A 144179-nucleotide genomic window follows, 5' to 3' on the forward strand; every position below is an offset into this window, starting at 1 on the left:
GACCCACTGGTGGTCTGCGAGAAAATTTTGGTGGTCCACAGAAAAATTATTTGCATTTTTTATATTGCACTAAATCAGGGGTCCTCAGACTACGGCCCCTGAGACGGATGCGTGCAATGAACGTTAGTGTTGCTGCAAAGAGTCTCCCCCTTTGGGGTCTTTTTGTGTGGCTCGGAGGAGAGCAGAAATTCCGACTCGGGGTCTGCTTCGGCCTCCTGGTATGGGGCTTTGGGCGAAGGCTGGAGGGAAGCGCCGCTAGTGGTGAAGAGCCGGAGAGCCTTGTTCCAGTGGGACTGCATCATGGCCTGGAACTGGCTGACCATCTCAGCCCACTGAGCCTCCAGGCGCCGGTACCTGGCCTTGCACTCCCGCAGGTCTTCCCTCTGCTTGGAAAGCCTATGCTGGTAGTCCTCAGTGAGGTGCTTCTGCTGAGCCTCCTTCTCAGTCAGATCCAATTTGAACTGAGCCAGCTGTTTTGCCAACTCTTTCTCATGATGGCTGCTTAGCTCCAACAACTACTTCCTGTTGGGGCCCTAAGGAGCCCGGGCGGGCAGGCCAGGAGTGGCTGGGAGGGGAGAAGCAAGTAGAGGCCGGCGAGGCGCCCCTCAACATGAGTGACATCGAGTTGGCCACGCCCACCGTCACATGACCACCTAGCCACACCCACCCAGCCGGTCATTAAGTAGATCGTATTAGTGGTCCACGGGATTTAAAATTATGAATTTAGTGGTCCCTTTAGTGGTTTAGAGGCCCGAAAGGTTGGTGACCCCTGCTTTAAACAATTACTTCTTCCAGCTTTACATTTTTGGGAGAGCCATTTTTGAGCACTGACTAATGTCATGTCTGTCTTTTCTAATTGAAATCTCTATAATGGCACATCTCAGGCCTTTTCCATTCCATTACTCCAGCAGTGTCTCTCCTCTCTCCATGAGGTTTTTAAAGGTACATAACTATTTACTGTAAAAGACGGATCTGTCCTTCATATGTAATGAGCAAGACCCCAGGAACCTCAGGCTAAGAGTTATTTTCCCACATGCAGGAAAAACATTCGCCAGACTTAAGTGGGACCATGCTGAAATCTTCCATTGTTGGGAGTTGCACCACCAGATTATCACTACGAATAAGTGGCTAGGGACCAACTGGATGAGCCTTAATGTTTCTAGAAGTCTCTTAATGGCTTGCTAAATGGACAAGCCCCCTTCAGGGACAGGAGCACAAGAGACCCAGCCAGTTCAGGCATTTTTAATTGACTGAGAGGCAAAGTTGGCTGAAAATTTCTTGCATTCTCGACTTCTCCAAGCTGGCGCCTTTCAACAAGTTCAGCTTCAGTTTCTTGGCAAGGCTGGCTTGCCAAGTTAGGGAGTTGAGTTAGGGAGTTAAGAGTCAAATACTTCTGGAGGATATCAATTCTGTGGGAAGTGAGCAAAACTAAAGCGTGTTTTAAAACGCCTTTTAAATTGTTATTTACAAATTACAAGAAAAAATTCACCAAACAGCTAAATATGTTTTTTAAAAAGAGGAGTATAGGCAATCCTCACTTACAGACTACTCATTCAGTGACCTTTTAAAATTACCCTGGTGCTGAAAAGTTATAGGCCATTTATGACCTTTGCAGTGTCTCACGTTCATATGATTGCCATTACTGTCAGTACATCTTGTTTTGTAGGGGAGTAGGGGAGTTATATAAATTTGTTAAATAAATAAAATAAAAATAAATATTGTTTCTATTCACTGATCATATTGTCACAGATAGTACGGCTAGCATGATGACCTAGTAGGAAGAGATACATAATGATGTTCCATGATGTCATGGATTGATGGGTTTATCAAAAACACTCCAGCTCCATGCTGTAATTTACACTCTCCTTTTCCTTTATCTTCTCACTTTGTAAGGTAGTAGTAGGCCAAAGGTTCTGTTTTGCTTAGGATTGCTCTGCAACCTACGAATGCTTTGCTAAGATCTTGGTGGACACTCTCATTGTTTGTATGCTTAATAAATTAAAACCAAGAAGGAAGCAAAAGAAAATCTCATAAACATTGTTCCATAAAATCAGGAAATGGATCTCAACCTTCAATATCTGTAGGGGCAGATTTAACCAAATCTGTCCCTTTAATTTATTTGCTGGAAGAAAATTTAATACTTTTTCTTCCAGCAAGAACAGGCTAACTTTGTTCACCAGGGATGAAATCTTCCCGATTCTCTCTTTTCCAGACATTGATTGCTTGCTTCTGGCATGCGCAGATTATCAATTATGACGTCCGGGCGGGTGAGCGGAGTCTCCCACAGCTTTTACTATTGGTTCTATAGAACCAAAGCAGGCCAAATTTGATAGCATGACAAAGTGTGGATAACTCTTCAATTTGTAAAGCTCCTCTACATTTTCTTAGATTCTGTCACTTCAAAAAGACCATTTTGGACCTTTCCACCTACGGGGAAGCATCTCAATCTCTTGTGACATGTCCCTTTGGGTGTGCATTGTGGAGGCCCATAAGGAAGCTCTGATGGGGGAGCAGAGATATATTTAGTATTCCTATTAGTTCACCGTCTCCAAAAATCAGAATGTCCTTGTTACTGTCTTCAAACCCAAACTCCAGTTCTAAAAGACTAAAACTTCTTCCTTAGGAATAAAAGATGAAGGTCCTCCTGTCCAGTCATGTTGAACTCTAGGGGGCGCTGCTCATCTTTGTTTCTTAGCTGAGTGTTGTCTGAAGATGCTTCTGTGGTCATGTAGCCAATGCACCAATGGTCTACGGAACATTGTTACCTTCCCACCAAAGTGGTACCTATTTATCTGCTTGCATTTGCGTGCTTTCGAACTGCTCACTAAGCAGGAGCTAGGGCACTGGAGCTCACTCCATCGTGCGGCACTTGAGTCTCGAACCCGGGCTATGAGTTTTCTAGCTGACAAGCTCAGCGTCTTTTAACTCGGAGCCATTCTACACTCTTCTTTAGGATTATCAGGAATTAATCTGCTTCTTGAAGAAGGTGAAATAAAACTTCACAATATTTATTAGGTCCCCAACACGGGACTTAAAATGAAAGGCATCTCCTAATTCTGTGGGTTTTTTTTTTTTTTTTGCTTGTTCCAAAATCAAACTTCAGCTGTTTGATTACCCATCCTACAACTTAGTAGATTTCTTTATTGAACAGTTTTAGGCACACATATACATACCTGTTTCACTCTCTAGTGTCTCTGGGCAGTTTGTAGCTAAAAAAACCATACAAAAACTACAATACATCAGTAGAACGGGAACCAGATGAAAACAAAAATAGAATAAACTAAAAACATGTCTTCAAAGCAGAGGTGTAATCCAGCAGGTTCTGACAGGTTCTGGAGAACCGGTAGTGGAAATTTTGAGCAGTTCTGAGAACCGGTAGCAGAAATTTTGAGTAGTTTGGAGAACCGGCAAATACCACCTCTGGCTGGCCCCAGAGTGGGATGGGAATGGAGATTTTGCAATATCCTTCCCCCAGGAGTGCGATGGGAGTGGAGATTTTGCAATATCCTTCCCCCAGGAGTGGGGAGGGAATGGGGATTTTGCAGCATCGTTCCCCTGGAATGGGGTGGGAATGGAGATTTTGCAGTATCCTTCCCCTGCCACGCCCACAGAACCGGTAGTACAAAAATTTGGATTTCATCACTGCTTCAAACGTATTAACCACTCCCAGCGTTGCATCACTCTTCAAGCCCCAGGCAAATTGGTACAGCCAGGTCTCCATATCCTTCGGAAAGGGAAGGTTGGGGGCCCACATCACCTGTGGGAGGAAAAATATTCCAGAGGGTGGGAACAATAGCAGAGAAGGCTCTCTTCTTGGGCCTCCAACAACTGAAATTCTTCGATTTGGGCCTGTATGGTGTCTTCCTTATTCGATTGGATGGGATAGGTTGATGCAACTGGGGGCAAGGCAGTTCCTCTGACCATGAAGTCCTCCAGCTGGTAAGAGGATCCATTGTGCAAACCCAGATTCTGAAGGTGCATAAATCACTCATCTGCAATTCCTGAGAGATCCTGCTTCCAGCGGAGCATCTGTGGAGGATGCCCGAGCTTCAAAGCTGGGCCTATGGGAGCAATGACTTATTTTATCATTTATGATATGGATTTACAGACCTGTCCCCCATGGAAATCCATGCCATATCATGATGCATGTGTACTTGTACAATCCTGGGTTTAGCGTGATGCAATTTCACGGCCGTGATAAAAGGAAAGGCGCTTGCTAATCCAGTGCATTCAGTTTTTAAAATGCAATACCTTACAAAGCATGATTTTGGCTGCCAAAGTGTCTTTATCTTCTGCTAAAACCTTTGGACTAGGGGTCTCCAACCTTGGCAACTAGGAGCCTTGGTGGCGTAGCAGACTAAAGTGCTGTTAAGTAACACCAGCTGCCTGCAATTATTTCAAGTTCAAATCTCACCAGGCTCAAGGTTGACTCAGCCTTCTATCCTTTCGAGGTAGGTAAAAGGAGGACCCGGATTGTGGGGGCAATAAGCTGACTTTGTATAAAAAAAAAGAACACCGCTTGTGGGGGGGGCGAAACCCCTACTGAGCAGGTATATACAAAAAGTATGAAGGCTATTGCTTAACGTATTGTAAGCCGCCCTGAGTCTCCGGAGAAGGGCAGCATATAAATTGAACCAATAAATAAACAATAAATAAACTTTAACCCTGACGGACTTCAACTCCCAGAATTCCCCAGCCAGCTTTGCTTTGAATTGGAGAATTCTTTGAATTGGGGAATTCTGGGAGTTGAAGTCTGCCAGGCTTAAAGTTGCCAAGGTTGGAGACCCCTGCTTTGGACTGTTTCGGTACTTTGCTTTTGGACCGGAATCAACTCTTCCAATGCTACCGGTTTTTGTTTTTTTAAAAAAATTGATTTATATGCTGCCCTTCTCCGGAGACTCAGGGTGGCTTACAGTGCGTTAAGCAATAAGTCTTCATACTTTTGTATATTTTATACAAAGTCAGCTTATTGCCCCCACAAACCGGGTCCTCAATTTACCTACCTTAGAAAGGATGGAAGGCTGAGTCAACCTTGAGCCTGGCGAGATTCAAACTTACTTTAATTGCAGACAGCTGGTGTTAAATCACAGTGCTTTTAGTCTGCAGAGCTATCCAGGCTCCCTTTTGGATCAGTTCTACTTATTCCTGGAAGACATAAAAGGGACCTTAATAATAATTTAGGAATTGCCATGAGGTTCAAAAGAGGGTTGCAATTCCAAGTGTTTATTCCCTTCCTTACCTCTTCTCCACATCAGCCCAAGGGCTGGTGCTTAGGGAGCCGTCTGCCTGTGGCCACCGTGGTGTGTGGATCACGCCCGCCGGTTTGCAGGAAGGACGCTCGTCTGGCTTTCCCGCGGCTTCTCAGCCTCGGCTGCAGCAGCAGCAGCATCAGCTGGTCGCTTGGCGGTCCGGGAATGGGTGACGTCAGGGGTCCAGCCCGGGCTTCAGCCACGCCCCTCCCTTCTTCGCGACCTCCCATTGGCTGCGACGCGCCGAGCTAGCAGGACGCGTTCTAAAAGGCGAGCGCTGCCTGCCAGCCGCAGATCAGCTGCTGCTGCGGAGGCGGAAGCGGCGGCGGCGGCGGCCAGCGGGGAAGCCTCTCTCTCTCTCTCTCTCTCTCTGGGAAGGGAGGGGAAGGCGGACGGGCATTTCAGCCATCCATGCCCCCGCAGTAGCTCTCTTGCCTAGTCCCCACGCGGGGGCAGGGGAGGGGCAATCCGGCCCGAGCTCTTGAGATGCCCGACGCTGGGCGGGCGCTGCTGGCATGGCCTCCTTCGCGGCTCCCGGGCAGCAGGACGGCGACAGCGGGGAGCTGGACCGCTCCCTTCAGCAGATGCTGCGGGCCATAGTGGAGGAGAGGAACCGCGTTAGCCTCCGCCACGAGATCAGCGGGCTCGGTGAGTTGGAGGGGCGGCCAGGGGGGCCGGTTGGAGATGCCAAGCAGCAGCAGGCGGTGGGGTGGGAGGTGGGAGGCAACCCGGAGACTGGTTTCCCTGGTTAGAGAAAATCGCAGCCTTTGCTTGGCCGGGAGAAATGCACCCCCCCCTTTCTCGGAAGCCCTCTGCACCTGCTCAGGGGCTCGTTTCTTTTCCTCCCTCCGCCCATAACCTGCGAAGTCCCTTAAAAGTGGGAGCCCGCCTTGCACAAGAACTGTCCCTTTGTAGCTTTTCTCATTTCAGTGCAAAAGGAGAACCTGGAAGGAAAAAAAAATAATTCTGCCTCCCCCCCCTCCAACTCTTGTTAAAGGAACCAGGCCTCTTCTTGGTCTGAAATAATATAGGGTCTCCTGGGGGGGTTGGACTAGAAGACCTCCAAGGTCCCTTCCAGCTCTATTCTGAGGGATGGATGGATGGATGATTTCATGCCTGCAAGCTGCCCGGTTGTACCTGGCTGTAGTTTCCAAAGTGTGCCCATCATTGTGGCCGTGCCAAAATAATACCCGAAACACTGGCCACCAGTTGCTGAATTAGGGTGACGGAACTGCTACCAGAAAGCTCCGTGGTGTTAAAAGTGCTTAAGAAAAAGGGAAAAGATCCTTTCATAAATAAAATCTTTATTCCTGCATCAAGATTCTTAAATGTGGGAGATAACAATTGTTACAGTAGATACAACCTAGGGTAAGTAGTACTGTATAGATATACTAGCAGGCCTAATAATTCCCCTATATGAGAGTTGTCTCTACTTCCTGCTGGAATAGATCCTCTTAGTAAGACAAATCTGTGAGTGACTCATATTCTTTTGAGGAAAGCAAAGTTTGTCTCATCTGTCCTGGCTTAATTTCCGAAGAGGGTGAGGAGGAGGGGGTGAATTGCACTTTAGTTTTATTTTTTTTTGGGGGGGGGGAGGTAGCCAGCCTTGCCTCACGTAGTAGGGTATCAAAGGTATGTCTCTGCTACTTTGCTGGGCTGAAGAAAAGAGGCAAGAAGAGGAAACTATCATTTTAATGTTCTCTGGGTTGGGAAGTACTGCTGGATCTTGCTGCAACTGAAATCCTCTGAGAGGTTTTATTTATTTAGAGCAGGGGTCTGCAACCTTAAACACTCAAAGACCCATTTGGACCTGTTTCCCACAAAAAAGAAAACACTGGGAGCCACAAAATCCTTCCCGTGCCTGACTATTTCTTGAGCGGCCACAAAACTAGCATATGTAGTTGAATTAAACGTTCTGTTTTCTTCTGAAACTTTCCTTTTCTTGGATTTATCCATGGTTGGCCTACCGAGGGTTGAAAAGCTCAATAAATCACATGCCGGTGGGTGTTGTACATTGGCGGTTGTGACGCATATTTTGAGTGACGGAGCCACAGCAGAAGGGTGAAAGAGCCACATGTGGCTCCAGAGCCGCAGGTTGCTGACCCCTGATTTGGGGGGGGGAAGTCGTCTGTATTTTTGTGATACTAGTCGAAATCACCTCTCTCTGTTGTCTTCCTGCCTTGTTTCTAACACAGGCCGTAATATAACGTGTTTCTTGTGACCAGAGCAGGCAAAAAACAGGATGTGGGTATTGTCCCTCACTGATGTCCCTATCAGTGAGAAATCCAACGCTTTGCCATCTGTAACTTTGACGTTATTTCTCTGAGAGAAAAATGGACAAAGCTGGATCTTTATGCAGGGAGAATAAAGCTGGATGTATGCTCCAGTTTCTAGAATGCAGTGTAAACAATTAAAAACCCTCCTAGACAGAAAAAAAGGCCTTTGTGTTCCTCAAGTTGGAGTCTGTTGTTGTTTTCATTAGCACCTGTTGCACATACTGGAATTTTGTAACATTCAAAGATCTAACATAATCCCGTCTCCAACATCATCTAAAGAAATGCGCTAAAGCATCTTGCTGATGTCTTCTTTACAGCTTACTTCTGCAAACAAATTGCATGGCCACAGTATTTGTTGGATTAGCACAGAGGTCTTCAAACTTGGCAGCTTTAAGACTTGTGGACTTCAACTCCCAGAATTCTCCAGCCAGCTATGCTGGGAGAATTCTGGGAGTTGAAGTCCACAAGTCTTAAAGCTGCCAAGTTTGAAGATCTCTGGATTAGCATCTAATAAGTGTATTAAAGTGTATTTCCCATTTTGGGAAATCCTGAGAATTTCCCATGGTTTACTGGGAGATTTCTCAGCAAAAGATGGGAAGTGATGAAGGAGCTTGCCTGTAAAATGGTTTGCCAGATTCCCTCCCCGCCCTCCCCCCCCCCAAAGTGGGAAGCTGCTCCAGTTACTAGGAAGGAGGTCATTAGGAAACAACAAATACATTATGCTAGGGGTGTCAAATTGGCGGCTTGCGGGCCGGATGCATCATGCACAGGCCACGCCCACTCCAGTTCCGCAAAGGCAGAAAACGTGATGATACGTCACGTGACATCAACGTGATGCGGTGAGTTTGATGCCCGTGATCTATTCTGACTGATGGATTGATATTTATTATTATCCTGTCATTATTTTTATAAATAACTTGAGGCCGTGAACATACCTAATATTCTTTACTATGTCCTTTATTTCTTTGTTGATAAATATAAATTTAACATACCTAATACTTGTTCCTACTCCTATTTTCCCCCACAACCCTGTGAGGTGGGTTGGGTTGAGAAGAGAGAATGAGTGTGACAGGCTCAAGGCAGGGGTGGGTTTTACTTACCTTTACTACCGGTTCGCATTGTGCCCGTAGGCGCAGATCACTTCTGATGACATCTGGGTCAGTGGGCGGAGCCTTCCGCCGGTTTTACTACCGGTTCTTGTGAACTGGTCTGAACCGGGGACAACCCACCCCTCTTTCATGCCTAAGGTAGGACTAGAGCACACACCTCTAGATTTCTAGCCTGATGCCTTCATCACTAGGCCAAACTGGTTCTGGGTGGTCCCAGTAGACCCATATTAAGAGCAGGGGCTGGTTTCCCAGAATCCTTTGTTCCATGCAGAGGGTTTTGTAGTGTGGACAGATTGTAGAAACAGTTCAACCCAGGGGTGAAATGCTCCCGGTTCGGACCGGATCGCCCGATCCGGTAGCGATGGTGGCGGGTGGTTCGGAGAACCGGTAGCAAAAATCCCTCCCCCCTCCATGCTCAGCTGAGTTGCACAATCATCAGAGGCTTTTTTTTTTTTTTTACTACCTCTTCCGACAAAAAAATGCTTTTAAAAGTAAAAAAAAAAGCCTCTGATGATTGCGCGGCTCAGCTGGAATCCTCAGAGACTTTTCAAAGCATTTTTTTCTGCAACCTCTTGGCCGAAGAGGTGGTTAAAAAAATGTTTTGAAAAGTCTCTGACGATCCCAGCTGAGTTGCCTGATTGGCAGAGAGGCTTTTCAAAGCATTTTTTTAAAAGCCTCTCTGATGATCCCAGCTGAGTTGCCTGATTGGCAGAGGCTTTTCAAAGCATTAGAAAAAATGCTTTGAAAAGTAAAAAAAAAAAAAAAAGTTGGCCACGCCCACCCAGTCACATTACCCCCACCACCACCAAGCCACGCCCACAGAACCGGTAGTAACACATTTTACATTTCACCCCCGGTTCAACCATTGGTGTAGAAGACATTCCCTGAAGAATGAATACCAGTCTCTAGAGCTGTGTTCGCCAACTTTGGCAACTTCAAGATGTATGGACTTCAACAACTCCCAGAATTCTCCAGAATTGAATTCCACACATCTTAAAGTTGCCAAGGTGGAGAAATACTGGTATTTTTTTTGGGGGGGGGAAGGAAATCACAGTTTGCAGCTGCTTTCTTCCAATATTTTTCTCTTAATTAGATGAGGAGCTGCCCATCGCAAATGCCCATGGCTTCCTATTGTCTGATTGAAGCTCAGCTAAGACAGACTAGAGGTCATCTATGGCCTTTGAGGTCAAGCTTGGTCTTCTCATTTGCCTGCTGTATGTTGCCGGTGCTTTGCCTGATGACCATTCTCCTTCCTGGACAGATCTCAAGATTGTCTCCTTGCTCACAGTCTTGGCTATGCCTTAGAAGTTGCATGATCATTCCATGATTCATTCTCCTTTTGTTCCCTTTCCACCCTTCCTTGAAGTGGTACCCTCCCTTTGCTCTGAATCGGTGACTTCATAGCATTTGTCAAGATCTCCTAAGTGCATGATGGGAACAGCCTTTTGTGTGTTATGCACTGCTATTAAAAAGATTCCCTGTGCTTGTTTCTAACTCTGTTAGAAACCTAGAGAAAAATCTGCAGCCCAATTCATTATGTTTGAACTACAATGCAAACTCGGCTGCCAAAGAAATCAGTTAGAGAAACCGGTAGATTTAATATGCAATGCAGACCTCTGGCAAAATAATTCAAGCTACATCTTCATTTCTCTACTTTTCCGGTGCAAGAATATTGGAATCTGTCTAGCATTAAAAACCATGCACTTTTTCTTTAATTAACTCTCTTGAATACTGTACTCTTCAGGGAACTCACAAGTTGAAAAACAACTTAATTTGACGGCATTCAATTTATAACAGCCATCTTAATATTTCAAATGCGATGGTTATAATATAATTGTTGTGGGTTGGGCAGCCTTAAAAATTTTAAATTATACATAAAATACAATGCCATTAGGCAAGAAGAAGTAAGGAGAACCAAAGAAGTGTGATAAATATATATATATAATATATATATATTGCTGATTCTTGGAACAATTTTTCCACTTTAGTGTTTGTGAAGCTACTATAGGTAAAATACAAGGGCGAGACTTCGTTTTACAGTTCAGAAATATCCTTGGAATGTTTTAAATTAGTGTTTTTTTAACCTTGGCTGCTTTAAGATGTGTGGACGTCAACTCTCAAAATTCCCCAGAGTTGAAGTCCACACATCTTAAAAGTTGCCAAGGTGGAGAAACCTTAAAGCAGGGGTCACCAACCTTTCAGACCTCAGGGACCACTAAATTCATAATTTTAAATCCCACGGACCACTAATATGATCCGTCTAATGACCGGCTGGGTGGAGGTGGCTAGGTGGGCATGTGACTCGGTGGGCATGGCCAACTCGATGTCACTCACGTCAAGGGGCGCCTCGCTGGCCTCTACTCGCTCCTCTCTCAGCCACTCCTCGCCTGCCTGCCCAGGCTCCTTAGGCCCCCAACAGGAAGCAATTGTTGGAGCTAAGCAGCCACCATGAGAAAGAGTTGGCTAAACAGCTGGCTCAGTTCAAATTGGATGTGGCTGAGAAGAAGGCTCAGCAGAAGCACCTCACTGAAGACTATGAGCATAGACTTTCCAAGCAGAGGGAACACCTGTGGGAGTGCAAGGCCAGGTACTGGCGCCTGGAGGCTCAGCGGGCTGAGATGGTCAGCCAGTTCCAGTCCATGATGCAGTCCCACTGGAACAAGGCCCTCCAGCTCTTCGCCACCAGCAGTACTTCCCTCCAGCCTTCACCCAAAGCCCTGTACCAGGAGGCTGAAGCAGACCCTGAGTCGGATTTTCTACCCCTCTCCGACCCACACAAAAAGACCCCCGAAGGGGGGAGACACTCTGCAGCAACACAAACACTCATTGTACATATCCGGCCCAGGGGCCGTAATTTGAGGGCCCTAGATTTAGTGCAATATAAACATGCAAATAATTTTTCTGTGGACCACCCAAATTTTCTCACGGACCACCAGTTGGTGACCGCTGCCTTAAACCATTAAGAACAGAAACTCTGCAACTCATACTGTGGATTATAAATTAAAAGAATTAAACGAGTCACTATTCAACTGTAAACAACTTCAAGATTTTGCAACACTGCTGATAGATTTGCTAATCTGGTTGCTTTGATTGGCGATAAACGGATATACATTTGACTAACCTACATATGATTATCAAGCAGATATGGAAAGTACCGGTGATAGGATATTCCTTACAGTAGTAAAAGAAAATAGGTAAAGTTTAGTGTTAACTTTTTAGTGATGGCTGTGTTTTGGTAGTCTTATAGAAAAAGTTGCACAATATTGCTTCCAAAAGGAAGGATACTAAGACTCTAAAATAGGGGCTGCCCTAAAGAAGAGGGAGTCAAGCTATTCTCCAAAGCACCTGAGGGTAGGACAAGAAGCAATGGGTGGAAACTAATCCAGGAGAGCAGCCACCTAGAACTAAGGAGAAATTTCCTGACAGTTAGAAGAAATAATCAGTGGGACAACTTGCCTCCATAAGTTGTAAATGCTCCAACACTAGAAGTTTTTAAGATGTTGGATAACCATTTTTCTGAAGTGGTGTAGGGTTTCCTGCCTAAGCAGGGGGTTGGACTAGAAGACCTCCAAGGTCCCTTCCAACTCTGTTATTCTGTTATCCTAGTTCCACATTTAACAGAGCTATTCAGATAACACTGTAAATTGGAAAAAATAGTGTTTCTCAATTTGGTCGCCTTCAAGATATGTGGACTTCAACTCCAAGCGTTCTCTAAGATGAGCATGCTGGGTGAGGAATTCTGGAAGTTGAAGCCCACGCATCTTAAAGTTGCCAACTTTGAGAAGCACTGTCCTGCAGCAATTTAGCAACTGCAGGGCAGTGGAGAACTTAGGGAGAAGTTTGATAGGTGTTTCTGCCCATGGAAAAGTGGCAGGGCCCATAGTGCTTGAGTACTGCAATGGCAAAGCAGGAGTTTTTTAAGCTTGAACACAGTTGTCCCTTGGTGACAATGACACGAAATCACAGGAGTGAAGTGCCTCCCCTACACACACACACACACACACACACACACACACACACGCACACACAGAGCCTTGATAGTACAGTGGTTTAGTGCACCCTGTTATTAACACAGCTGCCTGCAATTTCTGCTGGTTCGAATCTCTCCAAGGCTCAAGGTTGACTCAGCCTTCCATCCTTTCTAAGGTAGGTAAATTGAGGACCCAGTTTGTGGGGGCAATAAGCTGACTTTGTATAAATGTACAAAAGTATGAAGGCTATTGCTTAGCGCACTGTAAGCTGCCCTGAGTCTCCGGAGAAGGGCAGCATATAAATCAAATTAAAAAAAAAAAATCAGTGTAGTGGGCTTCCTAATTGGTATTATTGGCAAAATGCTAAGTCTGTATTTATTTATTTGATTCTATTCCATCTTCATTTTTGGACAACTTTGTGTTGTGTGCCAATTGCACCTGTTCCTGTATCAGGAAGCTCTTACAGTTATTCATGCTCTGGTCATCACCTGAATGGACTACTGTATTGCGCTTTACATGGGGCTGCCCTTGAAGAGTATCTAGACGCTTCAGCTGATGGAAAATGCAGTGTCATGGGCCTTCCTAGAAGGACATTTGCTACACCTGTGCTCTGTGAGCTGCTTTGGTTTCCAGTCTGCTTCCCTGGGTGAAAGAGCCATTTGGTGTAGTGGTTAAGGCACCAGGCTAGAAACCAGGAAACTGTGAGTTCTAATCCAACCTTAGGCTTAAAAGCCAGCTGGGTGACTTTGGGCTGGTCACACTTTCTCTCTCAGACAACTCATCCCTCAGGCTTGTTGTGGAGAATATAGGAAGCGGAGGGAGTATTGAGGATGTTAGCTGCCTTGAATTATTCATAAAAATAATAAATGTGGGATATTAAAGGTAAAGGTTCCCTTTGCACATATGTGCTAGTCATTCCTGACTTTAGGGGGCGGTGCTCATCTCCGTTTCAAAGCCGAAGAGCCAGCGCTGTCCGAAAACATCTCTGTGATCATGTGGACGACATGACTAAACGCCAAAGGCGCACGGAATGCTGTTCCCTATTTTTCTATTTGCATTTTTTACGTGCTTTCGAACTGCTAGGTTGGCAGAAGCTGGGACAAGTAACGGGAGCTCACCCTGTTACGCGGCGCTAGGGATTCGAACCGCTGAACTGCAGATCTTTTTCGATCCACAAGCTCAGTGTCTTAGCCACTGAACCACCGTGTCCCCTGTGGGATATTAGTAAATTAATAAAAATTTAAAGGTCCTGATTTTGGCAATTAAATCCGTCCATGGCATGGGGCCAGGCTACTTGAGGGATCACCTCTTCCCAATCCTTGGATACAAATGTCCAGATATTTCCTATAGATAGCTAAGAGCTAATTCCTTCAGAAGTTTTTTCCCACTCTTCCTTGCAACATTCTTCTAATTCAGAAATAATTTTAGGGGTCAGTGTGTTACCCTCCATATTTGAGCTCTCCCACAAATTTTCAATCCTATTTATGCCTGGGGATTGTGAAACCCATTGTAAAACCTTTGTTGGCATACTCTGCAAATATTTCATGGTTGATTAGGAGATCATCTTTCAGATCATTGCCTTGGTGGAATATTCAATCTGTAAAATCTGTATTTGCTTCAGTAGTGCCATGTTTAATGTATGTAGATCTCTACCTATACTTTCTCCCCAAAGTCTAATCAGATATATATGTTATCGGCGTGTATCTGGTCCGTACATGTGTGTTTGTATGTACAGGTGTAGCGGGAAGCACAGGGTGGACTGTGGGTCCCATGATTAGGAGACAGAATGTCTTTGAATGAAACAGTCCAATATTTCTCAATCTCAGCAACGTTAAGATAAGTGTTGGAGATGGGTGGACTTCAACTCCCAGAATTCCTCAAGTCAGCATGCAATCTGGGAAATTCTGGGAGTTGAAGTTCACCCATCAAAATTGCTAAGATTGAAAATCTCCGGGTCACTCAGTAGCATCCCAAATCACTTCCAGCCCCATAGAGATACAAGGGAGGAGGAGGCAGGATTTTTCTAGATTTATTTTCCTTTGCAGTCCTAGTCTGACCTTGGCTTATTTTCAGATTTCTGTTTTTCATTAGTTTGTCCCATCATAGCCATTTTAATCCTGAATCCCTTTTCATAATTGATTTCCAACATTGCATTGGGTTGGTAAGGAGAAAAATGGAATGTTTTCCCCCCTCCTACCTCCAGATAATGAACAATTAAGGGTAGTCCTCAATTTACGCTTAATGACTGTTCAAAGTTACAAGGGCACTGAAAAATGTGACTTATGACCATTTTTCACACTTATGACCGTTGCAGCATCTCCACCGTCACATGAGCAAAATTCAGATGTTTGATAACTGATTCATATTTATGACCATTGCTATGTCCCAAGGTCATGTGATCATCTTTTGCGGCCACCTTACAAGCAAAGTCAATGGGGAAGCTAGATTCACTTAACAACAACTTAATAACTACAGTGATTCATTTAACAACTGTGACAAGAAAAGCCATAAAATGGGGCAAATTTCACTTAACAAATGTTTCACTTAGCAACATAAGTTTTGGGCTCAATTGTGGTTGTAAGTCAAAGACTACCTGTATATTGGATCACCTGCTGTTTCTCTTTATTAATAATACCTGCAACTTTAATCAACCCATTCTAGTTGTATTTAAATATTTTTGGGGGTTTTGCCCCTGGCAAAAATTATTATGCTCTCAATTTGCATAATCTTTTAAAAGGTCCTGAATAATTATTGCTAGAAAGAGGAGAAGTTTATATTCTGTAAGATTTACAGCTTTTTCCCAAAGGACCTGTCATTGAATATGTAGCTGCAAAAATAAAGCCAACATTAATCCTACTGTATAAATAAGGTTCAGTTTAGTATAAAAGATATATGATGTTCTAGTGTAGTAATATATAACATTCATATTTTACCCTCTGATTTGATCTTTAATTTTCTTTGAAAATACTGGATCTTTTTTTTTTTCATATTAGCATGGGCCAAATGCATTTTACTGTCTGAAATAAAGAATCCAAGTATTTTGGGATAGGAATATTAGAATTAAATTAAGAAATGCTGCTATTAGATAACAATACTCTGTAATTTAATGCATTTCATCCTGCTGGGGGTTCGCAGGGATTCAGGAGAACCTCTAGGTAAGATTCTGTGTAGTTCGGAGAACCCCCAAATCCCTCTCCTGGCTGGCCCCGCCCACCCTGCCCCTCCTCTCCCAGGAGTCCCCATGCAGCCCGTTTTGGATGCAGGTAAGTGCAGGGTGCTCATGGTGGCTCGGGGACGGCAAAAAATGAGCCTACTGGAAGTTCAGGAAGGCCGGAAATGAGTTTGTTTCTGGCCTCCAGAGGGCTTCCGGAGACTGGGGAGGCCGTTTTCGCCCTCCCGGAGGCTCAAGGACAGCCTCCGTAGCCCAGAGAGGGCAAAAATGCCCCCCCCTGCCGTGATGCAGGAGGCCAGTTAGGCCATGCCCACCATGGCCACACCCACCCAGCAACGGGGCAGAGAACCCCTTGCTAAAATTTTTGAAGCCCACCCAGGGTGATGTCATATGTGACACGATGTCATTGTACCATTGCCATTGTGCATCATGCGTGTGACAATGTCACGATGCCTCCCCACAGATCCACCGATACAAAGGGAGGATCTCCAGAGCACAGAAATGGAAAGAATGAGACAGTTATCCTCCACATGGTGCTTCTGCTGGGTTTCCCAGGATCTCCATTTTATTTTTATTTATTTTTTTAAAAAATATCCGACAGATCTTTCAGCAGCAGCAAGGCCCAGACAGCATTTTAGGTGGGCGGATCAGGATTTTATGTAAACAGATAGTTTCTCTATGTTCATATATGGAAAGAGAAGGAAGAAAGGTTAAGAGTGGAATGAGAAACCCAATACAGAGCGAAAGTAACGTAGGTTGCATATTCCAAGATAAGGTGGTCAACCTTATGGGCAGGGTGGATTTGATTTAAATCGAGTTGATTTAAATCACAATTTAAATCATGATTTAAATCACTAGTAAAAAGGCTTGATTTAAATCAACTCAATTTAAATCATAATTTTTAAAGAGCAACTGTCATCTCTGCTACTCCTTTGACCCACTGTTGACTCACCGATAGTCCCAGTGTTGCAGAATATACAGCCTCATGCTACATAACTAAGCTCCATTTCATGCTGAATAAACTAAATTATTTATGTATCTTAAATAGAAAACTATCTTACGATAGATTTTTACCCCAAAAGTTTTTTATTAAAATAAATTCGATAAAAATCAAAAAAATCCGATTTAAATAAAAAAAATCTGATTTTTTTGATTTTTTTAAAAAAATCATTGATTTTTATCCACCCTGCTTATAGGTCAGTCGATTGGCTGGGTCGAGCCCTCTCTTGGCTATTGGGAGGCACCATGGCATATGTTGCAATGGCATTCTGGCCATGGAGAGGGAAATGCAATTTCAAGGCAGTAGATGGTACTCCAGAAAATAAGAAGGTATCTCTTCTTTTGTTTTTGAGGAGACGGGATTTTATTTTATGTTCTTTTATTATTTATTTTTATGCTGTCCATCTCATAGCAATGACTCTGAGTTGGCATACAAGAAATTAAAACTGAGCAATATTAAAATTAAACAATCAATACTCCTCAAGATGTATTGAAAGGAGGAATTGGAATATTTTAAGGTATGGGAGCAATTTTATCATTGGTTAGAGAAGAGTTTTATATATATATATAGGGTAATGTTGTAATGAAATGAGTGAAGAAGAAAGAAGAGAAAGAATATAGATAAATGTATCAATAGAAAAGCAAGAAATGTGGGAGAAACGTTATAATAAATGAAATGATAATATTAAGATATGATAAATAGTGGAGGAGTAGGAAGAAGACACAAAAGATGTACTCAGATGATACACTGAATGATTATATATGTTTGTCTATAAAATAAAAAAAAATTATTAAAAAAAAAGATGTATTGAAAGGAAAGGGCAGCCAGCTTTTAAGCGTCGCATGAAATGGTGTGTGGGAGGACATCTCTGATGCTGTCATTGTAAGGTTTTCTTGGCTCTTATACACATGGTTTTGGGAATCCTGTAGCAGGTATCTCAACGTAGAATCGCTGCTACAGCATCATTAGGCAGTAGAAGGGCAACAGAAGCTCCTCAGAAACTTGGTAGCGTTAGCGTTATTCCAGGGGTGTCAAATTCAAGGCCTGTGGGCCAGATGTGGCCTGCGGGGTGCTTAGATCTAGCCAGCGGGCTGCCCTGGAAACAGCAAAGGACTGGCCCGCAGTGCCTCTGCCAGTGAAAATGGAGCTTGGGAGGGCCGCATGCAGCCCTCTCTGGCTCCGTTTTCGGCCATGACTACCTCCTGCAGCCCTCTGCCAGGGAAAACGCACTGCCCTTGGGGTCCGTTTTCGTCGGCAGAGGGCTAGCAAAACAAACTAAAAACAAAACAAAAGGAGAAATGTTTCCCCTTTTTGCATTTGAATTTGCAAGAAGGGATAGGAAAGAAGAAAGGGAAAGAGGAAAGACAAAGAAAAAGATGGGAAGAGAGCAAGGAAGAAAAAATAAGGAAAGAGGAGAAGGAAGAAGAAAGGAGAATGAAGGAAGGAAGGAAGGAGGGACGGAGAGGGAGGGAGGGTCTGAAGCAGTGGACGGAATTCAAATGGTTCTGTGGGCGTGGCTTGGTGGGTATGGTGTAGCTTGGTGGGCGTGGCAGGGGAAGGATATTGCAAAATCTTCATTCCCACCCCACTCCAGAGGAAGGATACTGCAAAATCTCCATTCCCACCCCACTCCAGGGGAAGGATACTGCAAAATCTCCATTCCCTCCCCACTCCTGGGGGAAGGATACTGCAAAATCCCCATTCCCTCCCCACTCCTGAGGGAAGGATACTGCAATATCTCCATTCCTACCCCACTCCTGAGGGAAGGATACTGCAAAATCCCCATTCCCTCCCCACTTCTGAGGGAAGGATATTGCAAAATCTCCATTCCCACCCCACTCTGGGACCAGCCAGAGGTGGTATTTGCCGGTTCTCCGAACTAGTCAAAATTTCCGCTATTGGTTCTCCAGAACCTGTCAGAACCTGCTGAATTTCACCCCTGGTCTGAAGGGAGTCCTGTCTTAGCACTTGGCCACCACAGGTGCCCAGCCCCCCCAAGTGATGAGTGATGTCGAACTGACCACTCCCCCACCCCCACCTCTGAGGTCAAACAACTTCAATGAAATCGAGTTTGACACCCCTGGTTTAATCAATCAATCAGTGAAGTGGGAGAGAGAGAAGCATTTTGGAAATGGACCTTAAATGGTGTGATGAATGGTTGGCCAGCAAGAGTAAGGCGATTGATACTTCCATGTGTTTTGAATTCAAAAGCAAAGTCTGATGATCTGGAAAAGTTCTGTGGGTCTCCTCACCATTTTGTTGCCTTGGATGGGGCTTGTGGGAACTAATCCAAAATATCTGGAGGAGATCACCCTCCCTATCCTACTAAATATACGGCCACCCCTGCCCCGCTCCATTGCAGTCATTGGAAAGACAGAATATTTTTTTTTTCAACAAGCCTGCTGGTGGTTATTTTTTTTAAAATGTTATTTTATGCGATTATTTCGGTTTGCCAGGGTGGGTTCTCTGAAAGGCTTTTGCTGCAAAAATCGAGGACCTCAGAAAAAAGCCTTTTTCAGTTCCGTTTCCCCACGTGAGTTATATTATTAAGGAGAAGGCAGGTTTCCTTTTGAGAAGAATTGTTTTGAAGGACAACTTCCAATCCAGCTTCGATCCCCCCCCCTGATTTTAAGTGGCTCGATAAATCATGCGGACAGATGGATTGGGCTGAGTTGAAAGTTGGACTTTGTACAGCAGTTTCGGCAAATGTTCTGGGTGATTGACATTTGGGTAACTGAGGTTGAGCTGTCTGTAGTTCCTTATCTGATCTAGAAAGTGTAACATTGGGGACTTGTGATGCATTGCTGTGAGGGTTGGCAAAACATTCAAAAGAAGCGGTCCATAGAAAACATTAATAGGAATAAAGCCTCTGTTCTGACCTAGGCTTCCCCAAAAAACAGGAGGCAGAGTCTTTGTCCCGGTAAAACCCCTTTTATTTACACAACTGTGAATTCCTTTCATTCACAGTCAGCAAGGCCTGGCAAACAATCTTTCAGAGGAATAGTTATCAACACAGACCTTATCTCGCTTGGAAAGCTGCCAGGTAACTAGTTTCCAAACGTAGTGCAAGGCAAAACTTGGCACAGAGTCACGGACAGATCTTCCTACTCTTGAAACGACTAAACCAGGGGTCAGCAACCTGTGGCTCTGGAGCCGCATGTGGCTCTTTCACCCCTCTGCTGCGGCTCCCTGTCACTCAAAATATGCATCACAACCGCCAATGTGCGGCACCCACCGGCACATGATTTATTGAGCTTTTCAATCCCCGGTAGGCGAACCATGGAAAAGAAAAGTTTCAGAAGAAAACAGAATGTTTTAATTCAACTATATATGCTAGTTTTGTGGCCACTCAAGAAATAGTCAGGCACGGGAAGGGTTTTGTGGCTCCCGGTGTTTTCTTTTCTGTGGGAAACTGGTCCAAATGGCTCTTTGAGTGTTTAAGGTTGCAGACCCCTGGACTAAACAAACAAATTGTTTCCTGTAAAAGCCCACTCCCCGTTCGCTCCTCTTTTGTTTCCTATGGGAGGGGCCAATCATCTCCAAGGTGTGGCTTTACTCCTAAGTCGATCCTGCTTTCTTAGTTATTCTTGTCTTCTGGCAGCTCTATGCATGTTCACACTGGGAACAGGCTCCAGCTGCTCCGCTGTCTCACTGTTGTCTAGCTCCCTCTCTGCCTCCAATGCAGAGCCCTCATCCGAGCTTTCCCCAGCCCCCAGGACTGGCCCATGTTCCTCCCCAGCCTTCTCACTGTCCGACTCTGCTGCCAGAGGTGGGCCGCCGGTGGGCCACAACAACCTGTCTCTTTGGAGCATTAAAGAAGTTGAGTCATTTACAAAACCCACGTGGTTTCTTTGAAATATGTTCTGTGTTGCCTCTGTGTTAAATGTGCCAGTGGAGCAAAGAGATACCTTTCAAAGCTTTGGGGAACACGCAGACACACAGACATCCCCTGCCCTGAAAGTTTATGGCTCCTTCCACACTTTGAAGAAAGCTGCTTTATCTACATCACCAAATCTTATACAGCAGCTTCTTCAAAATCTTTGCATAGTCCTAATTCACATAGGAGAAACATCAAAGAACAAAACTTTCCATAATTATATATGACTATATAATATACCCAATCAAAGCTGACAGTTCCTGTGCCTTCTTCAACAACACCCCTACGGAAGGGTTTAGACAGTGTGCTTCTTAATCAGCTTTAATGAATCACGGCTGAATAAAAAGCGGATGATTAATACTGTTTCTTTGTTATGTCTGTTAATTTCCATGCCAGACTTATTTGGAATCCTGGAGGCAGAAGCTGCTTCCTACAATGGGGATCAGTGTTGTGTGTGCTTTCAAACTCCACAGAGGGGAGGGGGGGTGGCATCCCACCTGAAAGGGGGGGAGAAGGGATCAGATATTTGCACCTGTTCATTGCAGAAGACCGCCTAGGGCAGAGGTGTCAAACTGGATTTCTTTGAGGGCTGGATCAGCATTGTAGTTCTCCATGGGTCGGTCGGTCGGGGGGAGAGAGAGGACGGAAGCCTCCTGCAGCACCCTGCTGGCCAAAAACGGTCCACGCGGAGGCCCCGTGAAGCCCGTTTTCGGTCTCCCCGGCCTCCTGCAGCACTCTGCTGGCCAAAAATGGGCAGCACGGAGGCTTTACGGGGCCTCCACGCGGCCTCTTTTCAACCGGCAGAGTACTGCAAATGGCCATGGAGGCTGAAAACAGGCTGCGGGCTGGTCCTTTGATATTTCCAGGCCGGCCACGCAGGCCAGATTTAAGCACCCCACAAGCCGTTGAGGGAAATCCGTTGATTTTGAGTTTTTGTTTTTTTTAATTTGATTTATATGCCGCCCTTCTCCGGAGACTCAGGGCGGCTTACAATGCATTAAGCAATAGCCTTCATCCTTTTTGTATATTTTTACAAAGTCAGCTTATTGCCCCCACAATCTGGGTCCTCAATTTACCTACCTTAGAAAGGATGGAAGGCTGAGTCAACCTTGAGCCTGGTGAGATTCGAACTTATAGTAATTGCAGGCAGCTGGTGTTAATCACAATGCTATCAGTCTGCTGAGCCACCAGGCCCCTTTTTTTGACACCCCTGGCCTAGGGGGGAAAAAAACTAAAGAGGAGATTGCTTGACTGTCTTTATTTTCAGAGATGGGCTCTGATTTTCTTTTTATTTTGAAAGAAACGGGAGCAATCTGTGGTTTTGTCCTGTTGCATGGAACAAAATTTTGCAGGACAGCCCCAGGGGCTGAAGTGTGTTACAATAGAATAACAGAGTTCGAAGGGACCTTGGAGGTCTTCTAGTCCAATCTCCTGCTCAGTATTAAACTATTAAATATTAAAATTAACAATATTATGAGGAGCCTGGTGGTACAGTGGACTAAACTACTGTTAAAGTAGTATTTAGCTGCCAGCTGCCTGCAATTCTGTGAGTTCAATTCTCACCAGGCTCAAGGTTGACTCAGCCTTCCATCCTTCCGAGGTAGGTAAAATGAGGACCCGGTTTGTGGGGGCAATAAGCTGACTTTGTATAAAAATAGAACACCGCTTAGGGGGGGCCAAAAGCCCTACTAAACAGGTATATACAAAAGTATGAAGGGTATTGCTTAAAAGCATTGTAAGTCGCCCTGAGTCTCCGGAGAAGGGCGGCATATAAATCAAACTAACAAACAAACAAACAAATAAAAAAACTATTAAATGCTAACATTAAATTAATACTTAAATATTAACAGTATCAAAGCATGCCAGATTTTACCTCAGACTTTAACTGGACAACATGATTTTTGGGGAGAGAAGTCACTGCTGAATTTGGCTGCAGAGTAAGGTGCTGGCTTTGTAGCATAAAATGCTTATTTTCAGTTCTGTGCATCAAGCTTTTTCCCCCCCTTTTGGCTTTGCTCGGATAATGCAGAGCTCTGGGAGCCCCCCTCCCCCACTTCTCATTTATGCTTTAAAGTAAACCTGCTGAAAATTAATGTCAACTGTGATCTAGCACATCTGGAATATGCTACCGCGGGGAAGCCTAGTTTTCAGTGCCACAAAATTGCCCTTGCCTGTGAATCTCTCTTGTTGGATTAGAATAAAATATGACGCATATTTAATATCGCCATGAGAACCTACTTTTAATTAAGATCTCCCTTTTTATTGAAAGGTTAAGCAGATTCTACCAAGAACCCCCCAAAAAATGCATCAGGAAGCTCATTAATCTCTCAGGAGATACAGACAATCTGTTCTGAAGGCTGAGCCATTGAGCCCGTGACTTTCATGAATGAAACCAACCAAGTTTTCTTTTTTCCTAAAGATCCACATGGATGCAATCAGCTTTAGCTTTAGCTCCCCCCCCCAAAATCTAGCGTGAGAATAAAGTAAAGGGCATCGAATGCATTATTAATTTCATAAGCCTACAGTATGTTTCATTGTTTTGTCTAAACTGCTGCAGAGGTGGATTCCTACACGGGAATAGATGATCACTATGAATTTTTTAAACCTTCCAACTGTTCTGTGTCTGAATGATCTGGCAGCTTGTTTATAGATGTACTTTTGTCCTGCCTTGTTTACAATACAATCAGAATAGGCTTTGGGCACTTGGTCCAGTAGAAGACCTTGGAGAGATCTTCTACTCCAACCCCCTGCTCAGGCAGGAGACCCTATATCAGCGATGGCAATACCACGTGTGCCAGAGGTGGGACACAGCATCCTCTCTGATGGTACATGAGCCGTTGCCCCACTTCAGCTCTGTTGTGTGTCAGCACTTCAAACTACATTCGTTCCAGTGCTGACATAAGGAAGAGAAGAGGGAGCAGCTGGCAAGAGGACGCTTGACTTTTCACCTACTTATTTTCCCTGAAGATAATATCCCCTAGGAGATGGGGTGGGAGGGGGGACATTCCTGGGAGCTGAAGTAGTAGATATGGGGAGAGTGATTTGGAAGATGGCCAATGAGATGCAGAGAATTGGGGAACGGAAAGGGAAAGTTTGGGGTCAGGAAGCCAGTGTTGGCTTCGACATAATCGGGGACAGATTGTCGTGCTTAATAAATGAAAGATTTCATCAGAGATTATCTGTTTGGAAATGCAATTTATTTGAGACGACATCGAAACCTGACATTGTGCATGCGTGCATGCCTCCTGCCGGGCAGATGGTCTTCAGGTCAGTGGGGTGCATGCACATGCGCGGGGAGCCGGGGCGCATGTGCGAGGGGCACGTGCGGGACACCACAATTTTTGAAGGCAAGCCGTTCCACTTGTTAATTGTTCTGACTATTACTAAGGTTCTCCTTGAATTCCAGGTTGCTTGATTTGTTTCCATCCATTGTTTCTTGTCTTGCCTTCTGGTGCTTTGGAAAAGAAGTTGACTCTCCTCAAATACTGGAATTCTGCTATGGTGTCGCCCCTTAGTCCTTCTTTTCTCCAGACTATCCAACCCAACCCCTGCAACCTTTCTTCATATGTTTTAGTCTCCAGGCCTTTAATCATCTTAGTTGCTCTTCTCTGTACTTTTTCCAAAGCCTCAACATCTTTTTTGTAATGTGGTGGCCGAAAACATTTGCGGGCGATATGATGTAATGTGACCCAGTGGTGAAATCTGAACCGGTTTGCTGGCCACGCATGCGCCAAATATGCACTGTGCATGCATGCGCAGTGCACACCAAACACGAGCTGCGTGCGCGCAGTGCACACCAAAAGGAGGCTTGGGAAGGTAGGTAGAACAGCACGCGGGCGGGGTTATCAGCTGTGGCGCGGATGGGAGCCTTTTTAAAAAAATTATTAAAAGCATTTTTTCCTACCGGCTCGGGCGAATAGGTAGTAAAAACTGCTTTTAAAAAGTAAAAAAAAAAGTTCCAACGATCCCGCGTCGCTCAGCTGATCGTCGGAGCCTTTTTAAAACTTTTTTAAAGCATTTTTTTCCCACCGGCTCGAGCAAATAGGTAGTAAAAAATGCTTTAAAAAAGTGAAAAAAAAAAAAGGCTCCAATGATCACAGCTGTGCTGTTCAATTGTCGGAACCTTTTTTTTAACCTTTTAAAAGCATTTTTTTACTACCTATTCGCCCAAGCCGGTAGTAAAAAAATACTTTAAAAAAGTTTTTAAAAAGCTCTGACGATCAGCTGAGTGACGTGGGATCGTTGGAACTTTTTTTTTACATTTTTTACTACCGGTTCGGTGAACCAGTAGCATTTTTTACTACCGGTTTGGGCGAACCGGCCCGAACAGGTAGCATTTCACCCCTGATGTGACCACAAAATGTTACTGATGAACTCAATTTGTACATTTGAATTTTTTGTTCTTACAGAATGTCAGAACTTGGTGTTGGCCAATATTTCTTTTTTTTTTTTTTTTTTTTAATTTGATTTATATGCCGCCCTTCTCCGGAGACTCAGGGCGGCTTACAGTGCGTTAAGCAATAGCCTTCATACTTTTGTATATTTATACAAAGTCAGCTTATTGCCCCCACAAACTGGGTCCTCATTTAACCTACCTTAGAAAGGATGGAAGGCTGAGTCAACCTTGAGCCTTGGAGAGATTCGAACCAGCAGTAAATTGCAGGCAGCTGTGTTAATAACAGGGTGCTTTAAACCACTGTAGTACCAAGGCTCTTTTTATTTTATTATTTTATTTTATAAAATAATATATTTTATATTTTATTGAAACAATATATGAAACCTGATGGATAACTATATCTTCCTATTCCCCTCATCATGTTCTGCCCCAGCTATGGACCCCAAAGAATGCAGCACACACAAAGTCCTTTCAAACCTTAGTTTACTAAATAAATCAGTCTTTTACAACAATGGCTGTTAATTAATTAATTAACTGCATTAACAGCCACCAGGAATTCAAAGAATAATAACTGAAAGCTTACTGTGGTTGGCAGAATGCCCAGAAGCAATTTGCAGAAAGCTGATAAGATAAGCAAGACGAGACAGGAAGGTATGTGAACGAAGTTGTTCCCTGCAAATTGCTTCAGTCGGCGTTCTTCCTTAAATAGGCTAAGGGAGTGGCCAATTAACCCCAAGTCTTACTCTCAAGGAGACCTCCTCCTGAGGAGTCACTCCTGCCTTTTGGCAGCTCTGCGCGCCCATGCATCGAGAAGAGGCTCCTCTTCACTTAAGGGAGCTTCTGGAGGTTCTGAAGGCCCTGGCTGAATCCCCACCTCTGGCACCACATCTTCTCCAGCCTCCTCATTGTCTGACTCGAGTGCCAGCTGCACAGGCTGCTGGCGCAGCACCACACCAGCCTCCTCACTGTCGGAATCAGCTACTAGCTGCACAGGCCGCTGACGGGCCACAACACATCACTGCCTGAAAGAATCTACGTAGCCCAGCTGTCTTGGGAGTGTTGTTTCATCTAAACTTATTTTGGGGTGGTGGGTATAATTGCCCCATGGCTTTTGACTATGTAGGGGTGAGCGCAGTAATGGTTTATAATACAAATAAAATTATGCTTAGGCCCTGTGCTTTGTACAACTGGCGTCAAACTAATAATTACAGTACTGTAAATTTTTAAAAGTCTCCAGCTGCTGTATTGTACGTTCCTGAGAATTGCTGGATGCACAATCACATGTTGTCAGTTTAACCAGAATTCTAGCTTAATCATGCCCAAGCAGAAGGCTGATGCTCCAATGCTCCCACTTCTCACTGCTTGCCAGCAAAAGCATATAATTAATGAAGTCAGTTTACGCCCATGAGCTCACCTTGGATTTTAAATGAGTGAGCAATCTTGCTATAATTATCTTGGGTTTTCATTCTTGCTGTGCATTAGGAAGCTTTTCAAACTCTGGCTTGTATCTTTTTTTTTTTTTATGTATATAACTTTTTATTATTTTTTATAAAAACAAACATTTAGTACATCTGTTGCCCCCTCCCTGTGACATCTCGGTGTTATCTTCGGTCGTTCTTTTTCTTCTTCCAAAAAAGGAACTTTCTTCTATCTTGATCTTTATACAAACCATTTTAATATCTCCTTACACAAACGAAATTCTGCCTATCAAATTTTTAAATATAATCATAAAGCTTTTATCTTTTATATCTCTTTTCCAACCAATAATAGAAACAGTTCCATATTCTATAATACTCTATCTCTTCCCTATCTTTAATCCTTAAAGTCAATCTATTCATTTCTGCACAGTCCATAACTTTTTTTAATCACCTCATCTTCCAAAGGTATTTTCTCTGCTCTGGCTTGTATCTTTGTTCTACGCTTACCAAGCTATATCAGTTGTTTTGAACTGGATCAGCTGAGCTGCACATTGAAACCTGCAAGCAATGTTGGTTCTCCGGTGGGATTATTATAGGCGCTGATTGAAAGGTCTATCTTTGTGCTGGAAATGAAATAAAATGAATAAATCAAAGTGGATGTCTTCATAGGGAGCCAAGCTGGCTACGCCAAATTGTTCCCATTTCATTCCAAGGGAAAGATTGGATTATAGAATTGGCTAAAGGAGGAAAGAGATCAACAGGAGAAATAGTCTCCTGTTTTGTACTTATAATGTGCTATTTTTGTTGGTGATTCCGCTGTGAAAACCGATAAAGTGCGTTCTGCGCTTAATTGGATGTTACACTGTCTAGCTTGGAATCATTTGCAAAGATGTCTGCTAAGATTAACCTGATATTCGGTTAGGAAGGCAAAGACTTAAATATGGTAGGAACTGTCTTTCTCCTTGCCTCTCTTTACAGACTTCTCTCTTCCTTTCCAATGCTGTGTGAAAACTTGGGCAGCTGAAGTCCAGGCAGAGGGATATCCCAACACAAAGAATTTTGAGTATTTTGTTCTGAGATATATAAATCCCAATTATTTATTTATTTATTTATTTATTTATTTATTTATTTATTTATTTATTTATTTATTTATTTATTTATTGGTTCGATTTATATGCCGCCCTTCTGCGGAGACTCAGGGCGGCTTACAATGTGTTAAGCAATAGCCTTCATCCTTTTGTATATACCTGCTTAGTACGGCTTTCAGGCCCCCCTAAGCGGTGTTCTTTTTTATACAAAGTCAGCTTATTGTCCCCACAATCCGGGTCCTCATTTTACCTACCTCGAAAGGATGGAAGGCTGAGTCAACCTTGAGCCTGGTGAGCTTTGAACTTGCAGTAATTGCAGGCAGCTGGTGCTATTTAACAGCACTTTAGTCTGCTGCGCCACCAAGGCTCTTATTTATTACTGTTGCTGTTGGCAGTCTGAAGTCCAACATCTGTAAATAGCGCCACATCATGGATTGACAGATTAGCTTTGCTTCAAAAACAAGGCTATGCACACACACACACACACACATATTGTATATGTTTTGGACTTTGAGAAGGAAAACAACTTTAAATGAGGATGTTTGTAGCTCAGGTTGACATGAGGGGTCCTTGGTGCTCTCAGAGCTTGCTTGTTTTCTTGCAGACCTTTCATTACCGAAGTAATGCTAGCACTGATGATGTTACATAGTTTGGTAATGAAACATTTGCAAAAAAAAAAAAAAAACCAACAACAAGCAAGCTCAGAGAGCACCAAAGCACGAAAAGTACTTTAATTTTTCCCATCTGACAATCTCATACTTAAGTCATAGAAATCCCAAAGGTGCCTTTTCAAGAGGCAGCTGGACTTTCTGGTTTTTTTTGGTATTTTTTGGAAAGACGTTTTGCTTCTCACCCAAGAAGCTTCTTCAGCTCAGAGCAAAAGAAGCTTCTTGGGTGAGAAGCAGTGGTGGGTTCCTCCCGGTTTGGCCTGATTCTCCCGAGCCGGTAGCAGTGACGATATGACGTCATTGAACCTGTTCTCCCCCCCACGCCCCCACTCACCAATCCCCTGCGTTCTTCTTACCTTTTATTTGGTCCCACCCCCAATCTATTGCTGCCTCCTGAGTCCCAGCTGATGACTAGAGGGAAAAAAACTGTTTAAACTCTTGCCCAGGTCTTCAAAGGGCCGCCCTACAACTGATCAGTGTTAAAAGAAAACAAATGAGTAGATCAAAACTACATGAGTAGACCGGTGCCTGCAAAAATAAATGGGTAGATCGGTGTCTGCAAAAATACATGAGTAGATCAGTGCCTGCAAAAATAAATGGGTAGACCAGTGCCTGCAAAAATACATGAGTAGATCAGTGCCTGCAAAAATAAATGGGTAGACCAGTGCCTGCAAAAATACATGAGTAGATCAGTGCCTGCAAAAATAAATGGGTAGATCAGTGCCCGCAAAAATACATGGGTAGATCAGTGCCTGCAAAAATACATGAGAAGACTGATGCCTGCAAAAATAAATGGGTAGATCAGTGCCTGCAAAAATACATGAGTAGATCAGTGCCTGCAAAAATACATGAGTAGACTGATGCCTGCAAAAATAAATGGGTAGACCAGTGCCTGCAAAAATACATGAGTAGACTGATGCCTGCAAAAATAAATGGGTAGACCAGTGCCTGCAAAAATACATGAGTAGATCAGTGCCTGCAAAAATAAATGGGTAGACCAGTGCCTGCAAAAATACATGAGTAGATCAGTGCCTGCAAAAATAAATGGGTAGACCAGTGCCTGCAAAAATACATGAGTAGATCAGTGCCTGCAAAAATAAATGGGTAGATCAGTGCCCGCAAAAATACATGGGTAGATCAGTGCCTGCAAAAATACATGAGAAGACTGATGCCTGCAAAAATAAATGGGTAGATCAGTGCCTGCAAAAATACATGAGTAGATCAGTGCCTGCAAAAATACATGAGTAGACTGATGCCTGCAAAAATAAATGGGTAGACCAGTGCCTGCAAAAATACATGAGTAGATCAGTGCCTGCAAAAATACATGGGTAGATCAGTGCCTGCAAAAATACATGAGTAGTCTGATGCCTGCAAAAATAAATGGGTAGATCAGTGCCTGCAAAAATATATGAGTAGATCAGTGTCTGCAAAAATAAATGGGTAGACTGATGCCTGCAAAAATAAATGGGTAGATCAGTGCCTGCAAAAATACATGAGTAGATCAGTGCCTGCAAAAATACATGGGTAGATCAGTGCCTGCAAAAATACATGAGTAGTCTGATGCCTGCAAAAATAAATGGGTAGACCAGTGCCTGCAAAAATAAATGGGTAGATCAGTGCCTGCAAAAATACATGAGTAGACTGATGCCTGCAAAAATAAATGGGTAATAAATTTTTACCGGTAGTAAAAATTTTCTGTGCATTTGTGTCATTCCATTTGTATTATTATTATGACAGTTGTTCCCCCCCCCCCACCCCTACCATTTCTCATGAATTAACTGAGAATTTGGCAGCTTAGATATAGTGGGGATTGTGTCTGTTGTTGAAAAGTAGTGACATTAACATTGAAACACATGAATAGAATAGCTTTTGAAATGAGTGTCAAGCATCACAGTTAATTTATCCTTCCCTTTCAGACAGAGCTTGTGTGTGCATTTAAATATTGTAGGTTTTGCCCCGGAATCTGCACAGAAATGAGTACTAGAATGTGTTTCAGCCTTTAACTCCATTGTACTAATGAGATTTCAATTTCCCTATCCTAAGTGGTGAAATATCATTTTTTTTTAAAAATCATAACTGGCTTCTTGGAACAGCCAAATCACGGCAGTGAGGTTTAGCTATGATACTGGTTATAAACTGCGTCTAGCTTCTTAAAGTGTTAAACAAGGTTTTAAAACATCAAAAGTTTAATTTCACTCCAGGTTAGTGCTGTTTTTTTTTTCCCCAAGCTGCCTTCCAAAATCTATGCCAGGATTTTCCCAGGCCTTTTAATGAAGAATTCCAGAGTTGAACCTTTATATGGGGAATATCCTATAACCCCCCCCCCCCGCACTCCCCCCGCTTTTGGCATGTGATGGCACAATGGGCCTGGTAGGCCCATTTTTCATTCTCCTCAGGCTCCAGAGGCTTTCTAGGAGCCTGGGGAGGGCAAAAACAGCCTCCCCCCCACCCGAGGCCCTCCAGAGGCCGGAAACCAGTGGTGGGTTGCCCCCGTTTCGGACCAGTGCACAGGAACTGGTAGTAAAACCAGCGGGAAGCCCCACCCACCACCCCAGATGTTGTCATTGGCGATCTGCGCATGCGCAGAAGCATGCGCGATCCTGTTGCAAACCGGTAGTAAAGGTAAGTAGAACCCACCCCTGCCGGAAACAGCCTGTTTCCCGACTTCCGGTGGGCCCGGAAGGCCCGAAAATTAGCTGACTGATGTACGCATGCGCGCTGCGGCTGAGGTAGGGCAGCGCTCGCGTGCCCACTGATATGGCTCTGTGTGCCACCTATGGCATGCGTGCCATAGGTTCACCATCACGGCTATAGGGTGTTTTCAGTTATGTTAACCACAGGACAATGTGACTGGTGTTGAGAAGTACTAGATAACTAGATGTACATAGCCAGATCGTAATCATCTAAAGCGTGAGGGGCCATGGGTTCAATTGCCAGTAGAAAGTTTGAGTGCCATAGAACAAGATCTGTCTGGGTGCATCAGTTACATCTTATGCCTGATAAATGTATGTTTGGTTTTAGAAATTGAGGTCCACCTGGCTGGGGAAATCTGGGAGTTGAAGTTCACACATCTTAAATTTGCTAAGGTTGAGAAACACTGCTCTAAGTGATGAAAACCTTTATCACAGCGTTTTTGTATTTTTTATCTTGACCCTTCTGATCATAAATTACATTTTTCCTTACTCATGTGAGATGTGGTTGCCCTAAGAAACAGCAACCTATGTTTTGGCTGCCACTCAGTAGTTTTTCTCCTTTAATCCAGTGGGTTTCTTGGAGCTGCATTTGGGATATCTCCAAGCTCTGAAGGGTCATTATTTAGAATTCTCTGCTATTATTAGTGATGGTTTTTTTAAAAAAAATGCTGACAAGGTTTCCAGAGCTACCTTATTGAAAAATGAGCAAGGCCTCATAGAGTTTGGCCATCTTACCACCTTGAGAGGAATTGATTGAAGGGGAATGCAAAAATTTTTTTGCCAGTTGGATGACGAACTCTTGAGCACTCATCAACTCTGAAAATCAATAGAAGAATTTGAGACTGAAATATAGCAGAGATGCGCACTCCCTTTTCAGCACTTGGTGCCGAAAAGGTTCGCCATCACTGACCTATAAAAAACATAGTTGCTTTTGTTGGTTACCTATCATAAGGCTAAAAATGTCAGGTTTTAGCAGCCTATGAACCAGGGGTGAAATGCTCCCGGTTCGGACCGGATCGCCCGATCCGGTAGCGATGGCTGTGGGAGGTTCGGAGAACGGTAGCAAAAATCCTTGCCCCCCTCCCCATGCCCAGCTGAGCTGCGCAATCATCAGAGGCTGGTTTTTTTTACTTTTAAAAGCATTTTTTCTACAACCTCTTCGGCCGAAAAAATGCTTTTAAAAGTAAAAAAAAAAAAAAGCCTCTGATGATCATGCAGCTCATCTGAGATCGTCAGAGGCTTTTAAAAGCATTTTTTCCCCTTCGGCCAAAGAGGTTGTAGAAAAAAAAATGCCTTTAAAAGCCTCTGACGATCCCAGCTGAGTTGCCTGATCGTCAGAGGCTTCTAAAAGCATTTTTTAAAAATGCTTTTAAAAGTTAAAAAAAAAAAGTTGGCCACGCCCACCCAGTCACATTATCCCCCTCCCCCACCAAGCTATGCCCACAGAACTGGTAGTAACAAATTTTAGATTTCACCCCTGCTATGAACACTGGCACAGATCATAAATGTTACAAATCTCTCCAGGATTTTTTTTGAAGTTCTTCAATTGCATTTTAAAATATGCCTGAGGAAACAAAAAAAAAACACCCCAGAAAAATATAGATAACAATCATACCAAGAAACCATACTTAAAAACACTGCCTGACTACTATGAATGATTATAACAGCAAAACCATCTCCAGGCTTCTGAGAACGTCCAGATATGTTTCAAGGACAAAAGTCAGAACTTTCCATTAATTTACACATTAAGGCAGATGACGTCTCCCTGGATGCTAGACACCAGATAGTAAGGGCAGAAACATTCTTGCCGAAGGCTTCTAACAGAGATAGATTCTTTCTTATCAAATACACGAAGCTAAAGCGGAAGTATGACAGATGTTTGCGGTGAACAAGAAGAGAACGCAACAAAAATTCCATCAAGTTTAAAAGACAAAATTAGTTTTGCCTTCTACATTTTAGTTGTGTCAGAGGCAAAATTATTGTCATCAAATACAATTAGTGTTTTTAAACACAGGGAATAAATTGAAGTGCCTTCTTCCTAAGGGTTGAGAAAGAGAAAAGAGCCTGGATAGCTCTGCAGACAAGGCACTGCAATTTAACACCACTGTCTGCAATTAAATTAAGTTCGAATCTCGCCAAGGCTCAAGGTTGACTCAGCCTTCCATTCTTTCTAAGGTAGGTAAATTGAGGACCCAGTTTGTGGGGGCTATAAGCTGACTTTGTATAAAATATACAAAAGTATGAAGGCTATTGCGTAACGCACTGTAAGCCGCCCTGAGTCTCCGGAGAAGGGCGGCATATAAATCAAATTAAAAAAAAAAAAAGAGTACGAGAGTGCAAGTGGAACAAAACTGATAAGCCAGGATATCAGTTTGTCAAGCTGTAGGAATGCACGCAGAAAAAACTGATGCTACCATCACAAGAAGCAGATAAGTTAGCTGCACGTGATATTCATAACTGCATCAAGAATGGCAGTTGCTGGTATCTTCTGAAAATCATGAGGTTTCCCCATTGACTTTGTTTGTCAGAAGGTTGCAAAAGGGGAGCTGGGATTCTGCAGTGGTCACAAGTATGAACCAGTTGGCAAGAATCCCAGTCTTTGATCACGTGATCGTGGAAATGCTGCAAAGGGAACTGTGAAAAATGGTCATACCGTAAGTCACTTTTTTTCCAATGCCGTTGTAACTTCGAACGGTCAAAATAAATGAACTGTTGTAGCTCGAGAACTACCTGTATTTGGACAAGAGCATTTGTGGGATGGAAACAAAAAAGTCAAGGCAAAAGCCACAATTGTGCAATGGAAATCCTGCCCTTAATGTTGCAAGAACTTGGGTATTTATCCCCATCGTCTTAACTGTTGGGATCCCACCCACAGGTGGGTGCCCATGTTAGTACCACTTTATACTACACTGTTGTGGCTCGTACATGGCCTGTGCAGCAAGTAGCTGATTCAGACAGCGAGGAGGCTGGTGTGCTGCGCCAGCAGCCTGTGCAGCTGGCACTCGAGTCGGACATTGAGGAGGCTGGAGAAGATGTGCCAGAGGTGGGGATTCAGCCAGGGCCTTCAGAACCTCCAGAAGCTCCTATAAGTGAAGAGGACGAAGAGGAGGAGCCTCTTCTCGATGCACCGGCATGCAGAGCTGCCAAAAGGCAGGAGTGGCTCCTCAGGAGGAGGTCTCCTCAAGAGTAAGGCTTGGGGCTAATTGGCCACTCCCTTAGCCTATTTAAGGAAGAACGCCGACTGAAGCAATTTGCAAGGAACAACTTTGTTCACACACCTTTGTGTCTTGTCTTGTTTATCTTATCAGCTTCCTGCAAATTGCTTCTGGGCATTCTGCCAACCACAGTAAGCTTTCAGTATTATTCTTTGAATTCTTGGCAGCTGTTAATGCAGTTAATTAACAGCCGTTGTTGTGAAAAACTGGTTTATTTAATAAAGATTTGAACTGACTTTGTGTGTGCTGCGTTCTCTGGGGTCTATAGCTGGGGCAGAACATACGCTTCAGTGAAGAGGACTACGGGTAACATGATAGTGGTCTTATTTGAGAGATGGGGGGGTCAACCTATTCTCCAAAGCATATGAGGACAAGACAATAAGTAACAGATGGAAGCTTAACAAAAAGAAATCCAGTCTAGAATTGAGGAGAAATTTCCTGTCAGAACCATTAATCAGTGGAACTCCAGAAGTTATGAGTAGTGCTGCTCAGGGGTGAAATCCAGCAGGTTCTGACAGGTTCTGGAGAACCGGTAGCGGAAATGTTGAGTAGTTCGGAGAACCAGCAAATACCACCTCTCGCTGGCCCCAGAGTGGGGTGGGAATGGAGATTTTGCAATATCCTTCCCTCAGGAGTGGGGAGGGCATGGGGATTTTGCAGTATCCTTCTCCTGCCATGCCCATCAAGCCACGCCCACCAAGCTACACCACGCCCACCAAGCCACGCCCACGGAACCGATAGTAAAAAAAAAAAAATAGAATTTCACCACTGGTGCTGCTCCATCGCTGGAGGTTTTCAAGCAGAGAGTGGACAGCCACTTGTCTGAAATGATATATGGTCTCCTGCTTGAGGAGGGAGGGCTAGACTAGAAGACCTCTAAAGTCCCTTCCAACTTTGTAATTCTGTATTCTGTCTGTATTCAGGTGTGGTTTCAAAATACAGAGAGAGAAAAAAATGAAGGGATTATTTGTTTCTGCTGTTATGTGTCCTTTGTAGTGTGAAGTTCTAGTTTTTAAGCTATGTATGTTCTGGAATATTTCCTAAAATCTAATAGAAAGGTGCTATAATTTTGTTAGGCCAACTATTTGGAAGAGACAGATTCTTTTCTGTATACAGCACAGATTTATGCCTCCTGAGTGGGCTTTTAAATGCATTTTTATTCCTGGACTCTGTTGTCTAGAAATACTCTCAACCATTAGGGGAGATTCTTTTCCTTCCAATTTGCAAAAAAAGGATGATTAAAATCTTTGAATTACTATTTTCTGATGGACTGTGGGAGCTCAGTCATCTGAATTCATTTGCTATTAAGCTACTACCCTTTCTGTAAAATGTTTCATAATGCTTTACACCCAGCTGCTTGGCACGGTTAGTTATTAGAAACGGAATATCTGTAAAATTGTATTCTTGTCAGAGGGAATAGAGAAAGGCAACTGAACAAGCGTGGGTACGTCTTAAAATGAAACAAATTCTTGTGGTTGACACATCTAGTCCCAAAAGCAGATTAATTTTATGCACTGCTATTGAGACAATCTAATTAAATTGGTTAATTGTAAGAAATAAACGAGAGATACAGGAAAGCAGAATGTAATGTTATATCCAACTTTAACCCTAAGAAGGTTCAAAGAACAGACATGTTGCCCATTTTATACTCACGATTTATAGTACTCTTAGGTTACAAGGAAAGTAGTTGAATCAAAGTGGTAACAAGCCAAGGAAGTCACCAGGAATTTGAACGTAACCTCTGCTATCCAAACCCCACATTTCTCTGTCTTTTTTGAGTGTAATCCTGGTGGAATTATTGATTCTGTAAGGATGGTTGAATGCTACTGAAAAATGACTTGGACCAGGGGTGTCAAACCCACATCGTCACATTGTCGTCACATGACGTATCGCCACTTTCCCCCCTTTGCTAAAATGGGGGTACGGGTGGCCAGCATGTGACGCATCTGCCCCGCGGACTGCGAATTTGACACCTGTGACTTGGATTGTCTGATAATGTACCTACATCAAACAAACATTGTGTTTTATAGGGAAACACAAGCACATTTCTCAAAGTTTTGGTAATTTTAAGTTTTAGATGGGGTAATTTAGATGGGGAGACACAGGGAGGACTAGAGGTTCTGAACGATCCAGAGTTGTGAGGTCACATTTTTGAGCCACATTTTTGCTTTTCTACATGCATCTCCATTTTGCAACTCGTCGAGAAAGGGGAAGAGCAGGTGACACAATGCCGCAAAATCGTCCTTCTGATGAGAGCCTGGGAAAGTCAGCAAGCAGGGCTTACCGATGAAAGAAGATTAATGGAAGCATCTGTCTAGCACTTGCCTTGGCTGGCCATGACCTACATTGGATTTTCCTACCTCCTGATTAATTTATTGGAAGGGGGAAGGAAAGCGAATGCCATTGCTATGGTGTTTGCCACTGCTAGTGAGGCTCTTAGATTAGCAGTGGGAGGTGACGGCAATCTGGCTGCAACATCTGTCACTCCATTGATTGTCAGGATTGATTTGTCTGATCTGGTTGGCTAGTTAAGTGTCTCCTTCTCTCCTCCCTCTTCCCTCCTTCATCCCTTTTTCATGTGGGTTTTATTTCTGTCAGCCCCATCACGTAGACCAGAACAAGCTTCTATCCTTGGGCAGTAACCATATTGAATTCTATAGTGCAATATTAATGCAATATCAGGGGTTTTCAATTCAGTTGTATAGAATGTGAAAGAAGTTTATTTTATTTTATTTTATTTTATTTTATTTTAGTTTATTTTATTTTAGTTTAGTTTAGTTTAGTTTAGTTTAGTTTAGTTTAGTTTATTGTAATTGCACATGGTACAACGAAATTGAATGCCGTCTTCAGTGTACATTATAACTATAAAAATAAAAATACAAACACACAACTTTTACATTCTATATAATTGAAATTGAAAACCCGATATTGCACTATACCGTAGAATTCAATATGGTTATTGCCCTGGGATAGAAGCTGTTTTTCAGCCTATTTGTCCTTGTTTTTGGGTCCTATGTGTGTTTGTGTTTTATTTTTATAGTTATAATGTACACTGAAGATGGCATTTAATTTTGTTATACGAGGTGCAATGACAATAAAGTAAAGTAAAGTAAAACTAAAGTAAACTAAACTAAACTAAACTAAACTAAACTAAACTAAACTAAACTAAACTAAACTAAACTAAACTAAACTAAACTAAACTAAACTAAACTAAAGAATCAACTTCAGAGAATGGCTGCAAGTATTTTTTACTGAGATTGGCCGTAATAATAGAATTATGCAAGTATGTCTGTGCTGTATATTCCTCCTTTCATAGTTTAGTGAATTGGGGTGTGTGCGTGTGTGTTTGAACCACTTATATGTTTTTTAAGAAGATACTTTTCACCAATCAGTTGTGCTACGAATGGATTGTGCAAAATCTCTGTCAAGGTCGTGTTCCTTTACTGGCATGCTGACTGGGAATTCTGGGAGTTGAAGTCTACACGTGTTAAAGTTCCTGCAGTGCTGCAGATACTTCACCCCATGTCCAGGAACTTTCTCACAGCAAAAAATTCACAGTCACAACTTAGTGGCTTTATTGTAGATGTAATACAAGACCTGCCTACTTCGGAATACTTAGGTCACTGATGGCTAACCTTTTCCGGACCGAGTGTCCAAAGAGCGCACGCGCATGCGCAATGCATGTGCCCCCACCCGCATGTGCCTCACGCATGCACAGCAGAGACCCAAAGACCAGCTGGCCGGCAGGAGGCGCGTGCGCATGCACAGCGGAGCTTAACTGGGGCGACTGCTTGCGTGTCCACAGAGAGGGCGCTGTGTGCCACTTCTGGACATGTGCCATAGGTTTGCCATCGCAGACTTAGGTCAAATCTGCTTTTCCTGCTGTCGTTTGAAATCACTAGAAATTCAACTACGTTTCTCATGGCTGAGAAGCTTCTGCTCATATTGTGGCCCGCCAGCGGCCTGCGCGGATCGTGGTTGATCCCGATGACGAGGAGGCTGGTGTGGTGTCGCGCCAGCAGCCTGCGTAGCCGGCGCTCGCGTCGGACAGCTAGGAGGCCAAAGTGGATGTGATGCCAGAGGCAGAGACTCAGCCAGGGCCTTCAGAACCTCCAGAGGCTCCTTCCAGTGGAGAGAGCGAAGTGGAGGAGTTTCTCCTCAATGCTCAGGCATGCAGGGCTGCCAAAATGCAGGAGTGGCTACTCAGGAGGAGGAGGTCTACTCGAGAGTAGGGTTTGAGAATAATTGGCCACTCCCTTAGCCTATTTAAGTCGCACGCAACTAGTGCTTTCTTGCTAGAAACAACGTCTCATTACTACAGAGCATCTTGGAGAGCGAGCGACTTCTCATATGTGGTTTTCTGGGCTGGTTGCCAACCTTTGTCGGTCTTTGTTCTTAATAACTTTGATAAGGACCCTTTGCACGGGAAGCCTGCATTCTTGAAAGGGGTTTGTTTGGAATTAAACTGTTTGCGAAGCTTGGTGTGTGTCACCTTCTCTGGGAATCCGAAGCTGGGGCAGAACAGCTCATTGATTTTGTAGTAATACTGTTTCTCCTGGGTTCTATAGGATTTTCCCCCAGCTGTACCCTTGAGCATTTCATTCTTCGTGCACAAGGAGAGGGAAATTTCCAAACAAAACATGGCACTGTGCCACTCAGGATGTCCATTTGCCTACAAGGAACCAGATTCATTTTATTTTTATTTTATTTATTAGTTTGTCAAACATGTACAAGATAGCAGGTATGAATATGAGCATGGACATGAACGAAGGAAATGAATACAAATAAATGGGGACAATAGGACAGGGATGGTAGGCATGTTGATGCGCTTATGCACTCCCCCTTTACGGACTTCTTAGGAATGGGGTGAGGAGGTCCACGGAAGACAGTTTAAGGTTGAAGCTGTGAGGGTTTGGGGATGTAACAACAGAGTCGGGTAGTGCATTCCAGGCGTTGACCACTCTGTTGCTGAAGTCGTATTTTCTGCAATCGAGTTTGGAGCGGTTTACCTTGAGTTTGTATCGATCGTTTGCCCGTGTATTATTGAGGTTGAAGCTGAAGAGTTCGTTGATAGGCAGGACATTGTAGCAGACAATTTTGTGTACTATGCTTAGATCGGACCGCAGGCGGCGCAGTTCCAGATTGTCCAAGCCCAAAATTTCAAGCCTGGTGGCATAAGGGATTCTGTCGTGAGCAGAGGAGTGGAGGACTCTTCTCGTGAAATAATGAATTCGTCGTTATAATGAAGATGATGCAAGAATCGGTGCTCTGCATGACAGCATGGAATCTCATATATTTGCTTTTAAATGAAAAAAAAAAAAATCAGCCCAATGGAGCCGAGAGCTTGGTGAGCCTCCATACTTTTATCAGATTCTAGTCTTGCTTCAGTGAGGAATTTCATTAGCCTTATTTGTGCTTCAGGGAACAAGAGATTGCATATAATGAATATGTATAGACATGGCATCATTAGAAGGAATACAGGCAACATCCCTCATATTCAAGATATTCTATTAATAGGTTAAAAAATGTGGGTGGGGAAATGCCTTTGACCAAGTTACGTTTCCTTCAAGAGTAACATTATCCGTGTCCTTAGCACTTATTATTTAATGATACAGCGAACATTTTTTTTTTAAAAAAAGCACATTCATTTTTTATTCAGTATAGTGGTCATTAACACCCTTCGTTTGATTTGTTGTTTCAAACTGTTACTCTTACTAGTGATAATTTCAATAAAAATATTGTACGTTACACAGCTCTAAGGAACATTCCCCTGAGTTAACGCTTGAGCCTGAAAAATATATTTACTGCAAGGGAGAATTAAAGCAACATCCCCCTCTCACCCCCCCCAATAGAATATTTAATCTTGCTTGCTGCAAATATTTTTTTCTGGCTCTTTCATTTCCACTTTATTACGTTTCTGCATATTGGATCAATGATATAAATGAGGCTAATCTATCATGCAGCGCAGCGGTGAAATCGGGGTGAAATCCAGCAGGTTCTGACAGGTTCTGGGGAACCGGGAGCGGAAATTTTGAGTAGTTTGGAGAACCGGCAAATACCACCACTGGCTGGCCCCAGAGTGGGGTGGGAATGGAGATTTTGCAATATCCTTCCCTCAGGAGTGGGGAGGGAATGGGGATTTTGCAGTATCCTTCCCCTGCCGCGCCCACCAAACCACACCACGCCAACCAAGCCACGCCCACAGAACTGGTAGTAAAAAAAATTGAATTTCACCACTGCGTGAAATGCACTTACCTTCGCTACCAGTTCAGGAATGTGAGCACACACGCGCCTCTTCTGCGTATGCGCAGAAGGTCAAAAACGGAATGATGATGTCCCAGCAGGTGGGGGAGCCTCCCGCCACCAGCACTACCGGTTCGGCCGAACTGGATAGATCCAGCCGGATTTCACCGCTGATGCAGCAACTGAAGCTGATCTCATGGCAGGTCTCTGCCTCTAATCATGATTGTTGATTGACAGCAGTTTCCTCCCATTCTGAACTCAGTAACAGATTAATGTCAAGAATTGACATATTGCAACTTTAAAAAAACAAAACAAAATCTCCACATTTCCAAACTCACTGTAAAATCAAATTCCTGGACCCTGATAGGGAATGCTGCATGTGATATGGATGTGATTGAGGCTGGTAATCCGGTCTACATCTTCTCAGTCTTATTAAAAAAATGTTCTATAAGAATTTCAGTGGACCAAAGCTATGACAGGCACATAAATCCATATTTATAGGGTCCACCTGGGTTTGACAGGTGGAAGGTTGAGACTGTAAATTGGCGTCTAAATTAATAAATGAAATGAATGAATGAAAAAAAGATAAGTTGTCTATCTGTGAAAAAGAGGAACCGAACAACTACCGTGTTTCCCCGAAAATAAGTCCCTGTCTTATATTTTTTTGAACACTGAAATAAGCGCTTGGTCTTATTTTCGGGAGGTCTTATTATTTTGGGGCGCATGGAGCAAGATGGGGCTCCTCTTGCCGTCTTACCTGATCTCCAGCTCTGCGTTTAAATATTTTTGGGGAGGGCTTATTTTCGGGGAAGCAGGGTATTTTTTGTTGTTTTTATTACTTGCGAAGTCGTGTCCAACTCATCGTGACCCATGGACAACATTCCTCCAGGCCTTCCTATCCTCTACCATCCCCCAGAGTCCATTTAAGCTCACGCCGACTGCTTCAGTGACTCCATCCAGCCACCTCGTTCTCTGCCGTCCCTTTCGTCTTTTGCCCTCAATCGTTCCCAACATTAGACTCTTCTCCAGTGAGTCCTTCCTTCCAAACAACTATAAAGTCTCATTTTATGAAATGGGAATTGATGGAAACATGCAGATAAGTGAAGGATGAATGAATGGTGAAGATGGATGGATGAAGGACTAAAATGGTCATCAAACTGTATGTATTGATGTCAATCTTAGGTTGAAGGGATTACATATTGAAACTAGGAATTTATCAGTTGTAGATAGTTGCAGGTTGATTCACCAGTGAACAGGGATTATGAAGGAATCAAGATTTTTGTATTGTCTTTAAGGTAAGGTAAAGGTAAATGTAAAGGTTCCCCTCGCACATATGTGCTAGTTGTTCCTGACTCTAAGGGGCGGTGCTCATCTCTGTTTCAAAGCTGAAGAGCCAGTGCTCTCCAAGGACGTCTCTTTGGTCATTTGGCCGGCATGACTCAACGCCAAAGGCGCACGGAACACTGTTACCTTCCCACCAAAGGTGGTCCCTATTTTTCTACTTGCATTTTTTACATGCTTTTGAACTGCTAGGTTGGCAGAAGCTGGGACAAGTAGCAGGAGCTCACCCCGTTACGCGACACTAGGGATTCGAACCGCTGAACTGCCGACCTTTCGATAGACAAGCTCAGCATCTTAGCCACTGACCCACCGCGTTATTCCTCTTTTATTTTGCCCAAATAGCAATATATCTTTGGCTAGGCCTGCATAAAGGTGTAGCGAAAACATAAAAGAACTTTCAGAGTTTTGTAATCATTTGTGAGAATCTGTGTTGAGAGAAATGTTCTTCAGGGCACAAGAATTATCTCTCCTTTAATGGGTGAAAAATCGAAAGGTCTAATAAAGGGGGATATTATTTGGCTCTGTCATGCCTAACCTGCTTGACAGCAGCTCTGCTTGCTCAGGTCCATTGTTCAGTTAGTTGACTTACTGCTACCCTGAGGCTGATGTTGCTATACAGAATAATTGCTTGGCATGCTTCATGAAATATCACAGCAGCATCCTCCGAGGTTAAATTGGGCTTCAGGTGAAATGCTAAAGTAACTCCAAGTAATAATCATTATTGATTCTTTCTATCCCCCGCATCAGCTCATTTATGACATGTTTTTCTCCTCTGGTGAGCTGGACTGTGGATTGAGGTAAATAAATTGTGTATCTTGAAATAATTTCTCTTTCCTGAAGCCTTTAATTTGGAAGAGAGAAGATTGTTTGGATCAGATGCTTCTACATTTCATTTTCTCAGAGGATTTGAATTATGTTCCTAAGTAGCCTTTAGCAAATACCTGTCCAAACAGAAACAAGGGAAAATCTAAATTATATTTGGTGAAAGATTATTTCAAAAAATGTGTACCTTCTTGTCATGTTCTCTCCCCCTCTTCCCCACCCCTCTTTTTTCCCTCCTGTGTTAGCCCTAGCAACAATCTGAAAGGTCTATAAGGGAAGATGGCTGGATTACCATTTTATTCTAAGTTTTGTTCAGTTTTGTTTTAATGAAATAAGTGAACATGGTTGCAAAACGAAACACAAAATGTTATAAAGTTGTGATATCTATGCAGTTAAATACCAAGCATATCTAAATTATATTAAAATAACCAAAATACCTTTACCATCCCCAAGACATATCACAACGTTTGAGCATCCTTAATGTTTTGGAAAGGGGACGCGGTGGCTCAGTGGCTAAGACGCTGAGCTTGTCGATCGAAAAAGATCTGCAGTTCAGCAGTTCAAATCCCTAGTGCCGCATAACGGGGTGATCTCCCGTTACTTGTCCCAGCTTCTGCCAACCTAGCAGTTCGAAAGCATGCAAAAAAAAATGCAAGTAGAAAAATAGGAACCACCTTTGGTGGGAAGGTAACAGAGTTCTGTCTGCCTTTGGCGTTGAGTCATGCCGGCCACATGACCACGGAGACGTCTTCGGACAGCGCTGGCTCTTCAGGTTTGAAACGGAGATGAGCACCGCCCCCTAGAGTCGGGAATGACTAGCACATATGTGCGAGGGGAACCTTTACCTTTTAATGTTTTGGAAATTGAAAGTTGAAAAATTTGACATGCCCTACTTGTGGCCTGTAAACTATGCTTTATGGTTTCCATGCATTAATCAGGCCATTGTAGCTTGATCAGTTAAATCCATGGGTTAAAACAAGCCATGTCTCAGCATGCAGTTGGTTAACTTGTGTTTTTTCTAAGGCAGAGGTTCTCAAGTTTTATGGTACCATGACTCCCTAACATAATAAATGTTTCTTTGTGACAGTGCCCTCCCAAGTGCAGATTGTGCTTTGACAGGTCTCTAAAAAGGTTAAATCGTGGCAACTGGACCAAAGTTTATTAAAAATGAGACACTTCATTACTCATCCAAGTAACTTCTTCAGTCAAAATGAGAATTTTAGGTAGGCAGAGAGTCACCAAGTCGTTGAAATGAACCAATTCTTGCCAGCTTCCCAGTGCTAATAAACTTTGGCTCAGTTGCCATGATTCAACCTTTTTAGATATACTTTTGGCCTGGATGATTGAGTTTTCATTTACGTTTTGAACTTCCGACATCTTGAAACTGCCAACCTCCTGGTTGGGACCAAGTAAGCTGCTACTTGGAGAGCTGGTTTAATGTCAACTATCCGGAGGGCAAATCCAGAAAAAGGAACTCATTATTTAACCAAGAATATAAACTTTACGGAATAAACCACATTGGCACAGAAGAAGTGAAACCAGCTCTGGGTTTCCTGTGCAAAGCAAGCATAGTTAATTTCCCCTTTCCTTACGGGCCCCCCACAGTCCATTATGTCCACCGATCACTTCTGTTCATTCTTCATTGTTCTACAGAGGAATTATTGAGTCTGTCATCTGCACCTCTATAACTGTCTGGTTTGGTTCTGCAACCCAACAAGGCAGACACCGACTTCAGAGGATAATTAGAACTGCAGAAAAAACAATGGCTACCAACCTGCCTTCCATTGAGGACCTGTATACTGCACGAGACAAAAAGAGGGCTGTGAAAATATTTACAGACCCCTCGCATCCTGGACATAAATTGTTTCAACTTCTACCCTCAAAACGACGCTTTAGAGCACTTCACACCAGAACAACCAGACACAAGAACAGTTTTTTCCCAAATGCCATCACTCTGCCAAACAAATAATTCCCTCAACACTGTCAAACTATTCACTATTGAAGGCTGCATCTTCTCATCGTTCCTATCACCCATCTCCTCCCACTTATGACTGAATGACTCTAACCTTGTTGCTGGTATCCTTAAGATATATTGTCTGTTTCCTAATATGATTTGATTGCTTATTTGTCCCCAATGACTATCATTAAGTGTTGTACCTTATGATTCTTGATGAACATATCTTTTCTTTTAAGTACACTGAGAGCATATGCACCAAGGCAAATTCCTTGTGTGTCCAATCACACTTGGCCAATAAAGAATTCTATTCTGTTCTGTTCTGTTCTGTTCTGTTCTGTTCTGGGAACCAGCCAGCCACACTGGGACATCTGCTTGTGGTTACTTCCACTGGATGCAAGAACATCTCATCTCCTCTGTTTCAACAATCAGGGACGGATTTAAAATTTAACACTGTTGGAGAATTCTTTCAGTTGCTTCTACAATGACTTAAGCCCCTTTTTAATGCTGTTAAAAAAAATAATAAAGCATTAAGCAAGATGTTTCAAATTCTGGGTGAGGAAAAATCGTTTTCAGAATTCAGTTTTTCTTTTTCAAAAAGTTAAAAGGACCCTGTAATGCTGATTGATAGTCAAAACAAACATTTTCTTCTAAGGCAAAAGAAAAAAAAATCAGTTTGAAGGATACGGTGACCTCACAGGTTGCGGCTGTTTATACCGTTTTCTGCTATTTTATGAAATTTATCATTGTGCGATGACAGACTGTTAGTAACCTTGTTTAATAAGACGAAAAGGTTGTGCATACAACTTCGGTGCACCAGATGATGGATGCCCTTTAATTCTGGGGTGTTTTTGTAAGTGCAGCCAGTTTAAGAGCTGAAATATCAGTGCTGACTTTCTGCCATGTAGACTTTGTTTATTTTGCTTCCTGTGATGTGAAGCTGTGAAAACAGTTTTATTTCTAAGGCGTGAACTCACCTTATGGAAGGTGGATAACAGCGTTTAAGCTTTTTGTAGCTTTCCAGGGCTCGCTGTATCTTGTGAACTCATACACAAAGCTTGCTGATAGACTGCAGCTTTTTTTTTTTTTAAAGGCAGCCTGTAAGAAGATAAATCCTGTTTCAGTTCCAAGTCGGGAATAAAATGGAGGCTGATTGGAAAGAAAGTTGGTTTATTGATGAGCAGAACCAGCAATGGCATGTGGTTCTGGGACAGCTGACAAAATGGAGTTGCGAGTAGGATGGGATTTTTTTTTTTTTAATTGGATTTCTATACCGCCCTACTCCCGAAGGACTCAGGGCGGTGAACAGCCACAGAATAAAACACATAAATACAAAAATTTAAAATAGAATAGAATATACCTTTTTGATTCCTATGTGGTCATGTAGAGGTCATGGCTGACTCTATAGGCAAAAGGAAAATGCAAATCCTAGGTGTTTGAGCTAATCTTGTCTTGTCTTGCCTAATTGCTTATCTGGAGTTTCTGTCTGACCCAGTCTTTCTGAATGGATTACCAAATCTGTGTTTCTAAAAACTGGCCTCCTCAGTTTCTGCTTCGGGCAGGGAGACTGGGGCTGGTTTCTCCTTTAGGGAAAATATTCTATCCTGCCTTTTTAATATTTCCCCAAAATATTTCATTCTCTAGGAGGTGTGGGTGGGTGCTGACTTTCTACAAGCCTTGAGAGTTTCATAGAATCCAAGAACTAGAAGTGACCTATGAGCCTTCTTTTCAGTGCAGACATCTAAATTAAAAGTCTCCAATAGATGGGTCCTTGGTGCTAGGTAAGATCATCAGTTCTAGTAAGCAATGCCATATTTGCTGTCAGTTTATATTCTGGTGACTTGCTTGTCTGTCTTGCTTTTCTGACCACCAGGGGCTTAGAGATTATTTGGGCTATTTGCTGATGGCTCTTTGGCAGTTTCTTGAGTGGAGTATTGTTTACTTGACAGTCTGAAGTAAACCTTGTGAATCTATGCTGATCTGGTTGCTGATTAGTGGTGGAGAGGTGCTGGAGTCGTTTTGTTCTCTTTTGGGCTGGTTGATTGTCTCTTTTGCACAGTCTATAAAGGTAAAGGTAAAAGTTCCCCTTGCAGATATGTGCTAGTCGTTCCCGACTCTAGGGGGCGGTGCTCATCTCCGTTTCAAAGCTGAAGAGCCAGCGCTGTCCGAAGATGTCTCCGTGGTCATGTGGCCGGCATGACTAAACGCCAAAGGCACATGGAACTCTGTTATCTTCCCACCAAAGGTGGTCCCTATTTTTCTACTTGCACTTTTTACGTGCTTTCGAACTGCTAGGTTGGCAGAAGCTGGGACAAGTAACGGGAGCTCACCCCCTTATGCGGCACTAGGGATTCGAATAGAAAATTCGAACTAGTGGTTCGAATCTCTAGTGCACAGCCTATAGGTGTTGTTAATGTCTATGTGTCTATTGATGGCTGATTTGTCAGAGTGCCAGGCCTCTAGAAATTCCCTGGCATTTTTGGATTTGGCCTGGTCTAGGAGGGTCACATTTTCCCAATTGAAACCATGGTTAAATCTGTCTATATATTGTGAAATTAAAGAACTTTCATCATGTCTTCTGACTGCTAGTTGGAGTTCATGGATGCTTCAGCCAGGGGTGAAATGCTCCCGGTTCGGACCGGATCGCCCGATCCGGTAGCAATGGCGGTGGGTGGTTCGGAGAACCGGTAGCAAAAATCCCTGCCCCCCCCCCCCATGCCCAGCTGAGCCACAAGATCATCAGAGGCTTTTTTTTTTTAGTTTTAAAAGCATTTTTTCTACAACCTCTTCTGACGAAAAAATGCTTTTAAAAGTAAAAAAAAAAAAAGCTTCTGATCATCGCGTGGCTCAGCTGGGATCATCAGAGGCTTTTCAAAGCATTTTTTTCTGCAACCTCTTGGCCGAAGAGGTGGTAAAAAAAATGCTTTGAAAAGTCTCTGAAGATCCCAGCTGAGTTGCCTGATCGGCAGAGGCTTTTCAAAGCATTAGAAAAAATGCTTTGAAAAGTTAAAAAAAAAAAAAGTTGGCCACGCCCACCCAATCACATTACCCATCCCACCAAGCCACGCCCACAGAACCGGTAGTAACAAATTTTACATTTCACCCCTGCTTTCGGCCATTCTGCCTGTTTGTCCTCCATAGTGGTTGTTGGGATTCTTACATTGTATATTGTAAATGACTCCTGTTTTTTTCTTCTTCTGGGGTTGTTTGGTTTGCTTAGGATGTTTTGAAGAGCACTAAGGAGTCCTCATTTCAACCCTGAGCTACAAATATTCTCCTTTATTGCCTCCCATAGACAGCTCTCTGGCCTCCACTTGAAAATATCCAGCCAAATTCCTGGAAGCCATTGGTGTGGGACTGGAGGAAACACAGCATGTGACTAACCCATAATTGAAGGATTGAGTAGGTCACTGCATGAAAATGGTACAGGGTTCATCGGAGGACATCCCATTATGGCCACCTTGATCTTGGAACTGGCTGTTCTGAGTACAGGTAGTCCTCAATATATGACCACAATTGAGCCCAAAATTTCTGTTACTAAGTAAGAAATTTGTTAAGTGAGTTTTGCCCCGTTTTACGACTTTTCTTGCAGCATTTGTTAAGTGAATCACTGCAGTTCTTAGATTAGTAACATGGTTATTAAGTGAATCTGGTTTCCCCATTGACTTTGCTTGTCAGAAGGTCGCGAAAGGAGATCACGTGACTCCAGGACACTGCAACCGTCATAAATGTGAATCAATTGTCAAGCATCCAGATCTAAATCAACCCTGAGAGATGCTGCAATGGTCATAAGTGTGAAAAATGGTCCTAAATCACTGTTGTAACTTCAAACAGTCACTAAATGAATCATTGTAAATCGAGGAGCACCTCTATTCCAGCTTTGAAACATGTTCACTGCAGACGTTCTGCGTTGGAATTCTTGGAATGAGTCTTTTGATGTTGGACTACTTCTGGAATATGTGGAATAGACCATTACAAGGTTGGAAGGTTTTGCATACAATTGCTAGATGCTTTCTGGTATCTATTTACATTATTGGGATTATTTCTTGATCCTAATGCATTTTGGGGCAACAAGGCAAAAAGGTCAATTTACTGTTAGCTTCTTTTGGGTTTGGTTTTGATTCGCTTCTCTTGATGGCTTCTACTTTTGGGAAAAAAATCCAGTCCGGTTTCAAGCGGGGAGAAAGATGCTGGAAATAAAATGGAGGCTGATTGGAAAGAAGGACTCTGTTTATTGATGAACAAAACCAACCACAGCATGTAGTTCTGGGACAGCTAGCAAAATGGAATTGGGGTAGGTGGGCTTTTGTACATTCTTCGGGATTTTGTGTTTGAGATGCTCCAGGGGATTGTACAATGTAGTGACCTTTGTGTCTTTTACTATTTGAATGGTGGTGGGTTAAAAAAAAATAGGATCGCCAGCATGATCACCAACGTCCGATGATGGATATGGCACAAGAAGAAGAAAGTGGGTTAATCCTATTGTGTCCTGAAGGTCATATCCTGTTCTGCTTAATCCCATCACGTGGAGTTCAAGGTGTTTTGTTTATGAATAGATTGGCCCGGTCTTTCTTAATGGGCACAAAATATCCATCTCTAAAGACTTCAGGCATCTGCTGGAGGCTGTTGGGGCTGCTTTCTGCCTTCATTAAGATTTTTTTCTCCATTTCTCCTTTTGGGGAAATGTAATATTCTGCCTCTTTTAATATTCCCCAAAATATTTCATTCTCTGGGTGGGGTGGGGGGTTTCCTTCGCTTCACTCCTTGCCCTTTCATCTAGACCAGGATGGCGTTGATACTCCCTTAAGCATTGCTGACAGGGTCACTGAAGCTCCTGATCCCTTTAAGGTTATAATTATTAAGATAATCGCTTTCTAAAATAGTGTGTGGTAATGCCAATTTGCACGAGCAGAACATCTTAAATAATAGACCTAATCGGAGATTAACCTTTAGATTAGAAAAATGCACTGTATGGCACCAATGGGATGTAATGGTCAGGAAACTGGATTTAGGACCGGGCAGATTCTGTGCTTGGTGTAAATTCAAAGAGAAGGAAGCAATCAGAAATGGATTCAGGTGCCATCCAACGCAGGGGTGGGTTCTACTTAACTTTACTACCGGTTCGCATCGTGCCAGCGTGCATATCACTTCTGATGATATCCGGGTCAGTGGGCGGAGCTTCCCAACGGTTTTACTACCGGTTCTATAGAACCGGTCTGAACCGGGGGCAACCCACCACTGATCCAACCTTAAAAATAGAGTTTAGTTCAGCTGTTCATTTCTAGATGTCTTAATAGAATAGAATCCTTTATTTTATTGGCCAAGTGTGATTGGACACACAAGGAATTTGTCTTCGGTGCATAAGCTCGCAGTGTACATAAAAAATACATTCATCAAGAATCATAAGATACAACACTTAGTGATAGTCATAGGATACTAAACAAGCAATCAAAATCATACTAGGAAACGAAATAACACAATATGATTGTAAATGTCAGCTTCCCAGCACTGACATATAAAGAGAGGAGAAGCTTGAACTTTTGCCTACTAAATCCCTTTGAAGATTCTGTCTCCTCGGAGATGGGAGGAGGGGGAGACATTCCTGTGATCTGACGAAAAAGGGATGAGGAAAGTGGCTTGGAAGATAGCCAATGAGAAGCAGAGAATTGGAGATCGGAAAGGGAGGGATTGGGGGGTAAAGGTCAGTACTGACCGCAAAAGAGCCAGGATCAGATCGCTATGCCAAATAAAGAGAAAATTTCCTCAAAGATCGGCAGTTTGGAAATTCATTTATTTTGAGATAGCATCGAAACCTGACAGTAAAGATACAAGCAACAAGGTTATAGTAATAAGTAGAAGGATTTGTTCATAATTTGATCATAATTTGTTTTGCTTTATGAAGGAAGCCTTCACTAAACCAGGTATTTGTTGTTGGCTCTGAAGAAGTATTAACAGTAATACTCCTATTAACTATTATGGTTAATGCACTATCTCTAAACATAAAAAGCTAAGTATGGAATGAGTGAATGTATGAATGAATGAATGAATGAATGAGTGAGTGAGTGAATGAATGATTGAATGAATGAATTTGGATGGACGAGCTGGAAGCATCATGAAGTTAGCTGAGCCATCTGTTACACCTGGTGAACTGTTTTGCTTGTAGCTGAAATGTAGCTTGCTTGTAGCTGAAATGTAGAGTAAGACTTTGCCTTAATTCTACTTGAGTATCCAATTTAAGACTTGCTGCGGTGGTGAGTCTCATCATTACATCATTAGCTTTTAAGAACATCAGAGGAATAAATAGAAAAATACCTTTAGATTACTGAAATAACATGTTAGTTTGCCTTTACTTAATAAAAGAATGGGTTTGTACTTTTTACAACTTTTCTGCAGCTTGGTATAGGTATCTAGAGAAGTGTTTTTCAACTTTGGCAACTTTAAGATGTTGAGCTTCAATTCCCAGAATTCCTCAGGAAGACATGCTAGGGATGTCCACACATCTTAAAGTTGCCAAAGTTGAGAATCCCTGATCCAAAGACTTTTTTAAAAATGATTTAAATAGGTATTTTTGAGCCATTTCAAGCAGTAAGACTTGAAGGCTGCCTAATTGTAAAGAAAATGACAATTACAATGTCATTTTTTTTTAAAAAAAAAATTATTTATATGCTGCCCTTCTCCAGAGACTCAGGGCACTTACAATGCGTTAAGCAATAGCCTTCATACTTTTTGTATATATTTATACAAAGTCAGCTTATTGCCCCCACAAACTGGGTCCTCAATTTACCTACCTTAGAAAGGATGGAAGGCTGAGTCAACCTTGAGCCTGGTGAGATTCGAACTTACAGTAATTGCAGACTGCTGGTGTCAATCACAATGCTATTAGTCTGCTGAGCCACCAGGCCCCATTTATAACATTTCCTTTACAAATGGCAGAGTATAGGAGAGTAGTGCCGGGTTCCCAGTCTTCATGCTTTCAAACATTCCTAAATTCATGTTAAGTTACACCGGAGATTGTTCTGGGATGTTTTACACTACAGTAACTACTTTCTGGCTTAGACTGTGAAAAATGGTCATAAGTTTAAACCAGAATGTAGTTACCGTAAAACATCCCAGAACAGCGGGGTGTCAAACTCAAATTTCATTGAGGGTTGTACATCAGGGCGTAATTTATTTATTTATTTATTAGTCACATTTCTATGCCGCCCAACTCCCTAGGGACTCTGGGTGGCTTACAGCAAAAAAACAATGTGAACAATATCCCGTAAATTTTTTTTTAAAAGAACATTAAAAACCCATACCCTCCATTCCATGGCTGGGTCTCGCAAGATCGCCGTAGCGAGATCAACAGCCCCAGGCCTGCCGAAAAAGCAGGTCTTCACCGCTTTCCGGAAGGCCAATAGGGTGGGGGCGGTCCGGACCTCGGGGTAATTGGTTCCAGAGAGCCGGGGCAGCCACAGAGAAGGCCCTCCCCCGCGGGCCCGCCAACCGACATTGTTTAGCTGATGGGACCCGGAGGAGACCAACTCTGTGGGAACTTACCGGTCGATGGGAGCTATGTGGTAGAAGGCAGTCTCGAAGATAGCCTGGCTCTGAGCCATGTAGGGCTTTAAAGGTAATAACCAACACCTTGAATTGCGTCCGGAGACCGATAGGGAGCCAGTGCAGCTCGCGGAGAATTGGTGTAATGTAGGTGTATATAGGTGCACCTACAATAGCTCGTGCGGCTGCATTCTGGACCAACTGTAGTCTCCGAGCACTTTTCAAGGGTAGCCCCATGTAGAGCGCGTTGCAATAATCCAACCGTGAGGTGACAAGGGCATGAGTGACTGTGAGGAGAGCCTCATGATCCAAGTAGGGTCGCAGTTGGTACACCAGGCGAACCTGTGCAAAGGTCCCCCTAGCCACAGCTGTCAGATGTTGTTCCAATCTTAGCTGTGAGTCTAGGAGGACACCCAGATTGTGAGCCCGTTCTGAGGGGGACAATTTCTCCCCCCCCCCAGGACCAAGGATGGACAATCGACACAGTCTTTAGGAGGCAATACCCACAGCTATTCGGTCTTGTCTGGGTTAAGGCTGAGCCTGTTGACTCCCATCCAGATCCTCACAGCCTCCAGGCACCAGCACATCACATCCACTGCCTCACTGAACTGACGGGGGGTGGAGATATACAGCTGGGTATCATCAACATATTGCTGATATCCCACCCCATATTGTTGGATGATTTCATGGTTGTGTTTGACCTTGGGGGGCCGCGATGGGAGTGGGCATGTCCAGCTTGATGTCACTTGTGTCAGGGGCACCTGTGGTGGCCCGAGCGCTCTGCCAGCGAAAACGGGCTCTCAAGCTCCATTTTCTGCTTGGACGGCCTCCTGCAACCCTCTGCCAGCGAAAACAGAGCTTGGGAGGGCCACCTGCAGCCCTCACAAGCTCTGTTTTTGGCTGTGACGGCCTCCTGCAACCTTCTGCTAGCAAACATGGAGCTCGGGAGGGCTGCATCAGTGGTGAAATCCAAATTTTTTTTACTACTGGTTCTGTGGGCGTGGCTTGGTGGGTGTGGCAGGGGAAGGATGCTGCAAAATCCCCATGCCCTCCCCACTCCTGGGGGAAGGATATTGCAAAATCTCCATTCCCACCCCACTCTGGGGCCAGCCAGAGGTGATATTTGCCGGTTCTCTGAACTGCTCAAAATTTCCGCTACCGGTTCTCCAGAACCTGCTGGATTTCACCCCTGGGCTGCGTGCGGCCCTTGTGAGCTCCATTTTTGCTGGCACAGGCACCATGGGACAGTCCGTTGCTGTTTCCAGGGCAGCCCCACGGGCCAGATCTAAGCACCCTGCGGGCCAGATCCAGCTCCCGGACCTTGAGTTTGACATCCCTGTCCCAGAACAATCTCTGCCTGTATCTGCCGCTCCATGTCTTTAGCATCGATCTCGGTGATGGTTAGCTTTCTCAGAGAAATCAGGGAAGGGAATCTTGCATCTTTCCACCATTGCTGGATTTCCCGATTTGAAAAGTCATCGTCTTAATTCATCCCTCAACAAACTATTTACAGCCAAAGAAATTGTTGGAAATAGAAGATTCTTTACGCTTCTGCTGTACGGCTTTTGCTCCCCGCCAAAGATTTGGGGAAATACATTTTCAAGCCGAATGTGTTTGTCAAGCGAACCGAAGCAGGGGTTGCAGTGAAGTTATTGATGTAAGGCGAATCTTGCCAAATTGCCTTGGCAGAATTCTGTGAGTCTCCCATTTTTTGGCTGACAGTTTTAAGTAATAGACAGTAATAAATGGAGGTCAAATTCTAAGGAACTTCACAATCATTTGCCTCACGAAAATATTCCCCGCCACACACGTGTGTTTCTGAGCAAGTAAATTTTACCTCACTGTGCCTGAAAGTTTTTCAATCTTTTACTGATTTTTACAATAGAGGGAATTTGATGAGATTGTGGTCTTTGTTGTGGGAAGTCCTGAGAACCCATGGAAGAAATATAGAGATGGCTAGACTTAGATTTTGCCCTAAAACGATATTAGAACTTACAAACAAAACAAACAAACAGTAACAGAGTTGGAAGGGACCTTGGAGGTCATCTGGTCTAACCCCCTGCTCACTCAGGAGACCTATGCTAGGGATTCGAACCGCCGAACTGCTGACTTTTCTGATCAACAAGCTCAGCGCCTTAGCCACTGAGCCACCTAGCCAGGCTAGATATCATAAGAGCCAATTTGGTCTCATGGTTAAGGCACTAGGCTTAGAAAGCAGGAGATCGTGAGTTCAAGTCCCGCTTTAGCCATGAAAGCCAGCTCGGTGACTTTGGGCCAGTTGCTCTCTTTCAGCCCAACCCACCTCACAGGGTTGTTGTTGTATGGAAAATAGGAAGAGGAGCGGTGTGTTGGATACATTCGCCGCCTTGAGTTTTATTTGTAAAAATAATAAAGGCAGGACACAAATTACCGTATTTTTCAGAGTATAAGGCGCACCTTTCCCCCCTAAAAGGGGGTGAAAATTTAGGTGCGTCTTATACACCAAATATAGCCCCGCCCACCCACTGGCCCCCACCCTTTGGCCTCTGCCTCACAGCAGTTACCTCCTTGCAAGCAAACAGCAAGAAGAAACAGCTCCTTTCAGCTTCAGCACAGCCTAATTAGCACAAGTTGATTGGATCGGCCTCCTGACTCTCAGCTGATTTGCTCTCAGCTGTTTTGCTGGGGCTTCTGCTGCTTGCTGCAAAGAGGTCAATTGCTGGAGCAGATTTTTTTTTTCCTTGTGCTAATCAAGCTATACTGAAAACGAAAATGAAAGTAAAGCAGGCTGTTTGCTGCAACGAGGCAAAATTGCTCAGAGGCAGAGGGAGATTTCTTCTTCTTCTTTTCCTCACCATAAAAGGTACGTGCATTTTATACTCCTAAAAATACGGTAAATAAAGGACAAGGTGTTATATAAGATGAGGCAGGGCTTGGGTAACTGGGAGGCCATCTGAGCTGCTTGCCAATTTTCCAGTTGATCCCTTTGCATTAAACTCAATGAATGCAATCTGATATCTCGGATTCTTAATCCTTCCTTTGACTTCCTTGTTAGGTTTTTTCAAAGATGACCGCATCGTATTCTGGACATGGATGTTTTCCACCTACTTTATGGAGAAATGGGCTCCGAGGCAAGATGATATGCTCTTCTACGTCCGCAGGAGGCTGGCCTATGTTGGCGGAGATGGCGTAGAAGAAAAGAAGGTAGGTTGGTTAACAAGCTGAAACTCCCAAGAAGGGCCATTGTTGTTCTTCTCTCATAAATGGCAAACGGGTTTCCTCTTCAGCTGACCGAAAATTAGAAAGGAGATCAAAGACATAGGTACCGATTTCAACTGAAGGGAGATTTTTTTTTTTACCCAGTTAAAAAAGAATATATTTCTTCAGTGTAAATCAGAAGCAAGCAGGGGTGGGCTTCAAAAATTTTAGCAAGGGGTTCTCTGCCCAGTTGCTGGGTGGGCGTGGCCATGGTGGGCGTGGCCTAGTCAGCCTCCTGCACCATGGCGGGAGGGGGGTGGGGGGGGGAATTATCGAATTTATTTTAATAAAAAACTTTTGGCGTAAAAATCTATCGTAAGATAGTTTTCTATTTAAGATACAGAAATAATTTAGTTTATTCAGCATGAAATGGAGCTTAGTTATGTGGCATGAGGCTGTATGTTCTGCAACACTGGGACTATCGGTGAGTCAACAGTGGGTCAAAGGAGTAGCAGAGATGACGGTTGCTCTTTAGAAATTATGATTTAAATCGAGTTGATTTAAATCCAGCCTTTTTACTAGTGATTTAAAATCATGATTTAAATTGTGATTTAAATCAACTCGATTTAAATCAAATCCACCCTGATCTGCATTGTAGTTCTCCGGGTAGAGTTGAAGAATCATTGCTTGTCTGGTATGTGCCTACCACATGTATGCTTGTATATAGAAGTATTGTATATAAACCACTGTTTGTAATGACAAAACCTCTGTGTCCTGTAGTTTGGCCCTGGGTTGTCTCAAAATAGTAGCCACGCTGTAAACGTTCTGACAATAAAGAATGTAATTATACATCTAATAATAACTGCGTTCATTTAGACTTTCGACAGTTTTTCCCAGAACAAAAAGAGAATAATGCCTCCTACTAATCTTGCACTTCAGCTTTATTCTATCTACTTGAAAATATTTCTAGAAATGCAGTTTCATATAAATACAGGAAACTATGTTATATATCTTTGATTTTGTGTTCTCTTTTCAGGTAACAAAACTAGTTTGTCAAAGTCCTCCATCCCCCTCCCCCACGTGGGTTTAAGAAGTCTCTGTTGGTTAAATATTTGCTTCATTTGTAAAGCATGAAATTAATGTTTTGTGATTTATAGCCGTCTCCACCTGTCACTTCTTAGAGTGAATACAAAACAAGAAGTTCTGTTTGTTTGACATAAAATCCCCCTGGGCATGAACAATATTGCATTTTTGAACTCAATAGCTCCCTCTTGGTTACTACTGCAATAAAACAGAGTTTATATATTTAAAGCGATTCTAATAATCCTTGTATCTGGCCAGTTATCAAGCAATGTTTTTTTTTTTAAAAGGATATTGTGGCAAGCAATCCGTGCTAATTTTTATTTATGTATAAAATCGATAGACTGCTTCAATCTAAAAGGTCTCCTTTTTAAATTAGATCCCAAAATAAATTGAATTGTTTTGCTCTCAAATTGCACATTCAAATCTTTCTCTCTCCAAATTGCCAGTCTCCAATTTGAATTGAATCAGAGCTGATTAGCAAAACCCTAATAGAGAAACATTTTGATGCTTCCTTGCATGCTTGCAAAAGCTTCTGCCTTTTAATTAAATGTGTAAGTGAGAAAGTGCTGCCAGAGTCATCCTGAGTTTTGGCTTCCATAGATACACATGAAATGCCCTACTACGTTGCCTGCTGCTTGCTAATGATGGGAATCTAAGTTTCAGACCCGTTCAAAAAGTCAGTGTTTTTCTCAACCTTGGCAACTTTTAAGATGTGTGGATTTAAATTCCCAGCATCTTCCAGCTGACATGGTTGGTTGGAGAATTCTGGGAGTTGAAGTCCGCACATCTTAAAGTTGCCAAAATTGAGAAATATTGCACAAAGATAATGTTTCTTTTGATGGTTAGGGTTAGGGTTAGGGTTAGTGGTCAGTGGAGTGGTCAGAAACTAGGCCTATGCCCAGCTGCTTAATAGATTTTTTTTGCTTTCATCCTGCATTGATTTTGAGAGATGTTCTGCAATTGACCATGATTTGTGTTCAGATGGGATAAATCATGGTCTCAACTCTTCGGTGGGACATGCATTCCTTTGCATGACAGGAAATTTCTTGCTATTACTAAACTATTCTGTTTAGACACTTAGTCATACATATATTTTATGTCAACTGCCTCAACTAGTGAACCCAAAATAAAGAAACACTCTCGGGAGCCTTGAAATCCCAAAAGTAAAACTTCATTGGATACACCATTTTGGTACTGAAGAAACAAAACCAGCTCTGGTTTCCCCAAGCAAAGCCTTGCCTAGTTAAACAATAGCTTCCTCTTCTCTCCACTCCTGGGTGATCACATTATCCGATTATCCTTTTGTTATGGGAACAGTCCATCTCTTTCTTTAGCACCTGCAATGCTGACCTTGATGGTTGCCAAACTCTCACGATCTCCTCATACGTTCTCAGCATTCCATTTCCCTTTTCCCTCTCGCCAGTTCATTGGCAAGTTGAAAAGCGTTAAGGTTTGAAAGAAGCAAAGCGGTTCAATCTTGACATTTTAGCTTCTTTTCTTCCACAATCCATGTTATTACGGGTGGGATTCAGCCAGTTTGGACTGGTTCGGGCGTACCGGTAGCTCTGACGATCAGCTGGGAGCGAACCGGTTCGCTCCGACAATCAGGTGGGCCCGCCCCTGCACGCTTTACTTACCTTTATCCTCTCAGCTGATTCGTGCGGCAGAGCAGGTTGCCGCGCCTCAGCTGTGTTAGTCCCCAGAAGTAAGACGTAAATTTAGTTTTGTCAAAACTCTACATGCGCGTGCAGCGTGCAAAGGGCGCAATCACCGAATTGGTGGTTAAACCGGCAGGATCCCACCACTGCTCAGTGAGATTAGCTAGGCCATGTAAGATGGCCTGATATCAACACAACAACCATTCCTAATCTCCCAGCGTGGCTTGATGTCATCTGAAGGCTGATCTGCTCCAAACTTGATTGTCACTACAATTGATCAGACTGAGTGAAGCTTTACCTCTCCTCTGAAGCTTAATCAAATACTCCCTGTCATACAATACAGGTGGTAAGATATCTTTAGAAGAATATAACGGGGCTTGTCTTACATTGCTGAACCATCAAGCAGAAAGTCTATCAACTCACACTTTTCATTATTGATGAATTCATTAAGAATGAATTCCTAACTCAAAGAGTTAATTCTTAATTCAAAAAACCGTTTGGCAGACATGGCTGGAAAAAGATGGTTAAGAATACAAACAGACTTCAGTACTTTACAAAGACTGAGATAACATTGAATATTTACTCTACCAAAGCTAGGTATTTTCTACTGTTTGTATTATTAAAAAACTAAAATAAAATTGACAGATATGCAGATGTTTATATACCCTGTTTCCCCCAAAATAAGACCTCCCCTGATAATAAGCCCAATTGGGCTTTTGAGCGCATGGCAATAAGGCCAAGCGCTTATTTCAGGGTTCAAAAAAATATAAGACAGTGTCTTATTTTCGGGGAAACACGGTACTTTCCAGCCACACAATTCACGATGATTTGTGAAGACGTTACAGGTAGTCCTTGATTTACAACCATTGTTTAGTTTGAAGTTACAAAGACACTGAAAAAAGTGACTTAAAAACTGGTCCTCGCCCTTGCAACTGACGCAGCATCCCCATCAGTGGTGGGTTGCTCCTGGTTCACACCGGTTCGCAAGAACCGGTAGTAAAAATTAGTAGTAGTTCGGAGAACTGGTAATAACATTGGCTGGTCACACCCCCGAACCGGTCCTGGCCCAGTTGCCGCTCGCTTATCCCGCCCACCTCATCAGAGGCTTTTTTTTTTTTTAACTTTTAAAAGCATTTTTTTACAACCTCTTCGGCTGAAAAAATGCTTTTAAAAGTAAAAAAAAAAGTCTCTGATGATTGCGCGGTTCAGCTGGGATCGTCAGGGGCTTCTAAAAGCATTTTTTTCTGCAACCTCTTAAGGTTGTAGAAAAAATGCTTTTAAAAGTAAAAAAAAAAAAGTTGGCCACACCCACCCAGTCACATTACCCTCCCACCAAGCCACGCCCACAAAATAAGCCACGCCCACAGAACCGGCAGTAAAAAAAAATTAGAACCCATCCCTGATCCTCATGGTCACACAGTCAAAATTTGGATATTTGCACTAGACATTTGTAGCATCCCTGGCTCCTGGGGTCACCGCTTGCAACTTTTCCAGCTGGCTTCTGGCAAGCAAAGTCAGTGAGCTTAACAACTGAGTGAGTTACTTAATAATTACAGTTAGCAATAATTGCCTTGCTTAGCAACGGAAATTCTGATTCCAATTGTGGTCATAAATCAAGGACTACTACTACACATAAACCGTTAACTTCTCTGCTAACATCCATTAAGAGAAACATACCTTATTCCAGACATAAATTAAGTCAGGGTTGCTCACAGAATGAATCTGGATGTTCGTTCTTAGCAACTCAAGAGCAGTGTGTGTGTGTGTATTTGGAACAAAGAGGTGATTTGAAGCAGATGGGACTCTGCATAGCGCTAATTGTCCAGTTTCTGGCAATATCTGCCACGTAGAAAAGGGAAGCAGTAAGAATGACCTGCCAAGCATTTTTGAGATTTTTTTTCAAACCAAACACTAAAAAGAGCTGAGTTTGCAGCTCCAGGCTGCAAAAATCACTTGTGATTTTTTTTTTAAATAGAAAGGAAAACAACTCACTCTGAGACAGGAGCAAGGCTACGCCAGACTTTCCTTTGTCGGCCTGAATCAACATTTCACTTTGCTGAAAGATTTAAGCGTGTGAGCTTCTCAACTTTTAGAGAATAACAGTTTGCTGAATTGATGGTGCCGGTGAGAATAGAAAATTGAGATTTTTGTCCCTAGATTACTGTTCTTCCAAGAAGGAGAGAATGCATTAATCTCCAGAGTACGGATTCATCAATAACCCTCTCATAATTTGTCCAATCTCAGTCGGCAGCCTGTGGCTCTGGAGCTGCATGTGGCTCTTTCACCCCTCTGCTGCGGCTCCCTGTCACTCAAAATATGCATCACAACAGCCAATGTGCGACACCCGCTGGCACGCGATTTATTGAGCTTTTCAACCCCTGGTAGGCCAACCATGGATAAATCCAAGAAAAGAACAGTTTCAGAAGAAAACAGAATGTTTAATTCAACTACGTATGCTAGTTTTGTGGCTGCTCAAGAAATAGTCAGGCACGGGAAGAGTTTTGTGGCTCCCGGTGTTTTCTTTTCTGTGGGAAACGGGTCCAAATGGCTCTTTGAGGGTTTAAAGTTGCAGACCCCTGATCTAGCTCTTCTTCATTTGAAATGCTAAGGTGCTGTCCCCTCCTTCTCTGCTGCAGATATTTCACTCTATATGAATTACTGTCATCTCCCCCATTTTGCTTCCCTCCAGATTTTACCTGAATCACAAATGACATTTTACCCATTTTTTTCCTGCATTCAAACTAATAAAAACAGAGCTGCTACTTTTTAATAGCATGACTGCAAATGGAATTATAAATCAACCAAATTATAGTAGGACGTGTTAATAGAGGTATTTCCTTTTCCAATGAATTATTTGCCGCTCTTTTCAGTGCTTGCTGAAACCCAATGCAATTTACTTATTTGCTTGTTTTCATTTATGTCCCACTGGAATCCAATAATTCCTAGTGGTGTACACACATTAAAAAAAATATGAAACACTCAAAGCCAAACCATCTGCAAGCATAAGTGCAGCCTGTCAAATATTGTCCACCAGAGAAGACCATCAGCTGTATGCTCTAGGCGTGATCTTGGAAGCTGAAACTGCATTTCACTGGAAACATTTACATTTTTCCTAACGTGGAAAACGTGGTTAGTTCTAAAATAAATTCTGGATCACCGATAAGAGCCTTTCATAAATTTTCCTCTCCCTCTAGGATGAAAAGTGGATGACACCTCATTCCACCAGCTAATTCCTTCCATATGTGTGTGTGTGTGTGTGTGTGTGTGTGTGTGTGTACCGTGTTTCCCCGAAACTAAGACCTCTCTGGATAATGAGCCCAATTACATGTGTTAAAATAAGCCCCCCACAATCATGCGCAGCTGGTCCCGCCATTTCCGCTGGTTGCTTGCCATGCAACCGAAACGAGTTGAGGAGTCGAGGCCGGAGGGGGAGGAAAGGGGGGGAACATGCCCTCCCCTCCCTGTTCTTTGTGCCGGCTGAGCGGCTGGCTGCCGTTGCCCTGATGTGTCCCGCTGCCGCTGCCTCGTGGAGCAGGACTCTGCAAGACTTGTTGTGCTGTTGCATGCATGAACTGCAGCACCACCGCAAGCTTCATCATACCGGTACAGCTGGCGTCCTGCTGCTCGCGGCTGCGCCGGTATGTTAAACATCGCGGCAGTGCCTTGTAGAGTTCTGCTCCACGAGGCTGTGGCGGTGGCGCGATGAGTCTCACAAAGACTCATTTCTGACAGGTGGGGCAGAGGAGAAGTGAGATGCGTGGAACGAGATGTGGGTCCCCTTGCCGTCTCTTCTCCCCACCTCACCCGGCATGGCAGGGCTCCTGCCTCTTCTTAGCCACCCGCCCCCTTTAGGGATGCAATTTGGAGGTGGCAAGTGGGGCGGGCGAGAAGCAGGACATACGTCTCAATGTTCCAGCTCCGTGGCGTTCCTTGCTGTTGTGTCCAGGGAAACACTTTGTAAAAAAGCCTTCTCGCAAATTCAATGTAACCGGACTGAACAGGCAATAAGAATAAAAATACTAAATGGAAGAAAGATGTTAGACACTACATTGCTGAAATCTACCATAGGGAAAGTAACTTTTCTTAAGGGCTATTTGTTCAGGAGGAAGCAATGGGAACCTCTTTCCTACTTCGGATTAACTTGAATATATGGGAAAAGGGGATGAAAATGGAGGAGTTAGTTAGATTCAGATATGAGCCATGGTGGCACAGTGGTTAGAATCAGTACTGCAGGCTACTTCTGCTGACTGCCGGCTGTCTGCAATTTGGCAGTTCGAATCTCACCAGGCTCAAGGTTGACTCTGCCTTCCATCCTTCAGAGGTCGGTAAAATGAGGACCCAAATTGTTGGGGGCAATATGCTGTCTCTGTAAACCGCTTAGAGAGGGCTGTAAAGCACTGTAATGCGGTATATAAATCTAGGTGATATTGCTATCCACATTTGAGTTGAATATGTGATTTGATCCTGAGCCTGTGAACTAATCACCGTCCTTCCTTCTGATGCTTCTGAACCCACCTACCCCCAAATACTATACATTTCTAGTTATAGTGTGATTCTTACCCACACTGTTGGGCTTTGTTTTAGCAGGTTGAAGTTGAAGTATACCGCAGAGATTCCAAGAAGCTTCCAGGTTTGGGCGATCCTGACATTGATTGGGAGGAGAGCGTCTACCTGAACCTTATACTACAGAAGGTGACCTCAGTTTTTCTCTTCTCCAAAGCTTGCTGGCGTTAGGAGAGGGGGATGTCTGCAATTTGCGGGGTATTTTGCGAATGAGAATGGTACCTTGGCTTGAATCTGCACGATCCACCAAATCACTTGGTCATTTCGAGACTTCCCATCTGTTTAAACCAATTAAAGTGGTCGGTTTCTACCAGTTCACCCCGGTTTGGGAGAACCGGTAGCAGCAGCGGTGGTGGGAGGCTCCGCCCACCCGCCCAGACATCATCAAAAATACATTTTTTTTGTTATGAGATTGAATTGTAAATAGAAATCAAGGTAATTTAAGTAAAGATGTAAGTTTAAGATAGAGATATTTAGAAGTAGAATTTGTGTAAAGAGGTTAAATAGGTTAGAGATACCGATGCAGAAAAGTTGTTATTAGTATTGAAATTTTGATATGTTTGTTTTTGGTTGTTTATATCTTGTGTGTGTGTGTGTGTGTGTGTGTGTGTGTGTGTGTGTGTGTGTGTTTTCCTTGCTTTTTTTTGTGTATTGTTTCTTTTTGTACTGTGTATTTTAATCTTTGGAAATTTAATAAATATTATTTTAATGAGAAATTATTTTAATGAGACAAAAACGCTCTGCGCATGCGCAGAAGCCTCGCTCGCTCGCTACCGATAGCGAACTGGTAGCGCCGGGATTTGAAACCCACTACTGGTTTAAACCTGTAGTAAGGTTATCTGTTCCTCAGCAATTTCAGCTTGGTTAAAGAGATTACACGTAGGCTGATGATCCTATAGCAGAGTGGACAAGGATACTACGTTTTGTTCATTCTGTGCTTGGTGAGTGCCTCCTGGACTAAGCAGCCACTTGGAAGGGGGTACTGGAGTAAAAAAAAAACCAAAAAACCAGACTGCTTTTTTTTAATTGTTTGAGGAGGTTTGTCAGTCTTAAATTAGCTTTGGTGTTATTAATCGAAGTGCCAGACATCACACTGCTCCTTTGTGATTTTGTTTCCTTTCCAGAGATTGTAATGATTTATAGAAAGTTGCCCTCCTTTTGCCTTTTCTTAAAGAAACCAACAAACCTGTGATATTGTTATTTTCGGATTGGGTTTTAATTTGTGATTTCATCTACCTCGAGTGCTCTGTTGTTGAAACTGAAACGCTGCCAACAAATTCTTACAATAAGCCAGCAGCATAAATAAATCTCTGTTTTTTTCTGAAAACACCTCAGGTATTTCAGTGTTCGAAAGTGAACAAACCCGTTGGATGATTCTAAATTATAGAAGCCGAAGTGGACAGGGCCAAAATATTTGGAACTTTGTTTGGGGTGAAGGTTCAAGAGGTGTTTTAAGCCTCATGTTGTCTCCCCCCCATCGTAATTTTTTTCCTCTCCTTTGTCTAGTCCCTAATCCTAATATCTAATCCTAATCCTAATCCCTAATCCTAATATCTAATCCTAATCCTAATAGATTAGGTCCTCTAATCCTAATAGTCCTCTAATCCTGATAGATTAATCAATAGCCCTTCAGTTTAATTTTGAAAACATATTTTTATTTTATGGGATAAAATTTTATTTCATTTGTTAGATTTCTATTCCAACTTTGAGGGATGGATTATTTATTTATCCTGTTTCCCCCCAATTAAGACATTCCCTGATAATAAGCCCAATCGGGCTTTTGAGTGCATGACAATAAGGCCAAGGAGTTGAAGTCCACACATCTTGGTAGCTGAAGTCCACACATTTGGGAATTAAAGTCGGCACCTCTTAAAATTACCAAGGTTGAGAAACACTGTCTTAAATAATTTTACACGTGGAGGTGGTTTGCAGTGGTGGGTTGCTCCCGGTTCAGCCCGGTTCGGGCAACCCGGTAATGGTGATGATGTGACGTCAGCGAACCGGTTCTCTATGAATGTGAGTTAGGCCCGCCCGCCGCCCCCCGCGTTATACCTACCTTTATTTGTCATTTTTTAGCTCAGCTGATAGGCACGGCAGAGTGGATTGCTGCACCTCAACTGGGCAGAAATCTAATGCGCTTGCGTGCAGCAATTGCCCACAAAGCGCGTGCGTGAAGAGAACCGGTGGTAACACCGGTTGGAACCCACCACTGGTGGCTTGGGATTTCTCTGGGTGATTTGCTGAGCAATAGAGCAGGAAGAAGAATTCACTTGCCATTCAGCAATTGAATTATGCAGTGCTCAGACGGATTCAGGACAGAAGGAAGGGGCTGAGCCAAAGGAAAAAACTGAAGTCTGAGAGAATTTCACATGCACACAAATTAAGAAGGTTGGAAGGAGAATGATGGAGAGATAGGAGCCCATAGATCCAAGAAAGGGCAAGAGTTATAGAAAACCTACTGGGTGATCTATAGGATTGCGTTGACTTTCAGTTGCAATTGAACATGAAACATGTAAGAAAGCATCTGACCTCTGTTGTGAAGTAGCTTCAGATAACTTCTTTAAATGAAAACCGAAGGACCTCATATTTTCTATTGGGGGGGATCTGGACATGTACACAAAGGAAAACCTAATGAGAAACCTGATGCTGATTGGTGTTTCATCAAACCAATACTTTGATTTTCTTTCAGCTGGATTATATAGTGACGTGTGCGGTATGTACTCGTTCCGATGGAGGGGATATTCACATCCATAAAAAGAAGTCCCAGGTGAGCAGCTCTGCAATTTGGGAACTTTAAAAGGGTGTCTCCTCCTTCTTTTGGCTTCAGCCTTTGCCCCATTTCTCCCCCCCCCCCCCGAACTTATATTATGGTTTCCTTATATAGCTCAAGTAGTTTGAATTAGCGATAGCCTCAGACTTAACTCCATAATAGCTTTGAGGAGCATTTCAAATTGGCTTAGTAAAATTCCCCTAGTCAATTTGTCATCACACATTCAACAAATTAAGAGGTAAGCAGGGGTGGGCTGCTGGGCATTCGCAGGGGTTCAGAAGAACCTCTAGTTAAGATTCTGTGCAGTTCGGAGAACCCCCCAAATCCCACCTCTGGCTGGCCCCACCCACCCTTCCCCTCCCAAGAGTCCCCACGCAGCCCGTTTTGGATGAAGGTAAGTGCAGGGAGCACATGGAGGCTTGGGGAGGGTGAAAAATGGGACTACTGGAAGTTCAGGAAGGCTTCCAGAGCCTGGGGAGACTGTTTTTGCCCTCTCAGAGGCTCAAGGAAAGCCTCTGGAGCCTGGGGAGGGCAAAAACGCCCTCCCCCATGGTTCAGGAGGCCATGCCCACTATGGCCAAGCCCACCCAGCAACCAGGCAGAGAACCCCTTGCTAAAATTTTTGAAGCAAATGCAATCCTTAGTTACCCAGAAGAGTATACCAGAGGCCTAACCATTGTTGGTAAAGAGTTTGGGAAGGTTTGGAAAAGCTCAGTTTTACAAGTTTGCTACTCATTCCAAGTCAATAGGATATGGAAGGACTCGAGATTCTGTCTGTCTGTCAGTAGGATTACTCTCTGAAAATGGAACAGGATTCACTTTACTAGAATTGCAGAAGATGGCATAAGGATTGAGTTGAAAATGTGGGTGGATCCTTCTCCTTCAGAGAACGTTTCCCCAAAATGTCTCTGTTGTGGCCTGTCGGCCGCCGGCCCCTCCAACAGCCGAATTAGAGGAGGAGGCGTGGGAGTCAGGGTCAGCATCAAGGCAACCTGAGAGCTGCAATTGGGAAGAGGGAATGGAGCTGTCAGAGAGAGACGGAGACGGAGACGGAGCCTGGGACATCCGTCAGCCCTCAAATGGAGAGTCAACAGCTCCCAGGTCTGGAGGTGGCTGATGAGGAAGAGGAGGAACAGCTGGGTCCAGTGCCTGATGCGCGGATGCACAGAAGGCAGAGGAGAGGAGAGCAGTGGAAATCTATGGGCTGGTCCTTGGGATGGAAGAGCCACCGCTGCTAGCGAGGCCCCACCCTAATTCTGGAGATAAAAGGCAGGGGGCAGAGATGAATAGATGTGGCAGACAACTATTCATCTCCTGGGTGGACAGACTTGTTAGCCTGCGTTGAGAGAGAAACTTTTTGCTGGGGCTGCTGACACTCCTAATAAAGGAATCATTGATTTAACTTCCGAGGGTTTGTTGTATTTGGGGAGCTGGGTCAGACCAGTCTATATCCTTATGGAAAAAGCAGGTGGGCAGGGGTTCCAGATGTTAGCAAGTCATCCTTTGTAAACCTGCGCTTCTATTAAAAGGATGGGAAGAATGCCAGAAGATATAATCGGAAGGGTTGCGTCCCCTTGTTCACTTGATCTATCCATGGAGGATCCAGGGTTTACAATCAACTTAGCGTTTCCTTCTCCTGCTAGTGGTCGTAGCTGAACGTCCTACTATGTGTATATATATCGCAAGCTATATCATATTTTCCAAATGGTGTTTTCCAGCAAGTCTTCGCATCACCAAGTAAACACCCCATGGACAGCAAGGGCGAGGAGTCGAAGATTAGTTATCCGAACATATTTTTTATGATTGACAACTTTGAAGAGGTAGGTCTTCTCTGAGAGTAGGTCCTTTGGGTAGAAGAATGTAGAAGTTTGGGGAGTATGTGTCATGATAAAAATTAACTTCATGTCTAAAAAAAAAAGATAATCATATAGAGAGATTAATTGAATGTGGAAATTTTTGGAATCGCATCTTATAAATGGGTTTATTACACATCCAATAAGATGTGAAAATATACACTTTTTCAAATAAATAAGACGTTGAGCTTGTTGATCGAAAGGTTGGCAGTTCAACGGTTCGAATCCCTAGTGCTGCGTAAGGGGGTGAGTGCCCGTTAAATTTGAATTCCATCACTGCCCCAGACCTTTTACTGAGAATCTGGTTTCCTGGTATTGACTCCTGCACTGCTATTAAATCTCAGTGTGTCATCTGTGATTTAGCCATAGGCAATGACAAATGGCCTTGAGCAGGGGCCTCCAACTTTAGGCACTTTAAGCCTGGCGGACTTCAACTCCCAGAATTCTGGGAGTTGAAGTCCGCCAGGCTTAAAGTGGCTAAGGTTGGAGGCCCCTGGCCTTGAGTGTCTCTACAGCTATTTATTTATTTTTTCTTTGATTTATTTGGATGTCTCCGTTAGGTATTTAGTGACATGACTGTAGGGGAAGGTGAGATGGTTTGTGTGGAGCTGGTGGCCAGTGACAAAAGCAACACTTTCCAAGGTGTTATTTTCCAGGGATCCATCCGCTATGAAGCCCTCAAGAAGGTCTATGATAATAGGGTGAGTGTCCTTCCGACGGGGAGGTTGTCCAATCCAGAAAGGCCTCCTTTTTTCTTGTTTTATTTATTTTATTTATATAACCTTCAACTTTCATCCAACAGTATGTAGTCTGGGTACAGTTACGTTTAAGTAGTCATAATACACAACTTTGTTGTGGTATTCGTCACCATAATAGTAATAATATAATAACATAATAATATAATAACAATAATACTTAACATCCTCTTCTTTAACAACTCTCCCCTTTACCATTTCCTCTTTTTATATCTCCTCCTTTCTAACTTCTTTCTCTTATCCAGCCATTGATAGAATACATCCCGTATCAAAAAATATTCAGTTTCTTCTTTATCCTTAATAGTAAGCATTAGTCTATCTCTTTCTGCACATTCTAATATTTTCTTTCTTTCTTTCTTTTTTTTTTTTTTATAATCTTTATTTACATTTTCGGTTAAAAAGAAAAGACAACACAACGTAAAAAGACACACAAAGAACAATACAACAATAAACAAGCATACTTCTATATAGTACCTTAATAAACAAATATTCGGTACTATAACTCTATATCATAATCTGGAGAAGACAGAACAGCTTATATACCTTAATATCTCAATTAGGTCTATCCAACCTCACTTATCTTATATAGTATAGGTTTCTCAATAGATACCATTCCTCAGCTAACATTCCCCTCAGACAGAATCTGAGGGGAATGTACAATTCTAGTTGCGGTTAGTATAGGCAAGATCAAATATGTAGTCTTTTTGTCGTATTTTTCTGGTAGAATGCCCAACAAGAATATCTCTGATTTCAGATCTATATGTTGCTTTGTTATTTTTTCCAGCCATGTGTGTTATTTTCATCCAGAAAGGCCTTCTTGCCTGTGTGTAGAGCAGGAGATGGAAGCCTACTTTTATAATAATAACAGGGAAAGAAGGACCTTGCCGTCTTCCATCCCTCCTCAAATCATTTCATGCCTTGTTTAAAACAAGGCAGTGACTCCTCCCCTGGTCAAGATTGGGAGAAAACGGATTTGTTGTATAGACATTAAATACCAGGTCAGATCCCGGGTAACCTTCTGTAGCGCAAATGGCGCAGTGTGTCAGAATTAAATAAGAGAAGCAACCTAGAACTAAGGAGAAATTTCCTGACAGATAGAACAATTAATGAGTGGAACAACTTGCCTCCAGAGATGGGACAATCAATTGTCTGAAATGGTATAGGGCCATGATGGCAAACCTACGGCACGCGTGACACAGGTGGCACACAGAGCCCTCTCTGTGGGCATGCAAGCCGTCACCCAGCTCAGCTCCACTCTGCATGCACGTGCGCCTCCTGCTGGGCAGCTGATTTTTGGGTCTCTGCTGTGCATGCGCGGGCGGCAGGGGTTGCGCATGCATGTGTGGGGGGCAGGGGGGTCACGCACATATGTGCGGTGGGCGGGGAGGTGCGGGGGTGCAGCCCCCCCGCGGCCCATTTTGGGCCTAGCAGGCCTCCCTGTAGCCTCCTAGGACCAAAAACGGGCCAGGTGTGGGGGGGGCAGGGAGGGCACCGGGGGAGTCACAGGGGGGTCATGCCTGCATGCCCGGGGAGGCGGGGCACCGGAGGGTCGCACGCACATTGCATTATGGGTGCAGGCATGCACGCACATACTTTTGGCACGCTCATACCGAAACCGAAAGGTCCATGCACATGTGCAAAAGCGTGCATGCGTGGACATGCATGCAGATATGCACATGCATGGACATGCACGAATGTGCACATGCATGGACATGCACACATGCGCAGCAGAGACCCGAAGGCCAGCTGGCCGGCGGGAGGCAGGGCATCCCAACACCGGCACCGCATCAAGAAGTAAGATCTTTTTCTTTCGTGAGCTTCTGTTTTGCATGGAAAAAGAAGCTCATAAAAGAAACGCCACAGAGATCTGACCTGGGGCGATGGCGCGCATGCCAATAGAGCGGGCTCTGCGTACCACCTCTGGCACGCGTGTCATAGGTTCGCCATCACGGGTATAGGGTTTCCTGTCGGGGCAGGGGGTCGGACTAGAAGACCTCCAAGGTCCCTTCCGACTCTGTTATTCTGTTATAAATTTCTTTTCACACTGGAGCCTTGCCACAATTAGAGAACAGTGGTAAGTCCAATTGAGAAAGTCCACAAGGATGATGATTGAATGTGGGGAAATTTGCTGATCACTGTTGGAGAGTTGATCATATCTTTCATTAAGACATCATGTCTCATAATGGTAACCAAGGCAGATCCAATGCCCAACTCACAGAAAATAGCAATAGCGCTTAGACTTATATACTGCTTCGCAGTGCTTTTTACAGCCCTCTCTAAGCAGTTTGTAGAGTCAGCATATTGCCCCCCCCTTCCTCCCCACACACAATCTGGGTCCTCATTTTACCCACCTCGGGAGGACGGAAGGCTGAGTCAGCCTTGAGCCTGAGGAGATTCGAACTGCCAAATTGCAGGCAGCCGGCAGTCAGCAGAAGTAGCCCTGCAGTACCGCACTCTAACCACTGCGCCACTGCGGAAAAGTTGAATTGAAAGAGGTCCCTGGCAGTTCATGCTGATGATAGTGGCTTGAATTTTGACTCCCTCTTTTGCAGGTGAGCGTGGCAGCCAAAATGGCCCAGAGAATGTCCTTTGGTTTTTATAAATACAATAATATGGAGTTTGTGCGTATGAAGGGGCCTCAGGCCAAGGGACATGCGGAAATGGCAGTGGGTCGCGTTTCCACGGGTGACACGTCTCCTTACGGCACAGAAGAAGATTCAAACCCGGGCTCACCGCTGCATGAGCGCGTAAGTTAACTTTGTTAATGACATCTTCCGCTTTCTCTCCTTTCATGATAAAGTATGTTATTGGAGACAGTGCGCCGTGTTGTGTCACAAATGTCTTTGCCATTTGTTGCCATTTTGGTTGGCCTTGAGCAAGGGTGTCCAACTGGTGGCGCCCGGGCCGGATGCGTCACACGCAGGCCACGCCCACCCAGTTCCGCAAATGGGAAAAACGTCACGTGACGGCAGTGTGATGCAGTGAGATTGACACCTTTGGCCTTGAGCATCAGAATTAAATCCAGCACAAGAGGCAATATATTAAAAGCTGTTTCTCAGAATAGTGGAAGCCGATGGCTTGGCTTTATGAGCGGAAATTTCAGCATGCTATTCAGCTCCACTACCATTCATCTTAGAAAGCTTGCAAGAGCTGTACTCCAGTCACTTATTTTTCCGGAGTGGAGTGGAGTGGAGTGGAGTGGAGTGGAGTGGAGTGGAGTGGAGTGGAGTGGAGTGGAGTGGAATGGAATGGAATGGAATGGAATGGAATGGAATAGAATAGAATAGAATAGAATAGAATAGAATAGAATAGAATAGAATAGAATAGAATAGAATAGAATAGAATAGAATAGAATAGAATAGAATAGAATAGAATAGAATTCTTTATTGGCCAAGTGTGATTGGGCACACAAGGAATTTGTCTTTGGTGCATAAGCTCTCAGTGTACATAAAAAGACAAGATACATTCGTCAAGAACCATAAGGTACAACACTTAATGATAGTCATAGGGTACAAATAAGCAATCAAATCATACTAGGAAACAATCAGTATAAATCGTAAGGATACAAGCAACAAGTTACAGTCTTGCAGTCATTAGTGGGAGGAGATGGGTGATAGGAATGATGAGAAGATTAATACTAGTGCAGACTTAATAAATAGTTTGACAGTGTTGAGGGAATTATTTGTTTAGCAGAGTGATGGCGTTCGGGGAAAAACTGTCCTTGTGTCTAGTTGTTTTGGTGTGCAGTGCTCTATAGCGTCGTTTTGAGGGTAGGAGTTGAAACAATTTATGTCTTTGCCATAGGTCACGTCCTTCAGCACCCCTCCAACTCCAGAACGCAACAGCCGGCCCTCCTTTTTCTCCCCATCTCTCAAAAGGAAAGTGACCCGAAATCGAATCGCAGAGATGAAGAAATCCCACTCGGCCAACGACAGCGAGGAATTCTTTCGGGATGATGAAGATGGAGGTGCGAGAATTGGGGAGACCCCTTCAGTGGAGCTTGGGGTGGGCACCAACCTTTTTTTTAGCGTTCTGCTAAAGGCCAGCGAGTCAGGAAGGAAGGGAACGGGACGAATGGGAGGGCAGAGGTTTCTACCTTTTCTGCATCTTGCTTGTTGGAAGGCTGTCGACGTACTTTTGATTTGCTCCCCAGTGAGAGGAATCAAAACTGTCCACATTCAATGTCTGCTTTTGAATTTTGCTAAAATGAGGCTGAGAGACTCTCAGAGGCCAGAATGGGACAACTTGCCCCAGCCAACTTGCCAACTCACCATTGCCAGCTAGCCGCAGCCAATTCGCTGCGGGAAAACTCACCTTTGCCCTTTGCCCTTAGCAATGATGTCCGGTATATGGGAGCATTTGGGGCTCCTGGTCACAGATGTCCCACTGAGCTAACCATGCCACCTGGTTTAATTCATGAAGGCAATTCACATGCATCAGTTCCCTTCCTGACGTCGTCTTCTCTCTTGACAGATCTGCATAATGCAACAAACCTACGTTCCCGGTCATTATCTGGGACTGGACGTTCTCTTGTGGGTTCTTGGCTGAAGTTGAACCGAACGGATGAAAACTTCCTCCTCTATGCACACTTAACCTATGTCACGCTGCCCTTGCCTCGGATTTTAACTGGTAAGGCTGCTCTGCTTTTCAATTCCTCCCTTCTTTAAATTCCTTAGGTGTGTATCTTCCCTGGAATGAATGAAGAGGGTGGAACAATGGTGCTTGTCCTCAGCTTATCCACCAATGAGTTTGATAACCTTTCCTTCCTTCCTTCCTTCCTTCCTTCCTTCCTTCCTTCCTTCCTTCCTTCCTTCCTTCCTTCCTTCCCTCCTCCCTCCCTCCTTCCTGTTAAATCTCAGTGTAGAGTCTTACATTTTCTGCAAATTGCCCACAGCTCCATGTGGCCATTCAGAAAACCAAAGCATTGGTACCTATTGCTCTTTCATCTAACATCTTTCACCTTCAGAGATTAGCATCTTTTTACAAATGTCTGTGCCTGCACAACTTGGACTTCCTACGAGTCCGAAACGCTATTGGGAAGACCTTCAGATATTTCCAGGAAACAGTGTCTTAACATTCCCAATGGACTTTCTGAAGTTCTAGTCCTAGCAATCCCATTCCTCATCTCTGATAGGGAATCATGGGCCCATGCTGGACTCCTATTATCTTTCATCCGCATGACAATGTCTCCACTAGCTAGGAGTAAAAGGAGCAGGGAGGACTTGGGTTGGGGAATGATGAAGACTCGCAAGATGAGGAAATTTTAGGAGGGATCTGCAGAAGAATGAAATTCTGCGGATGTGTCTGTGTAAAGGGCTTCTGAAGGACAGGAGAAGAGCAGCTACCAAGTCAAGGGTCAAATAAGAAGGACCTGAGCCCAGGCCAAGAAAGTAACTTGAGAAAATGTTTCGGACAAGCTCCTCCTTAATTCATATTTATTTATTTATTTTTCAGATTTCTATACTGCCCTTCTCCTTCCGGACTCAGGGCGGTGAACAGCCAAATATAAAACATTCGTACACAAAAGTTAAAATAGATTTAAAATAATTAAATAAAATTTGGCCCATAGTTTAAAACGTTTCAATTAAAATCAATATCAAATTTTAAAACCAACCATAAAATCAGGACAGCTCGGCTAACTGAAAAAAAGTAGGTTTTAAGGGCGCGACGAAAAGTCCGGAGGTCTGGGTTATGAAGGTAAAGAGGGAGAAGGCTAGAAATATTCTATTATTATAGCTATTACAATAAAAATAATCTGGACCTATATGGAATTGTTTTTTTAACCTGATCTGCCTTGTTGGACTGACAATCTGATTGTGGCCCAGATCCAAATCAGGGCTAATGTGTAAGTAAAGAAAAAGGTGAAGAGGCAACTGCACACCAGATTTTTAAAGTGCCGTACAGGTTGCCCTGGGTCAGTTGAAATAAAGGCAAATAATGAGATACAGATCAAATATTAAAGGGGACTTAAAGAATAATTCACTTAGCCTTGAGACAATAATAGTGTCAAGTTTCGAGGTCATCTCAGATAAGTTGCATTTCAAACAAAGTCTTTGAAGAAAAACTCCTATTTATTAAGCACGACATTTTACACCCGACTCCATCGAAGCCAACACTGACTTCCAGCCCCAAAACCCTCCCTTTCCGTTCCCCACTCCCCTGCACTCATTGGCCATCTTCCAATGGCCACTCTACCCCTAATCTACTGCTCCAGCTCAAAGGAATTTCCCCCCTCCCATCCCATCTCCTAGGGGATATTATCTCCAGGGAAAATAAGTAGGTGAAAAGTCAAACGTCCCTTTCCAGACGCCTTCGCTTCTCCTTCATATGTCAGCACTAGAGTAAATGCAGCTTGAAGTGCTGACAGACAGATGGTTCCAATTTGGAAGTTAAAAGCTTTCCTTCCTTCCTTTACTTTTATTAGACTTCTATACCGCCCTTCTCCCGAAGGACTCAGGGCAGTGTACAGCCATATTAAAACACATAAAACTTACAAAATTTAAAAACCCTTAAAATCAAAAATACCAAAATTTGGCCCACAAATTAAAAACTAACATACACCCATTAAAATTCATATTCATGTTAGGCTAGCCCGGCTTGTTGAAACAAGAGGGTCTTCAGGGCGTGGCGAAAAGTACGCAGGTCGGGGATTATCCGCACATCTAGGGGCAGCTCATTCCAGAGGGCTGGTGCCCCCACAGAGAAGGCTCTCCCCCTGGGCATCGCCAGTTGATATTGTTTGGCCGATGGCACCCTGAGGAGCCCCTCTCTGTGGAAACGTATTGGCCGGTGGGAGGCTGTCGATGGCAGAAGGCGGTCTCGTATATATCCCGGTCCTAAGCCATGGAGCGCTTTAAAGGTGGTAACCAACACCCAGAAGACCACTGGGAGCCAGTGCAGCTCACGCAGGAGAGGTGTCACGTGGGTGTGACAAGTCGCACCCGTAATCACCCGCGCGGCCGCATTTTGGACCAGTTGGAGCCTCCGAGTGCTCTTCAAGGGGAGCCCCATGTAGAGGCTCCATTTCGCTTCTTTTTAATAATCAAGGTATTTAAGAAGTATAATCTCCACATTTCAAATCTTTTTGTCAGCCCCTCCCCCCAAAAAAGCCAAGAACAACATGTGGATAATTTCTGAGTGGTTTTCGTTTATCGTTCTTTGTCTTCAGACAGAATCTTGCCAGACTAAAGCAGCTATCTGCAATAACTATAAAAACACTCTGTGAACTACTCAGGAGGGTCTGGCCTTGTCCTCTTCCTGCCCACCAGACATTCCAAGCTCTGCTGTCTCTTTGCCCTCAGAGAAACAGCCCCTCCCTCCTGTGAATCCAGACTACATTCCACCACACCGTTTTCTCATAAAGACCTCATTAATGGTCTCCACACCTCTGCAAGTAAATGAAGTCACGTATCCCCGTACAGCCACGGGTGGGATTTAAAAATTTAGCAAGGGGTTCTCTGCTCAGGTGCTGGGTGGGCGTGGCCATGGTGGGCGTGGCCTAGTCGGCCTCCTGCATCATGGCGGAGGCTATGGAGGCTTTCCTTGAGCCTCTGGGAGGGCAAAAACGGCCTCCCCAGGCTCCAGAGGCTGGAAACAGGCCTGTCTGAACTTCCAGTAGGCCTGTTTTTCCCCTTCCCTGAGCCTCTGTGCACACCCTGCACTTACCTGAATCCAAAACGGGCCGTGTAGAGACTCCTGGGAGTGGAGGGGTAGGCGGGGCCAGCCAGGAGTGGGATTTGGGGGTTCTCCGAACTGCCCAGAATCTTAGCTAGAGGTTCTCCTGAACTCCTGCGAACCCCAGCAGCCCACCCCTGCGTACAGGTTACTTCTAGGTAGTAGAAGAGATGGATTTGGAAACCTCCCATGTAACTCGCTGTGATCCTTTTTTTTTTTTTTTTGCCCAGATATTCTGGAGGTGCGACAGAAACCGATTCTGATGTCATAGCCAAGAGCTGGGTGCTGCCTTGGAAAACTTGCAGCCAAGTGCCTAAAAAACAAAAAAAAAACCTTATCTCTTGCTGTCTTCTGTCACACAGCTGCCACTTGTGTCAGGAACATAACTCTGAGAGAAAAAAAAAAGGGATCTCTAGGAATTACCAGCCAATCAAGAAGTGCCTCTTTATTGTTCTTTCCTCCCCTCAGAGAAACAGAAACTGGCTCGTATCGCTTTATAGATAAAACTGGTAGAAGATTTCTAAAGCAAAAAAAAAGAAGAAGAAAGGAAACAAGGGGAAACAAAACTAACCCACCACCAACACAGAAGTAGGGGCTGCTTATAACAACAACAGCGATGCTTTACGGACCATCGGTTAGCGTTTACTTCCATAATTTGGGAACCAACCTGTACAAAATGCATTAGTCTTTATATACCTTGAGAGAAGAACCTTGCATAGGATTTCATGCTGGGCGAATCGATGAACATTGGTCTTTTCACGTGCATTAAGAAAGCAAACCTCTTCTGTAAGTGTTTTAAATCGGATAGGATCGCGACGTAGCATAACATCCATGGGGAAGTTAAGGGTGTGGAGGGGGGGACAGAATTCACGTACATTCATGAAGGAGCTGGGGGGGGGGATTCCGATGGCCAGGTTTCTCTGCTTCTCTCAAAGGGATATATATTTTAACACCTCGTAGCACAGATGGGTTCTGCGACATCATCTTCACCTACCAAAGATCAGCAAAAACAACGAAAAACAAAAACCCCAGCCAAAAAAAAAGGAGAGAGAAATGTCTTAAGGGTTGAAATTGTAGGAAAGTTGTTCCGGTGTCACTGGCCTCCAGTCAGTCTTCCACTATATGGGGCCTCTGATTTGAGGAAGAGGAGGAACACGCTAACTGGAGAGGACGGGAAGGAAATCCAGAGGAAGCTCAGCCTGGACAATTGAAAAATTAAAATGAATCAACGTAGCTCCTAAAAATTCTTTTGACTGTCCCATCAGGTCAAATGGTTCCCCTCAAACTGATGTGTGTGTGTATGCGCGCGCATGTGTGTGTTGTATGATTTCTCAGTAAACTGAAGACTCGTTTCTATTTAACACTCTCCCCGATGATATTCAAGGACAGGGGTAGGCAACCTTAAATACTCAAAGAGCCACAAAGGTCCTAACCAGGAACCCCCTGTTCAATTCTGGAGCCGACCGGAAGTCCGGTTCCCCCACCATAGAGTGTCCTCCTAGAACAGCTTCCTTTTTCCTCTACTTGTCCTAACCGAAAGCCCTCTCAATTGTGGAGCCGACTGGCGACAGGGAGCCGCAGCAGAGGGATGAAAGAGCCACATGCAGCTCCAGAGCCACGGGTTGCTGACCCTCTGTTCTAAGATATGGGAGGAAGGGAGGCAAAATTCTGGAGGAAGCGCAGAGTTCATCGTTGTGGATTTGGGATTGTTACTCAATTCTATTGTATGCGTGTCTGAAGATGTATAAAACATGGGGTAGAAGAGGGCATTTCACTACTTTTCTGAAAACACATGCACTGATCATTATTATTATTTTAAAAAACGGATTATTCTCATTTAAGCATTTAAAAGGAGAGCATTTGGAGGTGTCGGCGTGTAATGTCAGGTGTCCTACTTCCTCATCTTTGGCGGATTTGCACTTTTATTTTAAATGTATAATATGATTTTTGTGTGTGCGTGTTTACAAGATGTTAGTTCAGCCTGTTTACATATGAACGTGTGTGCGGGCCTTTAAAAAGAACTCAAAGTGAACCACAGAAAAATTAGGGTCAGGGGCGCCCAGTGTGTGTGTTGTGGGGGGAGGGGGTTTGAGGTGCAACATTAAAGATGGCAGCTGGGATTACATTATTATTATTATTATTATTTATTGAATTTATATCCCGCCCTTCTCCCCGAAGGGACTCAGGGCGGTGAACAGCCGAAAATTAAAATAACATACAATATAAAAGTTAAGATAACTAAAAATAAATTAAATTAATCGGCCTCCCAATTTAAAACCCCAAGCTATACAATTAAAAAAATTAACCCATAAAACCTATTCAGGCCAGGCCGGCTTGCTGAAATAAAAACGTCTTCAGGGCCTTACGGAAAGTGCGGAGATCCGGGATCAGCCGTATTCCGGGAGGAAGCTCGTTCCAGAGGGCGGGTGCTCCCAGAGAAGGCTTGGGGGCCACCAGCCGACATTGCTTGACTGACGGCACCCTGCGGAGGCCCTCTCTGTGAGAGCGTATTGGCCGGTGGGAGGTTATCGGTAGCAGAAGGTGGTCTCGTAAATACCCTGGCCCTAAGCCATGGAGCGCTTTAAAGGTGAGAACCACCTTTACATGACCCAACATCCACTCTTCTTTTTTATATGTTTCATGGGTGCCCTCTTTTTAATCATACACCAATTCTTACTGATCATTTCTTGACCATAATATGATATAACCCTTTATATTAGTACTAGATTAGTAGCAAATCTAGTCAGATTTCTTTACTAATTATAGATTTGCCCTTCTCCAAAATCACCCTTTGGGTGACAAATCCTCCTTGGGTGATTACAGAATCCCCAACCAGCAATACACCCCAAAGAAAGCTTCAATCTAGATCCGGGTTCTCCAACCTTGATGACTTTAAGACTTGTGGACTTCAACTCCCAGAATTCCTCAGCCAATGCTGGCTGAGGAATTCTGGGAGCTGAAGTCCACAAGTCTTAAAAGTTACAGGGTGGATTTGATTTAAATCACTAGTAAAAAGACTTGATTTAAATCAACTCGAGTTAAATCATAATTTTTAAAGAGCAACTGTCATCTCTGCTACTCCTTTGACCCGCTGTTGACTCACCGATAGTCCCAGTGCAGAATATACAGCCTTGTGCTACATAACTAAACTCCATTTCATGCTGAATAAACTAAATTATTTATGTATCTTAAATAGAAAACTATCTTACGATAGATTTTTACCCGCAAAGTTTTTTATTAAAATAAAATTCAATAAAAATCAAAAAAATCTGATTAAATAAAAAAATCCAATTTAAATAAAAAAAATCCGATTTTTTTGATTTTTTTTTTTTAAAAATCATTGATTTTTATCCACCCTGAAAGTTACCAAGGTTGGAGAACCCGGATCTAGATGCCTTCTCAGCAAGATTTGAATTCACCTGCTCCTTACCCACTGGCTGGGCAAATGGGCATGTCTTGTTCACTTGCAGGTATATTCTGGATGGAAAAGACTTGGGGTTTTTAAAGCCACTCCTTGTTCTTAGCTCTTAAACTTTGAGGTTTAGCTAAGAAGAAGAGGACAATTGATGTGGTTTTGCTACGCCTGCAACATCACTGAATTGGGAGAGTTAATTTAACCTTGTGCAAGTTAGGGCTTGCTAAATCTGACTATCTGTTGACTCCATTTTATGGTCTTAAAACACAAGATACTCCCTATTAAACAGGTGATGCGAACCGAGTCTGAAGTTTGGTTTAATAGGGATAAACTGACTTCCCACTGAATTTCATGCCTAAAGCTCATTCAGTTTGCACCAGTTACTCTTTGTAGGAGCGCGTCCCTGCAAGAAGCCTAGCTGAACAAATTGCTTGGCAGCTCGGAAGGGTGTGAAGAAATGAAAAACAGCCCTGGGTAAGTTCTCTGGATATATAAGCCTGAATAAACACAGATGGACTTTGATTTTGTTTGGAGTTGCTGCAAGCTGGTGGAAAGACGAATATCAATTTGCTGGCAGAGAGCCTGTGAGGGTCAGAAATAGGATCGTGTAAACTACTCGAGCTCTCTGAAGCTCTCCCTTCTGCATTGAGGCTACTGGCAAGAGTTGGCCAAGAAGCAGTATCTGTCGGGCAATGTTGGCTTCAGGGTTTAATGAGTGTGGTGGTCTAGAGCAGGGGTCTCCAACGTTGGCAGCTTTAAGACTTGTAGACTTCAACTCCCAGAATTCCTCAGCCAGCAAAGCTCATATGTTTTAGATTTGTGGGCTTCAACTCCCAGAATTCCTCAGCCAGCAAAGCTCTTCATATGTTTTAGACTTGTGGGCTTCAACTCCCAGAATTCCTCAGTCAGCAAAGCTCTTCATGTGTTTTAGACTTGTGGGCTTCAACTCCCAGAATTCCTCAGCCAGCAAAGCTCTTCATATGTTTTAGACTTGTGGGCTTCAACTCCCAGTTGAAGCAAAGCTGGCTGAGGAATTCTCAGAGTTGAGGTCCACAAGTCTTAAAGTTGCCAAAGTTGGAGACCCCTGGTCTAGAGAACAGGTTTCTTTTCTACATCTTTTTAAATAAATACATACATTTCTGCTCTACATAGTGAGAAGGCCACTGACCCGATAGGAAAAAAATTAGAAAAGCACAATGTTACAGTCATTTAAAAGTTGGCTAAGAAAATCCAGGAAATCCTTTGACTAACCAAGGATGGCAGAGACCCATTCCTAGCATCCGGGGTTTACTGCATCCCCTGTAACTCTGGATACTGGGCCATAAAACAGTTTCCACACCCGACTGGAAGAAACACAAGAGGCATTGCAGATTAGGAGAGCCTGAAAAAAAATCATCAGTGGGAATGTGTGCTACATCATAGTGATCATATCAGGCTTCTTGTCTTGAGGCACACCAAGATCCTACCCCAAAGGAGGATCAATCAGAAATCATCTCCCAAAATTGGGCAAAACAGAAACTTCCCCTGACCAGGATCCAGTTAGAACATAGCTGCTGAGACTAACCAATCAGAACCTACGACCAATCAGAAGCCGACATAAAGCACCAATGAAGAAACATCATCAAAATGATCACTTGGCATTGGGCACACTAAACTGCACCAATCAGAAACCACTTGGCTAAAGACCAATCAGAAGTCAGGACACCTGGGTATAAAAACCGGAACTCAAGTCACTCCCTGCTCAGTTGCTTGTGGTCTGCATGGCAGATCACTCTACTTCTGAAGATGCCAACTAGAGTTCCTGGTGAAACGTCAGGAAATCTGTTGTGTACACCACGGTCACTAAATGCTGAAGCCCACTTCTGCCCAACAGATACCCAATGGGAAAGCCTGCACCAGTATATAAAACACTTATCTCATTTACTTTTTCTATTAATAGGACAATAGCATTTGGCAGGAGGATTTGCTGTGTGTGTGATGAAATGCAGTTACAAAAGGGACAATTCAACCATGAAACCAGCCACAATCTTGTTTCCCCTCCCCCCAAAACCCCCCAAACTCCTTGGTTTGAACTCTGCACGGCTTGTTGGTGAATTCTGAGAGTTGAAATCTACTCATCTTAAAAGTTCCCAAGGTTGAAAAATACTGAGATATGGATTCAGAGTCTCAAGCTAAAAGTACCGTATTTTTTGGAGTATAAGACGCACTTTAATTTTTGGGGAGGAAAATGGGGGGGGGGTTCTGCCTACCAGGTATTCATCTGGCTAGCATCCTTAGCCTGGTCAGCTTCAGCATATTAGTTCGCTCGCTGGTTTTGAGGTTGGGGCTGTTTGGGGCTAAAAAACAGCTTCTAAAGCACAGCTGATCGTCAGAGGGAGCAGCGATTAGAAAAGCAGGCAAAGCACGGAAGATAGCTTCACTCGCATTGGGGCTGAAAAACAGCTTCAAAAGCACAGCTGATCGTCAGAGGGAGCTCCAGTGACTAAAGCAGGTGAAGCGCGGAAGGGGTAAGAGAAGGCAGCAGCTGTTCCAGGTAGCCATTTTGGGCACCACATCACGTTTTCAGCCTCCGCGATTGGCGATGTGCTTTGGCCAGCTCTACAGCCTTGAAGGATTCTCAAACCGAGTGTTTGGAGCAGGAGTAAAATCTACTTAACCTTCCCTATCGGTTTGGAAGTGCACGCGCAGGAAGTAACGGCACCCGGGCAGGTGGGCCGACCTTTGCTCCACCATCGCTACCAGATCGCCGAACCATCCACAACAATCGCTACCGGATCGCCCGATCTGGTCCGAACCGGGAGTATTTCACCCCTGGTTTGGAGGCTGAAAACGTGACACGCGGAGCCCAAAACACAAGCCATTGTCGGTGGTAATCTCTGCAGCCAGGACGTGTGGGGGCCGGCGGGTGGGCGGGGTTACATTCTGAGTATAAGAGGCGCCCAAATTTTCAGTCTCTTTTAGGAGGGAAAAAAGGGCGTCGTACACTCCAAAAAATACGGTATATAATATATGACCTATCCCCGCCTGCAGGCTGGGTTTGTGCCAGAATACCTGCTGCCGAAAGCAAGGCTTTACTCTCAAAATGCTGGTACAACATTCAGCCCATTTTTGCTTTGGATCAAAAAAAAAGTGCTTATGGCACTCAGATGGGAGACCACCGCCTCCTCTCCAGTGTTCTGAACAGAAAGCTAAGTTGGTGGTTTTCCTCCTGAGTTGCGAGATGGCCAGATAACAGAGCATAGAGACATTTGACTCTCCACCTGTTTGAGATGGAGGAGCCCAGAATTATAGGATGTCTGGCAAGCTGGGTTCTGAAAAAAAACGACGCTGCTTTAAAACTTGCAATAGGAAATGGCAGCTGACAGCAAATGGGTTAATAATGTCTTATGGAGATAAGTTCCAGAAGGCGTAGAAGTGGGAGAGAGCAAAGCTTCAAAGGGGGATTTTTGCTTCAATTCTCCTTTAAGGAAAAGCCTCTTTGAAAGCTGCTGTGGGGTCTCCTTTCCTCTCCCCATCTTATTTCTGAAGAACAAAGTAAAACCCGTTGTACAACTTTGGGTTCCCTCATGGACCCAGAGAAAGTTATTTGAATGATCGACCCAAAGATGCTTCTTTTCAGGAGGCAACTGGACTTTTCTTGGGTTTTTTTTTTCTTTGAAGACATTTCACTTCTCATCCAAGAAGCTTCTTTAGTTCTGACTGGATGATGGGGAACGGAAGGTTTTATATTCCTTGCAGACAGCTGGCCATTTGCATCTTTTTAGAGAGTCGCTGAGGCCACTTGGAGGCTTATCTGTGTCCTCACGGTCTCACCTGAGTAGTGCAAATCATTATTTGAATGAGGTGAAATCCTACAACAAGGCAGCATTTTTGCTTCCACCGCCTCCACGAGGCAAGCCGAAACATTTCTCATCGAGGTAAAACTGCAGCTCCTTGAAATTCTCATTTTGGAGACGTCCTCCAAAAGATTTGGAAGACCCATTGTTCATTGTTCCTTTTTATTAAACAGGTGAACATTCATTTCTGTGTACCTTTTTAAAGCTGGCGATGTATATATATGTGGTTTTGATTTCAGCAAAATGCCTACTTCCCACTTTCTTGGAATTAAGTCCTGTAAAACTTAAAAGAGGGGGGGAAGAGATGATCTCACTGCCAGTGGCAGCATTTAAATTTTCTGAATTTTTCATAATAATAAATGTCATCATTTAACCTAGTGGAGTTGGATAATTTGACTAGTTATTTGTTATATTTAAGTCCCACCTTTTATTTTGTGAGACTCCTATTTTCTCCATCACAATAATCCCATGAAGTGGGCTAGGCTGGGAAAATAAGTGGCCCAAAATCACCCAGCCAGTTTTCATGCCTAAAGCAGGATTAGAACTCGGTCTCCTGGTTTGCAATTCAGTACCATAATCACTATACTAAACTGTTTCTCATCACCAACCTTTTATTCAACTGCCAGGTACTCAGACTTTAGTTTGGCTTGCCACTCAAAAATGTAAGACCAGTTTGATCCTGATGATGCAGAAATATAAATATTAATATTCGGACCATAAAGAAATTATAAACATATTTCTAAAGGTAAAGGTATTCCCCTCATACATATGTGCTAGTCGTTCCCGACTCTAGGGGGCAGTGCTCATCTCCGTTTCAAAGGCGAAGAGCCAGCGCTGTCCGAAGACGTCTCCGTGGTCATGTGGCCGACATGACTAAACGCCAAAGGCACATGGAACGCTGTTACCTTCCCACCAAAGGTGGTCCCTAATTTTCTACTTGCATTTTTTACGTGCTTTCGAACTGCTAGGTTGGCAGAATCTGGGACAAGTAACGGGAACTCACCCTGTTCCGCGGCACTAGGGATTCGAACTGCTGACCTTTCAATCGATAAGCTCAGCGTCTTAGCCACTGAGCCACTGCGTCACTAAAAACATATTTCTAGAATAATGCTAAAGATGTATTCTGTTGCCTGAAAAGCTTAAAAATTGGGTTTTGGTAAAAAAAAAATTCTGCTTTCCTTATTTTAAAAAAAGAAAAAAATGGATTTTAAATGAGTGAGGAAGCTTTAATCTCCACAAATAGGAACACTCTACTTACCTTTTTTTTTTTTTAAAAAAAAACCACTTACTTATTCTTCCCCTTTAAAAAAATTGCAGGTTTCTTGCTGTCCATTCCAGCTCTGTGATTTTGACTGCAATTTGCAACTTCTTTATTTTCCAGCAGAAAAGGGCAAGAAACGCCGACTGAATATACTGGATTCACTTCACAGTGATGGTGACTCACTTTATAACAATTATAAAAATGATAGTAAATCACGTCTGGTCACATGGTGCCTCGAATTGCAACCACAATGACTTAACAACCAAAATTCCAGGCTGAATCGTGGTTGAAAGTCAAGGATTTCATGTGCTATTATCCATGATGTATTCAGTGTCCTAGGTCCTCCATTTTGGGTCTGAAACAGTGGTGGGCTCCTCCCGGTTTGGCTGAGCCGGTAGCGGTGGCGATATGATGTCACCAAACTGGTTCTCTTTATTTGGGAGCTGGGTCTTCCCGCCCCCCCGCGTTATTCTTACCTTTTATTTGGCTCCACCCCCAATCTATTCGCTGCCTCCCAAGTCCCAGCTGATCAGCTAGAAGGAAAAAACCTGTTTAAACTCTTGCCGCAGGGCTTCAAAGGACCGCCCTACAGCTGATCAGTGTTAAAAGGCAGTGTGGTGGTAGACCAGTAAGCTCAAAAAACAAATGGGTAGACCAGTGCCTCTAAAAACAAATGAGTAGACCGGTGCCTCCAAAAACAAATGAGTAGACCGGTGCCTCCAAAAACAAATGGGTAGACTGGTACAGCTCTGCAAGCAGTTAAAAGGCTGGTAGACTAATACCTCTGCTAAATCCTAAAGAATTGTCACATGACCATCAAACCACGCCCACAAAATAAGTCACGCCCACAGAACCGGTAGTAAAAAAAATTTAGAACCCACCCCTGGTCTGAAAATGATTTTGCAAGATACTTTAGCCCTGGACTATTCCTCGCTTCTTACTGCACCGTTTAACTGGGTTCTTGAGTTTCCTCAAGCTGCTTCTGGGAAGGCAGAAAGTTATGTCTGTAAACTAGCAATAAGCCCAGGATCACCAACTTTTTTTTTTTTTTTTTTTTAATTTGATTTATATGCCGCCCTTCTCCGGAGACTCAGGGCGGCTTACAATGCGTTAAGCAATAGCCTTCATTCTTTTGTATATATTTTTATACAAAGTCAGCTTATTGCCCCCACAAACTGGGTCCTCATTTCACCTACCTTAGAAAGGATGGAAGGCTGAGTCAACCTTGAGCCTTGGAGAGATTCGAACCAGCAGAAATTGCAGGCAGCTGTGTTAATAACAGGGTACATTAACCACTGTACCATCAAGGCTCTTAATGTGTGTGATGTGCAGATACTTTCCAACTACCGTATTTTTAGGAGTATAAGATGCTCCGGACTATAAGACGCACCTACCTTTTTTGGGGAGGAAAAGAAAAAATCTGCCTCCCAGCAATTTCCTTCCTTGCAACAAACAGCAAACATCCTGTTTCAGTTTCAGTTTCAGCATAGTCTGATTAGCACAATTTAAAAAAAAATCTGCCTCCCAGCAATTTGCCTCCTTGCAGCAAATGGGGCGCGTGGCAATAGGCAATGGCAATCCCTGCAGCCTGAAACAGCTGATGGTCGGGAGGCCAATCCAACCAACCATCAGCTGCTTGTGCTAATCAGGCTGTGCTGAAGCTGAAATGGGCTGTTTGCTGCAAGGAGGTAAATTGCTGGGAGGCAGAGGCCAAAGGGTGGGGGCCGGCGGGTGGGCGGGGCTACATTTGGTGTATAAGACACACCCAAATTTTCACCTTTTAGGGGGGGGAAGTGCATCTTATACTCCGAAAAATACGGTAATACCTTTAGCATTAAAATGATTTGTTTTGCAGTTCCAGAATCTGGGGAACTCATGACTGCAAGGACAGGCTGCTCCTTCTCCCAATCTCCATGGCATTTTACCCAAGTGGTAATTACTCTTACTATAGTTATTGGAAAGGCTGCCATGGTGCCCTTTGCAGAGCAACAGATGGGAACTGGAGCTTCACAGAGAGTTCGGATTAACAATAAGGGAGGGCTGCACTGCCACTTGCACCGCCTTGGGTATAGGACAATCTGTTCCATTTCAGTCCTACTTAGCTTGGGCTTCCTCCAAATTTGGAACATAGCCCAGGTGAGAAGAAATATACTTATAAAAGAGAATATTTGTAGCTCAGAGTTGAACTGAGTGGTCCTTGAGCTTGGTTGATTTCTTGCAGATGTTTCATGACGCAAACTAGGTTAACATCATCAGTGCCCATCAGGATCTATTATGAGTCATGAACCGTCTGCAAGAAAGCTACCAAGCTCAGAGATCACCAAAGAAATACGCTTTGCTTCACTCAAGAGAACATATATCTAGCTACAGTTCCTACAGGTTACACCAAAAACTTCCAACGTCCTACAAAGAGCCTTGGTCAACCCAAGCCACAACACTGATTTTTCCAACATTGGTACAAGTCCTGTTTGTTGAAAGTTTTATCGCATCTTTAGACATACGTACAAAGCTACACGAAGTGGCTTAACCCAATGACTTCTGTGCTTACGCTATTCTTGCAGTCCAAATCCCACAAATAGAGATGCGGTGGCTCAGCGGCTAAGACGATGAGCTTGCCGATCGAAAAGTCGGCAGTTCAGCGGTTCGAATCCCTAGTGCCGCGTAACGGGGTGAGCTCCCGTGACTTGTCCCAGCTTCTGCCAACCTAGCAGTTCGAAAGCACGTAAAAAATGCAAGTAGAAAAAATAGGGACCGCCTTTGGTGGGAAGGTAACAGCGTTCCGTGCGCCTTGGGCGTTTAGTCATGCCGGCCACATGACCACCGAGACGTCTTCGGACAGCGCTGGCTCTTCGGCTTTGAAACGGAGATGAGCACCGCCCCCTAGAGTTGGGAACGACTAGCACCTATGTGCAAGAGGAACCTTTACCTTTACCTAATGAGACAAATAATCCAATTCGGAATCAACATCTCTCATTTGTTTGTTCACGTTTCTATAGATTTCCTTTGTTTCCCTTTACACGTCTCCCAAAAAACACAGCTACTGGGTAACAGGTGAAAAATCTGTTGTTCAATGACCAATGACTAGACTGGGGTAGGCAACCTTAAATACTCAAAGAGCCACAAAGGTCCTAACCAGGAGCTCCCTGTTCAATTCTGGAGCCAACCAGAAGTCCGGTTCCCCCACCATAGAGTGTCCTCCTAGCGCAGCCTCCTTTTTCATCTACTTCTCCTAACCGAAAGCCCTATCAATTGTGGAGCCGACCAGCGACAGGGAGCCGCAGCAGAGGGATGAAAGAGCCACATGCGGCTCCAGAGCCACAGGTTGCTGACCTCTGGGCTTTACCTAGGGTAATGCCTGAATGGTAGTGCGTAGATCAGAAACTTGTTTTGACAGCGAGTAGAAAAGGAACAGTATTATTTTTAAATGGCAATTCATTAAGTTCTTACACATTATTTCCAGGCGCTGTGCAGTATATCAAATGTCACTTGTAGGCCATATTGAGCAGCTTCTGTTGAAAATAATTTAGAATGTTAGAACGATGGAGCCTTTAGTCTTTTTTTCCTCCCGATGAAGGTAATAAAATGAAGTTAGAGCCCCACCTACCGTATTTAATTTTTTTTTTTTATGTAGCTGCACGTATTTTGCTGACACGCATTTCAAATGGGAGAACAGCGGAAAAGAAGCTGCAAGACCATTTTCTCCCTCGCAAAAGAATCTCTACAGAATCTGCAGAAAAATCTTATTTCAAAGGGGATTTTACCGGGGTGAAATCCAGCAGATTATGACAGCTTCTGGAGAACCGGTAGCGGAAATTTTGAGTAGTTCGGAGAACCAGCTAATACCACCTCTGGCTGGCCTGAGTGGGGTGGGAATGGGGATTTTGCAGTATCCTTCCCCTGGAGTGAGGTGGGAGTGGAGATTTTGCAGTATCCTTCCCCTGCCACGCCTACCAAGCCACACCCACCAAGCCACACCACGCCCATCAACCGTATTAAAAAAAATTGGATTTCACCACTGGGTTTTACCCCTTTACAATCGCGATAATTCTGTCTCTGGGCTGGCCGTGCTACAGTGTCCAACAATGATGGGAGTTGTAGTCCTTTTTTTTTTTCCTTTTTTTAAAATTTTTTTTTATTATTAAAATATAAAGATGGGAGTTGTAGTCCTAACACTATACAGTGGCTACCGGATTAGGGAAGACAGTTAAAATGATACAGCCCAGAAGCAGGTTCACCATATGAGTGGAACCCTATCAACCCCATTTGCTATTTGGAGAAAAGACATAATCGGGAGTTGAGTTGCTCCCGAACTGTTTACGTTTCCCATGATCCAGAACAGTTTTTGTGAGTTCAGGGTAATGATATTTATTTCCTACAAGAAAATCAACCACTGACTCACTTTACAAGGTGAGAAGTGATTTTGCTACAAACGAAGACAACATACCTTCAACAAATAGGCTCATTTGGGTAAAGATTTTTTACTGACTGTAAAGCGGTATATAAGTCTAAGTGCTATTGTTACTGCGCCAAAAAAGGGAGGAGGGGGAATCACATTAATAGTTTAAAACAAATTCTTAAGAGATTCTGCAAAATTATCACAAAAAGATCTGTTCTTAGCAGGAACAATCTCACCTGCTCAAGGTTGACTCAGTCTTCCATTCTTCTGAGGTGGGTAAAATGAGGACCCAAATTGTTGGGGGCAATATGCTGTCTCTGTAAACCGCTTAGAGAGGGCTGTAAAAGCACTATGAACCGGTATATATATGTCTAAGTGCTATTGCTATAATCCAGACCAGAATTTTACAGTTTACACGTGTGTCTTTTTTCCCCTCGGAATTCCTGCCATAATTTCAATCATTTCAAGGAATGGATTAATTAACCCCGAAGTTAATTCTTCTATTTTAGAAAATGAGAGTTTGAATGTATAATTTAGTCTGTAGGAATTGGGGAGGAAGAGTGCTTGAACTTTTGCAGAAAGTGGTGTAATGCACCCCCACAATCCAGTCAATCTGCTTGAAACACACAACACAAAGATCTGACATTTTCAACAGCAGCAGACTGGGTGAAACCAGGCTTAATAGCAGTAACTGTGAGAGGGATCTTGGAGTCTTAGCGGACAACCAGTTAAATGAGAGCCAGCAGTGTGCAGCGGCAGCCAAAAAAGCCAAAACAATCCTAAATTGCATTGAGGGATACAATCCAGATCGAGGGAGGTACTAATACCACTCTACAAAGCCTTAGTAAAACCACACCTATAATACTGTATCCAGTTTTGGTCATCACACTATAAAAATGATGTTGAGACTCTAGAAAGAGTGCAGAGAAGAGTAACCAAGATGATTAGGGCCCTGGAGGCTAAAATATACGATGAACGGTATAATGCAGGAACTGGGCATGGCTAGTCTAGTGAAGAGAAGGACCAGGGGAGACATGATAGCAGTCTTCCAATATCTGAGGGGCTGCCACAGAGAGGGGGGGGGGTCAAGCTATTTTCCAAGGCACCTGAAGACCAGACAAGGAATAATGGATGGAAACTGAACAAGGAGATATTCAACCTAGAAATAAGGAGAAATGTTCTGACAGTGAGAGCAATCAACCAGTTGCCTTCAGAAGTTGTGGGAGCTTTATCACTGGAAGCTTTCAAGAAAAGATTCAACTGCCATCGGTCAGAAACTGTGTAGGGTCTCATGCTTCGGCAAGGGGTTGGACTACATGACCTACAAGATCCTTTCCAACTCTGTTAATCTGTTAAAGCAAAATGCTCCAAAAGGTGCAGGAATAAGAATTTCTTCATAAGTTGCAGGCTCTTTTAATGGACTGCTTCCTCAAGGAACAGTGAGGTAATTGTCACACACACTCCCCAAAACAAGCCAGTATAATAAACTAGTTCATATATATATATATATATTTTCTGAACTAGCTCGTGATATTGGTTTTCCTTGTAAGAGCTTTACTTTTGGATGGTCAGCCTCAAAACAGTGCAGGACTTCTTTTAACAGAAGTTAATTTCAAGCAACGGGCAAAGACACTCCACTAAAAAGTGTTTCATTAAAATTGGATTGAAACGTAAGCAGACAGAAATCATGCAGATAGATAATTAAAATAAGCAGATTACACTTGCATTTCCTAGCCTTTTCCCTAACCCTGAATGTACCTTCCTCTGTGCCACTCAATGTCAACTAATGAAAAACATTTATCATTTGGGGGCAGGAAACACAGAAAATGAAGTATAAGCCCTCATATGGGCTTGACAGTTAAAATCAGAAGCTCCTTGACATTAAAATGCCCTTTTTCTACCTTTATGATGCCCATCTTTTGTGACACTTTTAAAGAGTTAAAAGTTGTTTTTAGAGCTTCAGATTTTCAAAAGTAGCTGGCATAAGTGTCTGGATTTCCTTTCCTCATTCTACTTGTCCTTTGGGAAATATTCCTAGTATATTATCTGCTTTATTCATTTAATTTTTATACCTTCCCAGCAATCAACTGACTTGCCTTGCCCAAGAGCATACTTTCAGCCTTTTAAGCAGCTCTCCAAAATGTCAGGCACAATCGTAGTTTCTGTTTGAAATGTCAGTTTCTCTTAATACATGGATCATTTTATACAGTTTACTTTGCAATCTGCCAAATGCATATATACAAACATACATTCCTGTAAGACGAAGCTCCTCCAAATAAAAGTTCTGTTCAAAATATGCAGATACTGTCTGCTGATCAGAAAAAGCAGACAATTCACTTGTACAGGATTCAAAACGGAGTAAAAAGGAAAAAAAATCATAGAGGATATTAAAGACACCTTCCAAAAGATAAGAATATTATTACTGAGACTCTTGGCCATTCAATATGAATATTTCCAGAATATTAATATGCACATAAGCATTTCTGATGTCTCACCCACTTTAATATTAACAAATTAATCTAGTAGTTATTTGACAGGCATAAGGCCCAAAATTACACATTTATATCTATAGGGCTTGTGCAGCATAATCTCTCACTATAATTTAGAGTGGCCCTTTTCTTAAAATAATTTCACACATTCCTTTAAAGGTCCAGAACTTCAATCTGATAAAAAAAAGACATTGACTCACATTTCTTCTTATGCAGTACTCCTGTTCTTATTTTGGGAGATTTACTACGATCTGTTTCTTGTGGAACATTCTCCAATAAGAAGATATTTAAACAACCTCGGTCACCTGCAGAGTTTGTGGGCCGAAGTACAGAGATTAAGAGGGTACAGGCAATCCTCAGTTTAAGACCACAATTGAACCCAAAATTTCCTTGCTAAGTGAGTCACCCCTTTTCAATTTTACAATCTTATTTGCCACAGTTGTTAAAGTGAATCACTGCAGGTTTTTTTAGTGACACGGTTGTTAAGTGAATCTGGCTTCTTCGTTGACTTTGCTTGTCAGATCGCAAAAGGGGATCCCATGACTTTGGGGCACTGCAAGTCAAAAATCTGAGTCAGTTGCAGGGTAGATTTGATTTAAATCAAGTCGATTTAAATCATGATTTAAATCAACTTGATTTAAATTGTAATTTTTAAAGAGCAACTTATCTCTGTCCCACAGCGGCTCCTCCGACCCGCTGTTGACTCACCAACAGTCCCAATATTGCAGAATATACAGCCTTATGGCTACATAACAAAGCTCCATTTCAGGCTGAATAAACTAAATTATTCATGAATCTTAAATGGATCTAAATCTATCTTTAGATAGATTTTTTTTACTCCAAAAGCATTTTATTAAAATTAATTTTTTAAAAAATAATTGATTTTTATCCACCCTTCGTGCCAAGTGTCCGAATTTTGATCATGACCATCGGGATGCTGCAAAGGTCTTAAGTGTGAAAAATGGTCATAAATCACTTTTCAATGCCGTTCTGTATTTGAACAGTCCCTAAATGAACTGTTGTTAAGTCAAGGACTATCTGCACTTAGATTTTGTGACAAAGTCAGCATCTCCCAATTTAACAAGAGGATAAAAAGGTAAAAGTTCCCCTTGCACATATGTGCTAGTCATCCCCGACTCTAGAGGGCGGTGCTCATCTCTGTTTCAAAGCCGAAGAGCTAGCGCTGTCCAAAGACGTCTCCGTGGTCATGTGGCTGGCATGACCCAACGCCAAAGGTACACGGAACCCTGTTACCTTCCCACCAAAGGTGGTCCCTCTTTTTCTACTTGCATTTTTTTTACGTGCTTGCAAATTCAACCTATGGAAAAAACAGATTGGGAAGAGCTAAAGGAGACAAAGAAGGAAGAAGCCGCTCCACCAAGCTCTTCATCAATGGGCTCTAATTAGAATTGAGATGAATGAAGGTTTTCAAGGTTTTGCCTCAAGCCTCTTGACGCCATCTTCTTCTCTGAAGACAGGGCTTTGAATCTTGCAGTTAAGCATCAAGAAACGACAATTATTTTGGAATTGTTCTCCAGATAACATTCAAACTATCTCCTGGACCTTCTATAATCAAAATTTTCCAACAGTTGTTACTTAAAAACAAAGCTTTTAACAGAACACAAATTGTAAAGGGAATTTCCCTAACAGGAAAAGACTTCAAATCCAGCCGGAAAATACGATTTAGCTATCTTTTTTCTTTTCTTTCTCTCAGCTAAATAATTTGCTTGTTATACCGTTTCTATATATAGAATATATACTAATTAGGGGGCTTTTAGCAACTTTAAATTTTCATATACAACCAATAATTTTTTTTTTTCGTTTTTTGCATTTCGTACGCACGTTTTATTGACAGATGGTTTGCACAGTAGATATTTCGAAATCAGAAGGGGAGAAAAGATCCATGCTAAGGTTACAAGTTTCATCGGCCCCACCTTCTATTTCTTTCCCTCATTCAAACCCTTCAGAATTTCTAAGACGGTCCTTAAAATATGAGAGCGATGAGTTAAAAAGTTTACTACTAAAGAGTCAAGTGGGGGGAAAGAGCAGCAGCGGTTTTGGGGGCGTTTCCACGTGACGCTGGAAACGCCAAGTCTCAGACCTCCTCTTTTTTCTCCAGCAAAATTTTGTGCAACTCATCTGCGTCTTCACTTGTCTTCACCCTTATCAATATTGGCAGAGGGACTGTGGCATTCTTCTCGTCGATGGGGGGGTTGGGGACACAAATAATGAGAACGTTGTTCTTCCCTGTTCTCGAACACGGCATCTTGGGAGGCAGCAAAATGTTCAGCAATATGTTGCCTGCAAGGAAGGAAGGAAGGAAGGAAAAGTCAAATTTACTGTGGGAAAACAATAAAACCAAGCTGAATTATAGGTAGTCCCCGGCTTTATGACCGTAATAATAGTCTGCACTTTCTATTGTTTTAAGTCATGACTGTTGTAAATCGAAGCACCCATGTGGTGGGGGTGTTCAGTGAATCCAGAAGTCTTTAGGTGAAGCCATTCATTCCTTTCGGTGGAGGTTTTTGAGTGGGTTTTTTTTGGCCAGAAACTGTCACCGTCTCTAAAGGTGAACTGGCTGCTAAGCACCTGAGATGCGATGATGCAAGTGTGTGAATGTCTGCGTGCGTGTATAACCTAGTAGTTATTTGACAGGCATAAGGCTCAAAATTACACATTTATATCTATACGGCTTGTACAGCATAATCTCTCACTATAATTTAAAGTGGGCCTTTTCTTAAAATAATTCCTTTAAAGGTATCCAGGGTCGTATGAGTCTGGGGCAGTCGTGGGTTTCAATTTAGTTTGCTACCGGTTCACTTGTGCGCACTTGACGCTTCTGTGTCTGGGCGAGTGGGTGGAGCCTCCCGCCACCGCTGCTACCACTCCACCCGATCTGGGGCGAACCCGTAGCAACCCACCACTGGTCTGGGGATATAAAAAATTAATTGAAATAAACACTGGGCATGTTCATGGAGGGGAGACCTGTTTACTGGGTAAGGTTACTTTGGTCGCCTTAGATCAGTGATGGCTAACCTTTTTGCCGTTGCGTGCCAAAAGCGGGGGGAGCGTGGGGGGTCGCGGGTGCGTGTGCCCACATCCATAATTCAATGCGCCCTGCCCTCCACACTTCCCCCTACTTTTGGCACACGATGGCACAGTGGGCTCGATAGGCCCGTTTTTCCCCCTCTCTCCAGAGGCTTTCTAGGAGCCTGGGGAGGGCAAAATCAGCCTTCCCCATCCACCCCTGGAGGCCTTCCAGAGGCCGGAAACAGCCAGTTTCCCAACTTCTGGTGGGACCAGAAGGCCTGAAAATCAGTTGGCTGGTGCACACATGCATGCTGGAGCTGAGCTAGGGCAACACTCGTGTGCCCACCAATATGGCTCTGTGTGCCACCTGTGGCACCCGTGCCATAGGTTCGCCATCACGGCCTTAGATGAATGGTTCACAATGGGAATGTGCCCATAATACTTTTGCTGGGCCTCTTGGAGGTTTCTGATACCACCAACTTTTCGGGGTTCCTGGATGGAATGGGACTGCTTTCCAGAATGCCCAACATTTGCAGAGATTAATTCTCAAGGTCTTCTTCTCGAATGCTCTCTCCTTTTTATTTACGTGCGAGGGGCCTGCTTGAATCCTACAGCATGTCATGAGGTTATGCTGCTCTGAATAAGAACAAACTGGACCTGATTCCAGATAAGCAGAGTTTTCTTGGTCACTCAAAATCAGATCTAGCTTTCCTGGACAGTGTTCCATCTCCTCTGGAGATTTGAGTGTGTACTTTAAAAGTGCTTCCTGGATGTTTGGGCTTCAACAGTTCACGAGATGAGGAAAGCTCAGATTTAGCAACGTGATCTCTTCCTTCTTTTCAACTCAGATGACCTACTGCAATGTATTTTAGGTAGGTGGCTCGGCTTTTGAAGTGCTTGGAAAGAGCCTCTGGAATGAAGCTAGTCTGCCTTATTAACCATGCAACTCCTACAACCAGTTCACTACTACTAGTGAAACTAGTAGCTTATTTTGGGACACGATACAATTTGTTTATACCCCATAAAGTCCAATTTGACATGAAACAAGCTAGCAAAAAGACCACGTTGTGTCTTAGTGTTACAACAGGCATTCAGATTTTCTCTTAGGCTATCAGAAATAACTTTGATGACAGGAAGAGGCTTTTCTCAATATTGCTAGCAAGTTCTGAAAAAGTTTCTGCTAGCAGAAACAAGTTCATTCCCCTTATGTTCTTCCAACAATGTGCAACACATTTTTATTTAGACCAGTGTTTCTCAACCTCAACAGCTTGAAGATGCGTGAACTTCAACTCCCAGCATGCTGACTAGGGAATTCTGGGAGAAGTCCATATGTCTTAAAGCTGCCGAAGTTGAGAAACTGGTTTAAGACAAACCCTTGGTGTATAAGCAGGTTTTTAACTCATGATTTTAAGGACTTCTTGGATGTTTTGCTACTTTTTGTTATACTTTCATTGTTTTAAATTGTGGGGTTTTTTTTCCCGTAATGTGGTTTAAATTGGTTTTTTTAAGCCAATCAATAATTCATGGACTGAAAAGCCTAAATCTATGATGGCGAACCTATGGCACATGTGCCAAGAGGTGGCATCCAGTGCTCTCTTTGTGGGCACACGAGCTGTCGCCCCAGTTCAGCTCCGCTGTGCATGCAAACGCACCTGCCAGCCAGCTGGTCTTCGGGTCTCTGCTGTGCATGTGCGGGGGGCGTGTGAGGGGACCGCATGCACGGGGGCCGTGTCCACATTGCTTTTTGGGGGTTTGGGCATGCGCGCACATGCCTGCACACACTTGGTCCAGAAAAGGTTAGCCATCACTTGCCTAAACCCTATAATAAAGATGTATGTTGCAAAACAATTTTTTAAGAAAAGTCACATACCTAAGTTGGTATCTGCCCGTATTAATAACTGAGTCTTCTGATTACTGGCAGGTTTTAAATGTAACGTTCCTACTCCTTTTTCTTTAAATTCGTTATCTTTCTTGTAGAAGACTTTGCACCTAAAAAAAGAAACAAAAAAGATTGGATCTTGCAACATTATCCTGGGACACATATTTTTGCCTTCATTCGTAAAAAAGAAAAAAGAAAAAAAAGCACATCGTCCGGGAAGTGAATATACACAGGCTGAAGATGCCCTCGACTGAATCTGTACCAAAAGAACGAGTTAATTAAAAAAAAAAAAAAAGCAAGTATCTTCTATTAATGCAAATATTATTTCAGAGGATCTACAGAAATCAATGAGTTCTTTTTCAGTTAGACTGAATGACACGACAAAATTAAAATCCATGCAGGTCGTTTTCAGGAAATAAGAGAGATCAGAAAAGCAGCTGAATGAAGATAAATACTTCCATAAGCGTATTCCGTAATAAATACAACCAACTGGTAAAAATGCAAGCAGTCAAGATGTAAAGAAAAAGAATGCAAGACATAGAGGTAGTCCTTAAATTACGACTGATCACTTAGCGACCATTCAAAGTTCTGATGTACCTATTTGGGGGTTACATACGACCCAGATTCCGAGTTCCACCAGTTGCCCTTCTTCCCCATGGTCATGTGACCACACTCAGAAACTGGGCTGCATTTACCGTTATTAGCGGTGTTTCCTGGCCATGTGACCACATTTCACAATGGTTTCGCTAAAAGCCAGCATTTACTTCCAGTTTCTGGTGAAACCACGCCCGCTGGTTGACTTTATGATCATTGTGGTCACTCAACAAAAAAGTCATTAAAATCGGGTTGGTCACATGACCAATCCACTTTACAACTGTCACCCATTACGACTGTCATAGGCAGGCTCCATTATGGTCATAACTTGAGGACTACCCACATAGTGGCTAAGGCAATAGAGATAGCGGCATACCATGTTGTTATCAGAGGTGAGTTTCACATAATTTTACCACCGGTTCGCCGTGCACCGAAAATGTGAACACATGCGCGCGGCCTTCCGTGCATGAGCTTTGCTTGCACACATGGCTTGCATGCATGCGTGTGGTTTAGAAAACGTGGCTAAATAGGATGGCATAGGGTCGGGGCGGGTGGGCGGGTCCACCCGCAGGTCATCACTACTGGTTCTTGTGAACTGGTCCGAACTGGCTGAATACCACAACTGGTTGTTATAAAACTTATTACACACATAAAGGTAAAGATTTCTCCTGTCCAGTCATATCTAACTCTAGAGGACGGTGGTCATCTCTGTTTCTTAGCCTAGGGAGCCAGTTGTCTGAAAGCATTTCTGTGGTCATGTGGCCAGCATGACTATACATTGCAGCACATGAAACGCTGCTCCCTTCCCACCGATGTGGTACCTATTTATCTACTTGCATTTGCATGCTTTCGAATTGCTGTTCACCAGCTGAGGCAAGAGCAGGAGCTCACCCGTTGCACAGCCCTTGGGTCTCAAACCCAGGCTGTCGGTTTTCCAGCTGACAAGCTCAGCATCGTTAACCACTGAGCCACCATGCCCCCTTTTGATACACGTACACAATGCTAGCTTTACTTGCAAGCCCAAAAGTTAACTCACTTCTTTGAGTAAAAGGCGTCCTCTTCTTTGACTTCGTTAATGACTACTTTAGGTGGCTCTTCCTCCTCTTCATCACCCCCTGCTGGGAAAAGTATTTCAGATCACAATTACATTTCATGCCAGTATCCTTATTGTTCATGCAACTGTACCGCTGTATGTAAAAAATCTTGTTGGGTGTGGGCCCCGAATGAAAATATATGGAAATATTTCAGAGGCATTCAAAACATTTTGCATTTTGAAACATTTGAAACTTAAAAACAGCTCTTCCAGCCTGAATGCCAGCTCTCTTGTTAGGTTTCGATTGTATCAAGCTCATTTCCAACCGTTCCTACTTCCCTCTGGTAAATTGGAACATCCCACTTTTGAATTTAAAAGGTACACACACACCTCTTTGACACAATTGCTCTGTTCCCAATGAGAAAAGGGACAGAAATGAACAGTCCCTCTACCCATTCTCAGTATTTACAAGCCCTTGAAATCCAGAAGCAAGCACAGAAATAATTTTCACTATGTATTTGCCGAATGTATTTCTTATAATCACTGTTTACATGCCTAGAACATGGTCTGCATTAGCTACATGAAGGGTTTCTGTCAGGGAATGGGCTGCATCTCAAAAGAACCAGGAAGAATGCAACGGAGATGACCAGCTCAGCTTATCCGAAGGGCTTTGAATTAAAACTGAGGGAGAAGGGTGACCATTTTTTTAGGATCTTTAGGACCTAATCCCAAGCATAAACCCCAAGACATCCAATCAAACGAGGAGGTAGGGATGATGGAAAGGAAGAAAATAGCAGATATAAAGCAGGAGATGTAGGAGACATACCTAGGGTCAGCCATAAAGGACTTAAGATGCTCAAAGTTTGGGAAACAAAGAGAGTAAACTTGAAGTACTAGAATAGGAGGACAGGTACGATATAGTTGCCATTACCAAAACTTGGTGTGAGGAAACTCACAACTGGAAGGTACTGCGGGAATGATACAGACTATATGTATCTATATCTATATCTATATCTATATCATCTATATCTATATCTATATCTATATGCTGGAAGGATACAGACTTGTCTGAAGTGATGTAGGGTTTCCTGCTTAAGCAGGGGGTTGGACTAGAAGACCTCCAAGGTCCCTTCCAACTCTGTTATTCTAAATTCTAAAATATAAAACAAAACAGGCCCAACAAAAGAAGAGAGATCACTTCCTCTCTACAGAAATGTACAAAAGAAACATGAAAGCCTCCTAGAATACATATGGAGTCAATGCAAAAGGACAAAAATAAAATGACGGCCGTAAGCGTATCCTACAGGCCATCCTACCAAGTAGATAGGCGAACTTTTGCTAATGCCACCCAGTAAGAAATAGATGAACGTTTTGCTAATCAGAGTTAACCAATGTATGTAGGAAAAATACCAGAATAGTACCATATTTTTTGGAGTATAAGACGCACAGGAGTATAAGACGCAGCTTAGTTTTTGGGGAGGAAAATAGGGGAAAAAAAAATCTACCTACCAGGTATTCATCTGGCTAGCATCCTTAGTCTGGTCAACTTCAGCATATTAGTTTGCTGGTTTTTTATCCCCTGCTTGGGGATAAAAAAACAGCTTCTAAGGCACCGCTGAGAGGAAGCAGCAATGAGAAAAGCAGGCAAAGCACGGGGAGATCGCTTCACTTGGCTAGCGCCTAGTTAGGGCTGAAAAAATGCTTCTAAAGAACAGCTGAGAGTCGGAGCAAAGCATGAAGCAAAGCTTCACTCGCTAGTGTCTCGTTAAAGCACAGCTGAGAGTCCAGGGAGCAGGCAAAGCTGGGAAGATTGCTCGCTAGTGCCTGATTAGCGCATTAGGGCTGAAAAAAAGCTTCGAAAAAGCTACATTCAGAATATAAGATGCACCAAAATTTTCAGCCTCTTTTAGGAGGGAAAAAAGTACGTCCTATACTCCAAAAAAAACGGTAATCCGGAACCCGGAAGAAAGCAGCTGGCTGGCGTGCATGCGCGCGACAGAACCCGGAAGAGCAGCTGGTGATGGCACACGTGCCCACAGAGAGGGCTTCGCGTGCCACCTCTGGCACTTGTACCACAGGTTCGCCATCACGGACCTAGAAGTAAGCAAAGTTATAACCAGAAGCCAACATGGGTTTGTCAAAAACAGATCATGCCAAACAAATCTTATTTCATTCTTTGTCCAAGTGACTAAATTAGTGGAACAGTGAAATGCTGTGGACAATAATATACTTGGATTTCAGTAAGGCATTTGAGAAAGTAGACCACAACTTACTGCTTAGTAAGTTAGAAAAATGTGGGATAGACAGCGTCACCCAGATGGATTTTTAACTGGCTGACAAACCATACTCAAAGTTTAGTCCTTAATGGAAATATATCTACATGGAGGACAGTAAGCAGTGAGGCACCCCAAGGTTCTGCATTCCATATCTTTATAAATGATTTAGATGAGGGAATAGAAGGGGAATTCATCAAACTTGTAGATAACATCAAGCTGGCAGGAATAGCCAACACCCCAGAAAAATTTCTGCCTCTGCCTACCAGCATCCATCAGTATTCATCTGGCTAGCGTCCTTGCAGCAAACAGCAAACAGCCTGGTCAGCTTCAGCACGTTATCGCAGCCTGATTTAGCATGAGCAGCTGATTGGTGGTTGGATCGGCCTCCCAGAATACCACCAATCAGCTGTTGCAGGCTGTGGGGATCGCTACAACACATTGCCGCCTCCATGCGTCACATTTTTGCCCTCCGCGTGTTGCCTTTTCAGCCTCCACATGCTCCATTTTAGACCCGTTCCAGGCTGCCGGGATCGCCACAGTACATCGCCGCTGATCGCCTTCTCCGCGCGTCACACTTTTGGCCTCTGCATACCTCATTTTTGGCCTCCGAGTGGCGCATTTTCGGCCAGTTCCAGGTGGCAGGGATCGGCGGCGGGATTCCCCACCTCCTGGAACTGGCCGAAAATGCAACGTGTGAAGGCCAAAAATGGGGCGTGTGGAGGCCGAAAATGTGATGCATGGAGGCTGACAGCAGCCGAAGGGTTGGGCCCGGTGGGTGGGCGGGGCTTTGGTAACATTTGGTGTAAGATGCATAGACATTTCCACCCACTTTAGGGGGGGGAGGCGGAAATGCGTCTTATACTCTGAAAAATATGGTATGTTAACAGGACTCCAGGGAAAAACTGAGCCAGGTTTAGACTGCTTGCCAGAGCTTGGCAGCAGAAGCACAAAAAACACTCTGTCTAGTACAGAATGCTTAGTGGCTGGGAAGAAGCCATCAGGGGCTACAAAACGTTCCCTTGCAGTCCAAACAATTCCACCATGCAGCTTCTCTCTTTTGATTCTCTGCAACAGAGACAGATCGGGAGAAAGGTGCCTCGCTTTCAATCTGGACACTAATGAACATACAGCCATTAATCACGCCCAAACAAAAGTAGTGTATTTGTAAACCTTGATGGTCCACCCCCCAAACAAATGTAGTGACAGGCACTCTACAACACGAATGGGGACAGATGACCAGAGTGTTAAATGGGATCATACCATTTCACAATCTCTAAAATAACATTGTACTTACTTTGTGCGTTGCCAGCTTTTTCGGCCGGAGCGTCTAATGCATTATTGGAAAAGGAAGAAGCCACTTTGGTCTGGCTTGCATCTTTGCCAAACAAACCTCCATTTCCAGAGGAAAATGAGAATCCAGATCCTGCCGTCCCTGAACTCGGACCAGATTTGTCACTTTTGCCAAAAGCGAACAAGGTGGTGGTGGAGGCAGCTGCCGGTTTGAGTTCTATTTTCTTTTCCAATTCCGTTTTCTTCCCGAGGACCTCCTCCGATATGCTGCTGTTGAACAAAAACGTGGAGGCCTGCGGAAGGGCGGTGCTCCCAAAAGAAGGACGAGGCTGAGTTTCGGTGGCTTTGCTGCTGCTGCTGCTTCCAGAGCTGCTGTTGCCAGCGAGGCCCTGTTGCTCTATGTCAGCCAAGTATCTCTCATAGTCATGGAAGATGGGGGTCAGGTCACAGAGCGGGTTGGCATTGACATGTTTGACTATCCAGTCCCGTACAGAACAATTGAGGGCGGCCAACTGTTTATGATAGCTCTTCGAGTTGCAGGCTTTGCTCTGAGTGAGTCCGGGAGACAAGGGCTCTGGATTCTCGCCATTGGTTTCTGCATGTGCAGAGGCTTTCTCAACTGTCACATTATTTGCTGAGCCGCTGGAGACCACAGAACCTGTAAAAGAGGAAAACATCCAGGGATTACAATTACAAACCACCTTTGTGGAGAATCACCTTTAAAAAACAAAACAAAACAGGGGAGAGGCCTCAAAAATATAGCAGCTCGTCTAAAAGCTACACTACCTAAACAAGTATGAAGCCAGCATTTTGACAGCAAGAATACCGAAAAACAGAAAAACCCAAAGAATATAATCTTTAAGACTCACATCCAGCATCCCTCAAGACATCAGAATGATTAAAATTCTAAGGAAAGTTCTATTGAATTAAACCACATGTTGCTTTCTTTGTAACAACCTTAGCTCTTTGCGAGATACATCTTAACAATACTGCAATGTTTGCCCTTGAACAACAATATTTTTAGGGGGGGAGGTGTTGTTTCAGGGATTGCATTTTTAAAATATGAATAGAAGCACCCAAGAGCTGCGGGGATAAGTTGGTAGCTTCATGATGAAGGATTTGGAAGAACTGGATTTCAATAAATTCAATTTATAGCTGAATGTAAGGAATATAATCAGAGGACAAGCACAAAGAGGGCCCAGAGCACCATGCAAATGAAGCATCATCATCATATCCAAAAGCCAACCAGGGATTTTACTTTAGGGATTGGGCCAGGACAGGTGGAAGGCAGAGGGATCATCCACCTTATCGTACCAGCCTTCTTCACTCCTGTATCCGCTGTAGAAAGAGTGTGGTTTTCCCACAGCCAAGCAGTGGAATGTATCAGGCTGCCTGACCAAGGAAGGAATTCCTCCTTGGCTGATTGATAGCATTTTTTCACTTCTGTTTCCCTGCCAGAAGGAACTTTTAACTCCCCCCCCCCCTCACCCAGCCATCACAGAAATGCAGGTTATAAACTTTTAACAACTTAGTTCAAAAAACGAGCAATCTGTAATTTCTATAGGGCTGCTGTTGTTGTTGTTATTATTATTAATTTGATTTATATGCCACCCTTCTCCGGAGACTCAGGGCGGCTTACAATGCGCTAAGCAATAGCCTTCATACTTTTGTATATTTATACAAAGTCAGCTTATTGCCCCCACAATCCGGGTCCTCAATTTACCTACCTTAGAAAGGATGGAAGGCTGAGTCAACCTTGAGCCTGGTGAGATTCGAACTTTCAGTAATTGCAGACAGCTGGTGTTAATCACAATGCTATTAGTCTGCTGAGCCACCAGGCCCTGTGAATCTGGAAGGAATCGAACTGCATTGCCAGCAGTTCGATTCCTTCCATCCTGATCAGCTCAAGGTTGACTCAGCCTTCCACCCTTCTGAGGTCGATAAAATGAGGACAATTGTTGGGGTCAATATGGTGACTCTGTAAACCGCTTAGAGAGGGCTGTAAAGCACTGTAAAGCGGTATATAAGACTAAATGCTATTGCTATTTGTAAATCTGCTCTAAAGATGTTCTGCAACATCTTTACTACATTCATCATACTGAGAGTACCTTTCTGAATTACACTGAAAAATAAAAGGCACGAGACCAGAGATCATTGAATAATTATTCCACTGAGACCAAACTTCAAATTTAATAATCAGAATTGCTGATATTAAGGATAAAGGTTTTTTAAAAAAATCCCACGGTAGTAAACATCTCTTTAAAAAAAAAACACCTGAAATAAATCTACATATAATAAATAAGAGGGCCTCTCATTCAATTTGGAGACAAGCAAGCAGATGACCAGAGGCTCTGAAAGCAGGATCACCCTCTATCCAAGCCCTGTGATCATCACTGAGCCCTTGCAAACCTACATGAACCTAGTTTTCAATCCTCTTAAGATCTGGATCCAGACTCAATAAATGATTTAGATAGCTCTATTTGAATTGTAACTGGATCCAGCCGATTGGCATTTCTAAGTAACAAAACAGCACGAATGCTCATTTTCTCTCTCAGAGGTTCTGTTTTATCTAACAACTGTTGCCTGTTATTTCCGGCAAGATGTGAAGAATATGATTCAAATGTGGCTTAGAAGATATAATGCTTTAAGGATGCAAAACATACATCACAACCAAGTCCTTCGAAGAAAGGATCTTACAGATTAACACAAAGACCAAGGGTGGGTTTTGCAGCGTACCTCCCCCCCCAACAAAGTTCTAAACAAGCCCCCAAAACATTGAAAAAAGTTTCAATGGCAATTGAATGGTGGAGGTAGCCCTCGACTTCCCACCATTTATTTAGCCGCTGCTCAAAGTTACAACAGCTCTGCAAAAATTAGGATGCGATCAGCCCTCGCACTTATACCCATCTTACCATGCCCACAGTCACATGATTCACATTAATGTCCCAAAGATGCTTTTTTCAAGAGTCAACTTGGATTTTTCTTGGGGGTTTTTTTGAAGACAGTTTGCTTCTCATCCAAGAAGCTTCTTCAGCTCTGACTCCATAGACATTTAGCTACCGTGTTTCCCCGAAAATAAGACTGGGTCTTATATTAATTTTTGTTCCAAAAGATGCATTAGGGCTTATTTTCTGGTTAGGTCTTATTTTGGGGGAAATACGGTACTAAATGCATCCATCTGGCTGACAATCTTAACTGGGGCTTATTTGGGGGGGGTAGGGCTTATATTACGAGCATCCTGAAAAATTGTGCTAGGGCTTATTTTCCAGTCGGGTCTTATTTTCGGGGAAACAGGAAACTCTGGGATGAACACGCTTTGAATGGTAAGGGAGTATGAGTGGATTTCCAGAAAAATTGCAGACTACAGGAACCATTTGCGCTTCAATTTGAGATGCAGACAACACATCCCCAACAGCCTGCGCCCGTCTTCAACCGTGAAGGGACACGAGGCAGAAACATCCTGCAGAGGCTCCACACCCATCTGCGCTACTCAGGTGACCCTGAGGACACAGATAAACCTCCAAGTGGCCTCAATGACTCTCTAAAAGAACGCAAATGACCAGCTGTCTGCAAGGAGTATAATTCCTTCCATTCTCCACCATCCAGTCAGAGCGGAAGCAGCTTTCTTGGGTGAGAAGCGAAATGTCTTTAAAGAAAAAAAAACCAAGGAATTCCAGTTGCCTCTTGGGGAAAAAAACAGCACATTTGGGACACCTGGATGATTGAGAATCTCCAGAGACAGATTCACACTAATAGCAGGACAGTTGGTCATCGGCACTTATTTGTGACATTTGAAGTATCAGGAGGTCACACAAATTGCCATTTGTGGCCTTCCCAGTGACTTCCAATAAGCAAAGTCAAGAGAGGAAGCCAGATTCGCTTAAGGACCGCATGATTCACTTAACAACTGCAGCAATTCACCTATCAACAATGGGAAAAAAAACCCAAAAAGATTGTATAATTGGATATGATTGACTTAACAACTGCCTTGCTTACAACGGAAATTGTCATCCAGGACTATTTGTACTGGATTTATGTTAAAAAAATACCCTTATGCCATTAGGTTAAATGCAGCTTTTTCCTCAGGGAACCCAAACTAAACGCAGTCCTTCCTTTTTAAACCACAGAGCATTTTTTTAAAAAAATAATTTTTGTTGGAAGATATTGAGATTATTTCCCCCAGTAAAAAAAAAGAAAAGAAAAAAGAATGAACTTACTAAATGTAGGTTCTGTTTCGGAAGTCGTCTTTAAGCTGGAGAGCGAAGCGCTGTGTGTAATGCTGCTGGAGCTGCCACCACCATTGGATAACCCTCCGAAAGATTTTGTTCCAGAGCCATTCCCGAAACCAGAAAAAATACTAGTCCCAGAGGGTAAAACGAAACCTTTAAATCCCTTAAAAGCTCCGCCACCTTCTGACTGAAAAAAGAACAGAAATAAGTTACCGTACTCTCTGTTTCTCAGATTACAAGGCCATCCTATGCCTATTCAGAAGGGATAAGATTTTCTTACTATTTTTTCATGATGGCTGCTTGTGCAGTAAACCCCAGATATACCTGATAGCCATCGCTCCTCTCTCCCACAGTAATCAGAAGCTGAATCAGCTTAGTGCTACGTCTAAAGTGGGCTTCTTGGTTTATTTCTCCCAAATGTTGCTTCTCGTGGGCACTTTCCAGTTATTTTAGCCATTGCTTTTAACAAATGTCATTCCATTTCCTTAACTGAAAATATCTTGGGCAGGAGCCTCCAATGGCACCCATCCAAAAATGCCTCCAAAGTAATATTTTGAAAAACCAGAATCGTGCCACTTTTCTTTTTTGAGGGATGCTCAGCACATTACGTGACACCTTCTGTTGAACTTCACAGCATGGCCTTTGAAAAACCTCTTTCTGTAGAACTGAACCATCAACCGTGCGCTCCCACAGAGAGGGCCTCCTCGGGGTGCCATCAGCCAAACAATGTAGGCTGGTGAGCCCCAGGGGGAGGGCCTTCTCTGTGGGGGCACCTACCCTATGGAACCAGCTGCCCCCTGAGATAAGGAGAATCCAAGACCTTGGTGCCTTCCGCCGTGCCCTTAAAACTTTCTTTTTTCATCAAGCCGGGCTGGCTTAACATATTTTTAAATTTTAAATTTTTAATTGGTTTGTCATTTTAAACTGGGGCCAAATTAATATATATTCTTTTAATTGTTCTTAATGTTTGTATTGTATGTTTTTATCTGGCTGTACACCGCCCTGAGTCCCTTGGGAGAAGGTGCGGTATATAAATTTGAAATAAAATAAAAATAAATTTAAAAAACCGGGGGGGGGGGCACATAAATCCTCCTATCATTACTCAACAGCAATTTAAACGCTTCTTGTTAAAAAGGTTAGATCAGATTTAGCATTGTTAAGTACTGGGGAGATGATTGATTGATAGATGATAGACAGACAGACAGACAGACAGATAGATGTATAATTTAAATTATATTGGACCACTGCTAAAAAAAACCCCACTCCATCTCAGGGAAAATTCCAACAGCATAAACTGTGTAAGTCAATCCCTTGACTCAAAACTAAAAGCTGTGAGCCATCCAAAGATGACTTTTCTTGCTGTACAAAGATAAATCAATAGTTAGTCAGAGCAGGCAAAATGTTTTTAATTCTAAACTCCCTGTTCTTATTTTAAAAGCAGGTTATTTTGACCTTACGGCTGAAAGAGAAATGTTTTGAATTAAAAATGTTCTACGCATCCTTAATAATAAAACAGATTTATTTTAGCCCTCTTAAAACATTAAGTTACAAATGACTAGAGAGGCCTCAAGAGTACATAATTCTAAAAGATGACCTGTGCTCTAGCAGGGCTCACAAAAAAAGGATATGCCTCAAGCTTCGGTTTGAAGGAGGGCAACTTCACTAGACTTGGAAATCATATGGATTTGCAGAATTAGCCTAGCAGCCTGGAGGAGTCCTGGGAGTTGAAAACTACTCATTTATAAAGTTACTGAGGTTGAAAAACATTGAGTTTAGTCCCTTGATCCTGCTAGCTCTCCCAGCATTTTCATATGTCATAAACCGAGTTTAGAAAGAGTATATGGGATTCACTACAAATCACCAGGAATAAAAAAAAACAACAACACCTGTTAAATAACAGCAATTTTAAATTCCATAAATGTTGGTTTTCTAATTCAGATGATTCAGTTGCAGATATATAATAGAAGCTGAATAACTATTTGGAATTAACACAATCCTGAAGAAAATACAATATTGCATTCTGCCAACTAAGTTTTTACTATTAAAATATACAAGTGTTTATCAACATAATCACTCTTTTATTGGATGAGAGAGTCAAAGACGGGAACTCAATTTCCTTTATTATTATTTAGTGTAAGGGATCCATACAAACAGTGAAAAGCTAAGCTTTTTAATAGTTGGACCTAACCACAAAAAGAAACTTCTCTCTTCCCCAGCTGTTAGAAAAAGAATGGCTAGAAACATGAAAATCTTCCAGAATTCTTATCTTTTTCAAATGTTCCCCCAGAGACACATTTCATACATTATTAATCTTCTAGAATTACAAATGATATTTTGCATCAAAAATTTAAAAGAAATTCAATTATATATTAGTCTGAGTATGTTAGTCTGAGTATTTAGTTAAGAGTTCTGTTTATATAAGCTAGCAATTAGTGACAAAACTATTTTTAGGCAATGCAAGGAATTAAGACAAATTAGCAGAAAGATTATTTTAAAATGGTAAATATATATATATATATATACCTCATTCGTCACATTTCTACGCTTTGCCTTCTTAATTGGTCTGTTTTTCAAAACTTCCTCACTGGCCACTGAGAAAGTTCCTACCTGCAGAGAATGTTTAAATTCTTAGACAAGCAAAATGAAAATAGTCTGGAAAAACAAATCCCAGCAAAACCCATTTTCTTACTCCGGCTCTTTGGTGTAACCATCCTCTATTAACACCACGAGGTTCAATGTCGTATTGCAATATGCAATCGCTTGGCATGTTCAAATTTTATAACAGCACTGCGGATGATTACTTATGAATCATTTCTGGGTATCATAGCTGCTCACTGACTTGTTCAAAATATTTAGAACATGTTTTCCATAAATATTTCCCAAAAGATGTCAACTGACAGATTCCCCTCAAATTAGTCATTATTTTTAAGAAGCATATTTATTGCAATTTACCCAATGAACTTTAGAAATCATTAAATTGCTTTCAGAAAAAACGTAATTATTTCTATTTATAGATAACAAGGATGTCCTGTAAGAGATTCTAACATTCACGATAGTTTTTATTATGGAATTACTTCCTTCTTTCCTATACATACAGTATATATAAAACCCACCATATAGGTTAATCTTACAATTATAACTGGGATCAGAATTTCTGTTGTAAATCCTTGGGGTTTTAAGTCAAGCTGGACCCAAATTTACGACAATTTGTACAGTGGGCAGATTTTGCCAGAAGTTGGCAAAAAGGGTTGCAAATTGCGATTATGTGGCTGCTGATATGCTGCAACCAGTTGTAAATGTGAGCCAGTTGTCACGCACCTCAATTGTGATCATGTGACTGCAGGGGCGGTGTGACAGTCATAAGTGTGAGTACATAAGTCATAAGTTCCAGGTTGTAATTTTGAACTATTATTAAACAAAAAGACATAGTGTTGAGGACTATCGGTACATTCAAGAGCTCTAAATGGAATGCAGTGATTCCAATTCTAATTATTTTCCTATAGCAACTGGGAGGCGGATTGGGTTGAGAGGTAGTTCTGTCTCTCAAGGGGGATCCATGGCTAAGAGAGAACTGGAAGAGAGCCAATCCAACATCTTCATGCTGCACCACACTCGTAGATTTTGTTTATAAATGCAAGAGTAACTTGGACACACAGTCAAAGGATATAGACCAGTGTTCAAGCATGTCAACTTAAAGATGTATGGACTCTCCCAGAATATCCAAGCCAACATACTGGCTGGGGCATTCTTGGAGTTGGAGTCCACACATCTTCAGGTTGTCCTGGTTGAGAAACAGTGATGTAGACAATGATAAAACTTTCTCCATTAACAGATGGAGAGGAAAGGAATCAATGAATTTCCCCTCAGAGAATGGAATTCTGAACTGTGGTGTGATCTCCAGCATGGGGATCACAGGATCGCAGCCTACTTATTATTTACTCGAAATAATGAGTAATCTTAAGCTAACTAAATAATGAGTTAACATCTTAAGCTAATTGATGATAGAACATGGAGACAGGGAAGATATAGGTAAAGGATAATTAAATCAAAATTTTCTAGAACTCTCACACCACTGCTTGAAATATTTATCGGTTTTTATTGGAAGCATTCACAAAATTCAGATCTGCTTGGAGAATTTGGAAATCAGAATCATGCTGATGTAATGTCCAAGAATAATTTTATCGGCAGATTTCTCCTGTAGCTGTTATGTTGCATGAAACTGCGAGCACTTTAATGTGAACTGAAACACAATTACCCAATGGCATGTGTGAATAAAAACAACCCTAATTATACTGTTTTTCAAACAGTGTGTTTCATTGGTAATATTCTCAATAGAAATAGTTGCTTTATAAATTACTGATCTATATGACTAGCCATCTTGACTAAACATTGTGAAAACCATCACTACCAAGAGCTCAGCATCAATCCCAGGGAAGAAACTCAGTCCTGTTACAATCCAGGAGAAAACAATTAGCTGATGTGATGCACATGGCCTCCAGATTGGCTCTGCCTGGTGTGTGAGAAGGTTGAAACCTTGCAAGATATTGGGGTGTAATTATCAAAATCTTAGGAGATTTTGAAGGCAACGTCATTGCACGAAGAGCCTACACAACATAGCCCTATCTATGACTCAGCACAAATGTGTTATTTCCTTCCCTTGCTTAAGAAGCACTTAAAAGTGGTCACTTTTTGGCTTGATTCCCTCATTAGTGAGGCCCCATCAGGGGCAGGCAATAAAGAAACTTCTTTTAAGAAGCTGTTACTGTATCATCAGGAAGAAAACAGAGAAGTCCAAATTTCAAAGGTTACAATAAGTCATTATAATTGGCATGTATTACCAATAAAGTCTGCATGAGTTCATATCTGTTTTTAATTACACAAGACAGATCAACTTTAATACAACAACCAATACACTGGTAACCCCACACTTTTCATATAGAGACAAGTTATATGAGACAGATTTTTCCCTGTGACTGCTTTGCTCTTGACTCAGAAAGGCTGGACAGACTGGCCCATTACCTTCCCAGTTTTTCTTCACACATACCAAAAATAAGGCGACATATATTTGTGTACTTCACACACTGTTGCTCTAAATTAATGAAAGCAAGCCTTGTTTACCTCTTCCGTTTCTTCTTCTTGATCCCAGTTTCTGTCAGTCAGTTCCGTCTCTGCCACTCTTTTAGCCATTTTATAGCACTACTGCATCACAGCAAGCAACAGTTAGTTCTGTTTCAGATCTAGTTTTTAGAAAAAAAAGGATGACAAAATCAGGACCTTTATAGCCTGATAACCAAAGAGATATTAATTAGATCTAATAACCAAAGATAGTAATAATGTTGCATAACATTTCAGGTACCCTATTTACTAAGATACACTCTCAAGGAACTGTCACACTTCTGACCAGCCAGAGTTGCTGCTATACAGATAAAACTGGGAGAGACAAAGTAAACTACTTTTGAGATCCCCCAGAAAAACTGGGACATGTCAGTAATAACAGTAACATGAGAATATGATCTGCCAAATGACATTACTCAAATTCCACACCGTCATACAGAATTGGGGTGTTGGAAGAGGCAAATTTAGTTCAGATGTCCCACTGTTGTGTTTCCCAGAGACGCTGGTTCTATAAAAGCTATGAAGGATATGAATTTGGGAAGTTTCTACCCTGTTTCCCTGAAAATAAGACATCCCCTGATAATAAACCCAATCGGGCTTTTGAGCGCATGCGCTAAAGTAAGTCTCCCCCTGAAAATAATACTCCCCCAAAATATTTAAACACAGAGCTGGAAATCAGGTAAGATGGCAAGAGGAACTCCATCTTGCTCCACATGCCCCAAAATGATAAGGCCAAGCGCTTATTTCGGGGTTCAAAAAATATAAGACAGGTTCTTATTTTTGGGAAAACATGGTCGTCTATCTCGGGGCTTGAAGAAAAAGGAAGGCTGAGTTACTCCTTGAGAGCCAAACTGCAAATTGCTGACAGGTTGAAGTTGCAACTATCCATCATCCTTGCCACTATATGTACACATCTGATGTCCCTCTGGCTGGATGAACCCCCCCCCCCCAACAGATACTATAAAAACAGCCCCAAAGTACTCTGGATGGCCAGGGTCTTCACACAGCAACTCTTGGGTTCCTAATAAGGGAGGCATGCAAGTGCCATATCTTAAAGGGTTTAAGTTTAAAAACAAAATAAAAAAGAAGCTAGCACAGTGCAAAGCACCAACATCTAGTATGGAATTTCCAAGTACGCTTAGTTTTTGCATATGAGCAAGAATTCTTTGGAAACTGAGAATGCATATTCACACCCCAGTGCTTTGTTCGGAAAGGTGCACGCATATCTTCTCCCAAAGCAAAAATAAACTCTGGTTTACTTTTATATAGAGAAAATAGTGGGAGGACAGGTTCATTTGCCATTCTTCCATGAAGTTGTTTTGTGACAGGTCATCCTGCAAAGCAGCCATTTTGTTGACTTCCCGCAGCCTCTTTAAAACTCCAAATTTATTCAACAGTCAATGTCAGTCATCAAGTTTTATGTGTTTATTCCTGGCATTAGGAACTTTGGATAGGAGTTCCTGTTTGACCAACAGATGTTTCTTTAAAGAATCTAGTGCCACCCCACCATGCTTGCACAGAAGCTGCCTTCTTGCAAAACTGGGGCTCCACAAATATGTTTTTCCTGGTATCCCTCCACTGAGAAGCCCCCACCAGCAAAAGCTGTGCCTGGATCAGCCCACAGCTCTGATGGGTAGCTGATGAGGTCATAATGCTGTGGACGAAAGGCAAGGATACCAGCCTATTTTCAAACAAGAGCCCAGTCAAACTGGCTTGCCAGAAAGGGTTAAAAGCCAGTTTCCCAATCAATATGCCCCCGAAAGATGAAGACCCCAAGACATGGAGGATCCCCTTGCTCATGCCACATAGCCCAGTCTCAAAGATCTGGATTAGATGCAACAAAATGACTTCTATGAGTCTCCAACAACTCCAATACTGTGATTGCAGGTCCGAAATGGAGAAAGTAATAAAGTAATAAAGAGGATCCCCTACAAGAGACTAATCACACATGCAGCATTGAACAAGCGTTGATCCCCTAGTTTTTCTCCTGACTCACACAGGAACCTGCAACCAAGGAATAGGAATAGAGCTAGAAGGGACCTTAGAGGTCTTCTAGTCCAGCTCCCCTTCTCAAGCAGGAGACCCTATACCAGGGGTGTCCAAATGTGGCCCCTTGATGAGTGGTGGATTTCAACTCCCAGAATTCCCCAGCCAGCAACTTGCTCATATTTATAGCGCATGCCAGCTGGGGAATTCTGGGAGTTGAAGTCCACCACTCTTCAAGGGGCCAGGTTTGGACACCTCTGCCCTATACCATTTTAGACAAATGACTGTCTAGTCTCAAATTGAAAACCTCCCGTGATGGAGCGCCCATGATTTCTAGTGGCCAGCTGTTCCACTGGTTAATTGCCCTCACTGTTAGGAAGTTTCTCCTCAGTTCCAGGTTGCTTCTCTCCTTGATTAGTTTCCATTCACTGTTTCTTGTCCTGCCTTCAGGTGCTTTGGAGAATAATTTAACCCCCTCTTCTTTGTGGCCCCTCAAATACTGGAATCTCTACACCAGGGGTCTCCAACCTTGGCCACTTTAAGACTTGTGGACTTCAATTCCCAGAATTCCTCAGTCAGCCAAGCTGGCTGAGGAATTCTGGGAGTTGAAGTCCACAAGTCTTAAAGTGGCCAAGGTTGGAGAGCCCTGCTCTACAGTCTCCAGAGCTGAAGAAACAAATTCAGAACTCATACTAGGAACAGAAAAATACATGTAACGTGTCTTCAGCACCGTATTTTTTTCAAGGCAGCATAGCTTTGAAATGCGGTTTATATTCCTCTTTCTCCTCTACGCCAACGTTTCCCAACCGCCTCCCCTGGGTGGACTCCAATTCCCAGAATTCCCCAGGCAGTTTATTTTGAGGGCGGATGAGGGGTGGAGCCCAACCATCTTAAAAAGGGGATGAGGTGGCGGAAAAAAAAAAAAAAAAACCACCGCCCTACACGACAGCGAAAGTCACGGCTATCCTCCCAAACTGCGCGTGTTTTGTTTTGACGCGACTGCCCGCTCGCAAGCCCCATCGGGGCCTCAAGCGGGGCGCCTCAAAAGCAAGGCCTCGTCCAACCAGGCCGAATTCCCGCGCTTTTTAGGTCACGCTTCCGGTTTGGCCTTCCCTAAAGAGGTGACGGTCTAGGCTTCCCCGCTTGCTGCTCCCTCCCGCTAGAACCGGAAGCTCCCGTCCAAGGGGGGAAGCCGTGGGCAACCCCACCCCCCCCACACCCTTCGGTGCTGCCTTTCCCAAAGGCGGCGAAGCGAGGCGCTGAAAGGACGCCCTCCCAAGGGACTGCCTGCCATCATCTCCCCCCCATCGTCCCCCGCCGCTCCTGCCCATGCCTTCCCCGCTCGCGAGACCCACCGCCGATGGGCTCGTGCCGACACCGCTTCCTCCTGGCCGTGGCGCTCCCCGGGAGGAGCGGCAGCGGCTTCCGCTTCCGGCAAGCGCCGCCGCCCCGCCCTCAGGGAGAGGCGGAGGGAGGGGTGTCGTCGCGGGGCGTGGCCTCCGTCGCCTGGGAAACCTGGCGGAGGGCTTTGAATGCTGGGGCGCTACGCCCTCCTTGCGCGTAAGGATCTCTGTCCGTTACATTACAGCAGGGGTGGCCAACTGTGGCCCTTTTACAACCTGTGGACTTCAACTCCCAGAATTCCTGAGACAGCTTGGCTGTCTCAGGAATTCTGGGAGTTGAAGTCCACAGGTTGTAAAAAGGGCCACCCCTGCATTACAGGAGGCTTGCCAGGGATGGGAGACCACCTGGAAATCCTAGGGCTGGAAGTTGTGGGCAGAACACACAGGGCTTTACCGACATGGATCATCCTCGAGGGATCCCGGACTGAAAGGCGTGTCGTCCTCTTTTCCCTTCAGCAGGGGGAAGACTTAGGTAGCATTTATGCAACAGTAAACAGAGGTTGGAAGGGACCTTGGAGGTCATCTAGTCCAACCCAGGAGACCTGTACTAAGGATTCGAACTGCCGACCTTTCTGATCGACAAGCTCAGTGTCTTTAGCCACTGAGCCACCTAGTCAGACTTAGGGTTAGGGTTAAGATGGGGCACCACCGGGAGATCCTATTCCTGGGCTTGGAGGTTGAAGACGGTGGCAAAAAAAACCCACAACGCCTTTGCAAAGTAGACCAGAAAGTGAGCTGGATGTTGAGGAGGCTTTTTACAGACAGTTAAAAAGCTGTAGTGAATTGGAAAAAATGGTGTGTGGGTGTTCCAGCATCCTAGTTTAGAGCTGGCTTAAAAACAACCCAGGAAGGAATTTTGATCAACTGTGATCTGTTTGTCTGAGCTTTAGGATCTCAGTTTTGGCCCAGAATTTGGGCTTCTCCATCAGGGAATGAATCAGCAGCTTTTATTTCCCCTAAAATCACTCTTTGTTCAGGTAGAACTACCAAGTGATGTATGGCCTCTCTCGGCTCCAAAGAGATTTGCTACCTTTGATAAGTCTATCTAAATTACTCTACATGGATTAAGAAAATAGCCTGTGCAATCCTATATTTCTGTTTTGGTGGGACAGTGATATTTTCTCAACTACCTTTGAGAGCATTGTTGGTTTCTTTTGTAATGCAGTCTTATTTCACTTCATGCCATTAAATATATTTATCAGCAAAGGGATCTGTAAGTTTCACTAAACTCTCAAAATTGTCCTGGAGACAAAAAAGCGAAGAGTATGCCTTTTGCATTGATTTTCTGTATTTATTTATAGTGCTGTTATGTAGTGAAGGACATATATTGAACTGATATGGATTGTTTTAATTTTATATGAACTTTGCTAATAACTATGGTTGCAAATAAATATTTTCAAGTCAAATTTATATTTGATTTACTGCATATCCTCGCCAATCTCACATACATGATTCCGTTGGATAACTTTAAATTTATGTTTAAAAGGGAGTAAGTGAGGCCAGGATACCAACTTTTGGGGGGTATCAATTGCTTAACAGTTGAACCTTGCCTTATAAAAGTTCCCAGATCTCCACCTAAAAATAGAGTGGAGCAATTTTTTTGCTTGAGACTCTCCAAAACACTGACCTTTAACCTCCAAGAGTCCAACCTGAACTCTTACCCTACCAATAACACTTTGTGCTAAGTACAGATCTCATCCCTCAACTCTGCACGTTCTTTTCCTTTCCATCACTATCCACATTTTTTAGAAATATCCCAAAAGACTGCAAAAAGGACAACCTGCTGAGTTCTGCAGAAGATCCGTCATCTTTGGTGTTTTAGAAGAACTGCTCCAGCAAAGAGGTAATGCATTATTATGCTGTGCCTGCAAGGTTGACCTAAGAATCACAGCATGGATGAAAGTGCCTTTTCTCTGTATTACAAGGTACGGAAGCGGAGAAAGATGGACTTAAAAGGTATGGAAGCGGAGAAAGATGGAGTAGGTGGGCTGCTGGGCTTCAGATATTTTATTTTTAACTCACAGGTTGGAAAAAGTCTGAAATATCCTACCCTCGCATTTTCTACCTTTTCCCTGGTTTGGAGGATTTCTTCCCTCAGCAACTCCTGAAGTGTGTTTGGCAGAATTTGCAATTTTTGAGTTTTGCATGGCCTGAAAGCCTTTTCGGTGAAGAAGGGAGAAAGGACAGTCTGGAAATTGACTGCGTGTAAAAACCCTCTGTCTCAGGGTTGGAAGTCCGCCAAGTCTCCAGCCAGCATTCTTGATTTCTGCACAGTCAATTTAGAACTTAGAATTTAGAATAACTTTATTGTCACTTTGAATGTACACTAATCGGCATACATGAAAATGAAATTTCGTTGCATACAGCTCTCAAAGGGTCAACATCTCCAACATGCACTACATAAACATGACAAAATAAATAAAATACAAAATTATGCATATACCCACATATATTCTATGACACAGAGAAACACCACAGTCTAGTCCGGATGTATAAGTGTCCGTGGTGAGAAAAACGAATCTTGCAAGTTTACTAGATGGATGGCATAGGGAGCAAAGCTGTTACAGGATCAGGTAGTATACCTGCTAGAAATATTTCAAAACCTCCTCCCAGAGAGGAGCAACAGAAACAGACCGTAAAGTGGGTGTGTGGGGTCTCTAACATTGCTTTGAGCTCCAAGCACATAGCGCTTATAAGCAGTAACCTGAATAACAGGAAACAAGCGTCCTATAATCTCAGCTGTCCTTATCACTCTCTGTATGGACTTTCTATCTGAGGCACTGTAGCCATTATTCCCACTTTCATTCTGCCATTATAGGTGTGGCTTGGTTATTTTTTCCTCCTCCTTGCCTGTTTTTATTATTTGCTCTGTGCAAATTCCGTTGATAGCTAATTTGAGGGGAATGGGTGTCTCTTAGTGTGTCAAATGGCCTATTTCAAATATTTATGATACCTGCACAAGGTATGGAAATCAGAATATTTTGCTGTGTAAGATGGGCTCGTGTCATCCTATTTCATACTGCTGTTTTGATTTTCACATAGTGTATTTTATGAGTTTAGGCAATTGGGGTTTAATTAACTGGTTAAAGACAGCTTAACAGGGTCAATATATGAATCCCCTTGGTATTTAAAATGCAGTCTTAATAGTTTAGAAAAACTAAACTATTTTGGGTGCAGTTCATAAAACACACACAAAAAAAAACCCCATCATTTTTTTCAGATTAATTATGCCTTTCAAAAACTTGCTGTCCTTGAGCAGATAAGATTACTCTTAATTTCACGAATTTACCCAACTTCTTGAGAAAGAAAATGATAGCTCTCGGTTATGAAGGGGGAGGAGGGTAATTTTGAATATCCCTGGCAGATCTTATCCATGAATTCTTCAGTAGAAGACGCCTATGATAAATGCCATCTGAACCTCCCACTGTGATCATTCTTGCCAAAACAAAGTCTTCTTCCTTCAGACCAGCTCTAAGAATGTAGAGATGCTGTGGATCCTGCCATAACCCACAAACACAGAATTTAACAAACCTTGTGCGCCAATCCTGAAATCAAGCTGGTTAAATTTCACGCTTTTAATGAGCAATTCGTGAAAGAATGAAGCCACATTTCTAGGTTCAAAAAAACCAACAACGGACTGCATTGGGAAAAGAATCAGAAAAAAAAAAGGAAATAAATTAACATGCTCAGATAATTAAAGAAAAATACAGGGTAAGTTCGATACTTATCTCCTTGAAGAAGTTCTCACAATTTAGCACATGTTCTGAGTTGGTTTATTTATTTGTCATATTTCTATGCCGCCCACTCTCTGAGGACTCTGGGCGGCTTACACCAAAGACAGTATACTAAATAGCATATTGCCCCCAACAATCTGGGTCCTCATTTTACCCACCTCGGAAGGATGGAAGGCTGAGTCAACCTTGAGCCGGTGAGATTTGATCCGCTGATCTGCTGAACTAGCAGTCAGCTGAAGTAGCTGCAGTACTGCACTCTAACCACTGCACCACCTCAGCTCTATTGGTTGAGAAGAGAATTACTGATTTTCAATGCCATGCTGGATTTTCTGCTTGGATAATGTTAGACGGGCCCTGCTTCCTTTCTAGTTGTTCGCCCTTGAGTAGTTCATCTGTCTGGAACCCGCACTGCATATCGGACATTAATACAATTGAGAGAGTCCAGAGATATTTCACGAGACGAGTCCTCCACTCCTCTGCTCGTAATAGAATACCTTATGCCACCAGACTTGAAATGTTGGGCTTAGACAATTTAGAGCTACGCCACCTTTGGTCTGACCTAAGCATAGTACACAAAATTATCTGCTACAACATCTACCCGTCAATGACTACTTCAGCTTCAACCACAACAATACAGAAGCACACAATAGATACAAACTTAAAGTGAACCACTCCAAACTCAATTGCAGAAAATACGACTTCAGCAACAGAGTGGTCAATGCCTGGAATGCACTACCTGACTCTGTGGTCTCTTCCCCAAACCCCCAAAACTTTAACCTTAGATTGTCTATTGTCGACCTCACCCCATTCCTAAAATGTCTGTAAGGGGCGTGCATAAGAGCACAAGGTTTTTTTTTGGGATATACTCAGTGGTGGAATTCAATTTTTTTTAGTACCAGTTCAGTGGGTGTGGCTTGGTGGGTGTGGTGTCGCTTGGTGGGCATGGCAGGGGAAGGATACTGCAAAATCTCCATTCCCACCCCACTTGAGAGGAAAGATACTGCAAAATCCCCATTCCGTCCCCACTCCTGGGGGAAGGATATTGCAAAATCTCCATTCCCACCCCACTCTGGGGCCAGCCAGAGGTGGTATTTGCCAGTTCTCCGAACTACTCAAAATTGCCGCTACCGGTTCTCCAGAACCTGTCAGAACCTGCTGAATAGCATCCCTGGATATAATACTTTTGCCTCAAAATGCTGGATTCAATTTACTTTTAAAACGTAGGTCTGCAGCCATCTGTCCCATGGCTGAATGCAAAGATGATAGCTTTTCCTCTGCAGGAAGTCACATAACGAAGAATGGAAAAGGTAACCCTGAGTTACTCCTGAAAAGCATACTTGTTTTATGTCTAAAAGGTTACTATCCATTCTTTTTTCATCATCTCTCACACCAGGGCAGCAACAGCTCTCGGGTTTTCGTCTCTGACTTTGAGTAAATTATTTCAACCGTGTTCCATGCAGAAATGTAATAAATAATACAATGCAGGTGGAAAAGCGAGTATCACTTCCTCTAATTCCTAGAATTACACTTTAGAAAATGCCATTCTTCTGAGCTTCTAACTCATTTCACCAAGTAGTATTTTAATGACAATTTATTTAGTCAAGGACATGGATATCTCCTCACACAAAACAGCAGGTCAGGGGCTACACACCACAATGGCTATGTTTGCACAACCCACTAAACCAGGGGTCTGCAACCTTAAACACTCAAGGAGCCATTTGGACCCATTTCCCACAGATCGGGGGGCCTTCACACAGGTTCGCCTGGTACACCAGTTGCGCCCTTTCCTAGACCGAGATGCCCTTCGCACGGTCACTCATGCCCTGGTTACTTCTCGCTTGGATTATTGCAACTCCCTCTCAAGGCTGCCCTTGAGGTGCACCCGGAGGCTCCAGCTGGTCCAGAATGCGGCCGCGCGGGTTGTTAAGGAGCTCCCTCTCCTACGCGAGCTGCACTGGTTACCAGTAGTCCTCCGGATCCACTTCAAGGTGCTGATAGTTACCTATAAAGCCCTTCATGGCTTAGGTCCGGGGTACTTGCAGGACCATCTCCTACCGCCTCCCACCGTCCTGTCCGCTCACACAGGGCTGCCCTCCTCAGGGTACCGTCGACCAGACAATGTCGGCTGGCGACGCCCAGGGGTAGAGCGTTCTCTGTGGGCGCTCCTGCCCTCTGGAATGAGTTACTCACCGAGCTCCCGACGGCGCCTGATCTCCGCTCCTTCCGCCGAGGCCTAAAGACTTGGCTGTTTTAACAAGTGGGCTGATTCTGATTCTTGGGTTTTATTTTATTTGTTTCTTGTTTTAATTGGTTTTAATTAGGATTTTCCTCTATTATTGTATGTTTTTAACTTTTGTTCGCCGCCCTGAGTCCTTTGGGAGAAGGGCGGCATATATATATATTTGTAAATAAAATAAATAAAATAAATAAAAAGAAAACGCCAGGAGCCACAAAACCCTTCCTGTGCCTGACTATTTCTTGAGCGGCCACAAAACTAGCATATGTAGTAGAATTAAACATTCTGTAGCTTAATGTGGCGAATACAGTCTTTAGGTTACTAAGATTATCTGCAACCAGATTCAGAGGTATCAAACTCAATACCACCCATGATCCACAGCAATGTAAGCCGCCCTGAGTCTCCGGAGAAGGGCGGCATATAAATCAAATTTAAAAAAAAAAATGCAATTTGTCTGGATTGAGCCTAGGACTGTTCCTCCCCAGCCAGGCACATATAGCCTTCGGATACTGCAACAAGATTTTAACAGCATCAGTTGGTTGGCCCAAGATACATAATTGGGCTTCATCAGCATATTGATGCTTCATGTAAATGTTAAGCCAGGCTTAACATTTAGAATGTACAGGTAATATGTACATGTATGTAAATGTGTACATGTATGTAAATGTGCAAGTTTCATATAGCTGTTAAACCAGAGGAGAGGATGTCGAGACCTGCAGCACTCGAGAACACCGTTCCCAGCACTGACCAAGCATCCTTGGTTACCCCTGATTGAAATTGACCACAAAGGAAGCAGGAGAGCCAACATAAAATGGTGCCTTCCACTCCCGACCCCTTAAGTAGTCCCAAAACAGACCATGGTTGAGGTATCAAAAATTACTGACAGATCAAGGAAGATCAAGATGGATGGATCACCTCCGCATCCCAGCTCTGCCACAGGTCATCAACAAGTGCGACCAATATTTCCATTTCCTCCAGGTTCCTCTGGAGTGGAAACCCAACCACCCTTCCCACAACTTCCCCCCCCCCCAAAAAGAGTAGGTTGGAGATTGGAGAGAGATTATCTGGCATGGTTGGATCAAACTATGTTTTATGGTGGGGCACACCCAGTGGTGGGATTCAGCCAGTTCGCACCTGTTCGGGAGAACCGGTTGTTAACTTTCTAAGCAGTTTGGAGAACCGGTTGTTGGAAGAAATCGCCTTTTGTTTTTTTCCACTTTACAAGGCTAATCCTGTAAGGAAGGCAGGAAGGAAACATTTTGGTTGTCAGCACTTCAAGCTGCATTTACTCTAGTGCTGACATAAGAAGGAGAAGCGGAAGTGTCTGGAAAGGGATGTTTGACTTTTCACCTACTTATTTTCCTTGGAGATAATATCCCCTAGGAGATGGGATGGGAGGGGGGAAATTCCTTTGAGCTGGAGCAGTAGATTAGGGGTAGAGTGACTTGGAAGATGGCCAATGAGTGCAGGGGAGTGGGGAACGGAAAGGGAGGGTTTTGGGTCTGGAAGTCAGTGTTGGCTGCGATGGAGTCGGATTTAGAATGTCGTGCTTAATAAATGGGAGTTTTCTTCAAAGACTTTGTTTGAAATGCAATTTATTTGAGACGACCTCGAAACCTGACATTGGTGTTATTTCTAGCCTAATCTTTATTACCCTGCTTACAAAAACTGCCTCTCTGGTTAACCTTTATTACATTGTAACAGCTAAGGCGAAGCACCCATCGATCTGAGTGACGTTGAGTTGGCCACGCCCACACAGTCACATGACCACCAAGCAACGCCTACCCACTGGTCATTAGGGCAGAGAACCGGTTGTTAAATTATTTGAATCCCAGACCTCGGCACACCCCACAGCCTCTTCCAAGGCTCAGGGGACCATCCCATAGAAAACAAAATGTTGTCCAAACTCACCGACTGGAGGACGCTGTCCCCTTTCTTGGCAGTCACTAACTCATAAAGATAAACCTACAAGATCATACTGGAGGTGTCTTCTCTGGATCTATCCATTCAGACTCCAACTCTTCACAGTTCCAAACAACTTACCTGCCAGGTAGCAAGACTATTCTTCATAATGGCCCCACAGATAATCCTCTGATCCCTCCTACCCTGGCAGGGATGTAGGTCACCTTAAATACGGTTGAAGATGCCATAAAGGTAGAGAAGTAACAATGTCTTCTCTAATATCGATTCTTATACGATTCCCTGTAATGTGATTTTCCAGATGCACCACCACGTCCCTCTGCTCTTTTCTTGAGGTCTGACTACATTATTAACAGTGGTGTGTTTCAAATATTTTTACTACTGGTTCTGTGGGTGTGGCTTGTTGGGCGTGGCATGGCTTGTTGGGCGTGGCTTGGGCATGGCAGGGGAAGGATACTGTAAAATCTCCATTCCCACCCCATTCCAGGGGAAGGTTACTGCAAAATAACCTCAAAAAAGAGCCTTGATAGTACAGGGGTTTAGTGCACCCTGTTATTAACACAGCTGCCTGCAATTTCTGCTGGTTCGAATCTCTCCAAGGCTCAAGGTTGACTCAGCCTTCCATCCTTTCTAAGGTAGGTGAAATGAGGACCCAGTTTGTGGGGGCAATAAGCTGACTTTGTATAAAATATACAAAAGAATGAAGGCTATTGCTTAACACATTGTAAGCCGCCCTGAGTCTCCGGAGAAGGGCGGCATATAAATCAAATTAAAAAAAAAATAAAAAAAATCCCCATTTCCTCCCGATCAGACGGGACTTGGGAGGCAGAGAATAGATGGGGGCGGGGTCAGTCAGAATTTTTACTATTGGTTCTCCAAACTACTTAAAATTTCCGCTACCAGTTCTCCAGAACTGGTCAGGACCTGCTGAAACCCACCTCTGATTATTAAGATATGTAACCTGTGATGCATCTGAGAAATATCCAAGCTGATAGAACCATGACGTATTTGGATCCAATTCCTAAAGGATGTATTGCAGTGTCTGGGGCTGGAAAGATAGCACTTGACTTGGATGCTTCAAAGCAGGAACTCTTTTTTCTCATGATTAGGGGTGTCCACAAGGTGTGGTCAAAAAAGTCAAGATGATGTCCATATTTACCTGTGATGTTTTGATCGCATCTTTGTGGGTGCCATCATCACTTTTTTGACCATATCTTGTAGATCAGGGGTGTCAAACTCAAGGCCCATGAGCTGAATCTGGCCTGCAGGGTGCTTAGATCTGGCCCACGGGACCGGCCTGGAAACAGTGAAGGACCAGCCTGCAGTGCCTCTGCCAGCAAAAACAAAGCTCCGTTTTCGGCTGTGACGGGCTCCTGCAGCCCTCTGCCAGTGAAAATGGAGCCCCGTTTTCAACTGGAAGAGGGCTGCAGGAGGCCATCGTGGATGAAAATGGAGCCTCAATGAGTGACATCAAGATGGCCATGCCCCTGGCCATGCCTTCCCCAGCCCCTGAGATCAAACACAACCCTGATGCGGCCCTCAATGAAATCTTTATCTTTATCTTTATCTTTATCTTTATCTTTATCTTTATCTTTATCTTTATCTTTATCTTTATCTTTATCTTTATCTTTATCTTTATCTTTATCTTTATCTTTATCTTTATTAAATTTCTATACCGCCCTTCTCCCAAAGGACTCAGGGCGGTGTACAGCCATATTAAAGCACATATAAATTTACAAAATTTAAAACAATTTAAAATTGAATATATAAAAATTTGGCCCATAGATTAAAACACACATACACCCATTCTAAAATTCGTATTAGGCCAGGCCGGCTTGTTGGAACAAGAGGGTCTTCAAGGCGCGGCGAAAGGTACGCAGGTTGGGGATGAGCCGAATCTCAAGGGGCAGCTCATTCCAGAGGGCTGGTGCCCCCACAAAGAAGGGTCTCCCCCTAGGTATCGCCAGTCGGCACTGTCTGGCCAATGGCACCCTGAGGAGCCCCAATCGAGTTTGACACCCCTGTTGTAGACCAAGGGTGTCAAACCTGCGGCCTGCGGGCCGGATGCATCACATGCTGGCCACACCCAGCCCTGGTTTAGCAAAGGGGGAAAAAGTCATGATACATCCCGTGACGACAACATGATGCCACAAGTTTGACACCCCTGTTGTAGACACTCCTAGTCATGATCATGCTGGGGGGAAAAAATGCATGGAAAAAAAAATCAGAGATGTGATACATTCACCTTCTACGGATTCTGATATTTTTTGGAGGGAGATGATGACTCAACAGCCCTGTTTATTCGCAGGTCTGCCAGAAAGTTTGGCTGTGAATCAGAGCAGTGATTCATGATTCAGGGCCTGTAAGGAGCATCAGGAGTCAGAGATTAGCCCAGTGATGAAATCTAAAAATTTTCCCTACCGGTTCTGTGGGCGTGGCTTGGTGGGGGGGTTCCTGTGACTGAGTGGGCATGACTGACTTGATGTCACTCATAGCCACGTCCACTCAGTCACATGACCCCCTCCACTCCACCAAGCCACGCCCACAGAACCTGGCAAGAAAAAAAAATTAATTTCTATTTTCTATTCTAAAACCCTATTTTTCCCTGTTGTGAGAGGCCTGCAGCCACAGCCTCTTTTTTTCAGTGCGCCAGGCCGAAGGGAAAGTGCCGCAGGCTCTGCGGTGGCGCGGCCGGGTGTGGCCCTCTCCCCATGTGTGGGACGGCCACCCTGCTGGCCGCCGGAGGCTTCCACACCTCTCACTCCGGTTCTTTGCTGGCGGGAAGCGGCACTACGGCTGAACCTCCTTCCCCCGGAGCACCGGACTCTGCAAGCTGAGTTCCTGGATTGGTGCCAGCGGTCAAAGAGAGCAGCAGGTGGCCAGGTGGGAAGCCAGTGGGCTGCTTCGGAGCCCCAAGCCCCAGGTGGAAGGTGGCCTTTTCTGCAGCATCCCCCTCCCCTCTTTGGATTGTCCTGCAGGGGGAGCTCTGCCTTTGCAGAAACGGGGTGGGCACATGCGCAGCAGACCAGGGATGTCTGCTTGCCCTTCTGGAGCACCGCCGCCCCCCCTTTCAGCCCCAGCTCAGCATCTGCGTTTCCACCAAGGGCCACCCGCCCACCCACTGGCCGGGCCGAGCTGGACACCGACCTCGAAAGGCAAGCGGGTGTGGGGGACCGCCGGGAAGGCAGCGTGGAAGGCAGGCAAGCATGGCAGGGCTACGAGAAACGGAGTAGGCTGCTAGCTCCCTTCCCCACAGCCCTGCCATGCTTGCCTGCCTTCCATATGGCCTTCCGCTTGCCGCGGGGATGCTGGGAAGGCCATGTGGAAGGCAGGGAAGCATAGCAGGACTGCGGGCCATGGACCAGTTCAGGGGCGTGGCCAGCCAGCAGTTGCTACCGGTTTGGCGAACAAGCCCCAGTCTTGGCTACCGGTTTTCCCGAACCGGTCAGAACTGGTAGCATTTCACCCCTGGATTAGCCTGATGCTTCATGCTATGCATCTGTTCCTCCCTGGATGGAAATAAAATGTTTGCAGCATAAGCAAAAGAAATCCTGTAAAAAAGCAAAGCCCATCTGTTTCTAAGTGATGGAAAGGTTTAGAAATCCCCCCTCAAGGGAATTGTTTCATAAATAGCATCTGTTCCCACCTACAAACCAAAGATCACATTCATCATTTGCCTAAAATTAACTTGGTGAGTCTTAACATAAAATGGTGAGGCTTAGCTTGAAAAATCAAAGAAACTTTTACAGCATATGGAAGTTAAATCTATCTCAGCATCTACTTCTGTCCTACTATCGCAGCACCATTGAGAGTGTCCTGACATACGGCATTCTTGCATGGTATGGGAACAGCTCTGTAACGGACAAAAACAGTCCACAGAGAATCGTTAAAACTGCCCAGAATATCATCGGACTCCAGCTACCAGCCCTGGACGACATCTTCGAATCTTGCTGTTTGAGGAAGTTGCATAACATTCTCAGAGACTCTTCCTATCCTGCTTACAATCTTTTTCGATTGTTGCCTTCTGGCAGAAGATACAGAACAATTAAAACTCGGACCGCACGTTTTCTGAATAGTTTTTATCCCAGAGCTATAATTGCACTCAAGAATGAACTAAAGAACGGACTTCCTGTTTGCTGCTGGCCGCCGCCAGACGTTCCTTTGGGATCGTCAGCTTCCATAGCCTGTCAGAGCCGCCTTCACAACGGAACGGCGGCTCGAAAAAACTCCGTTCCCATGAGGAAACGGAGATAGAGCCGGCAGGGGTGGGTAGAACTCTCTGCAGAGTCCCAGAAGTTTTTCTTTTACTTTTGGGATGGAGCGGATGAGATGCCCCATATCCCCAGCCGCTGCTCCGGGCTTTGGGAGACCTCTGCTAATGCAGAGCTAGGCGTCAAAAGCAAGCCTGCGAACTTGACAGATTACTCAAAGAAAATGTGAGCTGGACCTGTAATACTGAAGCGCAAGTATTTTACTTATCTTTTAAAAATTACTTAAGAGAATAGAGGAAGAGAAAGAGGAAAAAAGGTTTTTTTTAAAATGGCGTCTGCCGCGGCTGGAGAAGAGTTTGAGAGGGAAAGTTCTTCCGTTTTTTATTATTACAATGTAGCGGAATAAATACCACTGGCTACATTTGTAGACAAAACTCCGCTCCTGTTTTTGCTTTTCTCTTTTTCCCCTGGAGGCCTGATTGTTGCTGGCTGGAAGTCTTTTGTCTTGTTTTTTTTTTCTTCTAACAAAGCCTGCTTAGGCGGAAACATGGCACTGAGGCTTGTGAAGTCAGACAAAAAAATAGGTGGGGGGGATTCCCCCACTAAGAATTTAAAGGAACAAGTTTTAACTCTTCAGTCCCAGAAACCTGATTTTAATATAATAGAATTTCTCTTAGAGGAGATTGAAAGAAGGGATGAGATTGTGAATCAGCAACTTGAAAAATTTAAGCAGGAAACTAAGGAATTGGTGAAATCCAAGTTTGACTTTTTGCAGCAAAAAATTTTAAAAATGTCAGAATTCATGATTCGGTTGGAAATAAATGCTAATTTACTAGAGTCAAAAATGGATGAAATTCAAGACAAATTGGACAATAGAATTCAAAAAACTGAAAATGATTTGTTAAATATTCAGGATTATAGTTCAGAAGAAAAATTCAAAATGGATGCTGATCAAAAGTCTGGTAATGTAGAAACTCTGCAACAGAGGATTGAAAAAGAGGTTCTAAAGATACAATATAATTTTACAGAATATGCAATAAGACTTAGAGGTTTGCAGGAAAATAACAGAGATGACTTAAGGAAAATATCTTCTGAATTTCTAGCTGGGATTTTAAAGATTCAACCTGAGGAAGTGTTTTGTAGGATTGACAGAGCTTATCGAATAAACTCCTGGACTGCCAAGCAAAGGCAATTGCCTAGAGATGTGGTAATCTATTTTTCAGATAAAGAAATTAGGAATAAAATTGTGCAAAATTCCTTCAATTCTAATTTGCAATTGTATGGAAGAAAGATTTGGATTTACAAGGAACTCCCACCTAAGATATTAATGGAAAGGAAGAAATTTGGTTTTCTGGTGTCTGAGTTAAAAAGGAGAAATATTCAATTCCGGTGGGATGTCCCAGTTGGTATTATATTGAGATATCAAGGAGAAAGATACCAGTTAAATACTGTTGAAAGAGCGGAAGAATTTTATCAAAATAGGTTGAAAATGAATTTAATGTCTTCAGATATAATACAGGATAAGCAGAAGGAGCTGGAACTAAAGACAGAGACTGTACCAGATAAATTGCCTTTGGATTTATCGGATACCCCAGCTGGATTATCTACAAATTCGAGAGAAGTGCCATCTGATTTTAATGTGATGACTTATCAAGGCAAGGACAAGCATGGAAACCAATTAGAGGATATACAAGGGATAAAAAAGAAACGCGAGACACAAAAAATTAGGATGGAAGTCAAACCCACAAAAAGAAAACAAAAAAGAAATAGGTTGTACAAAAATAGAAATTTCTAACCCAAGCAACAGTGAAGCCAGTGATATTAAAATATGAATGATTATGTGAAAACATAGAGGAGGCGACACATTGGTCAATATCATCCTGAGGATAGTGGCAGATCTCTGCATTGCCGTAATTTTGGGACATGGAAAGAGCCTCAAATTGATGGTTTTGAATTATCTACTTTGAAACTTCTTTTTGTGTTGATAAATATATTATAATTATTTTGAATTATAAGGCAAGAGAATCACATTGGGACATGCAGAAGATCGGGTTGTTACCCAATACGATGATGGAAATTAATAATCCTGATGAAACCCACAATTATTATTATATGGAATATAATTATAATGTCACTCGGGTGGTTGTTTTTACTTTTATATATATAAGAAGATGTTTACTACTGATGGGGGCAGATATGATTGGAGACCTTGAATAAACTGTTGCATCAGCAAGCTATGTTACCCTATTATGGATGTTGGTTCTAACAATCCAGTGGAAAGACTTCAAGAAGATATTATATGGACTATAAATTTAAAGTTATTGTCTTTTCTTTTTTTATTTAGATATAATGGAATATATATATATATATATTTTTAAGTAGTGTGGGCAGTGAATTAAAGATATCAAGAATTGTTGTGTATGGTAAATTTGTAAGACAGTGGGTGAATAAGCTAGCTACAGATTGATTAGTTTAAGAAAAGGGATTTTTAAGTGATACATTTAGGGGAGTGGAGGAAATGGATAGAATGGAATAAATGTTAAATTAGATTTTATGGGGAGCCCGCTTTGAAATGTTATTAAAGTAGGACTTATCGCATAGTTTTAAAGTGGAAGGTGGTTTTGAATTGTTGCAATAATGTATAGATATAAAATACTATTATGCTAAATTAGAAGTTATTTTATAATAGTTATAGTATAATGTGTTTGTTTTTTGTTTTGTTTTTTTCTCTTCTTCTTTTCTGAAATGTATGGATAAAGGGGGATTTATAATACTTTTAGTAAGTAAAGGTCAGTATTTTGAGGAGGGAGTAAGTAATCTGTTATGAATTAGGGTTTTTTTTTTTTTTTACGAAGAAGTCACGGGGGGGAAGGGTGGGGAGGGGGGGTTAGGGAGGGGGGGGAGGGGGGGGGAAAAAGGGGGAAAAATTTGTATTTGAAAACTTTTTCAATAAAAAAAAAGAATGAACTAAAGAACCACCATCAGTGAGCTGTTGGACAGCATTACTTGGTCTGTTGTGTGGATGTTTGGATGGTTTAGGGATGGAGAATTGCGGTGGGTGGGAGTGTGTTTGGGGATAGTTATGTGTGTTGGACCTAGTCTTTGGGTGTTAAGTGAATTTCGTTGTATGGGTATACTGTGTATACATGTGCAATGACAATAAAGTTATTTATTCCCCCCCCCAAAAAAAATTAAGTCAGAGGAGGAAAAGAATTCAGTGCAATATTCATTGTCACTAGTTCTTCAAAGCCTGTACAATTTTGCATAGTTTTTGCTCTAATACATTTTGTCCGAAAAGAATTGGACCTGCCAAAATTAAGAGAGTGGCGTGCTTATTAAAGGAGGAGGAGAAAAAAAAATGGGTGTGGCTTGTGGTGTTTTAGCCTCTTTGTAGGCAAAAGCTTAGAGATGAGCCTCTATTTTTGACACAAACACCTTTGGTAGCCTAAGGACTAGTTTGCAGCTGTGCCAAAGCTGAATGATGAGTGTGTTAAACACGTGGGAGACAAAATGCCTTCTTTTCATTTTAGGGCCTGGTTCTCTTGCATGTCGGGTCCACACCAGAGACCCAACCAATCCGAAAAGTGGCTGTGTTGATCAACTGGAGTGTTACCTAGAGAAGCAATATCTGGTGCAGAAGCAGTAGTAGTTTTGGAAGAAATAATCCAACAGGTTCAGTTCCAAGCTGGGAGAAAGGTACTGGTAACTTGGAGGCTGATTGGAAAGATGGTTTAATGATGAACAAAAGCACCAGCATTTACGGTTCTGGGGCAGCTGACAAAATGGAGTTGAGAGTGAGTGGGTTTTTATACCTTCTTTGGGCTTTGTATTTGTTCTGCCCCAGCTACGGACCCCAAAGAACGCAGCACACACAAAGTCCGTTCAAACCTTAATTTACTGAATAAACCAGTCTTTTACAACAACGGCTGTTAATTAATTGCATTAACAGCTGCCAAGAATTCAAAGAATAATAACTGAAAACTTACTATGGGTGGCAGAATGCTCAGAAGCAATTTGCAGGAAGCTGATAAGATAATCAAGACAAGACACGAAGGTATGTGAATGAAGTTGTTCCCTGCAAATTGCTTCAGTCAGCGTTCCTCCTTAAATAGGCTAAGGGAGTGGCCAATTAGCCCCAAGCCTTATTCTCGAGGAGACCTCCTCCTGAGGAGCCACTCCTGCCTTTTGGCAGCTCTGCGCGCCCGTGCATCAAGAAGAGGCTCCTCCTCTTCATCTTTTTCATTTAAGGGAGCTTCTGAAGGCCCTGGCTGAATCCCCGCCTCTGGCACCACATCTTCTCCAGCCTCCTCATTGTCCAACTCGAGTGCCAGCTTCACAGGCTGCTGGCACAGCACCACACCAGCCTCCTCGCTGTCTGAATCAGCTAATGGCTGCACAGGCCGCGTATGGGCCACAAGAGTATTTGAGCTTCCTATTCCTGTGCAAGAACATGTATTCTATTTGGCTATTGTCAGATTCCTATGGGGTTATGTAGGGGTCATAGCTGGCTCTATAGGCAAAAGAGGAAATGCAAATACTAGGTGTTTGTCTGAGCTAATCAGGTCAACCTCTGGCTTATTGTTTATCTGAGCTCTCAAGTGAAGTTTGGACTGCTCTGGGATGGTGCAATGAAGGAGCTTTACTTCTGAAAGGATGTTGGGCAATTCCTATTGTGCCTTAATGACTTTCATCCTGTGTTGGATCTTGGCTGAGGGGCTGCTTTCTAATCCTATCACTCTGCTTTTGTTCAGACTTTCCTGGAGGGAGTTTCAAAATATCCTGTCTTGAATAGATTTCTGCCTGCAGTATTTGCTTTGCTTATGGATAGAGATATCTAGACACTCTTTAAATAAGCTCTTTATCTCTTAAGTGCTGACATCTGCTGTGGGCTATTAAGAAAAAGTGAGGCTGTTTTCTGCCTCTAAAAAAAACATGTTTCTCCATTTCTCCCTTTGGGGAAATATAATATTCTGCCTTTTTAATATTCCTCAAAATATTTCATTTTTCGAGGAGGGGGAGGTTTTTTCCCCTTCTCTGTGGATCATTCACTGAAACCAGTTTACAAAACACTGCTTGCATGATATCAGAGAGTGTGTAGTAAGGGGCCCCAGTCCTGAAACATCAGAATTATTTAATACGGAACTGTTAATCCTTCCACCGTATTCACAGAAGAGAAAGTTTCTACTGGTGGAAGCATGAAATCATCTTGTTTAGTGGCTGAGTCAGAACCGATTCCAAACTTGTCCCAGTTCGGAATTTATACAAGCTCTCACTCCATCTTTTCACTGGAGCTTTTCACACACAAAGAAGCCCATTTTAAATGTTATGTCCAAGAAGTTAGAAGTTCCTGCTTAGGCAGGAAACCCTACACCACTTCAGACAAATAGTTATCCAACATCTTCTTAAAGACTTCCAGGGTTGGAGCATTTGCAACTTCTGGAAGCAAGTTGTTCCACTGATTAATTGTTCTAACTGTCAGGAAATTTCTCCTTAGTTCTAAGTTGCTTCTCTCCTTGATTAGTTTCCACCCATTGCTTCTTGTCCAGCCCTCAGGTCTTTGGAGAATAGCTTGACTCCCTCTTCTTTGTGGCAGCCCCTGAGATATTGGAACACTGCTATCATGTCTCCCCTAGTCCTTCTCTTCATCAAACTAGACATACCCAGTTCCTGCAACCGTTCTTCATATGTTTTAGCCTCCAGTCCCCTAATCATCTTTGTCGCTCTTCTCTGCACTCTTTCTGGAGTCTAAACAACTTTTTTACATCGTGGCGACCAAAACTGGATGCCGTATTCCAAGTTTGGCCTTACCAAGGCATCATAAAGTGGTATTAACACTTCATGTGATCTTGATTCTATCCCTCTGTTTGTTGATGATGACTTACTTCAACTGAAAAAGAAAAAAAGAAAAAAAACCCACAGTGGGAGTGTGAGAGCCTTGTATGATTCACACATTTCTTTTCTTCCTTCCAAGACCAGTTTTAATAGAGGAACATTAAAGTTACAAATCAAATCTGAGAATATATGCCCACCTCTTTGGCATTAATGACACCCATGCCTCTGGAGGACCATAATTTCCATGAGAAATTGCACTCCTATTTGGAAAAAGCACATGGCTACTATAGATAATTTAACCCTGAAACCGTTCCTAATCTTAAAACCTTTGCCTGTCCTTTCTTGCAAGGAACCACTCTGACGCAATCAATAATAGTTGGTATGTATTTTTCTAAAATAGGACTACTGTATTTTCAGCCTTACTTGTCTCCTGGATATAATATGTATAATTTAAAAATGTCACAAAGTGCAAAATGGCTATTTAGACCTACATTAAAGCATTTAGGAGGGAAGATAATTATCTCGGTTGGAATTTAGCCAGAGAGATTAACATTTCTTGTCTGGCAATATATATATGTATATGTCTGCAAAGATAGCATACCAAACAGGAAATACACACACACACACACACACACACACACACACACACACATATATGTAGGTCTTTGGTTATTCAGGTTTTCTCCCGCGTAAAATTGGAAGTGTCTTGGCACCCCCACTAGCAGTTCACACCCCCACTAGCAGTTAAAAAGAAGAAACAGCTGCGATCTTACATTGCTCCTAGAAGCACGAAGCCGAAAACACCAGCCTGAAGATGACGAATGACACTTTGTCAAAACGTCGCCAAGACACTTCCAATTTTACGCGGGAGAAAACCCGAATAACCAAAAATACCCACGAAAACCTCAGAAAACATATATATATATGTTTTCAAAAATTTGATACTGTGCCTTTACAGGGAGGATATGGGTGTGGCCTACTGATGACAGCTAACGAGCTAGAAATGGATCTATTTAGGTCTCCCACCTAGCAGTGAGAGCTTGCTAGGTGTTAGAAAAGAAAAAAGCCCAGAACCGAGTAGATGAGATTCTACTGAGCTGGAGCTACAAAAAAACCTTGGCTACGTAGGGAAAACCTGGCTAGAAGAAAAACATATATATATATATATATATATATATATATATATATATATATATATATATATATATATTCTGAGGTTTAGTGAGACATTTGTCGAGTTTTGCCCATTTATGACTTTTCCTGCCACCGTTGCTAAGTGAATCACTGAGGTTGTTAAGTTAGTCACACGGTTGTTAAGTGAACCTGGCTTCCCGACCAACTTTGCTTGTCAGAAGGTCGCAGAAGGGGATCATGTGACCTCTGGGACACTGCAACCGTCATAAATGCGAGTCAGTTCCCAAGCATCTGAATTTTGATCATGTGACAACGGGGATGCCGCAACGGTCGTAAGTGTGAAAAACGGTCATAAGCCTCTTTTTCCAGTGCCGTTATAACTTTAAATGGTCACTAAAAGAACTGTTGTAACTCAAGGACTAGCTGTACACTAAGGAAATTGAAGAAAAATAAATTCAAATCACTTAAAAGGAGAAATACAGTTATTGTTGCAGGGGTCTCCAACTCTGATAACCTTAAGAATTTTGCTGGCTGGGGAATTCTGAGAGTTGAAGTCCACAAGTCTTAAAGTGGCCATTGTTGGAGACCTCCTGATCCAGGGGTGAAATCCAGCAGGTTCTAACAGGTTCTGGAGAACCGGTAGCGGAAATTTTGAGTAGCAACTAGTCATAAGTCAAGGTCTACCTACATCATCTTAAAGCAGTTGAAGAAATTTGACATAAATGGAAGCAATCACGTCCTGATTAACCGATTGGGTTAGATCATGTATCTAATGAATTTCTAATATTTGTTGAATGTTGAATTCGTAATATCCACTAACTGGTGCTTATTTTACCGCTTCCATGTTTGTGCAAAATCTAATCACATGCAGAGTTTATAGATTAATGCTAATGGCATTACGCTGTGTTATTTTACTGAAGGATGATTCAAAATATTTAGACACGCTGATCTTTATACATTATTAAGTGTGTTTCGTTGACATCCATCAAGGCATAATAATCTGAATCGAAGAATATTTGCCAATTCTGAAGATCCGGCTAGAGATTTCTGTGAGTTGAACTCAACCGTTGCCAAGGTTGAGAAATACTGAGCTGGATTCTGTAGGACTACTTGGCACCAAGTTGAAACAGAAGAGTTTTGTTAATGGTCAACGTATCTTTTTAGCCATTACCTCTTTGACTTTAATTTCCACTTTTCTTGTGGTTCAGATTTGGCTGGTAGCAAAGCTGGGGGAAAAAGCGAAATGAAAAATTCCTGCAAGGAATATTTAAATTTTGAAGGAAAGAAAGAAGTGGCAGGAAATATGTGACGGAATAAAAGAGTTGGAAGGGACCTTGGGGGTCTTCTACTCCAACCCCTTGCAGAAGCAGGAGACCATCTACCAGGGGTGTCAAACTCAATTTCATTGAGGGCCATTTTACCAGTGGTAAAATGCTTCTGGTTTGGACCAGATCGCCCGATCCGGTAGCGATGGCGGTGGGTGGTTCGGAGAACCGGTAGCAAAAATCCCTGCGCGCCCCCCCCCCCACATGCCCAGCTGAGCTGCGTGATCCTCAGAGGCTTCTTTTTTTTTTACTTTTAAAAGCATTTTTTCTTTGGCTGAAAAAATGCTTTTAAAAATTAAAAAAAAAAAAAAGCCTCTGACGATTGTGCAGCTCAGCTGGGATCGTCAGAGCCTTTTAAAAGCAATTTTTCTACAACCTCTTTGGCCGAATGCTTTTAAAAGGCTCTGACGATCCCAGCTGAGTTGCCTGATCGTCAGAGCCTTTTAAAAGCATTTTTTCTACAACCTCTTTGGTCGAAGAGATTGTAGAAAAAATGCTTTTAAAAGTTAAAAAAAAAAAAGTGGGCCACGCCCACCCAGTCACATTACCCCCCCCATCAAGCCACACCCACAGAACTGATAGTAACAAATTTTAGATTTCACCACTGGGGCCACCTCAGGGTTGTGTTTGAACTTGGGGGCCGAGATGGGCATGGCCAGGGTGGGCGTGGCCAGCTCAACATCATTCGTGTCGGGGGCACCTGTGGTGGCCCGAGTGCTCTACCATCAAAAACGGGCTCCGTAGCTCTGTTTTTGCTGCGATGGCCTCCTGCAACACTCTGCCAATGAAAACAGAGCTCAGGAGGGCTGCATGCGGCCCTCCCGAGCTCCATTTTCACTGGCAGAGGCACTGCAGGCTGGTCCTACACTGTTTCCAGGGTGGCCTTTTGGGCCAGATCTAAGCATCCTATGGGCTGGATCCGGCCTGCGGGCCTTGAGTTTGACACCCCTGCCCTATACCATTCTGGACAAATTGCTGTCCAAAGTCTTCTTAATAACTTCCAATGATGAGCACCCACAACGTCTGAAGGCAATATGTACACTAAACATGGATGTGAAGATGTGCATAACCGACTCATAAAAATAAGTGAAGGGGAATGTATTGCACTGATCATACGGGCAAAAGTAGCATTATGTAATGCTCTATTTTTAAAAGATTGGTATATGCCACAGGGGCAATCCTGAGGCCTAGTGTTGTGGCCCATACGCGGCCTGTGGAGCTAGTAGCTGATTCAGACAGAGAGGAGACTGGTGTGGTGCTGCGCCAGCAGCCTGTGCAGTTGGCACTCGAGTCGGACAATGAGGACGCTGGAGAAGATGTGGTGCCAGAGGCGGGGATTCAGCCAGGGCCTTCAGAACCTTCGGAAGCTCCCTTAAGTGAAGAGGAAGAAGAGGAGGAGCCTCTTCTCGATGCACGGGCGCGCAGAGTTGCCAAAAGGCAGGAGTGGCTCCTCAGGGGGAGGTCTCCTCGAGAGTAAGGCTTGGGGCTAATTGGCCACACCCTTAGCCTATTTAAGGAGGAATGCCGACTGAAGCAATTTGCAGGGAACAACTTCGTTCACATACCTTCATGTCTTTGTCTTGCTTATCTTATCAGCTTCCTGCAAATTGCTTCTGGGGATTCTGCCAACCACAGTAAGCTTTCAGTTATTATTCTTTGAATTCTTGGCGGCTGTTAATGCAGTTAATTAACAGCCGTTGTTGTAAAAGACTGATTTATTTAGTAAACCAAGGTTTGAACGGACTTTGTCCGTGTGCTGCGTTCTTTGGGGTCCGTAGCTGGGGCAGAACACCTAGTTTTCCAAAAGGAATAATAAAATTGTATTTTAAGTTGAGGAAATAAGGAAGAAGGCACTAGAGCAGGGGTGTCAAACTCGATTTCATTGAGGGCCGCATCAGGGTTGTGTTTGACCCTGGGGGCTGGGCTGGGCATGGCCTGCTTGACATCATACGTGTCGGGAGCATCTGTGGTGGCCCGAGCACTCTGCTAACGAAAACGGGGTGCTCAGCTCCATTTTCAGCTGTGACGGTGTTGTCCCCAATTCGGGTCTGAGCCTGGTGCTGAAGCCAATGATGGACGCCAGACATGAGGTGCAGGTTTTCTGATTGCTTTTTATTGGACTACTCCAAGGAAAAGGGCTCCTGGCCAAAATGCCAAGAACCAAGGATTAAGTAAGGTTTATACATTTTCACTAAAAGAGAAGGCGGGACAAGGCGAGATAGTAAGAAATATCATCTAATAATCATTTTAGTAATAATTCTACAATTTGTTCTATTGGTCTCTAGCTGTCCCTATTCCTAAGACTTGGCTAATGAATGCCCCAGAAGTTATCTAATACACATTTTATTGGCTGCAGGCCATCACTATTCCTAATTTTTAGCTGAGGCCTGCAAGTTGTCTGACTCTTCTTACTTTTATCAGCTTTCTAACTACCCAGAATTGTTACAAGATTTACACATGCTTATTTCCTGTAGATAAGCATTCTTGCCAGACACACTCCACAATTACAGTTTTCCTGATTTACTTTCCCGTGTGTGTCATGACCTGGCTTTAATTTAGCATACAGCCCATCAACGGCTTCCTGTCACCCTCTGCCAGTGAAAACGGAGCTCAGTGTGTGTGTGTGTGTGGTGCACAGGAGGCCATTGTGGCTGAAAACAGAGCTCCGTTTTCGCTGGCAGAGGTATCGTGGACCGGTCCTTTGCTGTTTCTAGGGCAGCCCCACGAGCCAGATCTAAGCAACCCGCAGGCCGGATCCAGCCCCTGGGTCTTGAGTTTAACATCCCTGTACTAGAGAATTGAGAAGCCACCATTTGTTTCTGCAACCGATTCATATTTCAGCGACTATTTTTTTTTTTAAAAAAAGGTTGAGTATTGTACGCAGAGACCAAAAAAAAAAAAAAAAAAAGAGGATCCATTGCTTTTCTCATTACTGGGCCTGAGAGGAGCAGAAGAACCCCATTGCTCTGACCACACCACCTTCCTTGCACAAAGAAGGAACGGGGGATTTACCGATGGTCATGTAAGCTGGATGTTTTCAGAATGAAAAGACGTGCTGATCTATTTGTGTGTCTTCTTGAATATATGAAAGGATAATCAGGCTGCTGTCGGCAGCTGAGCTTCAGTGCGCCTCATCTGAACTCCCTTCTCCCCTTAGGTCTGGTCGACAGGATCTGGGCATCCATTGTGCACTTAAAAGAACCAGAGCCATGCATGGAAACAGTCCATCATCACCTGCTGCGGAGTTCTGATTATTTAATTTCCTATCCCCTGCTTCGACTTCTACCATTAACTTTCAGCTCTAATACATCCCATTTTCCTCCTTGTTTAGGGATGGCCTTCCTACACAGCAGCTTATTCACAGGTTTACTTAGTGTGAGTAAGGCAGAGTCTAGGCCTCTTAGCAAGTGACAATGGAGCTCCAAATGCCATTTTAATATAAATGCAGTCTAGGTGTTTAATTTTTTATGTTGTTTTTTTTATTTCCAGCCGATAGGGAGGGGGAAATAAAGATGCTCAGCTCTTGAAATATCTTTCTTTAGAAGACCGGTTCTCATGGAAAATAGCACTTTGCGAAAGGTCAGCATTTAAGGTCTGCGTAGAAGAATTGCAAGAAATGAAACTGTTTTAAGACAGTTTCTTTATTACTCATCTTTTCCTTGATTAAGGGATTTCCAAGAAATGCATTGGTGTCCATATGGACAGCTCTCTCTTTCAATTTTGATTTCTCTCTCTCTCTCTCTCTCTCTCTCTCTCTCTCTCTCTCTCTCTCTTAACAACATAACTCATTTCAGAATGGATCAGATAAAAAGGCCTATTTAATCCAGCTGTCTGTTTCCATAGTTTCCAGATACTTAAGAGATATCCACAGACAGGAGGTCTATTTTATTTTATTTCTACAAAAATGTATGACTCGCTCCCTAATGTGCATACAATCTGCTGAGAGAGATGCCTTCAACAACCGTCCCTCAGCTCTTGTTCCTCAGGAAATAGTATATACCAGTGATGGCTAACCTTTTTCTCGTCGTGTGCCGAAAGCGTGCACGTTCTGGCACCCATAATGCAATGCGTGCCCCCCTGCGCATGCACACCCAACCCCCCATGCTCCCCACGCATACACACATGACCCCCCCACTCCCCATGCCCCTCATACATGCGCGCATGACTCCCACCTCTAGTTTTTGGCCTAGCAGGCCTCCCTGCAGCCTCCTGGGCTCAAAAACAGGCTGGGGGACCACAATGCACCCCCACGCTCTGCCCCTGCTCCCCCACATGTGTGTGGCCCCCCTGCGCATGCGCGCACGTCTCCCGCATGTGCCTCGCCCTCCCACGCATCCCAAAAATCAGCTGGCCAGCAGGAGGCGCGCGCGCACCTGTGCAGTAAAACTAAGTATTAGGTTTCGATGTCATCTCAAATAAATTGCACTCCCAAACAATTAATCTTTGCTGAAATATTCCATTTATTGAGTACGACAGATCTGGCCCCGACTTCGTCGTAGCCGATACTAACCCTCTGACCCCCAAACCCTTCCCTTTCCATTCCCCAATTCTCATCTTCTCATTGGCCATCTTCCAAGTCAGTCTCCCCAGCTTCTGACCTCGCCCCACAGGAATGTCTCCCCTCCCCTCCCATCTCCTAGGGGATATTATCTACAGAGAAAATAAGTAGGTGAAAAGTCAAGCCTCGTCTCCTTCTTTTTATGGCAGCATCAGAATGCTGACCCTAAGCTGTGCAATGGCTCGTGTGCCCGCAGAGAGTACTCTGCGTGCCAGCTGTGCCACGCGTGCCATAGATTCGCCATCACAGATATATACAGTCTCCAGGATTTGAAGTAAAATTTGTTGTTATTGATAGCTCGTCCTTCATGAATTTGTCTAGTCTTTCTTTCTTTCTCATCACTTACATCGTGAATTTTCATGTCCTTCACACCCACTTTTCTTCAGCAGAAGGAAGGAAGGAAGGAGGAACTATCTTCATGTTGAATGTTTTGGATGTAGAAAGGAGGAAGGGAGGGAGGGAGGAAGGAAGGAAGGAAAGGAGGAGGAAGAGGAGGAGGAAGAGGAGGAAGAGCTACCTTCATGTTGAATGTTTTGTATGTGGAAGGGAGGGAGAGAAGGATGTAGGTAGGTAAGTAGATAGGTAGGTAGGCAGGCAGGCAGGCAGGAAGGAAGGGGAGAAGGAGGAGGAAGAGCTATCTTTTATTTTTTTTATTGAAAAGTTTTACAAAAAAAAAAATTTCCCCCAGTATTTTCCCCCCTTTTTTCCTCCCCCCCCCCACCCCTCTTCCCCCCGTCCCCCCTCCCCCCAGACTTCCCAGAGCAAAATACAGGGTATTTCAATTAACAATCATAAGCTAAATTAACCTAACTATCCTTGAACTACCAAATCCCCCCCTGAAACCTTAACTCCACTATAGATAACGTAATACTTCTAAAATTTAACATTCATTCATCAGCTATTTGATATTTTCTTGTCTGATACTTATTTTGAATATAGTCAATCCATCTTCTCCATTCCGATATATATCTTTCTTGTGTATAGTCCTTCAAATACGCTGAGATTTTCACCATTTCCGCTAGATTCGCTACTTTCAATGTCCACTCTTCAATAGTAGGCAAAAAGTCCTTCCAGTATTGCGCTACCAACAGCTTAGCTACTGATATTAAATTTAAAATCAATTTAGTCTCTAATGCTGTACAATCCGTAGTTAGAAGAACTATCTTCATGTTGAATGTTTTAGATGTGCCCATTCAAGTACAGCAAAAACAATATAGTGTCGGACAGTCTCTTTGAGATCCACGAAGAAAGAACACTGCCATTTTCTTTTTAAAAATGAGAACAAAAAGGTTAACGTGACAAATCTTTTACAAAGTTGCTTTTCTTTTCATTTCTGAGTTACCTGAACCCATAATTTTCTTTGGCTAGAAATAGGCGCTCGGTATAATTCAAAGCTATCATTCTTTTCTTTTCTTTTCTTTTTTTTAAAGCAAGCTCTCGTGATTCAAGAACTGAAAAATGTCAGGAAACATGATTTTCTCCCACTTTTTAATTTTTGAAAGTTCCGTATCACGCTGTCCTCGTTTCCTGTCTAGAAATACTTGAAATAATATGCCCTTCAGAGGGGAGCTGGCTAAGTAGAAGTTAAATAATTATTGTTCATTAAGCGATATAATCAGCTCCCACGAAAAGCTTCTGCTTGCCAATATTGTCCGTTTTTTTGCAAAGACTCTTTTCTTCTCTGTGCAATTCTTCTAAGAAGACCCCACCAGGGGTGAAATCCAGCAGGTTCTGACAGGTTCTGGAGAACCGGTAGCGGAAATTTTGAGCAGTTCGGAGAACTGGTAGCGGAAAGTGTGAGTAGTTTGGAGAACCGGCAAATACCATCTCTGGCTGGCCCCAGAGTGGGTGGGAATGGAGATTTTGCAATATCCTTCCCCTGCCATGCCCACCAAGCCACGCCCACCAAGCCACACCCACAGAACCGGTAGTAAAAAAAAATTGGATTTCACCACTGGACCCTACCTCCTTTTCTCCTCTTGCTTCAAGACCCTGCTGGATTCAAGTGGACCTTCTACTTATGCTTAGCAACTGAGTAAGTTGTTTCTCAATTGAACTTAATAGCAAGTCAAGAGGGTAACACAACTTTGTGTGGACTGTCTTGTCCTCGCTGAAAAATGTGCCTCCTCCTTCGAGTAGCTTGAAAAACCAGTAGAGTCGGGGGAGGGGGAGGAAGATAGATTTTTTAAAAAACTGAGAAATTCAAACCCGTCCTTTTGTTTAGGTCGGTGCCACCATCTTGACTATTTTTACACAGACGCACACTTTGTAATTTTTTTTCTGAATGTTATGTTCTGGGTGAAGAATGGAGGTGATTTCTAACAGCTCTTTATTCAATACCGCCTGTGAGGCAACTGTTGCTCCCTGGCTGACACAGCTCCTTTTATAGGGAACCTGATCAGCCCACAACCAATCAGGACAGAGTATTTTCCCGCTCCAACAGAGGACCAGACTGAGAACTTCAACTGACAACTATATACAATACATAACACTGAACATCCTGTTCACGAAGTCAATGCCACAAGTGATTTTAATGGCCAAAGAACGGAGGATTTCTTCACTTAATATATCTTTGTACTGCTTGATGCCTCACAGAATACAGGTAGTCCTCAACTTGCAACCACAATTGGGGACCAGAATTTCCGTTGCTACGTTGTTAAGTGAGTTGTGTCCAATTTTATGAACCTTTTTTTGGTCACAGTTGAGCAAATTGTTGCAGTTGTTAAGCGAATCACATGTTTGTTAAATGAGTCCAGGTTCCCTCATTGACTTTCCTTGTTGGAAGCCAGCTGGAAAGGTCACAGATGGTAATCACATGACCCGCAGATGCTGCAAATCTCATAAATACAGGCCAGTTGCTATGCATCCAAATTTTGATCATGTCATTAAGTGCAAAGATCAGTCATAAACCATTTTCTCTGTGTCATTGTAACTTTGAACAGTCACTAAACAAATGGCTGTAAGTTGAGAACTACTTGAAGTTCACCAACTATAAAAAAAAAATCATCCAACAAGCCAGAGAAACAATAGAGAAGGAGAAGGGTTTCTTTGGGTGATCCACATTGATTTCTTCTGAGTGCCTAGACAAGGCCATGTAATTTCTTGGCAACTATAAAGAAATAATTTGTCATGGCTGCTTCCAGGAAGTGCTTTGGTCTTCCAGTTCAATCCATAGATCAGGGATTCCCATATGGTTCCCATTCCAGTATTGTTAGAAATCCTGTTTATATATAGCACCACAGAACAAACAAGGGGTGAAATCCAGCAGATTCTGACAGGTTCTGGAGAACCAGTAGCGGAAATTTTGAGCAGTTCAGAGAACTGGTAGCGGAAATTTTCAGCATAGTTCGGAGAACCGGCAAATACCACCTCTGACTGGCCCCAGAGTGGGGTGGGAATGGAGATTTTGCAATATCCTTCCCCTAGAGTGGGGAGGGAATGGAGATTTTGCAGTATCCTTCCCCTGCCACGCCCACCATGCCACACCATGCCCACCAAGCCATGCCCACAGAACTGGTAGTAAAAAAAAAATGGATTTCACCTCTGGAACAACAAACTGTACAGTCACCATGTACTTTACTACTCAACTGTAACAGGAAACAGGAAACTCTATTTAGAACAAAAGAGCATAGAGGATATACCATAGATCTAAGCTTACAAACACTGCCATCTACTGGCTGAATACTACAGTAGTTGCTGCATAGAAATACATTCCAACGATGAATTTCAACAAATACTATCCTGGTCAGCTCTGCATAGCTTAAGAAAGCAGCCAAGGACAACTTCATGTTGTCAAAAGCCGGGCTAAAACAACCATAAGGCCATATGCTATGGAAATTCTCCCCAGTTCTCCTTCTGATTTTGCCTGGCGTGACTTCCAAGGGCAGGCTCCCATTTTACAATCTCCTTTCCATTTCGGCTTCTTCAGAGCAAAAATATCAAAGCCTCTAAAATAGCTGAGAGCAGCTGTGTGTGCAGCACCACCTGCGATGTCTCTCTTCAGAACACATCCCATGCCAATGATTGGTACTGTTTCTTAACGCCATTATTCTGTGATGCGGTATGCTAATAACCATGTTTCTTGATTAAAAGAAAAATCCCAACAGGGTGTATAAAACCCAGAGCTCTCCTGGAAGGAAAGAAGTGGGGGGGGGGGGAAACCCACCAGAAAAGAAGTATACTGTACCGACTATGTTGTTTTCCAGTGAGTTGCATAAGAGATTTTAGAGCAGCTTGAAGTTAAAGAGCATGAATTTAGAGCAGCTTGAACATTTGCATGGAAGGATTTGCTACAATCATAGCAAATTTGTATGGCAGAAGGCAAAGTATATAAGCTAATCTCCTGAATAAAAAATACACCCTACTTCAAGAAACCAAATGTTGAGGGGCGGAGGAGAATTTAGCTATCCTTGCAATTGGAAAAAGGAAATTAATATCTCGAGGGGGTGGAGTGTGTGCGGAAAAGCATATTGGAGAAAATTCTCTGCATTGTGATATTCAAAGGCGACTCCGTTGCAGAGAAGTGAAACGTACATTTAATTAGCCAGACGGGGCTAATTCCAGCCCTGAGGGTCCCTGGTTCTCCTGGTGCCTTTATTTAACAGCCATTCCTGGCTGGAACACTTTGATTCATTCACAAGGACCCATATTTGAACAGCATGTTCTTATGAGTTGAACCAACCCCGTTTACGGCATTTAGAAATGAATGCTTAAAGGTCCAAAGTTGTGTCCAGGACTTTCTGCCTTCACGGTATGGAAAGAGAAAAGAGGAAAATCACGTGTACTTTGTATGGGCAACCGGCTGAAAGCCAGATCTGGAGACTATCAGCCCATCCGATGGAAGAAATGTCCATCTGGGTTCAGTTCCAAGTGGGGAGAAAGACACTGGAAACATGGAGGCTGCTTGGAAGGATGGTTTAATGGTGAAGCAGAACCACCAAGCACATGTGATTCTGGGTAGCTGATCATATGGAGGGGAGAGAGAGAGAGAGAGATTTATACCCTCTCTTGGGCTTCGAAGTTGAGCTTCCTGTTCCTGTGGCAAGGGCGTGTATTCTATTGGTTGCAGTCACACTCCCATGTGGAGTCATGTTTAACTTGAAGTCAAGTTTGGTTGAAACTTGGGCTGATGTAATGTAGGGGCTTCGTTGTGCCATGTGGTGAGCTCTGCTGATAGATAATCCTACTTTGTGCTGGAGGGTCGTGTCTTAATCCCATCACCCTGGAGCTGGAGGCCTTTTGTCTTGTAGATAGGCTGGCCCAGTCTTTCTCAATGGGCACCAAATATTTGCTGGAGGCAGGGAGCTGCAGGGAGCTGCTCTTTGTCTTTAAAAACATGTTTCTCCTTTTCTCATCCAGGGAAATATAATATTCTGCCCCTTTTTTTTAAGTATTCCTCAAATATTTCATTCTTCTAAGGGGGGTGGGTGCTAA

At 43.3% G+C, this 144179-nt stretch overlaps 2 protein-coding genes and 1 long non-coding RNA gene across 6 annotated transcripts; 2 read left to right on the plus strand and 1 right to left on the minus strand.

Annotated features, from left to right (window-relative positions):
• The first annotated feature begins 5567 nt into the window (after positions 1 to 5567).
• KIAA0930 (KIAA0930 ortholog) lies at positions 5568 to 76404 on the plus strand. Of its 3 annotated transcripts, XM_070946849.1 has the most exons (11): positions 5815 to 5897; positions 20463 to 20596; positions 55066 to 55214; positions 62534 to 62641; positions 65202 to 65279; positions 67001 to 67102; positions 67696 to 67836; positions 70443 to 70637; positions 71695 to 71857; positions 72364 to 72519; positions 75795 to 76404. In XM_070946849.1, exons 3-11 carry the CDS (start codon positions 55104 to 55106, stop codon positions 75833 to 75835), a joined length of 1095 nt encoding a protein of 364 aa, XP_070802950.1. In that variant the 5' UTR covers positions 5815 to 5897; positions 20463 to 20596; positions 55066 to 55103; the 3' UTR covers positions 75836 to 76404. The 3 variants fall into 3 exon arrangements, with proteins under 3 accessions (XP_070802948.1, XP_070802949.1, XP_070802950.1); XM_070946847.1 differs by lacking the exon at positions 20463 to 20596 and having other exon boundaries at positions 5568 to 5897; XM_070946848.1 differs by lacking the exon at positions 20463 to 20596 and having other exon boundaries at positions 5568 to 5897; positions 62537 to 62641.
• A 16372-nt stretch (positions 76405 to 92776) lies between these two features.
• NUP50 (nucleoporin 50) lies at positions 92777 to 113838 on the minus strand. Of its 2 annotated transcripts, none has more exons than XM_070946846.1 (8): positions 113749 to 113838; positions 110411 to 110529; positions 107816 to 107899; positions 105281 to 105479; positions 101068 to 101721; positions 97501 to 97579; positions 95862 to 95980; positions 92777 to 93262 (listed from the first exon to the last, which is right to left on the minus strand). In XM_070946846.1, the coding sequence occupies exons 2-8, from the start codon at positions 110477 to 110479 to the stop codon at positions 93057 to 93059; spliced, it is 1410 nt and encodes a 469-aa protein (XP_070802947.1). In that variant the 5' UTR covers positions 110480 to 110529; positions 113749 to 113838; the 3' UTR covers positions 92777 to 93056. The 2 variants fall into 2 exon arrangements, with proteins under 2 accessions (XP_070802947.1, XP_070802946.1); XM_070946845.1 differs by having other exon boundaries at positions 97501 to 97582.
• A 70-nt stretch (positions 113839 to 113908) lies between these two features.
• LOC139319624 (uncharacterized) lies at positions 113909 to 115868 on the plus strand. The gene is made up of 3 exons (XR_011600630.1): positions 113909 to 113953; positions 115546 to 115639; positions 115821 to 115868. It is a non-coding gene; the product is annotated as an uncharacterized lncRNA (long non-coding RNA).
• The last annotated feature ends 28311 nt before the right edge of the window (positions 115869 to 144179 follow it).

Source organism: Pituophis catenifer, unplaced genomic scaffold (assembly GCF_029215685.1).
Source record: "Pituophis catenifer annectens isolate HBS135680 unplaced genomic scaffold, rPitCat1.0.hap2 SCAF_7, whole genome shotgun sequence".
Lineage (NCBI taxonomy): Eukaryota > Metazoa > Chordata > Lepidosauria > Squamata > Colubridae > Pituophis > Pituophis catenifer.

Excerpts from the sequence above, each read along its gene's own strand:
- NUP50 (XM_070946845.1), bottom strand. The coding sequence starts at position 110,479 with ATGGCTAAAAGAGTGGCAGAGACGGAACTGACTGACAGAAACTGGGAT. Across the intron at positions 107,900-110,410 it reads AAGAAGAAGAAACGGAAGAG|GTAGGAACTTTCTCAGTGGC; the intron begins GTAAACAAGGCT and ends CATTCTCTGCAG. Across the intron at positions 97,583-101,067 it reads AAAAGCTGGCAACGCACAAA|CAGGGGGTGATGAAGAGGAG; the intron begins GTAAGTACAATG and ends TACTTTTCCCAG.
- KIAA0930 (XM_070946847.1), top strand. The coding sequence starts at position 5,765 with ATGGCCTCCTTCGCGGCTCCCGGGCAGCAGGACGGCGACAGCGGGGAG. Across the intron at positions 5,898-55,065 it reads CCACGAGATCAGCGGGCTCG|GTTTTTTCAAAGATGACCGC; the intron begins GTGAGTTGGAGG and ends CTTCCTTGTTAG. Across the intron at positions 65,280-67,000 it reads TCCATAAAAAGAAGTCCCAG|CAAGTCTTCGCATCACCAAG; the intron begins GTGAGCAGCTCT and ends GGTGTTTTCCAG.